A 144,179-nucleotide genomic window follows, 5' to 3' on the forward strand; every position below is an offset into this window, starting at 1 on the left:
CTAAGATTCTTTCCTTCAAATCAATAGTCAAAGTCGCACCCATAGAAAACCCTATTCACTCACTCACACAATCTGTCATCCTTCATCCTTCTAAACCATCCTTTGCCGCAGCCTTCATCCATTCTTCCACCATTCCCATACTTCCATACCTTCAAGCACTCATCCATACACCATTCCTAGCCTTTGCTGCACACCCCTACCAACCCAAATCCATTCCTAACCAGAAATACATCCTAAATCATCCCAAAAACATTGTGCCGCAACATAGCAAGGAAGAAGAAGAGAATAAGAAGTCTTGGACGTTTTTGCATTAAAGTTGGATTGTTGGAACATTTTCACGTGTAATCTATCTTTTGTTTTCAATGTTTAATTCAAATTTTCTTTGTTTTGTTGTGAACATGAGGGGCTAAACCCGTTTTAGCTAGGGGAGGCTTTGAAACCATGATTATGTTTGTGATATGAATTGATTAATTCCAGTTGTGATTTCATAAATTATGAATGCAATTTACTTAATCATTTGATGGATAACTTATTCTTGTATGTTGATTAGGGAGGCCTACTTAATTTGCATGCTTGAATTTGGTGCTAGAATATAAGGGAGCTTCACATAATTGTTACAAACTTATATTCACAAGTAGTTAATGTTGTTTTCACAATCACGTTAAGTAAATTCCTAGCATGAGTATCATGATGTCATAGTTACAAGTGCTTTATCAATACTTATGATTGTCATGGAACGTAATGATCTTTGATTGTATCTCTATTATAATGTCATGTAGGGAACTTTTGAAGAATGCTTTGGGTTGTCGAATGATGTCATCCAATCCAATAACTAAAGGAAAACCTGAGGGTTAATTAGTGATGTCACGATTAATCTGGGGTGTTGAGGTTCATGGTTTATTGAAAACTCAACTAGAAATCAATTTGTATTCGACTGTGTCATGTGTGGAAAAGAATCCTCTAGCTAGTTAATCATCCATCGTTTTTCCCAAATTCGTCCAAATCCTATTTAAGTCTTTTAGTTACTTGTTTTTATTCTAAATTCGTCAAAAATCCAATCCCCTTTACTTTGTTGAGTCAAATCTGTCCTATTGTGTGTTTTTGAGTATTTTGAGTCAAAATCAATTCTATTTTCGTCCAAATTGAGTCCTAGAGTCTAGATTGAGTCTTTTTTATTGTTTTGTGTTGTTTTGAGTCTTTTAAGTTTGTTTAGAGTCATATAAGTTTAGGTTAAGAGTTTTTGAGTTTGTTTAAGTGTTTTTAAGCATATTTTTGTATCTTTGAGTCAGTTTTCATTAGATTAGCAATTCCTCCTAATCCCCGGCCTAGAACGATCCCTACTTATATCTTTACTACAATTGTAAAAAAAAAAGGTTTAATTTGAGTGTTATTATTTATCACATCAAATTTTTGGCGCCGTTGCCGGGGATTAGCAACTTTGCTAATCCCCCGTTGCTTCTTTTTGTTTCTTTTTCATATATTTTGTTTTAGCTACTGACCTTATGTTCTTTTCTTTTTTATAGGTACTAGTTTATGACTCGTAGTTCTCAACCTATTCGTGCAAATATCTTGGACTTTGACGATGATTTTGAGCACACTTTGAGAAGGAAGAGGAAGGAGCCAGAACTTAACCCATCAAGTTCTAGCTTGACCTCTCACTTTAAGGAGGAAGAACAACCCATGGCAAGGGAGGAAGAAGAGGTACAAGTCATGGCAGCGGACAATTGTACAATCAAGGAGCTTTCTGCCTCAGGAATGGACAATGCCGCACCATTATGCATCCAATACCCTAGGGTAGCTCAAGATAAGACCGATGAATTTGAATTGAAGTCTAGTTTGTTGCACCACATCCCAAAGTTCCATGGGCTGTCCATGGAGGATCCCAACAAGCATTTAAAAGAGTTCGAAGTGGTGTGTTCAAGCATGACTTCAATTAATGTTAATAGCAATATTTTGAAGATGAAGGCCTTTCCATTCTCTATATTGGAAAAGACTAAAGATTGGTTATAGGAGTTAGCACCCGGAACGGTCACTTCTTGGGAGAGCATGAAGAAGGCGTTTCTAGAGAAATTCTTCCCTACTTTGAGAGTCATTCTCTTGAGGAAGAAAATTAGCGGAATCTAACAAAGCCAAGGAGAGTCTTTTCCGGCGTACTATGAGTGTTTCAAGGCCCTTGTCGCATCATGTCCTCAACATCAAATGAAGGAGGAACTTCAACTTTAATATTTCTATGAAGGCTTTTTTCCAATTGAAAGGCAAATGCTCGATGCTTCAGCGGGAGGTGCATTGGTAGAAAAAAACTCCTATGGCAGCCAAGACCCTAATTGCAAACCATGCTTTAAATGCACAACAATATGAAGGAATTGGGCAAAGAGACCCCCCACGGCAGCAAGTACATGAGCTAAGTTCCCAATATGACATTCAATCTTAATTAGCTAATCTTACTTTTATTGTGTCTCAGATGGCCGAAGGAATGAGGATACAATGACCAATTGTATGTGGCGTGTGTTCTATCTAAGGACATCCCTCTGAAAAGTGCCCTCAATTGATTGAGAACGAGGGATGGGAGAGTGCAAATGTCATTGGATTTCCAAGCCAAAATCAGCCACGGAATGATCCATATTCCAACACATACAATCCGGGTTGGAGAGATCATCCCAATTTCAAGTGGAGAGAGCCTCAACAACCTCAACAACAAGGAGGATTTAGGCAACAATCCCCGAGGTTTTACACCAAGCCATACGCCCCAAATCAAGCCCAAACACAACTTGCCCAACCCAATCCAGGTACGTCTTTGGACAATGATACACTTATTAAGTTACTAACCAATTTGTCTCAGGGGCAAGATAATCAAAATAAGGCAATGCAAAATCAAGACAAAAGGGTGGACCACTTGGAGAAACAAATTGGGCAGATAGCGGAGTTTGTAGGGCAATTCCAAGACCAAGGCAAACTCCCTAGTTCAACCATTGTCAATCTAAAAGGAATGTTCGAATTTACTAAAGCAATCACATTGAGAAGTGGAAAAGAAGTTGGCACTAATCTAAAACCATCCAAATCAAGCCCAAACGAAGATGAAAAGATGCAATTGGAAGAGGACGAGCAAAGCAAAGCCACAGCAAGGGTAGAAACACCCTTGCCGCAGCCACTTAGGGACCCCAATGCATCCAATTCATCCAATTCGCCCAATAAAGGTAAGTTAGGTTCAAATTTGATTAATTCTAACCCCATTCCACCCAATGTTCATTTTCCTCACCGATTTATGCAAGCAAATAAAGAGGAGAATGACAAAGACATTCTTGAGACGTTTAGGAAAATACAAGTCAATATTCCGCTTCTAGATGCCATCAAGCAAGTGCCCAAATATGCCAAATTCTTGAAGGAACTTTGCACCACAAGGAAGAAGGCTTCGAATAAAGAGGTGGTTAGGGTAAGTGAAAACGTTTCCACTGTTTTACAAAGAAAGTTACCTCCAAAGTGCAAAGATCCAGGTAGCTTTACAATCCCTTGCATTATCGGCCAAACTAAGTTTGAACATGCTATGTTAGACTTAGGAGCTTCAATTAACGTCATGCCATACTTTATTTATGCATCCATGAACCTTGGTTAATTGAAAATTGATGGTGTGATTATTCAATTGGCCGATCGATCTAATGCCTATCCAAAGGGAGTTTTGGAAGATGTTTTAGTGCAGGTGAAAAACTTGATCTTCCCGACGGATTTCTATGTTCTTGAGATGAAAGAAACCACCCATTCCACATCCTTGCCGCTCCTTCTTGGGAGGCCATTCATGAAGACGGCCCGTACTAAGATCGATGTGTTTAAAGGAACTTTAACGATGGAATTTGATGGGGAAGTTATTGATTTTAATATTTTTGAAACCATGAGATTTCCTAATAATGATCATTCATGTTTCTCTATTGATATCTTTGATTCATTGGCGCAGGAACATCTTGATCAATTGCATGAGGATGCACTTGAAACGGTCTTTACAAGTGGAATAAAATTGACAAATCAAATGGCAACACCCATGGCACCCCACAGCACCAAGATGGAATTCCATGCAGTGCACTTTTGTGATGATGTAATTAAGGTGGTGGCTGCCCTAGAGTCATTGCCACGGCTCAATGGTAAGTCTTCAATCCCAATGTCAATTCCAATTTCAACTAACAAGTTGCTTCCTTCCATAGAACAGCCACCTACCCTTGAGCTTAAATCGTTACCAAACCACTTGAAGTATATTTTCTTGGGCAAACAAGAGACATTGCCCATTTATAGTGGCCTCCTCACTCACGGCATAAGAAGAGGACAAGTTGGTGAGGGTTCTAAAGGAGCACAAAACAACCATAGGGTGGACTTTGGCCGATATCAAGGGAATAAGCCTTACTACATGCATGGACCGCATATTCATGGAGGAGGGGGCTAAGCCATCTAAGGAAGCACAACGCCGACTCAACCCTCCAATGATGGTAGTCGTGAAGAAGGAGATTATCAAACTCCTTGATTGTGGCGTCATCTATCCTATCTTTGATAATTGTTGGGTTTCACCGGTCCAAGTAGTTCCAAAGAAGTCCGAAGTCATAGTGGTGAAGAATGAAGCATCAAACGGGTTGGAGAGTTTGCATTGATTATAGGAAGCTAAACGCCACCACAAGGAAAGATCACTTCCCTTTGCCATTCATTGATCAAATGCTTGAAAGGTTAGCCGGTCATTTTTTTATTATTTTCTTGATGGTTATTCAGGTTAGAATCAAATTGTCATAGCCCGGGATGATCAAGAAAAGACCACTTTTACTTGTCCATTCGGTACTTTTGCTTATCGTCGTATGCCATTTGGTTTATGCAATGCAACAGCCACTTTCCAAAGATGCATGGTAAGTATATTTTCTGATTATGTTGAGAAGATTATTGAGGTATTCATGGACGATTTTAGTGTGTTTGGGGACTCATTTGATGATTGTTTGCATAATCTCACTTTAATCTTGAAAAGATGCATGGAAACTAACCTGTTTTAAATTGGGAAAAAATGTCATTTTATGGTAAAACAAGGCATAGTTTTGGGTCATATCATCTCTGAAAAAGGAATTGAAGTTGATAAGTTAAAAATAGATCTTGTACATTACTTACCCTCTCTTACTTCGGTGAGAGAGGTTCGTTCTTTTCTTGGACATGCAGGATTCTATAGGCAATTTATCAAGGATTTTTCCAAGATTACACAACCCCTTTGCCGTCTCCTACAAAAGGAAGTGTCTTTTGAATTCAATGAGGAGTGTGAGAAGGCATTCAAGCACCTCAAGGAGCATGCCTTTTGAGCTAATGTGTGATGCATCCAATTATGCAATAGGGGCCGTTTTGGGCCAAAGGAAGAACAAGCAACCACATGTCATCTATTATGCCTCCCGGACCTTGAATGATGCTCAATTGAACTACTCTACAACTGAAAAAGAACTTCTTGCTATTGTGTTTGCTTTAGATAAGTTTCGTTCATATTTACTTGGCACTAAAGTTGTTGTATATTCTGACCATGCAGCTTTGAAGTACCTATTCACCAAAAAGGAGGCCAAACCAAGGCTAATTCGTTGGATGTTTCTTCTCCAAGAGTTTGATATTGAAATTAGAGACAAGAAAGGGAGTGAAAACGTGGTGGCTGACCATTTGAGTCGTTTGGTGTGCAATGAGGAGTCTTTACCCATCCAAGAGACATTCCCTAATGAGCAATTGCTGTCCATTAACGTAAGTGAACCTTGGCATGCCGATTTGGTGAATTATTTGGTGTCAAAACGTGTTCCAAACACCATAACCAAGCACCAACGTGATAAACACAAGAAAGAGGCACGGTTTTATGTATGGGATGACCCATATTTGTGGAAATATTGTGCGGATTAGATTCTTTGTAGATGTGTGCATGATTGTGAGTTTAATTCAATTTTAACTTTTTGTCATAGTTATGCATGTGGAGGACATTTTGGCACACAACGCAAAGCCCTTAAGGTGTTAGAATGTGGATTTTATTGGCTTACAATTTTTAAAGATGCTAGAACTTTTTGTTTAACTTGTGATCGTTGTCAAAGAATGGGCAATATTGGTGCAAGGGATCAAATGCCGCGAACCCCCATATTTAATGTTGAAATTTTTGATGTTTAGGACATTGATTTCATGGGCCCTTTTCCTTCTTCATATAGTTTCACTTATATTTTGCTTGCGGTTGATTATGCCTCAAAATGGGTGGAAGCAAAGGCCACCCGTACTAATGATTCTAGAGTGGTTGCAGATTTTATCAAAACTAATATCTTTGTTAGATTTGGGATGCCAAGAGTGCTCATTAGTGATGGAGGGTCTCATTTTTGTAATCGCACCATTGAGGCGTTGCTTAAGAAATATCAAGTCACACATAAGGTTTCAACACCTTATCATCCTCAAACCAATGGCCAAGCCGAGGTGTCCAATAGAGAAATCAAGCAAATTTTGGAGAAGACCGTTGGGCCAAGAAGAAAAGATTGGAGCTTGTGTTTGGAGGATGCATTGTGGTCATATCGTACGGTCTACAAAACACCTATTGGGATGTCCCCATTTCAGCTTGTTTATAGCAAACCTTGCCATCTTCCAGTGGAGTTAGAAACACAAGGCACATTGGGCTATCAAAACATTCAACATGAACTTAGATGCGGCTGGAATTCACAAAAAGCTTCAATTGAATGAACTTGAAGATATTAGGCTTGAAGCTTATGAGAATGCTTGCATTTACAAGGAGAAAACCAAGGCTTTCCATGACAAGATGATTCGTAGCAAAACATTCTTCATAGGGCAAAAAGTGTTAACTTTTTAATTCTCGCCTTCGTTTGTTTCCCAGTAAGTTACGTTCTAAATGGATTGGCCCCTTTGTTATTACTAATGTTTTTCCATATGGTGTAGTTCAAATCCAAAACTTAAGGAATGGCTAAGAATTCAAGGTGAATGGGCATCGTTTGAAGCCATATTATGAAAGTGTTGAAGGGCAGATTGTGGAGGAGGTAAACCTCAATGCTGTGGGTTATACTTGAGCCTAAGAAGAGAGTTCGTCCGGCTGCAAGACGTTAAAGCAAGCACTTCTTGGGAGACAACCCATGCATTCAACGAAAGAGGACTTAGGCAATCCAACAATTCATCCTAATAAATCAGATTTGCGTTCCTAAATCCCTCTCTCTTTATTGTTTTTTTATTTCGGCATGCTAATTAGTTTATGTTGTTTGTTTGAATGTGGGTCTTTGTTTGAAATATTGAGGACAATGTTTGATTTAAGCGTGGGGGGTAAATGATAGGAGCATATTTAGGCGACTTACTTAGCTTGTTTTCGTGCATCTATGTTGTTAATTCATAGTTGTTTTAGTAGTTTAAGCCATTTTCGTGTGTTTTTAGGTTCATATGGCTAAGGAAGCAAAAAGATGCATTTTGGAGCAAAATTGGGCTTGGAATGGATAGCATATTTTTGGAGCCAAAGTGTTGGACGAATTTGAAAGCCTTGTATGCACTTTGGACATAAAACAAAGGGCCTAGCCCAATCAAACAATCCTTTGAGCCATGCAAAACCTCTAGCCCAATCAACAAGCCTTAGCCACATGCATTCACATGCATCACAACCCCAAAACCATCAAGAAACACCCATTCACACACACATGCACTCACATGCATTCACATGCATTTCCACCTTCCTACTTCATCATTTCACCACATTCTCCCTCTTTAACTCACATGCACCCAAACAAAGCCAACCTAGCTAACCCTACATGCATTATTTATTCACTCTTCATCATTGCATTCATCACCAAAGAACTCCCCATCATTGCCATGCATTCCCCCTAATTCCATCCATCTTCCACACCTTTCCAACCTAGCCACATCCTTTAATCATCCCCCCTTTAAATTATGATTTTATTTCCTAACCCTACATGCATTATTTATTAACTTTTCATCATGCATCCACATTCATTCCAACACAAAACACACACATGCACTTATTCTTTCATCATTGCACCACCAATTCACCCACATGCATTTCCAACCATTCACACCCCTTTAATCATTCTCCTAGCTATCATTCACATGCTCTCCCATCCATTCTCTCCCTATATGTTCCCTCCACTACTCCTATAAATACCCTTGCATTCATTCATTCATTCATTCATCATCTCATTCACAACACAACACACCACAAACACTTCCATTTTCTCTCCATTTTCTCCACCATTTTCTCCACCACTCCTCATCCATTTCCATAATCCCCCAATCCATTCAACACACCAACAACATCCCTTAGTCCTTGTGCCACAATAAAGAGGAAGATAAGAGGGCCTAAACGTTCATACAATTCACGTTTGAGTTGTTGGAATGTTTACGCGTTTCTTTGATTTCAATGTTTAAATTCAATTCTCTTTGTTTTGTAATATGAGGAATGGAAGAGAAGAGTGCCTAAACGTTCATACAATTCACGTTTGAGTTGTTGGAATGTTTAGGTGTTTCTTTGATTTCAAAGTTATGAGGAACTAAACCCTTTTTAGCTAGGGGTGATTTCAATACCATGATTATTTATGTAATATGAATTGATGAATTCCGGTTATGAACTCTTGATTCGTGAATGCAATTGGCTTAACTATTTGATGATTAACTTATTTGTGTTTGTTGATTGAGGGTCGACACTTAATTAGCATGCATGAATATGTGGCTAAAGTTTAAGAAGGTTTCACATAATCGTTACTAACTTATACTTGAAAGTAGTGAAGGTCGCTTGTGTAACATGATGTCATAGTTGCAAGTGCTTTGTCAATGCTTATGGTTTTCATTATTCTTAATGATCTTCGATTGTATCTCTATTATGATGACATGTAGGGAACTTTTGAGAATGTTTTGGGTTGTCGAATGATGCCATCCAATCCAATAATATAAGGAAAATCTGAGGGTTAACTAGTGATGTCACGGTTAATTTGGGGCATTGTCGTTCATAATTCAATGAAGGAATAACTGGAAATTGATTCATATGCATAAATATCATGTGTGGAGAAAGAACCTCTAGCTAATTCACCAACCATCTTATTTCATCAATTACATTCTTGTTTCGTTATTTCAATTTTCATCAAACCTCAATCCCCCTTTTGCTTTAATGTGCAATATAGTTAGAAATCAATTTAGTTTGTGTTTTTAAAGCATTTTGATTCTTTTGGTTTGTCTTAGTGTTTTAACGTTTAGTTTCACATTCTTTGAGTCTAGTTTAACGTTTTATATTGTTTTTACGTTTTAGTTTAAATTCGTCCAAATCCAATTCCCCCCTATTTCGTTGAAGTCTTAGTCTTAATCTTTCTTATTTTTAGTTTTGCTTTCTTCGAGCATTAAATAGTGTTTTATATTGTGTTTTTATGTTTTTAAGTCAATTTAGAAGGTTTTAGCAAGCCCTCCTAATCCCCGGTCTAGAACGATCCCTCACTTATCCATTCTACTACAATTGTCAAACGAGGGTTTAATTTGAGTGTCAAGTAATTCTCGCATCAGTAAACAAGTTGTTTTTGCATGATTTTCGTGGGATTTTATCACCTATCACTTCTAATATTGTTTCTCACTATTTTTAAGTGTTTTTAGTGTGTTTTGAAGTGTTTTTATGTCTTTTGATCAGAAAATACGAAAATTTACAAAAAAAAATTTGCAAAACAATTTTGAAAAGCCCAAAAAGAGTTGTTTTAAAGTTGTTTTTTAAGGAAGATTTGTGAAAAACATGTTCATTTAAGCAACATCAATAGCATGCAATTAACAATTAAAGGCGGAATCATGCTTGTATGCACTTAAAAACAAAATATTTACCCATGAAATTCAAAGCCTAGTAGATAGGTGAACCAAGACTCAACTCAAAACAAAGTGAGTTGAGAAATCAATACCTTTGTAGATTCCTCTTTGCATAAGCAAAGGCTAATCACCCAAAGAGAGGGCCTTCATTCCTTGCATCATAGATCCATGGATTTGGATGGATGAAAAGGTTTCTCCAAGTTCCCAAAATTGAGAACCTCTAATTATTCATCACCAAGGCATAATGAAGAAGAAATGAGTGACCTTGGAGGAGTTTGATTGCTAGATGATCTCTCCAAGGTTGGCCGAAATTTTAGAGAGAAAGGAGAGCTTGTGTTCTCATCCTTTCCCCCAAAAATAACCCTTAATGAATTTTGGCTATTAAGTCACACTTATACCTTAATTCATTTGAGTGGCAAACTTGTAAATAAGTCAAAACCCATTCTTTCTCTAAATGGCCGGCCTTAGGGTATTCATTGGGCTATTTGGGCCTTTGTGAATCATTATTCATTAAGTTGTCATACAACTTAAGTCAATGGACTTGACGTTCGAAGCCCATTGGGCCTTAAGGTCCAAAACTATCCCGAGGTCTTCAACGAACTTATTCGTTTGATTAATAATCATATTAATTAATCCTTGCCATAAATAATTAAACCATTTAATTATTCTTACTCATCTCCGCTGAATCTTCAATCTCTACCTTACACGGTGTACGATCCATTAGGTTCCTTTTAGCGAGGCAGTGGGCGATTCAGACTCTTTCAAATCGATTGTGAATTGAAACTTACTTTCAATTCTCCCGTTAGTGATAATACACTTTTAGGGCTTCCACAAACCATGGTTGATGCCTAGCAGCATGTCATGGTTACCCAAGCTAATCAGAAGAGGTGGAGAACCTATTCAGTTTTAGGATTACAAATGCAATACAGTCTTTCTCTAATACAATACTCTTGACCACATTGTTTGGTTTGATAGTTTATTCATGTCTACTATCCAATGTGAGTCTTGTGCTTATATGATTACCTTGAACGTGATTTGGAACACATTCCTAAATCTCATTCATACTTTGGCCAAAGATTCTTAATCATATCATAGAGTATTCTCCCTCAAACAGTTTGAAGGTTAGAGATCCCTTGTTGCGCATTCACTTGCCTCCATGGCTAAGTGGCTTAACCCCAACGATGCCATGGACACCCTCCTGATGGAGTGACTTTGACATAATCAAAGATTAAGGACCTAACCACAAGACAACTGTGATGCCTCAGGTCAAAAGACTAATTTGCATTATCCCAACCATGAGTTCATATGTGACATGAACATGAGAACTCTTCGTTGATCGTGTTCAGTGAACTCATTCTCTATTTAGCACCTACGTACTTGTCTTGATGTCACACACACCAATGACTCGAGACTAGTCACTCTTCCTGAGAGAAGACATAGCACGTACTGATCTTAACGGACTGTCAATGCCCAATTGACAATCCTATGATCAGGAACGTTTAGGATGTGTCTGTGAACACGAAAGTTCCTTGAAACAAGAAACAAGAATAACGTGTACAAAATAATATTTTTGTGTTTAATGATTTTGGGGTTACGATCTCTCCCAAATTTGGTCCTCTGATTCTATCTTCGTAGGGTGTAGGTTTGTGGATGAGTTGTTGATCCAAAGGGCCGTCGGGGCTTGATCTAAGGATGAACAGTTGATGAACGGATGAACACTTTCTTCAAGGGCCGTCGGGGCTTGATCTTGAATAATGGTTGTGTGGATTTCTTCAAGGGCTTTTGGGCTTGATCTTGAAGGATGAACAGTTGATGAACGGATGAACACTTTCTTCAAGGGCCGTCGGGGCTTGATCTTGAATAATGGTTGTGTGGATTTCTTCAAGGGCTTTTGGGCTTGATCTTGAAGGTTGATGGATGAGTGGATCTTCAAGGGCTTTTGGGCTTAATCTTGAAGAACGATTGGATGTGTGGATTTGTTGAGGTTGTTGATCCAAAGGGCCGTTGGGGCTTGATCTTAGGATGAACGGATAATGAATGATGAACACTTTCTTCAAGGGGCCGTCGGGGCTTGATCTTGAAGGTTGATGGATGAGCGGATCTTCAAGGGCTTTTGGGCTTAATCTTGAAGAACGATTGGATGTATGGGTTTGTTGATGTTGTTGATCCAAAGGGCCGTTGGGGCTTGATCTTAGGATGAACGGATGATGAACACTTTCTTCAAGGGCCGTCGGGGCTTGATCTTGAATAATGGTTGATGGATGAGCGGATCTTCAAGGGCCGTTGGGGCTTAATCTTGAAGAACGATTGGATGTATGGGTTTGTTGATGTTGTTGATCCAAAGGGTCGTTGGGGCTTGATCTTAGGATGAACGGATGATGAACACTTTCTTCAAGGGCCGTCGGGGCTTGATCTTAAATAATGGTTGATGGATGAGCGGATCTTCAAGGGCTGTTGGGGCTTAATCTTGAAGAACGATTGGATGTATGGGTTTGTTGATGTTGTTGATCCAAAGGGCCGTTGGGGCTTGATCTTAGGATGAACGGATGATGAACACTTTCTTCAAGGGCCGTCGGGGCTTGATCTTGAATAATGGTGGAAGTTCTTCAAGGGCCGTCGGGGCTTGATCTTGAAGGAGGATTTGACGAAGAATGAAGAGTGCTTTCTCCATTCTTCGGGATTCTTGGGAATTTGGGGGTTGGATGCTTGAGAGCTTTAGAGTTTCAAAGCTTCAAGGATTTTGGATGTGTGGGGAGTATTCTCTTCCATTTTGGGAGTAGAGAAATGTATTTGTGAATTGGTGTTTTGTGAATTGGTTGATGTTTGATACCTTGATGGAGAAGCCTATTTATAGGCTTTGAGAATGAATCACCACCACAAAAATATTTTTTTCCTTTCCAAGCACCATTGCCTAATTTTCCCACTTAATGCAATATTGAAATTGAAGTGGTGTAACTTATGGCCTAATTTCCCACTTAATACCATTTTAAACTTGAAGTGGTGTAACTTATGGCCTAATTTCCCACTTAACACCATTTTAAACTTGAAATGGTGTAACTTATGGCCTAATTTCCCACTTAATACCATTTTAAACTTGAAGTGGTGTAACTTATGGCCTAATTTCCCACTTAACACCATTTTAAACTTGAAATGTGTATGCTTTGTCATTGCCCAAATGAGAAAAACTTGCTTTGATCCGCAATGGATTGAAGTGTGCTTGCCTTGTCATTGCCCAACATGAGAAGAAAAACTTGTTTTGATCCTCAATGGATTGAAATGTACTTGCCTTGTCATTGCCCAAAATGAGAAGAAAAACTTGTTTAATCCTTCAAGGGCATTTCTTCCTATTTTGTTGAGTTACACGCCATGTGTACAATTTGTACAACACGTGGCGTATGCCATGTATGCCTTGACACGTCAAAACTTTAATGCATTGGTGAACATTTGTTTTACTGAAATTTCGATGTCTACAGTGTCAACGAAAGAATGGTCTCATGAATCTAACTTCTTTAGATCGCATTCTTCCAATCACATATTCCTTGGACTTATCGTTTAAGCATATAACATTTATATGAGACGGCTCAAACAATAATCTTTGCCCTTACATTTAAACTACATTAGTTTGAAATGTCCGTAAAGTATCATCATATGATTGGTTTTAGGGCACATTTCCAACAATCTCCCACTTGCACTAGAGCCAATCAGCTTAGTCATCAGTGATGATACCTCTTCTATAATTCATTTCATAAATGGCTGAGTAGTAGGCCTAAACAATGGATATCTATATGTTATCCATAGAAGCAACCTTGAGAATAACGACGTCACCATTATACATGATTCTCAATCATGTGGTTCAGTCTCTCATTTGAGTTCGGACCTTGATGAGACCTTGATTCCCTAGCTTGAGCTATCGCCCCATTAGTGTCATACACTTTCTGGTTGGAACCGAATGGAGAGTTCATGAATGAACTTTCCCATCCAAACAACAACAACAATGTTGTAAGCTTCTATATGGCAATATATTTTGCATACATGATGGAACACATTAAAGTCATTTACTTTTAACATTTCCACCCAAATATCTCTTTAGTCATAATAAAGAGATATCTCATTATCACTTCATTCATAATGAAGAGATATTCTATGATGGATTAGATTCATAATCTAATACATTTACGCTTCCATTACGTTACTCTAATTCTTCCTCATTCTTGAGGAATCCATCCTTAGTATTTCTTAAATACCTAAGGATTCACTTGACAGTTGCCATGGTTCTGATCCTGGGCTTGCACTGATATCATCTTGTACCGTTCTAGGTACAACTTATATCAATGTTTTCATACAATATGAAATACATAAATCACCTTTCTGCGTATGCATAAAGGATTCTATTTACGCATTATTTCTTTGGGAGTCAAAGGGTACATTCCCTTTGAGAAGAACAACTTCCTAGTCTCACTAGAATTGTCATTCTAATTGAAGTTTATCATCATATGAGAAACTTCCTAGCATCTATTGTCTATTTTAGGGATTGATATAATCCAATTATATCTTGAAATCTATCATTATAGATTTCCATCCCATGTATATAGACTATGTCTCCCATATACATTCTATCATTATAGAATGTTTAAAGTCATAACTTTAACGATGAAGAATTCCTTTCATTTTCAAAATTAATATATATCATGTATATATATTCAAATTTAGGAATATGATCAACTCCCACTAATCTTTTGTAAACCTAGTAAACAAAAGATTCATTTACATCTTTATGAGAAATCAAACAATTGATCTTTTCTCATAAGACGCTTATAGCTCCCACTAGCTTGCTAAGATCCATGATGGATGGATCTCTACAACTAACATGTCTTAGAAGTATATATCATATATATATGGGTAATTGATAATGTCCAATGAACTAAATCTTATTTATGTTCATTCTTCTCCTAATGGAGAAATTCATTATCTTACGATGCTACTTTCCTTGATATTTTTCAAGGAAATTAATCTAAAGTGTTACTTTTTCCTTGGATCAAATCTAAGGGGGAAAATACTTTAGACGTCTTACTCATCTACTTACATTTCTTGAATTCTTTGAAACCTTTTGCAAAGTATTCGGACTTGTGTTTATTCAAAATAAACAATAGTCCAACCGAGAGTGATCTTAGGTGAATGTCATACAACATGAGTAGTATTATGTTGTGGACAAGTGCCACTAACATCTAAGTGAATTAACCTCAACAACTTTGTGATTCTTTCTTCTTTCCAAAAGAATAAAGATTCGAACATTTCGCCTCTATACAATTTTAACAAGAAGGCATTGGATCCGGATCTAACGATCCAAAGCATCCATCTATTACCAACTCGTAATTTATGTTTTAGAGGTGTCACAACTCATTTGGGATTAGTCACTCCCTTGCAACCTTTTGGGTTTTAAGCATCATCGTATTCTAAATAGTTAAACTACCACATCATCTCTACTATAGAGACAACCAATTAGATTACAATAATCTAATTATTGATTAATAAAGAACAATGTTTTGTTAAACAAAACATTTATCCACCTCTACTATAGTGACGGATTTAAGTTCCTTAAAATTGGAATGTAAAGACAATCTTTAGTATTTTCCAATTTCTTTGGTAGTTCATATGAGGAAGTAAGTACAATCCGCTTTCGCAGAGATCTATATTTTATTCACTTTCCGAATGTGAAGTACTTTCTCTTCTCTCATTAATCTTCTACTTCTTATTAGCACACTTTTACAACAATTGTAAAACATAGTTACTAATACGGAATCAAGCATTCAAGTAGAAGAACCAACTGTTTTGAACTATTTCAAGAACATATTACAACACCTTCGAAAGGTGTGTTCTTGACACTTGCAAGACATTTCTTGCAAATACCCCTTCCAATGTCCATCCTTTCATAAAGAAAGTTTGTTCCCTTGGAGTTATTTTGCCTTCTTCATTTGACTTCCCTTTTGATTACAATAGTCATGGTCCCTAAACTCCCACTATCTCTCTTGAAACTTATTTCAATTGTGTTATACACATCAAACAATTTGGAGAGTGTGTGGTTATTATTCACTATATAGTTTACAATAAACTTAGTGAACCATAGGGACACAAAGGTGAAGTTCTTGCCTAATTTCCGTCTCGTTAAGTGGTTTACCACTTCAACACTCAATGATTCAAAATCATCATAAGTCCATATAAATGGACTATTTTTGTCAACCAACCATTATGTTCTAAACATAATAACAAACTTTCAAGAGTTGTTCAAGGAAACTCTCATTTCTTCATACAACAATTTGTAAGTGAAGAATCATGGCACATAAAGTGTCCATGCCCTTGTGCTTACTTCTCAAGTTCCTTGTTCGTGTAACAAAGAGACAAGCACTAGAGTTTGCATTGTCCTCTTCATGGTAGACTTATCTAACATGTTCTTCCATTGATACATTATCAATAGGAAGATTGTGAGGATGAGACTACTTAGGTACTTTTACAATCCATTCAAGACAATCTATGGGATTGTGGTACCAAGTTCGGAAATTAAAGCGTTCGGTTTTTCTTTGTCAAGTTTTGGATAGCATTTGCAAATATATTGGTAAACAAATACATAACGAATATAAATTGATTGATTTTAAGCTATTTGATCCGGGTCTTTAAATCAAATAGCACCACCCACTATTTTTGGCAAATTCCATATCCCTTATCGGAATTCGAGAGTTTTGGAGGAAACTCTTAGTAGGGTATGGGAGGCTCACTATTACCAAGCCCACCTCACGATGATACGATGTTGGTTAGCAAAAATAATGATGAGAGAATAACGCTTTACTCATTTACAACGTTTGTAATTACCCATCTTGTTTGGCCTCTAGAGAATGTTGCCTCACGATGATACGATGTTGGTACTATTGCACTTAGTTAAGTTATTCCCACCATGCTTAGTTCGTGTAGGGGTTCAAGAATAGCCTCACAATGATATGATGTTGGCCATCCTCGTTGCCTACACTCACCTCATCATATGCGTATAGACTCCTCCTGAATGTAAGCATGCACTTTGTACTCCCCCATGATAGGGTGAAGCCGGTGTACAAGTCACAAACGATTGGAGCCTACCACGGTGGAAGGCCACGAAGAGATATTCAAAGCATCTCTCACTTATCAACTTAATATTGATTTGGTTGAGGGTTTTTAGGTCTCATCACATATAAACATACATTTTAATCCAATTAAAACATTTTGGTCCTATTACAACTATTGGTCCATATGATTGATTTAGTAGTATATAATACTCCCACTATGTTTTTAAAACGGTTTTTAAAGCAAGACTATATGGTACTACTAACATAAGATTTGTATTCATTGATGGACTATATAGTTCCCTTAGGGCCTTAGGATGACTATGAACCTTTGATTCGATTCAAACACGAGCCTAGTGTTCAATCTCGGTCTAGGGATGGAGATTGATTTTAGTTACGCGTTTAATCACATTAAGGCGTGTTGTCTTATTGGGCGTTGGACCCAACTACTCCAATTTCATGCATATCGAATAAAACAAGAAAGGAGTACTTCAAAGTAAATAAGAGCTTATGCTCTTTTACAACAATTGATCAAATCAAATTACTTTAAAGTAAAGAAGAGCTTATGCTCTTTTACAACAATTGATCATATCAAATTACAACCAAAATTTAATCTACACATTCCCATGGTTCAAACAAATTTGAAACGACCTTTCACATAGCTCAATTATCGTAGGCTAAGGTTCATAATCACCATTTCTTTAATTAATTAACGCTTTAACTAATTAAACTTGAATGCAACATTTTCATTTGGTTTTTGTATCCATAGAATTGATTTAAATTGAGCTAAATGAAATGAAAATCCAATTCTCATTTAAAGAGACAAAACAATTTTGTTCTCTACCTAATTTGGGCCAAAATGCTATGACCTCAACTTGTTTGGGCCATAGTGCAATTAACCTCAACTTTTGGGCTATTTTGCAAAAACTTAAACTTTTGGGGTCACTTTGTAAAAACACAAAAGTCCACTACTTCATGTAATTACAACTAGAACCCAAAAATTTCCACAAAAACTAAAACTTCATTAAAGGAGCAAAACAATTTGTCCTTTTAGTGATTTTGGACCTTTACGTAAAAACGTAAACTTTTGGGTCAAAATACAAATACACAAAAGTATCAAAACTTTATGTAATTGCATAAAAGCCCCACAAGGACCCTAATTGAGTAGGGTGGCCGGCCATTTGAAACAAAGTATAAAAAAAATTTCAAAGTTTTGTAAGTGGGGTGTGTGAAATGGAATAAATCATTACACACCAACCCACTAAAATTTCTTTAATTTTTCAAAATAAATATCTAATATATTTAAACATAAGAAATATTTCAAAACAAAAACTTTATGAAATAAATCAAAACTTTGAATCAAAACACCAAACCTTTTGTTCTTGGCAAGAACATATCAAGAACAATGAAGAACATTCATGAAAACCCATAAGAGCTCCATGAACATTCTTCACCCAAAAACATACCAAAACCACTCAAACTTAAGGGAAATAACATACAACCATACTAGGGTACATAGGGGTTCCAAAAGTCACTTTAAAACACTTTTAACAAGTCAAACAAGAACCCAAAAATCCACCCTTTGGATTTGGCCGAATTTCCCCAAAAACATGGCACCAAATTTTAGCTCCAAAATTCATGCTCATATGAACTACATCTACAACATTTGAGATGGCAAATTTTCTAACAAAATTTACATTCAAAGAAGCAAGAATAAAGCTTGTAACAATTACAACATTCAAATCACAAACTATGAACTACAAAACCCAAAAGGATTCACCAACTACTAGACTTAGGCTCTTGATACCACTTGAAGGAAGATTTGTGAAAAACATGTTCATTTAAGCAACATCAATAGCATGCAATTAACAATTAAAGGCGGAATCATGCTTGTATGCACTTAAAAACAAAACATTTACCCATGAAATTCAAAGCCTAGTAGATAGGTGAACCAAGACTCAACTCAAAACAAAGTGAGTTGAGAAATCAATACCTTTGTAGATTCCTCTTTGCATAAGCAAAGGCTAATCATCCAAAGAGAGGGCCTTCATTCCTTGCATCTTAGATCCATGGATTTGGATGGATGAAAAGGTTTCTCCAAGTTCCCAAAATTGAGAACCTCTAATTATTCATCACCAAGGCATAATGAAGAAGAAATGAGTGACCTTGGAGGAGTTTGATTGCTAGATGATCCCTCCAAGGTTGGCCGAAATTTTAGAGAGAAAGGAGAGCTTTTGTTCTCATCCTTTCCCCCAAAAATAACCCTTAATGAATTTTGGCTATTAAGTCACACTTATACCTTAATTCATTTGAGTGGCAAACTTGTAAATAAGTCAAAACCCATTCTTTCTCTAAATGGCCGGCCTTAGGGTATTCATTGGGCTATTTGGGCCTTTGTGAATCATTATTCATTAAGTTGTCATACAACTTAAGTCAATGGACTTGACGTTCGAAGCCCATTGGGCCTTAAGGTCCAAAACTATCCCGAGGTCTTCAACGAACTTATTCGTTTGATTAATAATCATATTAATTAATCCTTGCCATAAATAATTAAACCATTTAATTATTCTTACTCATCTCTGTTGAATCTTCAATCTCTACCTTACACGGTGTACGATCCATTAGGTTCCTTTTAGCGAGGCAGTGGGCGATTCAAACTCTTTCAAATCGATTGTGAATTGAAACTTACTTTCAATTCTCCCGTTAGTGATAATACACTTTTAGGGCTTCCACAAACCATGGTTGACGCCTAGCAGCATGTCATGGTTACCCAAGCTAATCAGAAGAGGTGGAGAACCTATTCAGTTTTAGGATTACAAATGCAATACAGTCTTTCTCTAATACAATACTCTTGACCACATTGTTTGGTTTGATAGTTTATTCATGTCTACTATCCAATGTGAGTCTTGTGCTTATATGATTACCTTGAACGTGATTTGGAACACATTCCTAAATCTCATTCATACTTTGGCCAAAGATTCTTAATCATATCATAGAGTATTCTCCCTCAAACAGTTTGAAGGTTAGAGATCCCTTGTTGCGCATTCACTTGCCTCCATGGCTAAGTGGCTTAACCCCAACGATGCCATGGACACCCTCCTGATGGAGTGACTTTGACATAATCAAAGATTAAGGACCTAACCATAAGACAACTGTGATGCCTCAGGTCAAAAGACTAATTTGCATTATCCCAACCATGAGTTCATATGTGAGATGAACATGAGAACTCTTCGTTGATCGTGTTCAGTGAACTCATTCTCTATTTAGCACCTACGTACTTGTCTTGATGTCACACACACCAATGACTCGAGACTAGTCACTCTCCCTGAGAGAAGACATAGCACGTACTGATCTTAACGGACTGTCAATGCCCAATTGACAATCCTATGATCAGGAACGTTTAGGATGTGTCAACGAAAGAATGGTCTCATGAATCTAACTTCTTTAGATCGCATTCTTCCAATCACATATTCCTTGGACTTATCGTTTAAGCATATAACATTTATATGAGACGGCTCAAACAATAATCTTTGCCCTTACATTTAAACTACATTAGTTTGAAATGTCCGTAAAGTATCATCATATGATTGGTTTTAGGGCACATTTCCAACAGTTTTTGTGTGTTTGTTTGTGTCTTAGGGTAACTTCCAACACAATGATGAGGATTTTGTTTTTAATTGCATGACTATTAAAGAAAGTTACAAACATGGATGGAAGTTTATTTACTCTTTGGTTTATGCTTGGCTATAGTTATAGTTTACAAATTCATATGTAATCACAATGAGAAAATCAGTTTTTGTAACATGCTTAAAGGAAGGAACTCAAACTAACGCTACATCCCTGAGAGAATTGAGCCTAAAACATTCTTTGGAGAGTTATAAATCTGTGATTTCTTGTTTTCTAAAGTCATTGCATGATCTCGTCATTCTTTGCTTGGTTGCTACTTAGAATGCATTTCATCATTATAGTTCCAAATACTAGAACTCATGCCCATTTTTTTCAAAGCATGATATTAATTGCATAACATATAATAAGATGAAGTTGTTTAGTTAAACCAAAGCCAAAAAGCCTAACCCTTTTGCTTATGTATTGTAGGATTAACCCTTTTGAGCCTTATCAAGCCTATTTTCTTTGTTAGCCACATTATCCTCACCTAGCTTAGAATAGGACTTTCCATACCCTTGTTCTTAAAGGATAATGAAGCATGACTTAGAATGAATTCCTTTTGATCAACATATTGTAGAAAACAAGTGCGGGGGAAGGTAATAGGGCATGGCAAAGTAAGAAAATAAAGAAAAAATTCGTGGAAAAAGAAAAAGAAAAGAGAAAAGTTGTAAAAAGAAAGAAAAAGAGTTGAGAAATAAATGAGAATGAACTCACAAGTGTTGGTTGTTGAAGAAAGGGTCCAAAAGTTTGAATTTGACCTTAAATGTTGCATGAATCTTCCCTTGTGTTTAAAAGTTAATTGTTGCCATCAAAAGTGAGTTTAAGTGTCAATTTCATTACTTTGCTTCCTATTGCTTTAAGAACCTTTGTTTATCTTTTACCCTTCTTTGTTAGCCAATACCTTAGCCTCATTACAACCCTCAACTTCTATCTTGATGTTATGTTTTCAATATGTGGAGTTTGAAGTTGGTATAAGCATATGGAATCACTGGTTCTTGTTCTAAGTAGTAGCATTCCATTCATGAGATCATATCCATGTCATTGGCATAATTCCAGAAAATGCTTTCTTTGTTATAACATATGTGAGTGTTAGTCTACATGTTTACATCAATCTTCTCACATATACCTAGTGTAGGGAGTGTAGTTAGAAAATCTGTGTGAAAATAGAGAGTATTCTAGTGAGGAATTGAGGAAATTCTCTAAGGCATGTTATTACTTCCAAAACGTTGTTTTAATTGATTAAATGCGAACTAGTAAGTGGTAACTATGGTTAAGTGTTTGCTCAAGTGTAAAGAAAGCTAAAAACCGTGGGAGTGGTGTTCTTTATGTGTCATGTTCATTGGAAATCCCTGAGGTAAATGTTGGAAGGTCTAGAGTTTGTTTTGTTTGTTTTGTTTGTTTTGTTTGTTTTGTTTTGTTTTGTTTTGTTTTGCTCGAGGACTAGCAAAAGCTAAGTGTGGGGGAATTTGATAGGAGCATATTTAGGGGACTTAGTTAGCTTGCTTTCTTACATTTATGTTGTTAGTTCATAGTTATTTTAGTATTTTAAGTTATTTTCGTGTGTTTATAGGTTCATATGGCTAAGGTAGCAAGAAGGTGCATTTTAGAGCAAAATTGGACTTGGAATGGATAGCATATGCTTGGAGCAAAAGGAATGGACGAAATTGAAGACCTAAAGATGTTAGGATTCCTAATCAAAGAAGGATTCCTAGTCAAAGAAGGTTTCCTACTTGAAGTAGGAAAGTTAAGCCAAGGTTTCCTATTTTGGTTTAACCTTTCCTAATCCTAAAAGGGCCTAAGTTCCAGCAACATTGAGGACTCTTATGCATTTTAGGATACAAACTAAACCTTCGTTGCATCCTTATTGTCCTTGCCGTGCATTGCATAAACCTGCCTTGCCTTGCCGTGCAAGGGAAGTGATTTTTACCTATTTTGTGTCACAAGATCACATTCCTCTTTCACCCTATTCAATGCCACACCTTACATTCCTATTCTATCCTAAATCCTTGCCTAATTTCAGCCTTAAAACACATTCCCTTTCCTACTCTTTATTGGCCGCAAGTTTTCTTCCCTTTTCCCTTTGATTTCTGACCTTAAGTCTTCTTTTCCTTATGGATTTGGGGTTTATTTCTTTCCTAACCCATTCAATAAAAGCTAAGATTCTTTCCTTCAAATAAATAGTCAAAGCCGCACCCATAGAGAACCCTATTCACTCACTCACACAATCTGCCATCCTTCATCCACTCATCCATACACCATTCCTAGCCTTTGCCGCACCCCTCTACCAACCCAAATCCATTCCTAACCCAGAAATACATCCTAAATCATCCCAAAAACATTGTGCCGCAACATAGCAAGAAAGAAGAAGAGAAGAATAAGCTTTGGACGTTTTTGCATTCAAGTTGGATTGTTGGAACGTTTTTAGCTGTAATCTATCTTTTGTTTTCAATGTTTAATTCAAATTTTCTTTGTTTTGTTGTGAACATAAGAGGCTAAACCCGTTTTAGCTAGGGGAGGCTTTGAAACCATGATTATGTTTGTGATATGAATTGATTAATTCCAGTTGTGATTTCATAAATTGTGAATGCAATTTACTTAACCGTTTGATGGATAACTTATTCTTGTATGTTGATTAGGGAGGCCTACTTAGTTTGCATGCTTGAATTTGGTGCTAGAATATAAGGGAGTTTCACATAATCGTTACAAACTTATATTCACAAGTAGTTAATGTTGTTTTCACAATCATGTTAAGTAAATTCCTAGCATGAGTATCATGATGTCATATTTACAAGTACTTTGTCAATACTTATGATTTTCATTGAACGTAGTGATCTTTGATTGTATCTTTATTATGATGTCATGTAGGGAACTTTTGAACAATGCTTTGGGTTGTTGAATGATGTCATCCAATCCAATAACTAAAGGAAAATCTGAGAGTTAATTAGTGATGTCACGGTTAATCTGGGGTTTTGAGGTTCATGGTTTATCGAAAAAGCAACTGGAAATCAATTTGTATTCGAATGTGTCATGTGTAGAAAAGAATCCTCTAGCTAGTTAATCATCCATAGTTTTTCCCAAATTCGTCCAAATCCTATTTAAGTCTTTTAGTTACTTGTTTTTATTCTAAATTTGTCAAAAACCCAATCCCCTTTACTTTGTTGAGTCAAATCTGTCCTATTGTGTGTTTTTGAGTATTTTGAGTCAAAATCAATTCTATTTTCGTCCAAATTGAGTCCTAGAGTCTAGATTGAGTCTTTTTGATTGTTTTGTGTTATTTTGAGTCTTTTAATTTTGTTTTGAGTCATATAAGTTTAGTTAAGAGTCTTCGAGTTTGTTTAAGTGTTTTTAAGCATATTTTTGTATCTTTGAGTCAGTTTTCATTAGATTAGCAATCCCTCCTAATCCCTGGCCTAAAACGATCCCTACTTATATCTTTACTACAATTGTCAAAAAAGAGGGTTTAATTTGAGTGTTATTATTTATCACATCAGATATATGAAGGCATTGGTCTAGGATACCAATTTTTTACAAGATAGTTGGGTTTACACTATTTTGGTTTGTGAGTCATTTTATTTCTAGATTCTAGAAGGCTTCTTCCAATTTCTCTATTCTACTGTCCTTTGTCTCTAAGTATACAGACCTTGTTTGACTGTGGTTCTTGGGTTCTTATTACTGAAACAATTTTTGTTTAGTCTTTGGTTGTAATAACTCATCCCTAATTTTATGGTTCTTATAATTTTAAATGTGTGGCTTTACCTAAATGCCCTTCAAGGCAAAAAGCATTGACTTTCGTTAACTGCCATGTCATGTCGCATAAGAATCATTTCCTTAGCGTATTCTTGTAGTATTTGTCACCGCAAATGCGTGGGTACAAGTGAAATTAAATTTGGAGTTAGAGGATTTTAAGAATTTTGGAACATCGAGGGCTAGTTGGTAATTTTATGTTTTGGGATATATTTTATGTTTCATCTTTAGTGGTCATGTTTTGTGAGCTACTAGGACCCACATTTGTCCCCTTGTTCCCCCGGTTTCCTTCTCCCTCCCATGACACTCACTATCTCTTCTCATCCTCATTTCTCTCTTTCCTGTAACTCTCTTTCTCTAACTCCCTTCTTCCTCATCTTTTTTCCCTTTCAAACTCTCTTCCTTCTCTACACCATGAAGACCATCACCACTATCACCAACTCATAGTTTGGCAAGATGCGAGGAAGATTACTCGGTTCCAGCTGGGACAAGGAACTCGAGAAGTGATGAAATCTAGCATAAATCCGACGATTTCGAGGCATTTTTCGGCCAAACCAGGGCGAGTTATCTGTCAAGAGGTATGATTTTTGTTTTAGAATTGCCCAATTTCATCAAGAAATGAGGAAGATACAATCGTTTAAACTTTCCCCCCTTTTTTGGTGAAACTTCGGCATTTTGCAAGATTTTTCTGGCCATCTCGGCCACCATTTGGCTTCCATATAAGTACAATCTTGTTCTACTCTTCTCTAGCTTTGTTTTGATATATTAGGGGTCGAATTTAGTTGAGAAATGAGACATGCGACCCGGTATCCGTCCTGACCGGTTAACCAGTTGACCTGACCCAGATTTAGTTGGAATATTCTTTTGAAACATCCCTTAAAATATTCTTTGGAATATTCTCTAGATTATTCCCTTTGTTGATTTTTACGAAATTTTCTTGGAAACCCTCCTAGGCTAATTTCGATGTCTCGAGTCCATTTTTGGCATCTGTTTAGTGAAATCCTGAAGTTTTAATGCAGTTGACCGGCTCAGCATCTCTGTTAACTGTTGACATTTTTGTTTACTTATTACAAAATTTGCTCGGGACCTCTCTTTAGGTATTTCAACGCCCTAATTCCAAATTTGCGCTCCATTTTTTCAAATTCAATCATTTTATTAGGGTTTTACTAATTGGTCCTTCTATGTGCTTAGGTGTGTTTGTTAGTGGCCACCCCGTCCTCTCTAGTTTGCATGGCTTTTCAATAACGGAGTATCTATGAGTGGACCCCATTTTAAATTGCATGATTTTTATTAAATGACAGGCTTGCATTCATGAAAAGCATGGTTTCATGATCTATTTACGTTTACGAAAGATTTACGAACCATGGCTTTTTATGCTTTACGATATATGATGGATTTATGGATTTGAATTTATGATTTCACATGATAGATTTATTATGGTTTATGAGATGATGCTTTGAGCTTTTGAGCTCCGATGATTTGATATGAGAAATGTGATTATGTTTATTGTGCTTACTTAGTGGGTAATCATACAACACATACACACAACACGAGTATGTATTTATCTATGGCTATAGGAAACATTTTGATGAGTAGTGAGATATTTATGACATACTCCTAGCTTCACTGGCGAAACCAGTGTCAAACAGCTTCAGTAGCAACAGCTAGTGTTGGTGTGTTATGTACATGGTTCTAAAAAACGCTAGGTGCTAGTCGGGCGGTGGGTTGGGGCCTAACATCTAGACGGTTAGGTGGGGCCTAGGAAGACTAGGCGTTTTTGAGTAAATTTATTGCATATGATATAAATTAATTTAATTCATAGGAATGAGATAATAATTCAAGACATTTTGAACGATTAGTAAGTTAAATTACTTAAATTCAGAGAGATAAAATATAATTCAAGACGTTTTCAATAATTAGTATTTAATTTTTAAACAATAAATATTTAAGAACCCCACGTAGTGTGTCACATCCCGACTCGGGCCCTGACCATATCCCAGGCTCGATTCCACCATAGCACGATATTGTCCACGTTGGGCCTCAACCACATCCTCACAGTTTTGTTTCGGGGATCTCACATAAGAACTTCCCAGTGAGTCACCCATCTTGGGATTGCTCTCGTGCGAACTTGCTTAACTTTGGAGTTTTGATGGAACCCGAAGCCAGTGAGCTCCCGAAAGGCCTCGTGCTAGGTAGAGATGGGAATATACATATAAGGCTTACAGGATCCCCTCCCCTGGGCGATGTGGGATCTTACAATCCACCCCTTAGGGGACTAACGTCCTTGTCAGTACACTTCTGGCCAGGGATTGGCTCTGATACCAAATTGTCATATCGCGACCCAGGCCCCCAGCACATCCCGAGCTCGACTCCACCGTAGCACGATATTGTCCGCTTTGGACCCCAACCACACCCTCACGGTTTTGTTTCTGGGAACTCACACAAGAACTTCCCAGTGAGTCACCCATCTTGGGATTGCTCTCGCGTGAACTTACTTAACTTCAGAGTTCCAATGGAACCCGAAGCTAGTGAGCTCCCAAAAGGCATCGCGCAAGGTAGAGATGGGAATATACATATAAGGCTTACAGGATCTACTCCCCTGGACGATGTGGGATCTTACATAATGGGTTGGGTAGTTCATAAACATTTAAAAATTAAAAGCTTAATGAGGTTATCCCTATTTCATAAAAATCCACATGTGAGGTTTAAAACCTCTACTCTACTCCAACTCTTTCACATGAAGCAGGATTCCAAAAAGTGGAGCCTTTTTTATGCCTTGGAAAGCGGACACACATTAAATTTTTTTTTTTTTTTTTGAGTTTTCTTTTCCTCTTCTTCCTTGGAAAGCGGAAAGCCATTAATTTTTGAATTTTTTTCCTTTTCCTCTTCTTCTCCTTCTTCGATTACTCTATATTTATGTTTCCTCTTCTTCTGTTGCTTTGTAAATTTTGTAGTAGCATTTCTCACTTCTTCTTCGAGCTCCTTTCTGCTTCCAAGGTCCTTGCCTTCTGTCTTTTTTCACCGTCAAGCTGCTCAGCGTCTGCACAAACAGCCCAGGCGGCCGACTTATGTTGTGTTCCTTTTAAGTGCAAAAATAAGGATATTATAATGACACATGTAAGGGTGTAGAACCACAAAGACTGATTAGAACTCTATAAATTACTAGTTTTATGTGAACCCTTACTAAGCAATGAAAATGAAAACTGAATTAGATTTTTGTTTTGAAAGCTAAAGTAAATTAAAATGTAAGACAAGATAAAGATGAATGATAGATTGATTAAAAAACAATGGGAACAAAACTAGGGATACCGATTTCACCATTACAAGTAAATTCCACGAAAATTAAGTAAAAACGCATTCAACTCTCCAATTTGCAACTAGGGTTCATTTTACTTATTTATGATCATCCATTTGATGTGTGTATGCAACCTAGTTGTGATGTTCAACTTATATTAGCAAGTAAGAATCCATTAAGAACAAGAAAACTTCAAAGAACCAAAGAAATCAAATGGCAGGATGTATGCATAACAGTTTCTTCATTCGTTCACTAGGCACGCGGCCACAACCGTTTTTTTTTTTTAACACTGGTTATGTACCTTTTCTTCTTTGGCGTAACCCAAAATCATACAGCTTCACCTTCAGATGATGGGGCTTGCCATGTTTCCTTACTAGCGTAACCAGTGACATGCATCTTTACCTTCAGGTGATGGATATGCTTTCAGGCGACAATGATACCCTTAGTTAAGTACACTATCATATGATTTACGAAGGTTTTGTGGATTTTCCTTCAGGCGACTCTATTACCATTACCGAGCACTGTTTTATATATACATGTTTTACGAAAGTTTTCATCGCATGTTAGAGTTTTCAGAAAAACCTACTATGCAGTATTATATGAACTTTTCAAAATAGGGGATTAGTATGTTCAGAAAGAAAATGATTTTACTTGGTATTATTATTATTATGAACTTTCGTCCACTCACTTTTCTATTTTGCGCCCCCTATAGGACTTAGAATCGAGGCGTACGATACCGGCGTTGAGGCATTCCTGTATCAGTAGCTTCGAGTCATCCTCTCAGTGTAGGACCTCTTTCTTTGTAATCGTACCATTATATAATATTAGTTGTATCTAGCATCTCGAAGACATAACAATATAGAAGTATTAAGGCTTCTTCTTGTTAAAGGTTTTACTATTGTCGATGCAAATTTCTGCCATCTTTAGTCTTGACGAAAATGCACTTGCAAAACAATTAACACCTTTGATCAAAGACTTAAGCCTCACGTGCCTACGAGATGGGGAGGGGGGTTAGGCCAATAGATCTCCGATGCCTAAGTCAGTTTCTCTGAGAGAATAAAGTGTTTAAGGCTTTTTTAGGGTAGCAAAAGCTTCTGAAATTTGGAAGAATATGGGCTATTTATAGGGATAGGGCTAGCCATAGTGTTATGGTTTTACCCTACACATGGCAGTATCCTATTGACCAAAGTTTATGGAGAAATATTCCCAAGATATTCAATAGGAAATAATATCTTGAGATAATGGAGTAATTATCCCTAATTGATTTAAATTAGGATTACTTACTTGATTGGAGTCAATCTTCAATTGGGAATGTATTAAGGATATGATTTGGGTAATTAATCCTTATCTCTAATGCTTTGACTTTTCTTTGTTAAGGGCAGGTGAGCTATGGATAGTCGTATTCAGCTGCTGGGACCTTCATGGGTGTGAGCTACGCGTGAAAGCATCTGAGAAGCCTGCCTATTTATTGAGGGCAATCTTGTCTTTCTTGGGCAAAAGTCCACATGTCACCTCTAGGATTTTTAGGATTATTTTAGGCTCCACAAATGCCCCCACACTTGCTGGGCTGCACATAGAAAAAAGGCAGTAGGTGTAGAAATCCCAAGTTATGTAAGCTTGTAGAGTTGTTTCCTAATTTGAACTTGATCTCATTTCTTGATTTGGAGATAGACTTCTTCTAGGAAAAGGAAACCAGTTGTCTCCAATACTTATTTAATTATGCCTTAAGCAGGGGATTAAATAAATTTGGAAAACAATCATCATTCCAACAAGGAAGAGAAGCCAGAGGAAATTTTTCTTCCCTTCCCCTAGCTTTCTTCTTCTCTAACTATTGCAAAGAGTCGTCTCTCGTTGTTCTTCTTCTTCTCCGTGCAGCATTAAGGTAAGAAAAATTTAAATTTTCTTCTTCGTGAATTTTTTTGGGAGTCTTTGGACTTGAAAAATTGGCTCGGCGGGGGCCAAGGATGTGGGTGACACACGACAAGAAAGCCATAGGGCTGCTGGTGACGTGGCACGGGGGTTGGCTTGGCTCAAGCCGAGGTGGCTGGTGTGTTGGGGCACTAAGCTGGGTGAGCCGTGAGGCTCTAGCCCATCTGGGTTGAGCTTGGCATGAGCTAAGCATGGAAAACCAGACTCGGGTCTGCTATGGTAGGCGGAAGAGAGAGAGAGACTGGTATGGGCCGGGTCTCTCCTGCTGACAAATCAGGCCGAGATGCCTTGGGCCTTGCTGAAGCGTAGAGGAGAGGGAGAAAGACACATGACACTCGCCCCCTTCATTGTTGGGGACTTGATTAAGAGGCCATAAGGCCTGCTTAGAATGCTGGGTGCGCGAAGGGGAAATGAAGGAGGCACGATCCTCTTCCCGTGTTAGGCTGAGTGACACGAGCAACACACGTGGGCGTCCAAGGGCCTTTGAGCTATGTTGTGAGTAAGAGAGAGAGATAGGTCTAGACCATGGGGCTTGGCTAGCTGCTGGGTTCCTGCGGTTTGGGCCTGTGTTACGAGTTAGAAGGTTAGGTCATGGGCCCTGGCGCTGAGGCACTGGGTTCACGGTCATATATATATATATATATATATATATATATATATATATATATATATATATTTATTTTTGTTCCTCTTCTCGCGAGCCGCCTTCTAAATATTGCTCTTCGTATTTTTTGCAGAGATTTTGAGATGTATTCCTTTGATCGCAAAAGTGACGAGTATTCTCCACCATTGTATCGTCAAGATAGTTCTGTTGGTAATGTGGGCTACTTCAAGGATGCGTATGTCAAGATCAATTCCAATGAGTTATTTCAAGATTTTCTTGAGGCATTCAAGCATGCGATTCCGTCAGGGGTTTGTGTCAAACGAGTGAAAGATGATAGTGGTCATGAGCTATGCAAAGAGGGTGCCACTGCTAGGAAGAGGGTTATCAAATTCCATATGTATTACTTCATGTTGAGATTTACTTTTCCCATGTCGCGTCTTGTCCAAGAGGTGACCTACTCTATGAAATGCGCACCTACTCACTGTTCTCCGAATCCAGTTCGTGCGATGATGGGGTTCTCGAACTTGAGCAGGTTATTTGATCTTGACTTGACCATAAATGCGTTCTCGTACTTCTTCGAAATCAGCCGTAAGGAAGGCATGGGGTAGCTGAGGTCTCACCATAGACTTCTTAATGCTTCCTAAGGTGATCATGAGTGCGCGAAAGACACCTTGGAGGTTAGTGGAGAGTGGGAGTCTGACTTCTCTCCTGAGCTGCATGTTCTGACTGCCTTTATTAATGGTAAGTGAACTACTTCATTCTTAGCCTGCTTGAATTTTTACTACTCCATGACTTTAGTTTACTGATCGTCCTTCTTACTTGTGTAGATTCAAAATTTGGCTCAACTCTAAGAACTGCGGTGGATATGAAAAAAGTGCACATCGCCTTGGGTATTCCTGCTGAGTACCGTGCATGGAGCTGGCTACTTGTTGAAGTTCCTTTTGAGTGCAAATATAAGGATAATATAGTGGCACAAGTAAGGGTGTCGAACCATAGGAACTGAGAAACAACTTAGTAAAACCTTTGACTCTTACAAATTAGTATTAGTTAAAGACTCATATGACTTAAACTGGGGGGTTTGAGTAATTTTGGAAAAGAAATAAAAATAGAAAGAAAAGAGAAAAATTAGAATTATCTAAAAACAAACCTAAGACATGGAATAGGTTAAAAACGTTTTTAGTACATAAATCTGACTTCAAATAAACAAAGGCCTTCCCATAAACATTCTTGGATCAGTGATACGATCTTTTAACTTATCCCTTTCAAATGCACAACTAAGACGTTCACATATCTAGCATGGCATATAACTAGATTGTATGAATCCTTTCTTACTTTGCATGTTAGATGCATGGCATATACATAAAACTTATATTTGTAGGTGTAACCTAGCATGGCATATACTCAGATTTAGCACCTAGAAACTCATTCAGAACGAAGAGGATTATGAACATCATATGAACCCTAGAACATGGCATTTATCCTGGAACTTTGTGGAATCAATTTACATGATTAGTTCTGAACCTAACCACATGTTGCTAATGAATGAAAGAAGATATGGCAGTCATCCTTATCATTCTCAACAGAAAGCAAACATAAACAAGGTAGCTAAGCTTGAAAATATGTGCTTGAAATGATTGAAACAGAAAACTGATTCTAGCTTGCAAATGAAATTGATAAACTAAAATTGCATCATAACATTAATTCAATCATGTCTAGGGCTTCAAAGTGGCCCTAAGTATCCATCTTCTGGCTCTATAAGCAATTGATCCTACATCGTCACTTAAGTTTTAATTTCGGCTTCGGGGCTTTGGGAGCCTTGCCCCGTTATAAGCGACTTAAAAAACTTTGTCGTAGGACGGACGGTTATGTTGGCTACTTTAATGAAGCAGTCAATCCCACGTCATCACTTTACCTTTAGATTTTGGCTTTAATGCTCAAGGAGCTTTACCTGTAAATGGAAAAAAGTGGAAGACTTCTAACTTATAGAACCAGTGGCCGAACTCGTTTGTGTAGCTACTATAGTCGTGAGTCTCAACTTTAGTGGCTTCAAGAGCTTTGGCCCTCTTAGGGTGTGTTGCAAAGTTTTTAACTTATAAAGTCGACGGCCAGACACGTGCTTCTTGTAGAAAATAGAGAAAATCTACGTAGCTGCTATAGTCGTACTTTGGCTTTAGCGATTTCTTAAGCTTTTGCCCTCCTGAGGCGTGTTGTGAAGTTTTTAACTTATAGAGCCGGCGGCCGGACATATGCTTCTCGTAGAAAGCAGAGGAAATCCACGTAGCTACTATAGTCGTACTTCGGCTTTAGCTCTTGCAAAACTTAAACCATAGACCGTTGGCTGGAATGCTGCTTTTAAATAATCAGACGGGTCCGCGTAGTTATAGCAGGTGTAAGTCTCGGCTTACAGATTGCCTTGGGCTACCAGCTGTTGAGTCGTCGGTCGAATGTCTTACTTATAGAAGCAGATGACCTGCATGACCACTTCAGGCGTCGTCATTGGCTCTCGAAGGTGTTTTAGGTGTAAGGTGTAAGCATAATCACGCCTCAGAGGCTATATCCTTTCAAGTTGTAATTTGATTCCGCATGTTGCTTAACTAATATTGCAGCACTTTAAAACCAAGCTATTTTCATGAAGACTTGCACGTCGAGGACGGACCATCTAGTCACGCGAATTCTTTCATGGGCAAGAATCCTGCACTTAGAGTCTCTTCCCATTAGAGACCAGGGATCATGTGGAATTAAATCCTTCTGTCGGCTAAGTCTCTTCTAGGAGAAGGACTATTGTGGCCAATTGTGGAAGTCGTCTGGCTCAGGTAGTCGCTGCATTAAAGGGAAACTGAGCAGTCGTATAACCCATCCACGTCTAGATATTCCAAATTGGTTTACCTTCTCCTAATTGGAGAGCACATGCCATGTCTGCAAGGGCAAAGACGTCTTCTACTTGTCACAAGGATGGTCATTTTGGTTATGCACTCAGCCCAGGCTTGTGAATAATTCCTTCAATGTTCATTGAAAATAGAGAAATTTATTAACTTTGTTGGTAGACAGTAATGGCATAACAATTGATAATCCTCGCCATGCGAGGTCTTGTTTGTCGAGCTGCTTGAGTCTTCAATCTTTTTTTGTCTTGAACACGGTCCAAGGAATGGTGGAAGGGCACATGTAGTACTTTCTTAGGTTGTAGGCATTCCACTGCTTTTTGATCTCTTTGTTGCTTATAATGGTGATGGAATAGCTGCTAATTCCTCCTACTCGGCTGATTTTATACGGACCTTCCCAGATGGGAGCCATCTTTTTGGAGCCTTCCCAGCTGACAGTGATGAAGGATTTTCTAAGGACTAAGTCTCATGGCTAGAACTATCAGATCATCGCCCTTTTGTTGTAGATGGAGATGAGCTGTTGTTGATAGGCTGAAATGCGGGTGATTACCTTATCGCGCTCATCATCTACCAAGTCTAGGTTTGTGGCCATCTCCTTCTCATTCTGCTTGAAATTCAGCAGTACAGTGTTGATGCTTAGCACCACAACACTGGGAGGAATGATCGCCTTAGAGTTATACACTAGGGAGAATGAAGTTTCGTTGTTTGTTCGTCTTTTGGTGGTGCGATACGCTCATAGAACACTAGAGAGCTTGTTTGGCCACTTGCCCTTCTTGTTTAAGAGGGACTTTTTGAGGCAGTCAAGGATGCTTTTGTTCGACGCCCCGGCCTGATCGTTGCCCTATGGATATCGGGGCGTGGACATGTGCTGCTTGATGCCATATTTTTTGAAGAACCTCGCTAAGTCTCTTCCCGCGAACTATATACCATTATCTGTGATGATAGAATGAGGGATACTGAAGCGACAAATGATGTTCTTCCATATGGAGCACTCTATGTCCGTCTGGGTGGTAATAGTCATAGGTTCGGCTTCGACCCATTTTGTGAAGTAATTGGTCGCTACGATCATCATGCCTCTGTCCCCAATGGTAGTGGCATTAGTCCTGCCAGGTCAATCGTCCACTGCATGAATGACTAAGGGCTCGTCTGTAGGTAGAGTTCATTAGCAAGTAATGCAGGCACGGGCTTGAAGCATTGACAACTGTCACACCTTTGTACATACTCCTTGGCATCTTAATGCATGGTTGCCCAGTAGTTTCCAGCGTTAAGCTTTTTAAGCCAGGGAGTGATCTCCATAGTGGTTTCCACATAGCCTTCATGGATTGAGCTAAGAATCTTCAGGTCGTCAGGAAACAATAGGCAGCGGAGATGTGGTCTTCAGAAGGATCTGCGAACGAGCATGTTGTTCCACATACAGTAACGTGCTACCTTTATTTGGAGCTTCTTGGACTCTAATTTGTCTGCAGAGAGCGTTCCATGTAGGGGTAGGCACTTAAAATTGAAAATCAAAACTGAAACACGAACCAAATCGGACTGCACTGAACGGTTTGGTTTTGCAGTTTTGGTTTTGGTTTTGGTTTTGAAATCGAACCGCAAAGTAGGAAATGGTTTGGTTTCAATTTTGGCTTTTGAAAACCACAATAAAATCGAACCGCATCGTAAATATTAATAAGCATTTAATTAAATGTCCATATTAGATGTCATGTTTTAATTGGTTGTTTGTTAAAGTCCATACATTTAGTATGAACTCAACCACACTAAAATATCATCATTCATCACTTTCTTTCTTTTCTACATAATATCATCACTCATCAGTAGGGTGGGCACTTGAATGTATTGTCCCACACTGGATATGTGATCAACGGGTAAATGTTCCACACAAAGGACGTTGAGAAATTGAAATTACAAGGGAAATAATGTATAGGTTCCTCATAGATTTGAGGGTGCAACCATGCAAGTTTATTTGCTAGGCAATTATAATATATATATATATATATGTCATGAGTCCATGACATTGGATCATTGATACATGTTATCTACTGTACAGAGTATGCATGAAAAGTTGCAAACCATTCATTCATTTCTTCTTCCTAAACCTTAAAGTTTTGCATGGCAATTGGTACCTAGCTAACTAATAAGGTTGCTCTGTGAGGACTTTTTTACTAGTTTTTAATGAAGGATTAGTTTCATTTTATATACGAATTTATGACATTTTGTAATGGTTCAATTAGCTACTACTTATGTTTAATTTGTACCCTTTAGGAGCACTCTCTAGGATGCCTTGATTGAGAAATGCTTAATAATATGTTCTAATCTTTCATTTCAAGTTCTGATTTATAATCTTACTAGAAACTACTTTTCTTCTATATAAGATTTCTTAAGAAAAGTTCTTTGTTGATTGCATTCATGAAAAGCTTCAGATAACGAGCGTTTTGTATTTTAAAATGTATATTTTTTTCTTAAAAATCGAACCAAAACTGTTTGAAACCGCATCAAATCGAACCAAATGGTTTGGTTTCATTTTCGTTTTGCTTCAAAACCGCATCAAACAGAGCCGCAAAAAGTTTTTATTTCGGTTTCACTCAAAATCGTACCGAACCAAACTGTGCCCACTCCTAGTTCTGTTGACAATGTAGTGGATGATGAGATCCTGCCAACTCAGAGTTGTGTTAATTTGCGCCACTTTGATTACTGGTTCTTCATCTATACTCGGCTTCTCTAAGTACTCGATTGGGATGAAGCGATTAAGTTGATGGTCTAAGGTAGAGCCTAGGCCTGCTAGTGCGTCTGCATAAGCATTTTCTGCTCATGGAACTTGAGTAAGTGTGTATGCTTGGAACGTCGCTAGCTGCTCTGGTACCTTCTCGAGGTATCGGGTCATCCTTGGATACTTTGCCGCGTACTTTCCTGAGGTTTGGTTGGTGATCAGCTGGGAATCAAAATAGATCGCGCGCTTGTTCACCGTTAGGTCCTTCGCCAAACGGAGACCTGCTAGTAGGGCTTCATACTCTGCTTCATTGTTTGACGCCTTGAAGCTTAGACTGATCGCCTGCTCGAGCATCGAATCGTCCAGGGTATTAAGAACTTGGATGATATATCGACATGTAAACGCTATAAATCTCTTGCAGGTGGGGCTGGTGCGGCTATGGTGTGCTAGGCTATCTTTAGGGCATTTTTGGGCTGAGTTACTGCACTTGTCGGAACATCCATTAGTTTTCCCACCTTTAACATCGTGCTTTTGGACTATGTAGAATATTGCGTCATGACGATGATTGCGTACATTTGAAGTTACGGCTTGAGCTTCCAGGTTGCAACAACTAACGCCAAAATCAGAGTTTTGATTTTCAAATATCTGGTTTCTGCATCAATGAGAGCTTTTGAATTGTGGAATATAGGTGGTCGGGCCCCCAACTCTTCTTGTATAAGGGTAGAGCTCATTGTTACTTTAGATACCGCCATATGGATTCATAGATCCTCCGCTACTTCTGGCTTGGATAATAGGAGAGCTAATGTCAGGTACTTCTCCAAGTCCTGTAATGTTTTCTCGCACTTCGTCATTCTATTTGTCTCGCTACTCGTCATGATTGCCTTGAAAAAAGCTTGCATTAGTCGGTAGGTCGCGAGAAAAATCGGTTGAGTGCAGCTGTTCGTCAGGTCAGACCTTGGATAACCTTTAGAGTGGTCGGGGACTTCATATCCAATATCGCTCAGATCTTTTTTGGACGTGTGTTTTGCATGGTCTAACCGCTGCTTAGGGTCAAGGGAGATGTGTTTGGCTTCTTCTTCGGGTTTCTATCTTGATTCATCTACCAGGGCAGTGTCAATCTTAACACCATTCTCTTGACTCATCTGCTGTGATTGTTATTTGGTGGAGGTAGAATCGTCTTTCTGCACTTTAGATGCTACTGCTGGGCCAAAAAACTTCTTCTTCGTCTCTTTGAGAACTTGTATAGTGCATTGCCTAGACATGGCCTGGTTGCATTTGATCTCTCTGACTGCTCCTCTCGGGACGTAAAATTGGATCTTTTGATACTCAATCGAGGTAGCAGCTCCAATCTTCACTAGCTAAGGTCGGCCCAATATCCTATTATAGGGAGATAGGTTGCTGAGGATCATTAAGGTCTACGATGAGACAATTGGAGGGCTGGTTACGTCAAGCGTGAATGTGCCAATGGCAGTTGAGGTAAGTCCGTTGAATCAAATTAAGACCTCTGCTTTGAGTTCAATCGTGCTTTCTAGGGCCATCTTCTAGATGACTGACAGTTGTAAGGTATTTAATGAGCTACCATTGTCCACCATAATTCTGTCAAGGTACAACATATATGGCTTAAACCTGAAATACTGATCTTGCCAGCTGGATCTTCCTCTTCTTAGGACTATTGGTGGCCCTAGATGCTCAGATTCGGCAAAGATGCCATTGATTCGGATCATCTTGCCTGGGGGTTCGACATCAGCATCTGTTTCTCGCCTTGGTCAGGCAACTGGCATGTCGATATACTGGTCACACTTGCCTTCCCTCACGAGCTTTTCAAGGTACTTTATCATGTGGTGCAGTCGTTGGTTGTGTGCCCCAGTCTTCTGTGGAATGCGCAGTGCTTTGTTTGGTCTATCTTAGAGGTGTCCCCTTTATAGGTGGTGGCATCTTACACCATATCTTATCCTTGAGGTCATGAAGGATCTGGTTGATTGGGATTGAGAACTTGGTGTACGTCTTGGGTGTCGTGCTTCCCTTCGTCGGGGATTAGTCCCTGCGTCTGCTTCCTGGCTTGTTCTTATCATTGAGCGATTTATCATTCGCCTTCTTCTGAGTCGGCTCTACGTCTTTGCGCGGTTGCTCAAGCGGCTTCTGGGAGCACTTGGCCTTATCCCAGAGGGAGTGCTTTTCTACCAAAGCATAAGAGTTTGCCAAGGTTAAGTTCTCACCCATGATCAGTTCTTCGTAAAGTGGGTGATCTGCTGGGAGCCCTTTTCGGAATGATGAGCATGCAATATTTTCACCGCATCCAACAATCTTCGCCTTTTCCGCCTTGAACCTCTTGACATATGTGTAGAGTGACTCCTTCGGGTCTTTCTTCATGTTGAAGAGGTATTTAGCTTCACCATAAACTCTTGTTGCTCTCCAAGTTTTGATTTCACTACGCATGCGTGATATTTGCATTCACGTGGCATTTTCTTCAACTTCGTATCAATTGACTTTACTCTATTCATCCTTGAATTTATTATTTCTAGTATGCAAACGTGATGTATGTTGCAAAAGAAATTCTTCTTCATTGACAATGTGATACTTGTGTTATGATTCAAAAATCTTCATCACTTTCTCTTTCCATAATCTTCTTAAATGCTTTTTCATATTTGGCGACAAACTCTCTAAGATTTGTTGTTGGTGTGACAAATCCACCAAAAAAGGAATTAGTGCCCTCACTACGTCTTGTAGTATTCATTCCTAGGAAAAATATTCTACGATTATAAACATGAACCCTAAAAGAACGCATCTCATATAAACTTTTTAGCCACTTGTCGTTTTCCAACCTATATTCTTTCATCAAACGCTTCCACTTTGCTTTAAATCCATCTATCCTAAGTCTTTCGAGTACATTTTTTCATCTCAATCTTGAATTTGGACTTCTTAAAGTATAAATGTGACAACTTTTCAGCAAACTTCTTCTTGTTATGCCATAGGCATAATTGATGATGAGTGTTTGGAAAAACCTTGGCAATTGCTCATTTCATTGCCAAGTCTTGGCCAGTAATAATTGCAATTGGATGACATCCTCCCATTGCTTAATGTGATGAAAATTGTATATCATACTTGTTTGTCTTGTGGGTTGTATCGAATGTAACAACATCACTAAAATAGTGATAAGCCATGTGGGATGGAGCATCCACTTAAAAGAAATTAGTTGCTCTTCCATTTTCTTCACATTGGATTGCATAAAAAATTGTGGATTTTTAGCTTGATTTTTCCAAAAATAAGTAAGCATTGACTGAGTATCACCTCCATCTAGTTGTCTATGTACAACATTTCTCAAGTGGTTATAGCTATCTATCTTGCTAAAGCCATATATGTGAAGGAAGATTTGTGAAAAACATGTTCATTTAAGCAACATCAATAGCATGCAATTAACAATTAAAGGCGGAATCATGCTTGTATGCACTTAAAAACAAAACATTTACCCATGAAATTCAAAGCCTAGTAGATAGGTGAACCAAGACTCAACTCAAAACAAAGTGAGTTGAGAAATCAATACCTTTGTAGATTCCTCTTTGCATAAGCAAAGGCTAATCACCCAAAGAGAGGGCCTTCATTCCTTGCATCTTAGATCCATGGATTTGGATGGATGAAAAGGTTTCTCCAAGTTCCCAAAATTGAGAACCTCTAATTATTCATCACCAAGGCATAATGAAGAAGAAATGAGTGACCTTGGAGGAGTTTGATTGCTAGATGATCCCTCCAAGGTTGGCCGAAATTTTAGAGAGAAAGGAGAGCTTGTGTTCTCATCCTTTCCCCAAAACTAACCCTTAGTAAATTTTAGACTATAAAGTCCTTTATATAGTCCCTTCAAATAAGTGACCTAATGGACCAAAAGCCCAATTCTTTTACACATGGCCTATAGGTTTATTGGGCTTTCAAGTCCTTTGTTTTATTCAAGTTGTCATACAACTTGAGTTAATGGGCTTGACATTCAAATCCCATTGGGCCTTGCGGCCCAAAACTAACCCGAGGTCTTTAACGAACTTATTCGTTTGATTAATTAACATATTAATTAATCCTAGCCTTAGATAAATAATTAAACCATTTAATTATTCTTACTCATCTCCGTTGTTTCTTCAAACTCTACCTTACTCGATGAACGATCCATTAGGTTCCTTTTAGCGAGGCAGTGGGCGATTAAAACTCTTTCTAATCGATTGTGAATTGAAACTTACTTTCAATTCTCCCGTTAGTGATAATACACTTTTAGGGCTTCCACAAACCATGGTTGACGCCTAGCAGCATGTCATGGTTACCCAAGCTAATCAGAAGAGGTGGAGAACCTATTCAGTTTAGGATTACAAATGCAATACGGTCTTTCTCTAATACAATACTCTTGACCACATTGTTTGGTTTGATAGTTTATTCATGTCTACTATCCAATGTGAATCTTGTACTTGTATGATTACCTTGAATGTGATCTGGAACGCATTCCAACATCTCATTCATACTCTGGCCAGAGATTCTAAATAATATCATAGAGTATTCTCCCTCAAACAGTTTGAAGGTTAGAGATCCCTTGTTGCGCATTCACTTGCCTCCATGGCTAAGTGGCTTAACCCCAACGATGCCATGGACACCCTCATGATGGAGTGACTTTGACATAATCAAAGATTAAGGACTTAACCATAAGACAACTGTGATGCCTCAGGTCAAAAGACTAATTTGCATTATCCCAACCATGAGTTCTCATGTGACATGAATATGAGAACTCTTCGTTGATCGTGTTCAGTGAACTCATTCTCTATTGAGCACCTACGTACTTGTCTTGATGTCACACACACCAATGACTCGAGACTAGTCACTCTCCCTGAGAGAAGACATAGCACGTACTGATCTTAACGGACTGTCAATGCCCAATTGACAATCCTATGATCAGGAACATTTAGGATGTGTCAACGAAAGAATGGTCTCATGAATCTAACTTCTTTAGATCGCATTCTTCCAATCACATATTCCTTGGACTTATCGTTTAAGCATATAACATTTATATGAGACGGCTCAAACAATAATCTTTGCCCTTAATATTAAACTAGATTAGTTTAACATGTGAAATGTCCATAAAGTATCATCATATGATTGGTTTTAGGGCACATTTCCAACAATCTCCCACTTGCACTAGAGCCAATCAGCTTAGTCATCAGTGATGATACCTCTTCTGTAGTCATTTCATAAATGGCTGAGTAGTAGGCCTAGACAATGGATATCTATATGTTATCCATAGAAGCAACCTTGAGAATAATGACGTCACCATTATACATGATTCTCAATCATGTGGTTCAGTCTCTCATTTGAGTTCGGACCTTGATGAGACCTTGATTCCCTGGCTTGAGCTATCGCCCCATTAGTGTCATACACTTTCTGGTTGGAACCGAATGGAGAGTTCATGAATGAACTTTCCCATCCAAACAACAATGTTGTAAGCTTCTATATGGCAATATATTTTGCATACATGATGGAACACATTAAAGTCATTTACTTTTAACGTTTCCACCCAAATATCTCTTTAGTCATAATAAAGAGATATCTCATTATCACTTCATTCATAATGAAGAGATATTCTATGATGGATTAGATTCATAATCTAATACATTTACGCTTCCATTACGTTACTCTAATTCTTCCTCATTATTGAGGAATCCATCCTTAGTATTTCTTAAATACCTAAGGATTCACTTGACAGTTGCCATGGTTCTGATCCTGGGCTTGCACTGATATCATCTTGTACCGTTCTAGGTACAACTTATATCAATGTTTTCATACAATATGAAATACATAAATCACCTTTCTGCGTATGCATAAAGGATTCTATTTACGCATTATTTCTTTGGGAGTCAAAGGGTACATTCCCTTTGAGAAGAACAACTTCCTAGTCTCACTAGAATTGTCATTCTAATTGAAGTTTATCATCATATGAGAAACTTCCTAGCATCTCATTGTCCATTTTAGGGATTGATATAATCCAATTATATCTTGAAATCTATCATTATAGATTTCCATCCCATGTATATAGACTATGTCTCCCATATACATTCTATCATTATAGAATGTTTAAAGTCATAACTTTAACGATGAAGAATTCCTTTCATTTTCAAAATTAATATATATCATGTATATATATTCAAATTTAGGAATATGATCAACTCCCACTAATCTTTTGTAAACCTAGTAAACAAAAGATTCATTTACATCTTTATGAGAAATCAAACAATTGATCTTTTCTCATAAGACGCTTATAGCTCCCACTAGCTTGCTAAGATCCACGATGGATGGATCTCTACAACTAACCTGTCTTGTGATTTATAGTTTTAGACATATATTATCAAGACTATCTTAATAATGGTTTCGGAAACCCATATTATGTCCAAACCTTTCAACTGAGACGGTTTATAAATCCTTCTGGACTACCTTGGAGCTAGGTTGTTATTTTTGTTGATCATGTCAAACAAATATTGCTTATTAGCACACAACCCCAAATCTTAACATGTTTAAGATTTGTCTTTCTTTCCAACTACATCTTATGGAGTTATGAAATTTTGGAAGATCTTCTCATTGACAATCATATTGTTTTAGAAGTGTATATATATATATATATATATATATATATATATATATATATGTCCTATATATGGGTAATAGATAACATCCAACGAACTAAATCTTATTTATGTTCGTTCTTCTCCTAATGGAGAAATTCATTATCTTATGATGCTATTTTCCTTGATATCTTTCAAGGAAACTCATCTAAAGTGTTATCTTTCCTTGGATCAAATCCAAGGAGGTAAATACTTTAGACGTCTTACTCATCAACTTACATTTCTTGAATTCTTTGAAACCTTTTGCAAAGTATTCGGACTTGTGTTTATTCAAAATAAACTATAGTCCAACCGAGAGTGATCTTCGGTGAATGTCATACAACATGAGTAGTATTATGTTATGGATAAGTGCCACTATATCTAAGTGAATTAATCTCGACAACTTTGTGGTTCTTTCTTCTTTCCAAAAGAATAAAGATTCGAACATTTCGCCTCTATACAATTTTAACAAGAAGGTATTGGATCCGGATCTAACGATCCAAAGCATCCATCTATGACCAACTCGTAACTTATGTTTTAGAGGTATCACAACTCAGTTGGGATTAGTCACTACCTTGCAACCTTTTGGGTTTTAAGCATCATCGTATTCTAAACAATTAAACTACCACATCATCTCTACTATAGAGACAACCAATTACAATAATCTAATTATTGATTAATAAAGAACAATGTTTTGTCAAACAAAACATTCATCCATCTCTACTATAGTGACGGATTTAAGTTCCTTAAAATTGGAATGTAAAGACAATCTTTAGTATTTTCCAATTTCTTTGGTAGTTCATATGAGGAAGTAAGTACAATCCACTTTCGCAGAGATCTATATTTTATTCACTTTCCGAATGTGAAGTACTTTCTCTTCTCTCATTAATCTTCTACTTTTTATTAGCACACTTTTACAACAATTGTAAAACATAGTTACTAATACGGAATCATGCATTCAAGTAGAAGAACCAATTGTTTTGAACTATTTCAAGAACATATTACAACACCTTCGAAAGGTGTGTTCTTGACACTTGCAAGACATTTCTTGCAAATACCCCTTCCAATGTCCATCCTTTCATAAAGAAAGTTTGTTCCCTTGGAGTTATTTTGCCTTCTTCATTTGACTTCCCTTTTGACTACAATAGTCATGGTCCCTAAACTCCCACTATCTCTCTTGAAACTTATTTCAAATGTGTTATACACATCAAACGATTTGGAGAGCGTGCGGTTATTGTTCACTATATAGTTTACAATAAACTTAGTGAACCATTAGGATAGGGACACAAAGGTGAAGTCCTTGCCTAGTTTCCGTCTCGTTAAGTGGTTTAACACTTCAACACTCAATGATTCAAAATCATCATAAGTCCATATAAATGGACTATTTTTGTCAACCAACCATTATGTTCTAAACATAATAACAAACTTTCAAGAGTTGTTCAATGCAACTCTCATTTCTTCATACAACAATTTGTAAGTGAAGAATCATGGCACATAAAGTGTCCATGCCCTTGTGCTTACTTCTCAAGTTCCTTGTTCGTGTAACAAAGAGACAAGCACTAAAGTTTGTGTTGATTAAGGGTTGTTCAAAGCAACTCTTATTTCTTCATACAACAATTTGTATTTGAAGAATTATGACATTAAAAGTGTTGTCCTTCTCATGTTAGACTTATCTAACATATTCTTGCAATGATACATTATCAATAGGAAGATTGTGAGGATGAGACTACTTAGTTACATCTACAAGCCATTAAAGACAATCTATGGGATTGTAGAACTAAGTCCGGAAATTAAAGCATTTGGCTTTTCTTTGTCAAGTTTTGGATAGCGTTTGCAAATATATTGGTAAACAAATACATAACGAATATAAATTGATTGATTTTAAGCCATTTGATTCGGGTCTTTAAATCAAATAGCACCACCCACTATTTTTAGCAAATTCCATATCCCTCATCGGAATTCGAGAGTTTTGGAGGAAACTCTTAGTAGGGTATGGGAGGCTCACTATTACCAAGCCCACCTCACGATGATACGATGTCGGTTAGCAATAATAATAATGAGAGAGTACGCTTACTCATTTGCATCTCTTGCAAGTACCCATCTAATTTGGCCTCTAGAGAATGTTGCCTCACAATGATATGATGTCGGCGCCATTGCACTTAGTTAAGTTATTCCCACCATGCTTAGTTCATGAAGGGGTTCAAGAATAGCCTCACAATGATATGATGTTGGCCATCCTCGTTGCCTACACTCACCTCATCATATGCGTATAGACTCCTCCTGAATGTAAGCATGCACTTTGTACTCCCCCATGATAGGGTGAAGCCGGTGTACAAGTCACAAACGATTGGAGCCTACCACGGTGGAAGGCCACGAAGAGATATTCAAAGCATCTCTCGCTTATCAGCTTAATATTGATTTGGTTGAGGGTTTTTAGGTCTCATCACATATAAACATACATTTTAATCCAATTAAAACATTTTGGTCCTATTACAACTATTGGTCCATATGATTGATTTGATGGACTATATAGTTGCCTTAGGGCCTTAGGATGACTATGAACCTTTGATTCGATTCAACACGAGCCTAGTGTGAATCTCGGTCTTGGGATGGTGATTGATTTTAGTTACGCATTTAATCACATTAAGGCGTATTGTCTTATTGGGCGTTGGACCCAACTACTCCAATTTCATGCATATCGAATAAAACAAGAAAGGAGTACTTCAAAGTAAATAAGAGCTTATGCTCTTTTACAACAATTGATCATATCAAATTACAACCAAAATTTAATCTACACATTCCCATGGTTCAAACAAATTTGAAACGCCCTTTCACATAGCTCAATTATAGTAGGCTTAGGTTCATAATCACCCTTTCTTTAATTAATTAACGCTTTAACTAATTAAACTTGAATGCAACATTTTCATTTGGTTTTTGTATCCATAGAATTGATTTAAATGGAGCTAAATGAAATGAAAATCCAATTCTCATTTAAAGAGACAAAACAATTTTGTTCTCTACCTAATTTGGGCCAAAATGCTATGACCTCAACTTGTTTGGGCCATAGTGCAATTAACCTCAACTTTTGGGCTATTTTGCAAAAACTTAAACTTTTGGGGTCACTTTGTAAAAACACAAAAGTCCACTACTTCATGTAATTACAACTAGAACCCAAAAATTTCCACAAAAAATAAAACTTCATTAAAGGAGCAAAACAATTTGTCCTTTTAGTGATTTTGGACCTTTACGTAAAAACGTAAACTTTTGGGTCAAAATGCAAATACACAAAAGTATCAAAACTTTATGTAATTGCATAAAAGCCCCACAAGGACCCTAATTGAGTAGGGTGGCCGGTTTTGAAGCAAAGTAATAAAAAAAATTTCAAAGTTTTTGTAAGTGGGGTGTGTGTAATGGAATAAATCATTACACACCTACCCACTAAAATTTCTTTAATTTTTCAAAATAAATATCTAATATATTTAAACATAAGAAATATTTCGAAACAAAAACTTTATGAAATAAATCAAAACTTTGAATCAAAACACCAAACCTTTTGTTCTTGGCAAGAACATATCAAGAACAATGAAGGACATTCATGAAAACCCATAAGAGCTCCATGAACATTCTTCACCCAAAAACATCCCAAAACCACTCAAACTTAAGGGAAATAACATATAACCATACTAGGGTACATAGGGGTTCCAAAAGTCACTTTAAAACACTTTTAACAAGTCAAACAAGAACCCAAAAATCCACCCTTTGGATTTGGCCGAATTTCCCCAAAAACATGGCACCAAATTTTAGCTCCAAAATTCATGCTCATATGAACTACATCTACAACATTTGAGATGGCAAATTTTCTAACAAAATTTACATTCAAAGAAGCAAGAATAAAGCTTGTAACAATTACAACATTCAAATCACAAACTATGAACTACAAAACCCAAAAGGATTCACCAACAACTAGACTTAGGCTCTTGATACCACTTGAAGGAAGATTTGTGAAAAACATGTTCATTTAAGCAACATCAATAGCATGCAATTAACAATTAAAGGCGGAATCATGCTTGTATGCACTTAAAAACAAAACATTTACCCATGAAATTCAAAGCCTAGTAGATAGGTGAACCAAGACTCAACTCAAAACAAAGTGAGTTGAGAAATCAATACCTTTGTAGATTCCTCTTTGCATAAGCAAAGGCTAATCACCCAAAGAGAGGGCCTTCATTCCTTGCATCTTAGATCCATGGATTTGGATGGATGAAAAGGTTTCTCCAAGTTCCCAAAATTGAGAACCTCTAATTATTCATCTTTAAGGCATAATGAAGAAGAAATGAGTGACCTTGGAGGAGTTTGATTGCTAGATGATCCCTCCAAGGTTGGCCAAAATTTTAGAGAGAAAGGAGAGCTTGTGTTCTCATCCTTTCCCCAAAAATAACCCTTAGTAAATTTTAGACTATAAAGTCCTTTATATAGTCCCTTCAAATAAGTGACCTAATGGACCAAAAGCCCTATTCTTTTACACATGGCCTATAGGTTTATTGGGCTTTCAAGCCCTTTGTTTTATTCAAGTTGTCATACAACTTGAGTTAATGGGCTTAACATTCAAATCCCATTGGGCCTTGTGGCCCAAAACTAACCCGAGGTCTTTAACGAACTTATTCGTTTGATTAATTAACATATTAATTAATCCTAGCCTTAGATAAATAATTAAACCATTTAATTATTCTTACTCATCTCCGTTGTTTCTTCAAACTCTACCTTACTCGGTGAACGATCCATTAGGTTCCTTTTAGCGAGGCAGTGGGCGATTAAAACTCTTTCTAATCGATTGTGAATTGAAACTTACTTTCAATTCTCCCGTTAGTGATAATACACTTTTAGGGCTTCCACAAACCATGGTTGACGCCTAGCAGCATGTCATGGTTACCCAAGCTAATCAGAAGAGGTGGAGAACCTATTCAGTTTAGGATTACAAATGCAATACGGTCTTTCTCTAATACAATACTCTTGACCACATTGTTTGGTTTGATAGTTTATTCATGTCTACTATCCAATGTGAATCTTGTACTTATATGATTACCTTGAATGTGATCTGGAACGCATTCCAACATCTCATTCATACTCTGGCCAGAGATTATAAATCATATCATAGAGTATTCTCCCTCAAACAGTTTGAAGGTTAGAGATCCCTTGTTGCGCATTCACTTGCCTCCATGGCTAAGTGGCTTAACCCCAACGATGCCATGGACACCCTCATGACGGAGTGACTTTGACATAATCAAAGATTAAGGACCTAACCACAAGACAACTGTGATGCCTCAGGTCAAAAGACTAATTTGCATTATCCCAACCATGAGTTCTCATGTGACATGAATATGAGAACTCTTCGTTGATCGTGTTCAGTGAACTCATTCTCTATTGAGCACCTACGTACTTATTTTGATGTCACACACACCAATGACTCGAGACTAGTCACTCTCCCTGAGAGAAGACATAGCACGTACTGATCTTAACGGACTGTCAATGCCCAATTGACAATCCTATGATCAGGAACGTTTAGGATGTGTCAACGAAAGAATGGTCTCATGAATCTAACTTCTTTAGATCGCATTCTTCCAATCACATATTCCTTGGACTTATCGTTTAAGCATATAACATTTATATGAGACGGCTCAAACAATAATCTTTGCCCTTAATATTAAACTAGATTAGTTTAACATGTGAAATGTCCATAAAGTATCATCATATGATTGGTTTTAGGGCACATTTCCAACAATATGCACCACCAAGAATTGAAGAAACTTTTACGATTGACAAGCCTAGGTTTCCCATTTTGGTAACCTTTTCCTAATCTTGAAAATCCTTATTTTCCAGCCACTTTGAAGGCCTTGTATGCACTTTAGGACACAAAACAAAGGCCCTAGCCCACTTACACACTTTTTCCGTGGCCTTTCCCTTTCTCCCCTTCCCTTGCCATGCAAGGGGGGTATTTAGGTCCAAAGTATTGCACTTAAACCCTATTTCCCTTTCTAAATAAACCCTAGCCACACCTTGTAGCCAATCCCTTTTTAATTTCTGATTTAATTCCCTAATTCTAGCAGCCTTTGACTTAATTTTAGTTAATAAAAATAACTTAGGGTTTTATTTTCTGAAACCCTATATATCCTTGCATCTAGCCGCACCCTAGGATCACTTTTCATTCATTCTTTCATCCCACACATCTCTGCCGCAGCCACCATCCCTTCTCCCACCTTCAGTCCGCAACAACCATCCATTGTAGCCACATTCCACTCTCTGCCGCAGCACCACCATCCATTCCCCCACCATTCCACACCTCCATACACCACCCACACCCCTTGCCGCAACCCTTTACCACCCTAAACCCATCCACAACCCAGAAAATCATCCAAAAACACCCCAAACCCTCTCTGCCGCAGCAAGGAGAAGAAGAAAGAGGAGCTTGAAACGTGCAGAAATTCAAAGTGGATTCGTTGGGCATTCTAGGTGTAATCAATCTTTTGTTCTCTATGTTAAATTTCAATTTTGTTTCTCTTTCTGTGAACATGAGAGGCTAAATCCCTAGTTAGCTAGGGGGTGATTCAAAACCATGTTTATGCTTGCAATATGAATTGATTACCTTCGGTTGGAATTTCATGAGTTGTGGATTTAATTTGTTTAACTACTTGATTGATAACGTATTTATGTATGTTTATTGAGAGTGCACGCTTAGTTTTCATGCATGAATATGATGCTAGAATATGAGGGAGTTTCACCTAATAGTTACAAACTTATATTCACAAGTAGTGGAGGTTGCTTATAAACAATCGCGTTAAATGAATTCTTGGCACTAGTTTCATGCTCATCATAGTAACGAATGCCTCGTCAACACTTATAGTTTTCATGTTGCTTAATGATCTTTGATTGTATCTTTATTGTGCTTTTCACGTAAAGGACTTTTGGAGAATGTTTTGAATTGTTGTATGCGCTTTCCCATCCAATTCATTAACTTAAGGAAAACTTGAAGGTTAATTTAAGCGAACCTAATTAACCTAGGGTGTTGAGTTTCATGATTCATCGAAAGACCAACTGAAAATCATCTTGTATGAAAGTGTGACATGTGTGGAGAAGAACCTTCTAGCTAGCATTCCATCCATATTTTCGTCAAATTCGTATTTACAATCTGTTTGAATTACAATATGTGCTCTTTGTTTTAATTTCGTCAAAAACTAAATCCCCCTTTACTTTAGTGTTCAATTTAGTTAGAAAGAGTCTTAGTTTGTGTTTCTAGGTGTTTTGATTCACTCATGTTGTTCATCCCAGGCCAGTGATGATAAGAAAGAAAAGCTTGTTAGGTTTGCATAGGAAGAAGGTGAAACATAATTAGAGTTTTTGTTAGGGAATTGTTATTACCACTCCAAAAATCTCATTCACTCCAAACTTTCTATATTAGAAAAGAAAAATACACTAGTAAGGAGTGTAGAATGAGATTTTTGGAGTGCCAATAACACTTTCCTTTTGTTATTGCTATTCACTGATTAGTAGAAATAAATGAGAAAAATATTTGATTGAAATACTTTCCAAAAAAATGATTAGATGAGAGCGAGAATTTATAACTAATGATAGATGAGAGAGAAAGAAAATTATAATTGTAAAGTTTTATTTATATTAAATATGTATTTTTAGGAAATAGAAATAAAATTAATTGCCATGTCAACCTACATCTCAATCCTTAAAAATGGACTAATCTAGTAGTTCAAAATTTGTGCAAATATTATGTAAAAAATATAGTGCCACGGTGGATGGATCCCCCAAAACAACAAAAGACACACACACACACAAATATGCATGCATGCATGCATGCATACATACATACATACATACATACATACATACATACATATATATATATATATATTCTATCTATACTAAAGCTCAGCGGATTGGCACTGTTCATTAACAGTGCCGTTCCGGTTTCGTCCCTCAGTTTCTTCATGGTTTTTCGGATTTGGTGGGATTGTGCAGTAAATTGGCCATTTTGCCCTTGGTCATGTGTGTTGCGCGTGCGTGGCTATTGGTGATGCTGGCAGCATGTTTTGGTTTACATTATGCCACGTGTTGATCATCATCTTCTATTTGAGAGACAGACAGAGGAAAAGATGGATGCCTTGCAGTTGCCCGATGGCAGTAACCAAAGCCCATTCCTCGAAAAAGAGATAATAAATGCATGGTGATAGAAATATATATATATATATATATATATCAGCATGTTTTGGTTTACATTATGCCACGTGTTGATCATCCTCTTCCATTTGAGAGGCAGACAGAGGAAAAGATGGATGCCTTGCAGTTGCCCGATGGCAGTAACCAAAACCCATTCCTCGACAAAGAGATAATAAATGCACGCTGATAGAAATATATATATTTATATTTATATATACATATAAATATATATATATATATATATCAACATGTTTTGGTTTACATTATGCCACGTGTTGATCATCCTCTTCCATTTGAGAGGCAGATAGAGGAAAAGGTGGATGCTTTGCAGTTGCCTGGTGGCACTAACCAAAGCCCATTCCTCGAAAAAAGAGATAATAAATGCGAAGTGGCAGAAATATATATATGGCAGGGCATAAAAGATAGTCCAAGGTCATGATGCAGGGTGGGAGAAAAACAAAAAGATAAAATATATATATATATATATATATATTATATTGGCTAGGGCAAACCACGTGTTAATGATCCCATGCGTTTGGCTTTTTAGCTCTTCGCTTTTATTTTTCTTTTCTTTTCTGCACGTTTCCTCTCTCATTTGTCTTTCTTTTTGGTTTCGACTTCTGCGTTTTCTCCCCTCTCTGTGTCGCTGCTTGTAAATTTGGGTTTGTAAGCTCTTCTCTTTTATTTCTCTTCTCTTTGCTGCACGTTTGCTGTCATATTTTCTTTTCTTTTCTTCTTTTTTTTAGCTTTGGGCTTATGTTTTTTCTCCTCTTTTGGTATTGCTGCTTGCAAATCTAAATTTGTAACTTCGGTGCTCAATCTGGGTTTGTAAGTTTGGTCCTCATTTTTGTTGTGCTTTTTGCTTTCGATTTTGTTTTGCTTTGGAGTTTCTGTTTTTCCTTTGCAATTGTGATGTTGTTTTGCTGTCTATGATGTTCTTTCGTTGGAGCGTGCATTTTCATTTATTTTTTTATTTTTTTTTGGGAAACAGGTTCTGTCTTGAGGATTTCTGGCTGGAGTTCTTGCTTCCTTTTGTCAGGTATTAAGTTTTTTTACTTTTTCCTTTTATCAATTGATCTGGGTGTTATATCATACATTTTAGTGTTCAATTCAATTTTTTTTTTTTGGCTGGTTGGTTTTACTTCTGTTTAGACTGTACTATGGTATCTTTTAATATATCACGCTATATAAGTGTTATATATACTATATCAAGTGTTGTTATTAAAGTGGTGATGGTGATGCTTTTGTTAAAAGTGAAGAAGGTGATGTTTCTGTTATAACCAAATACGAACAGTATTAAATTAATTATTTTTCCTGCTGCAATTTAACAACAATTCCCCCTTTTCTTATACGGATTTATTTGTGATACAATGTTTGTATTTGTATGTTTTGTTTTGTTAACTAGATTATACTATTTTGTACAGACCTATTTAATGTTGACTATTTGTTCTATCAAAATCATCTCAATGTTTAATCAAATTTGATAGGATCGACAAACGATTTTTTTTGTCTGATTGTATTAATCAAAAGAGACTGACAACTTATTTAATAAATGTGTGTGTTTTTATTTCACTATTATTATTGAATAACTGATCTCGCTCAAAATCAAATTTCAATTACAGTTTTTTTTTATCCGTTTATAATATTTATAAAAATGCATATATTGTGACTGGTATTTTAAATCTCCTTGGCTGCACAGTTTATAAATTTATAAACATTTCGTTTCTATAGATTATGTGACATCCCACATCACTCAGGGGAGTGATCCTTATTTGTATATTCCCATCTCTACCTAGCACGAGGCCTTTTGGGAGCTCACTCGCTTCGGGTTCCGTAGGAACTCTGAAGTTAAGCGAGAAGGGGGCTAGAGCAATCCCATGATGGGTGACCCACTGGGAAGTTGCTCGTGAGTTCCCAAAAACAAAACCGTGAGGGAATGGTAAGCCCAAAGCGGACAATATCGTGCTACGGTAGTGGAGCGGGCCCGGGAAGTGATCCGCCCTGGGCCGGGATGTGACAGATTAAATGGAAAACGAAGGTCCAACTCCGCTTGATCAATTGGCGGCATATAAAAAGATTGTCAGAATTAAAGTACGTGTTTGTAGGATATGGAGACCAAAATACCCAGGCATGGGCGACAAATATACAGACTTGCACTGTATATTGGTTGATGAAAAGGTTTGTCATAATTTTTTTATCAAATGACTTTATAAACGTTTGATCTTCTATGTTAAGAATGAATTATTATCTTTAAAGCGCATGACGTAGTTTTTATACTGGCTGTGCTAAAGATTGTGTACAATTTATTTGAAAACTCTTTATTGTCCTGTTTTATATTGTCAAATCATACATTTGTTTTGCCATTTATCCTGTGTACTGCATAGCTTTTTGTACACATGTTCATTTCCTTTGAATTGTTACTTATAGTTGTTAATTCACTGTTGCTATTTACGATCCATATTGCTATTTAATATTTATGATCTACACATAATTGCATGTTATTTCAACTATAAAATTTGGAACAATATGCTTACCCACACTGTTCTCATTATAACTTTTTTTTTTCCTTAATTTTTTTTCTTTTTATTATCAAGCAACAAGCTATCGAAGCATCTTCCTTAATTTTTTTTCTTTTTATTATCAAGCAACAAGCTATCGAAGCATCTTCTACTGAAATGGACTGTGAAATAATAGTTCCAAAGATTGAAGCAAGCACTTGCTATGAGATCATGAATTTCCGTACTAACTATGCAAGGGCTCAGTATAGAGTTGTTCCACATGAGACCCAAATCATTTTCACTTCGAAGACGCTTTTTAAGAAGTTGGCAAGTGTCTTTCCGCCTATTCCACGACACAGATTTTTCTTGCAGGATTATAACAAATTATATCCTCGGTTAAACAAATGTGATATCTTGACAGGTAATCATATACATAAATAAACATTTTAATATATGTTCGTGCCTATTTTATTCAACAATTTCCTATGAGCTTACCAATTTGGTTTTTTTTTTTTTTTCAAATTTGAAGATGTTATTGGCCACCTCATTTCAGTCCAGCCTTTAGAACCAATACAGATCAATCAGAGAATTGAGCACAAATGTGATTTCGTTATACAAAACATCAAGTCATTTCGTGTCCATAATAAAATTAAAAAGCTTTTTGCCTCTCAATTCCATTTCAATAGTCTAATAGTCATATTCTTCTATTAAAAAATAGTTCCAATAATTTTAAATACAAAGATTTTCATGACTTCAAAATTTTTTTTATCCTTTTTGGCTTTCGTTGTTTTACAGAAATGAAGAAGCTAAGATCACACTATGGTCAGATGTTGCACATGCCTTTTCTGCTTTCTCATTAGAACAACTACACCAACCAATCATTATTGTTTTTACAAGCTTGAAGGTTAAACTGTTTGGAGGTATTTACTTTAATAAAAAAAAATTCTTTTTTTTTTCTCTTTCTAATTTGTTTAGCTATTAAACTGACTTTTATTTTGTTTCTCTGCCCTTGCAAAATCATGTTTGGTGATTTTATTTTATAAAGCGTATTCAAACATTGACTCCATTAATGTCTCATATCTTTACGTATATGCGTAAAAAAAAATGTTAACTTATAATGTTACATAATTACAAGTGTAAATTAGCAATTTTTCTACACATCAATAAATACATTTCATTTAATCATGATCAAACAAAGCTTCTCACATAGAAAATGATGCGAGAATTACTTGACACTCAAATTAAACCCTCGTTTGACAATTGTAGTAGAATGGATAAGTGAGGGATCGTTCTAGACCGGGGATTAGGAGGGCTTGTTAATCTCTTGGAAACTGACTCAAAAACGTAAAAACAATATAAAACGTTAAACTAGACTCAAAGAATGTGAAACTAAACGTTAAAACACTAAGACAAACCAAAAGAATCAAAATGCTTTAAAAACACAAACTAAATTGATTTCTAACTATATTGAACATTAAAGCAAAAGGGGGATTGATGTTTGACGAAAATTGAAATAACGAAACAAGTTAATAACTAGACAGAATGTAATTGATGAAATAAGATGGTTGGTGAATTAGCTAGAGGTTCTTTCTCCACACATGATATTTATGCATATGAATCAATTTCCAGTTATTCCTTCATTGAATTATGAACGACAATGCCCCAAATTAACCGTGACATCACTAGTTAACCCTCAGATTTTCCTTATATTATTGGATTGGATGGCATCATTCGACAACCCAAAATATTCTCAAAAGTTCCCTACATGTCATCATAATAGAGATACAATCGAAGATCATTAAGAATAATGAAAACCATAAGCATTGACAAAGCATTTGCAACTATGACATCATGTTACTCATGCTAAGAATTAAACTTAACGCGATCGTGACAAGCGACCTTCATATCTTTCAAGTATAAGTTAGTAACGATTATGTGAAACCTTCTTAAACTTTAGCCACATATTCATGCATGCTAATTAAGTGTCGACCCTCAATCAACAAACACAAATAAGTTAATCATCAAATAGTTAAGCCAATTGCATTCACGAATCAAGAGTTCATAACCGGAATTCATCAATTCATATTACATAAATAATCTTGGTATTGAAATCACCCCTAGCCAAAAAGGGTTTAGTTCCTCATAACTTTGAAATCAAAGAAACACCTAAACATTCCAACAACTCAAACTTGAATTGTATGAACGTTTAGGCACTCTTCTCTTCCATTCCTCATATTACAAAACAAAGAGAATTGAATTTAAACATTGAAATCAAAGAAACGCGTAAACATTCCAACAACTCAAACGTGAATTGTATGAACGTTTAGGCCCTCTTATCTTCCTCTTTATTGTGGCACAAGGACTAAGGGATGTTGTTGGTGTGTTGAATGGATTGGGGGATTATGGAAATGGATGAGGAGTGGTGGAGAAAATGGTGCAGAAAATGGAGAGAAACTCACGGCTAGGGAGAAGATGGAAGTGTTTGTGGTGTGTTGTGTATGAAATGAGATGATGAATGAATGAATGAATGCTAGGGTATTTATAGGAGTAGTGGAGGGAACATATGGCTGTTTGTTTAAGCATGCATGTGCTTGAATGTGGTGGAAAACAGCTAGGAAAGCTGGAAAGTGGAAGGGATGCACGGCATGGACAGTTTTGATGTTGGACTTGCATGTGTTTGGTGGAAATGGTGTGTGTATGCATGTGTTTGGGAAGCTTTCTTGCTCATTTTCTGGATGCATGATGAAGAGTTAGATAAATAATGCATGTAGGTGGCTGAAATGATGAAGAATGAGTGGTGGAAATGCAAGGGAAAGCTGGAAAGTGGAAGGGATGCACGGCATGGACAGTTTTGGTGCATGTGTTGGCTGATTTGTGTGATTGTTTTGTGGTGAATTGGAATGTGGTTGAATGATGAAAGAATAAGTACATGTGTGTGTGAATGGTGGCTTAATGATTAAGTGAAATTTCTAAAAATCTAAGGGGGATGCACGGCAAGGATTTTCAGGATGCATGTGTGTGTGAATGGTGGTGAAAATGCATGTGATGAAGAGTGAATAAAGAAATGCATGTGGTTGAATTGAAGAAATGCAAATTGAATGAATAATGAAATGGGAAAGCATGTGGATTAGGTGGAATGTAGGGGGAATAATGATGAAGATAAGCTGAAAATGCAAAGGAATGTTGGAAAGGCATGTGAAGGTGCGGCACAAGGATGTGGATGGTTTATGAGTGCATGTGGGTGAATGATTTGTGGTGCAATGATGAAGAGTGAATAAAGAATGCATGTAGGGTTAGCTAGGTTGGCTTTGTTTGGGTGCATGTGTGTTAATGGTGGTTTTGCATGTGAATTGATGGATTGTTTTTGATGGAATGGATGATTCTTTGCATGGCTTTTGAAGTGATTGTGGGCTTTGGAATTGAAAGGAAATGCATGGCCTTGGGGTTGGCTTAAGAGAGAATGGGCTAGGCCCTTTGTTTTATGTCCAAAATGAATACAAGGCCTTCAAATTCGTCCAACACTTTGGCTCCAATCATATGCTATCCATTCCAAGCCCAATTTTGCTCCAAAATGCTCCAAAATGCATCTTTTTGCTTCCTTAGCCATATGAACCTAAAAACACACGAAAATGGCTTAAACTACTAAAACAACTATGAATTAACAACATAGATGCACGAAAACAAGCTAAGTAAGTCGCCTAAATATGCTCTTATCAGAAAACAATAAAATTGTTGATGAGAGGTCTACATCATATTTGCAAAACGGATGTTATTACGAGAACAAACATATTGTATAGGTAGTTTTTCATACAAGAAACTTAATTTTCATGCTGCCCTTTTTGAGTTAGATATGATTTTATTGTGATACACTATTTAAAATCTATAAAACGATATTAAATTTTATAACCTACGATTTGCAATTTTTGTTTGCCTGGATTAAAAACTATTTTAAATGTCAAATATTACATAACTTTTTTCTTTTTATATCTTGACTTTTGTTTAATGCACAGATAGCATCATCTTGAATAACACTGGTTCAACACTTTTCTTTATAGATCCAGACATTCCAGAATTGAATACATACAAATCAGTGTGAGTCCATTCACTCTCATAGAATGATAATCATAGTGTTGACACACCCCGACCAAGATCAGGGCATGCTGGCCGTCACGTGGGAGTGACGTAGCCAAGTGCACAGTGCGGAAGCTAATAAAGTAGTAACATAAAAGTATGAATAATCAAAAACTAGCATACATAAGGTCAAAATAATAAGTGCTAGCGTAAGTGAGACACAAATTCAGAGCAGAAAACCCTAAGCAGTCCAAACTAAATTAGCGTTACAACAGTGCACCCGAAGGTGAACATACGCTGGTGATCGTCTGTCAGAAATGCCGGGAAAGCCCTCTTGGAAACCACCAAACTTGATAGCTAGCTAGAACCTGGAGGGGCGCAAAACAAAAGCGTGAGTGGGCAAAAATAAAGCTTTTCAAAATCATTTAGCAAAATAAGTTCTAACCCTCGCTGTAAAACCTGTATACTTCCTAGAAAATAAACATAGGCACGTGTATATAAATATGCCAATCATGCTCAAATCTATGCCATATCGGAACCTCAGAATGAAATGCAAGTGCTCAAGTATAAATCACATCAATAACATATAATCTGGCAGCCGGAGTCACCTAACGTGACCTGTACGGCTGCATCTAGAGCTCAAATCTCAATCACAATAACTAAACCTGCCCACGAGTCGGAACCACCTAAAGTGGTCTGTACGACAGGCCTGGGTGTAATACATATAAACGCTCTAGTGCTACGATCACGTGAAGACTGTGCGAATAATCGCGGGTCACCTACGAGTCGGAACCACCTAAAGTGGTCTATACGACAAGACTGTGCACCTAACTTGGATCCAAGCTGAGCGTGTGGTGAGGGAGGTGAACAACACGTGAAGGACTGTGCCCTACTCTGGGCGGGAGCACTAACACCGGGGGTGCAGGTTATGAGCTCTCTAAGCATCTCTAACCACTATTGAATGCAAATATGAAATAATGCTTACCTGGCACTTACCTGTGCATCCACAGCACCAATTTTGCATACGTATATATATACGATTAATAAAGCTACTAATGATGCATAAGGAACGATAATATAACACATGGCATATAACTAATAACATTTAAATCAATTTCTGGGAAAATAATAGTATATAGGTATATACGAAAAACCAAAAGCCCACTCACTGGTATGTGGAAGGGTCGTAGCCCCCTGCCTCGAGTGACCACGCACGTCCTCAAGATACGTCTCACCTATATGCGAAAATACTATAAAAACGTTAATTTTAAAGCACATAACCTTCCTTTCATCTCACCAACGTGCTCTACACAACCTCAGGATCACACCCAAATTTTTAGAAAAATTTTCCACTGACGCATGCGCCCCCACGCGCAGGCACGTGCCTGGCACGCTGACGGCGTCAACTGACGCCGTTAGGAATATTCCGTCAGTTTTGACAGATTCCGTTAACGGCGTCAGGAATATTCCGTCAGAATTGACGGAACGGCGCCGGAAAACTGGGAAATTTTCAAACTTCGATATCTCGCTCGTTTTTCGTCCAAATTTCATGAAATTACTACCAAAATGAAGCTTAGACCTAGTAGAATACAAATATACAACTTTTAGGGACAAAAACCACAAAATCTCACCTGTCCAAACCACTCAACTCCAGCCAACTTCGAAACCAACGATCTGGACGTCCAATTTCTTCAAACGAACTATTCCGAGCCTCCTTGGGACCTCACCAAGCTATCTACAAGCTTCATTTCCCCTAAAACGTGAGAAATCACGTGTGCATGAATAGTACCCCAAATCGGCCATTGTGAAATCGACGTGAAAACGTTGAAGTTCTTACCTGAAAATGGTATGGTTGCACTCGCACGAGCCTCACGAGCTCGAATATGTACTTGGTTCCTTCGATCTGTGGTTGTTTGATGGGATTTGGTGTGTGTCCGTATGTTTTCAAAGGAAGAGGAAGGGAAATGGGGCTCGGGGAATCACAGGGAAAGGGACAGGGAGTGGTGCAGGTGTAGGAGTGTGTGTGTGGCCCAAAGACATGCCAACAAAACACAAAAACAACCAATAAACGTAACGAAATCGAACTAGGGGCAAAACTGTCTTTTCACACGTACGTTTTCGATATTCTCGGGACGGGCTGTCACAACCTACCCACCTTAATAGAATTTCATCCCGAAATTCAAAACAACCCAACACAACACCCCCTAGTGACCAAAGAACAACCTGGGATACAAATCCCTCATCCTATCCTCCGTCTCCCACGTAGCTTCCTCAACCGAATGATTTCTCCACAAAACTTTCACTAAGTTCACCGTCTTCTTCCTCAGAACCTTTTCCTTCCAGCCAAGTATCGTCACTGGTTCCTCGTCATAAGTCAAATCTGGATTAATCTCCAAGGGTTGCGGAGGTATCACGTGAGATGGATCAGCAACATAAAGTCGAAGCATAGACACGTGAAACACGTTATGCACTCTAGCCAACTCCGGAGGCAACTCCAACCTGTAAGCTACCTCACCAACTCACTCTGTGACCATGTAAGGTCCAATGTACCTAGGACTCAACTTGCCTTTCTTCCCAAATCTCACAACACCCCTCCATGGCGAAAGCTTCAGAAATACCCAATCTCCGACCTCATACGCTCTATCCGTAGCATGCTAATCTGCTAAGCTCTTCTGCCTGTCCTGGGCTACTTTCAGGTTAGACTTAATTACCTGAACATTCTGAGTAGTCTCCTCAACAATCTCCGGACCCACTAAGACTCTTTCTCCAACCTCTGACTAACACAACGGTGTGCGACAAGCTCTACCATATAATGCCTCAAATGGCGCCATGCCAATACTTGAATGAAAACTGTTATTATAGGCAAATTCCATCAAGTCCAACCACTGGTGCCAAGCATCACCAAATTGCAACACCGAAGCTCGTAACATATCTTCCAAAGTCTTAATAGTTCTCTCTGATTGTCCGTCCGTCTGAGGATGATACGTCATGCTATAAAGTAGTCTCGTTCCCAAAGCTTCCTGAAAAGCCACACAAAACTTGGATGTAAATTGTGGATCACGATCCGAGACAATACTTACAGGGACACCATGGTACTTCACAATCTTCGAGATGAACAACTCCGCTAATCGGCCCAAAGGATACTTCTCTCTCACTGGAATGAAATGCGCCGACTTAGTGAGCCGATCAACGATCACCCAAATGTCATCAAAACCGTTATGTGTACGCGGAAGCTTGTACACAAAATCCATGGTAATATTTTCCCATTTCCACTCTGGAACGGGAAGCGGCTGCAACAACCCAAACGGCTTCTTCCTTTCTGCTTTAACTTGCTGACAAACAGCGCACCTACTCACATACTCAGCTATCTCCCTCTTCATACCCGGCCAATAATAAAACGGTCGAATGGTATGATACATTTTAGTAGCTCCTGGATGCATGGCGTAAGCCAAGATATGTGTTTCATCGAGAATTTCTTTCTTTAATTCCAAATTATTCGGCACAAACATTCTCCCCTCTTGCATCAACATGCTGTCCGAATCACGAACTCTGAGGTCTCTCCTCCTTCCTTGTTCTCGAGCTTGGATTAGTTCTTGAGTCTGCTCATCAGCTACCTGAGCTGCAAGCACCCGATCAACTAAAATTGGCCTAACTTGAAAATTAGCAAGTAAAGCCACTTCTTGACCTTCTGCTTCTAACCTCACTCCCGTAGAACGCAAGTCCGCCAAAAGAGGAATACGACTTGCATACAATGCATTAATGCGGCCCTGAGACTTCCTGCTAAGTGCATCAGCAACTACATTTGCACGACCAGGGTGATAATCAATCGTACAGTCGTAATCGCTGAGCAACTCCATCCACCTTCGTTAACAAAGATTAAGTTCCTTCTGAGTAAAAAGATACTGGAGACTCTTATGATCTGTAAAGATCCTACATTTCTCTCCATAAAGGTAGTGTCTCCACAACTTCAACGCAAAGATAATAGCAGCCAACTCCAAATCATGTGTAGGGTAATTCAACTCATGAGGTTTCAATTGTCGCGAAGCATAAGCAATCACCCTACCATGCTGCATTAACACACATCCCAGACCATTCAAGGAAGCATCGCTATAAACCTCGAAATCGCCACTATCGTCCGAGAGTGCCAAAACCGGTGCATGAGTGAGACAATGCTTCAACTGCTGGAAACTCTGCTCACACTTATCATCCCACTCAAATTTAACGTCTTTCCTCGTCAACCTTGTCAGTGGTAAAGCAATCACGGAGAAATCCTTAACAAATCTCCGATAATACCCCGCCAAACCAAGGAAACTTCTCACCTCAGTGACGGTTCGCGGTTGCTCCCAATTCTCCACAGCTGCTACCTTCTGTGGGTCCACCAAAATACCCTGAGCAGAAATGACGTGCCCCAGAAACGCAACTTGGTCTAACCAGAACTGGCACTTGCTAAACTTAGCATACAATTGGTGTTCCCTCAACCTCTTTAACACCAAAGTAAGATGTCGAACATGCTCCGCCTTAGACTTCAAGTACACCAGAATGTCATCGATGAAAACAATAACAAACCTATCCAAATATGGCTGGAATACTCGGTTTATCAAATCCATGAAAGCAGCTGGTGTATTCGTCAAACCAAATGGCATAACCAGAAACTCGTAATTACCATAACGAGTCATAAACGCTGTCTTAGGAACATCATCCTTACTAATCTTCAACTGATAATATCCAGATCTCAAGTCAATCTTGGAGAATACACAAGCACCTCGAAGCTGATCAAACAAATCATCGATACGTGGCAATGGATAATGGTTTTTAATCGTCACCCGATTCAATTGCCAATAATCAATGCATAGCCTTAAAGTTCCATCTTTCTTCCTCACAAACAATACTGGGGCTCCCCACGGTGAAGTACTAGGCTGAATGAAACCCTTATCCACTAATTCCTGCAACTGAACTTTCAATTCCCTTAACTCAGCGGGAGCCATACGATAAGGGGTCAAAGAAATAGGAAGGGTCTGACTACCCTCACATTCTCAACTCTACCAGGAGGAGCCTCATCCAACACCACATGAGCTAAGTACCCCTGGCAACCTTTAGACAACAACCTTTTCGCTCACAAAGCCGAAATAACGTTATGTCTCACCCCGCTCTGTTCACCCACAAAAGTAACCACAGGTAGTCCAGGACGATGAAACGTAACTATTTTCCCGTAACAATCAATATTGGCACGATAGAAATGCAACCATCTGTGCCCAGAATCACATCAAAGTCAACAATATCTAACGAGATAAGATCAGCTGGCATAACAACACCCTCAACTATCACTGGACACCCTGGGTACACCCGATCTACAATACATCTCTCTCCTCTAGGCATAGCGAACTCTAAATCGTACCCTAGAGGTGTGGGGCGAGGTTGCGTCACTTGAGCAAATGTATGAGAAATCACAGAATGTGTAGCACCACAATCAACTAATACTCTAGCAAAATAACCAAGTATATTTAACGTACCCATAATCAAATCCGGATTGTTCTGAGCGTCCTGCAGCGAAATATTATGAATACGCCCCTAGGTCTGCTGTCGTCCACCGCGACCTCTGCTCGACTGACCACCACGATTCTGAGTACCACGCCCCTGACTAGGCTGACCAGACTGCCTCGAAGACCCCGCACTACTCGAAGCAATCTCTCCCTGCTGGAACTGTCCTCCCTGAAACCACTGAGAACCGCCTGCTGGAGCTGGAGGATACGGCATATAGCCGCTAGAGTACGGAGGATAACCACCCTGAGAATATGGGTCCTGGGGATACTGATACTGTCCCGGGGCATAAGGAACAGCACCACCCTGATAGTGATAGGCACCACCTCGACCTGCATGTCCATAACTACCCGGACCCTGAATCTGCTGAATCGGCGTAGGTGGCGGCAAGAAAGTCTGCTGCGGCTTCTGCTGCTGACTCTGGGGACAATTCGCAACTCGATGTCCCATCTGCCCACAAGTAAAACAACCACTGCTGCCACACCTACACTCGCCAAAGTGCCAATTATTACATTTGCGGCAAAGTGGGGCCCTACCTCGGCCACCATCACCCTATCTCTGGCCTCGAGCACCACCAGCAAACCTACCTCCACGTCCCTGACCAGTGGCGCTGAAACCACCGCTAGAAGAGCTAGAACTAGTACCACCCCTCTTGAAATTCTGAGTCTGACGAGGCCCGAGCGACGCTTGACCTTTACCCTTAACATATTTCTTCTGATTACCGTTCTTCTCTTCCTCATCACTCTCACTCAACATGTTTTCAGAGTCCTCAACTCTCAGAAGAACCTCATAGAAATCCTGGTAAGTATCACAGTGAGTAGTGGTCGCCATCGAACGCCATTTCTTCTTAGTACCTAAGCGAAAACGACGAAGCATCTCCGCCGGATTACCAGCAATCTCAGGATGATAGCGAGATAAATCAGTGAACTTTCGATAGTACTCATTCGCTGTCATCTTCCTCTATTTCAACTCAGTAAATTCCTGCTTCTTACGATCGATGTACTCAGGGGGCACAAACCTTCTCTTGAATAAATTAATGAAAACATTCCAATCCGTCTTCTGAGCTGGAGTCAAATGACGAAGTTCCTGCTCCCACTAGGCTGCAGACTCCGAACCCAGAAACCACGAGGTCGTCTCAACCCACTTCTCGACTGGAAGATTCCCCTGACTATTCAGAACACGAAAAGTCTTCTCAATGTGCTCTAACCATCGCTTCGCACCCTCATGACCTTCATTACCCTCAAACTTATCCAACTTCAAGTTATACATAGTCTCCAGAGGAGTCCTCTGGGGAGGGCGAATCGTCGACTGAATAGCTGTAGCAATAGCTTCCCCCAGCTGAGCAATATCGGGGAAACTAGGCTCATCAGAGCGACGTGGTTCCCGACGAGGCGGCATAGTTCTGACAGAAGGCACCAAAACCATTAGAATACTCACAAAAGACACAAGACTGCCAAACCTAGGCTCTGATACCAAACTGACACACCCCGACCAAGATCAGGGCGTGCTGGCCGTCACGTGGGAGTGACGTAGCCAAGTGCACAGTGCGGAAGCTAATAAAGTAGTAACGTAAAAGTACGAATAATAAAAAACTAGCATACATAAGGTCAAAATAATAAGTGCTAGCATAAGTGCGACACAAATTCAGAGCAGAAAACCCTAAGCAATCCAAACTAAATTAGCGTTACAACAGTGCACCCGAAGGTGAACATACGCTGGTGATCATCTGTCAGAAATGCCGGGAAAGCCCTCTTGGAAACCACCAAACTTGATAGCTAGCTAGAACCTGGAGGGGTGCAAAACAAAAGCGTGAGTAGGCAAAAATAAAGCTTTTCAAAATCATTTAGCAAAATAAGTTCTAACCCCTCGCCGTAAAACCTGTATACTTCCCAGAAAATAAACATAGGCACGTGTATATAAAGATGCCAATCATGCTCAAATCTATGCCATATCGGAACCTCAGAATGAAATGCAAGTGCTCAGGTATAAATCACATCAATAACATATAATCTGGCAGCCAGAGTCACCTAACGTGACCTGTACGGCTGCATCTAGAGCTCAAATCTCAATCACAATAACTAAACTTGCCCACGAGTCGGAACCACCTAAAGTGGTTTGTACGACAGGCTTGGGTAATACATATAAACGCTCTAGTGCTACGATCACGTGAAGACTGTGCGAATAATCGCGGGTCACCTACGAGTCGGAACCACCTAAAGTGGTCTATACGACAAGACTGTGCACCTAACTTGGATCCAAGCTGAGCGTGTGGTGCGGGAGGTGAACAACATGTGAAGGATTGTGCCCTACTCTGGGCGGGAGCACTAACACCGGGGGTGCAGGTTATGAGCTCTCTAAGCATCTCTAACCACTATTGAATGCAAATATGAAATAACGCTTACCTGGCACTTACCTGTGCATCCACAACACCAATGATGCATACGTATATATATACGATTAATAAAGCTACTAATGATGCATAAGGAACGATAATATAACACATGGCATATAACTAATAACATTTAAATCAATTTCTGGGAAAATAATAGTATATAGGTATATACGGAAAACCAAAAGCCTACTCACTGGTATGTGGAAGGGTCGTAGCCCCCCTGCCTCGAGTGACCACGCTCGTCCTCGGGATACGTCTCACTTATATGCGAAAATACTATAAAAACGTTAATTTTAAAGCACATAACCTTCGTTTCGTAATAACTTCTCATACATTGCTCAAATTGGACAATTGAATATACCAACGTGCTCTACACAACCTCAGGATCACACCCAAATTTTTAGAAAAATTTTCCACCGCCGCAAGCGCCGGCCACGTGCCTGGCACGCTGACGGCGTCAACTAACGCCGTTAGGAATATTCCGTCAGTTTTGACAGATTCCGTTAACAGCGTCAGGAATATTCCGTCATAATTGACGGAATATTCCGTCACCTTCTCCGGCGCCGGAAAACTGGGAAATTTTCAAACTTCGATATCTCGCTCGTTTTTCGTCCAAATTTCATGAAATTACCACCAAAATGAAGCTTAGACCTAGTAGAATACAAATATACAACTTTTAGGGGACAAAAACCACAAAATCTCACCTGTCCAAACCACTCAACTCCGGCCAACTTCGAAACCAACGATCCCGACGTCCAATTTCTTCAAACGAACTACTCCGAGCCTCCTTGGGACCTCACCAAGCTATCTACAAGCTTCATTTCCCCTAAAACGTGAGAAATCACGTGTGCATGAATAGTACCCCAAATCGGCCATTGTGAAATCGACGTGAAAACGTTGAAGTTCTTACCTGAAAATGGTATGGTTGCACTCGCACGAGCCTCACGAGCTCGAATATGTACTTGGTTCCTTCGATCTGTGGTTGTTTGATGGGATTTGGTGTGTGTCCGTACGTTTTCAAAGGAAGAGGAAGGGAAATGGGGCTCGGGGAATCATAGGGAAAGGGACAGGGAGTGGTGCAGGTGTGGGAGAGTGTGTGTGGCCCAAAGACATGCCAACACAACACAAAAACAACCAATAAACGTAACGAAATCGAACTAGGGGCAAAACTGTCTTTTCACACGTACGTTTTCGATATTCTCGGGACGGGCTATCACAGTGTGGTTATATATATATATATATATATTAAATTATTTTTATTTCTGTTTTTCCAATTTTCAATCTGAATGATTACAAGTTTTCAACCTGGCTTCATCCCATTAAAACACTGCCTCCTTCCAAGCAAGCCAATGAGCAAGACATTTTCCAAACTGGGAAAAAGACGTTTTCTTTTTAATTATGTTCAATAAAAACGTTTTCAATTTTTATTAAGTTATTTCATAAAACTTATCTATTTAATAATTTGTCCCTGTGTTAATACAAATTTTTCCAACATTCCCTAGAATGATACATTTTTGTGCAAAGCATCGATTAAGCGATACAATACGAAATATGAATGGTGGTACACGGCTTGCCCTACGTGCGCAAAACAAATGCATCAAGATCCAACAAGTGGTCAACTTATTTGCCAAAAGCATCCAAATCAGATTCCCACTCCATGGTAATAATTCTAACATTGTTTCAAATTTTCTATTTTATGAATCGTTGCAAGTTTAGATTCCATTAATCAAACCAATAATCAATTAAGTAGCATCAACTACAACCTGAAACCCAATCACTTCATTAATAATTGCAATTAGAATCAAGATTTGCTTTCTTCTGTTGTAGATATAGATGTTGTTAATAAGATTTGTAGCATTTCTTTACTATTAACTCCTCTCTCTTCAGGTTAGCATTAGTTCTTTTTCCTACAAGTCAGATATGTGCTAATAATGTTGAGAACAATGCCTAAATTAGTTTGACTCTTCTCATTTTGATAATTAATTTTTCAACTATCTTCTCCAACTGCAAATTAGTTTGATAACATTTTGGTTTTAAGCGTTTATATAAAAGTATTTCATTCCAATCAAGATGTCATTGATCTTTTTACTCTTATTTTGTTCAACATTTAGTGTAAAAACTAGGAGTTACAAGTATTACATTCCATTCACCAAATCATTCATATATTACCCAACCTAGCCATGTCTGTGTTCTTGATATTGGTCAATTTGTTTCAGGTCATGATATTTGTTCAAACTCTTGACTTGCATGTATTTTTCAAGTTGTATACCTCTCAGTACTGGTCCAATGAAGAGCTAACAATATCTCATAAGTTAATTCAATGTCATTTTCACCAAATTTTATCATTACTACCATGCCTTAGTTTATTAAGTTTTGCACCCAACTTCCATCTAAAAAAAACCAACAGCATCTAATGTCTTCATTTATTTAGTTTAACTATCAGTTCAAATATCAAATAGTGTTTCAAATATTAGAAAAGATATGTTATACAATCTGCAATTTCTCAACAGAGAAGCACAAAATACCATTCGAAGGTTCTGTTCTTTAAAATGTTATTGCTTCACTTAAAAAATATATATATATATATATATATATATGTATGTATGTATATGTATAGCTAATACAGGATAATTAGTATGAAATCATCCATTTTCTCTGGCCTTTTCAATGACATATAAAGCTCTATATATTATGTTTTTAAATGAAGGTACAAAGTGTTCTTAGTTCTTGAAGATGAGACAGACGAGATCAGTGCTCTTATTATTGGCAGATCAGGTGAAAAAGTTTTTGGCGTACCCTGTAAAGATTTGGTTTTCAATCAGAGATCAGTGGATCAAAAACAGTTGCCAAGTGAGTTTCTTAGACTTATAGGGCAGAAAAAAATTTATCACCTTCGATTTGGAAGCAGAAGAAATTCATTAAACTCGAATGATCTTCTCATCTATAATATTTCTGAGGACCTCACCATTCAACCAACAACTCCACAATCTTTAAGTAGAGAAGTTACAGTCTCTTCTACAACAGTTTCATCTTCAAGCACACCTATTGACATAATTGCTGATTCACCTGTTGACATAATTGCTGATTCACATAAAAGAAAAAGAGAATCAATTAGAAGAGCCCTTTTTATACCATCTAAAACAAGGTTATACACTATATATATCAATATTTTCAACTGCATCTCAAATTCAACTCAATATGGTCTAAATTTATCATTTTCATATCTTAAATATTTGTGATACAGTGAAGCAGAAGAAATATGTGAAACAGATGCACAAGATCAGGACCAGGTTCCAATCAAATTGTTCAAAAGAAAATCGTCACCAACCAGCTCAAAGACAGACTTTGCTCCATACAAAAAAAACTAGGTAACTATAGTTTATTATTAATTGCTCCATGCTATGAATCTGTTCATCTCAAAAATTTATTACACATTTATTAACATTATCTTTCATTTTTGGCTTCCATTTTTTTCTCACGATGAAAACTATTTTTTTTGCAGTGACTGCTTCAACCAAAAAGCAAAAAACTTTTGCTCATGTCTTAAAGAATGTTGGCATCTATAATCCAAAATAAACAAGTATCAGTTGACAATTTTTTGTGTGTAAATAGTAGATCGTCACATCAATTCCCCATACTTTTTGTGTATATAAACAATGTGCTCTTTTACAATATTTTTTGTTCAAGTAGTCATGCCAGTGAAGCAGTAACTGTCAAAGGGGAATGCGAGGTAAATCATTTTTTGTATGCTGGTGATAAGGCATTTGATAATGCCTTTTCTGTAAATTATATATACTTAGACACTTTGTAAAAATATTTTGTCCATTTTGTGTTTGATATTTATAACTCTTTGCATATCCTCTTATGCATAATTCTCCACCACAAATTTATATCAATATCAAAACACTTCTAACCTTAATTTATAGTTACTGCAGTATATTCTATGTGCACATCATTTTCTTCTTCAGTTTCTGCTGTTTTCTGTTCTCTAAGTTATATATGTTACCGGTGTTCACAACTAAAATTGATTACACAGACTTGAACTACAGGTATACTGCAAATTACATCACTTTCTGCCAACACTCTGCTTCTTTTTCTTATTATATTTTCTGTGTTTAAATAGTATGAACATACTAAAAACTTGTTAATTACAAACTATCCATTACAAGTTTGCACTGGTTGTTTTCTTCTTTTATGTTCAGTAGTTTTAAGATACGCAGCAACGTGCGGGGACTATTGCTAGTATATATATATTTCTGGTTCATTGTTGATTATTATCTAACAGAGCTCTCTACATCTATATATAGAAATGGTGTGAGGTACAAATGATTTATTGTAGGTGACTCATCCTCCACATGGTTAGTTGTAAGTGAATTATTCATGCTCGTGCTTTAGTATGTTCATGAAATAATCATTATATGGGGTCATCCATGATTATAACATACAAGGTTTTAAAAGACACTAGGCGCTAGTCAGGCAGTGAACCGAAGCCTAATGTCTAGTCATCTAGCGGACTAAGCGGATTTAAGTAAATTTATTATATATTAAATAAATAAGTGTTTGTATATATTTTAAAAAAATACATGTATTGGAATGCATAAATTGGAAACATAATGACATAGATTATAAAGTACCAGAACATATTGAAAACATATGAAAGAAGTAAAATGAGTGTTCATCCAAGTATTTAATAAGTCTCTTACAATTTATAATAAAAATAAGTAAAATACAAAAATAAAAATTATCTATTTTCTGTATAAGTGAGAGTCGTGACTTAAGTAGGTACCTAGGTAGTATAAGCAGATGCCTAAACAAATATAGGCCTCATTTCTTAATTTTTAAATGACTAAAGATTAATCAGAGCGATTATCAACCATACATCGTCGATTTTTTGAACAGTAACAACAAATAATCACTTTTACATGCATTTTACTTGTCAAAAACATCTTTGATCAGTAGGACTATATTGAGAATTTCCTCTATTTATAAGTAAAGAAAAAGATTCAAAGAAAATCTCGAAAAAAATAAATAAAAGACCAGCCAACGACGTCGTAGCATAACGTACTACATTGTCTCGTCAAAGGCTTCAATATTGATAACTGAAAATGCAAATTGAAATGTAAAAATTGACGCCCGATTCTCCTTCCACGGCGCCGTTTCAAGCTAGGGCTTCTCTGCAACCACAAAAATCCCAATTCCAATTCCAAGTTCCAACACTCTCGCTCTCACAAAAACCCTAGCTAATAAGGTAATGAACCCGAATCCTAATCTTAGGGTTCATCGTAGTGATTTCACTGAGAGTTTGAGCTTCTCCAATGGCATAATTGCAAGCTAAGCTAGGGTTTAGTAGCCCACAAACTGATTCCTTTGCAGGTCAATAGGCGCAGAAGCAAATAGGGGCCTAAAACCCAATGGAAGATGACCCTGAACGCAGTCGTTTCGACGACGACGACCAAATCGCATACAATGGAAACGAAGAATTTGAACAACCGGCAGAGCAGCAATTTGAAGAATTTGAGCGGCAATCGGAGCAACAATTCGAATCGTGGCATGGATTTCAATCGAACCATAACGTAGATGCTGAAGGCAATGATTTTAGGGATTCGTTCAATCATCGCGATTCAGCTGCGTGGTTAGTTAGGTTTTGAGTTTTCAAGCCAAGGTTTTGATTTTTGTGAGTATGATTGAGAGTAGCATGAGATAGTAACATTTGGGTTTGTTTTCTTATGTGGTAGAAAACTGTTTGTAAGAGGCGTTTCTTGGGAGACCACTGAAGGTATTTTGGTTAAGCTTTGGATTTTAGTGGTGCATTGAGTTTACTTGAAATTTGAAAAGAACATAATTTTACATCTTGGGTCTTGTTGAGGTCATGGATTGTACATTTTTCTTTTAATCGGATTGGTGATCGGGCCAATTTTTGTGTAAAGCTTTTGGTATTCAAAATGAAATTGAATTTATAAGTTTGAGATATCGAAGAGTTGGAAGCCTCATATGGCTGGGAAATGTTGCTTTACTTTTCATCTTACATTGCAGATGTCGTTGTACGTCTGTGCATAACATCTACCAGATTAGTTGTGTTTATTTATTCAATATGGCTGTCTGGTGTAATTTTCGTGTGCACCATTACAATTACGGTGGTGGTTGGGTAAAACTATCCATGTGAGGTGGAAAGACTGGGTGCCCAAGCAAGAAGGATTTGAACTTCACAAAACTTCGTTGCTAGAGTTTTCTGAAATTTTCCCTGGATGAGAACAAATTAAGTAGTTTTTGTTTCGGAGTTTCTATTAAATGCTATTGGGACGTGTAGTTGTCTGCTATGATTTCCATTAGTATGTGTTTGTTACTTACTATCTCACATATTTCAGGCTTTCTGCTGAAGTACATCATAAACAATTTGCATCTCAGATAATATGATTAGATTATTTTACTAATTTTATGGTCGTGATGCCATTTTGATGTCCTTGTTAGATGTCACTTTCTTTTATGAATAGTAATGGTTCCCCATGTATCCTCACCATTACTAATATAAAGGGGAGATCTAGTTGTTTCTTCATGACTAGTATTAACTCAGCTTTTGGTGATTTTCCTTTCAGAGAACTTTTCCAATTACTTCAGCAAGTATGGAGAAATAGCTGATTCTGTTATTATGATCGACAAACATACTGGGAAGCCAAGGGGATTTGGGTTTGTAACATTTTTGGATCCAGTGGTTGTTGATTCAGTTTTGGAAGTAGAACATGTCATATAGATGGCATCATTTTCCCAAAAATTGAAATGTATTGTTTGATAGTTTCGTCTAACTCAGCTCCCTGAGTGGTGATAAACTATTCTTGTACCAGGTAGAGTTGAAGAGGATGGTCCCCAGGGAGGATATTGGGTTTAAGGGGCATCGAAAAGAAAGAAGATTTTTGTTGGTGGCATACCAACGTTTTTGACTGATGTTATAGCCATAGTAGAACCTACTTTATATGTTTATTATGATTGTAATGAAATTGTTTTTTGTTTTCAATTTTGACATTATGTTAAAACATTGTAGACGAGTTGGGGGATTATTTCTCTACATACGGTATCATTGTTGAGCACCAGATTATGCTAGATCATAACACCGGGAGGTCTAGAGGATTTGGGTTTGTCACTTTTGAGAACGAAGATGCTCTTGACAAGATATTTTCTGAGGGAAAAATACATGAACTTGGAGGCAAACAGGTACAAGTCAAAAAATGGTTTGTTTATTTTTTCATGTATGGACTTTGGAAGAGATTTTGTAATCTCTTCACCTTAATGTTGAATGTAGGTGGAAATTAAGAAGGCTGAACCTAAAAGGGGTGGTGGCAATTTCAGTGGCAGTGCTGCCAAGTCTTATGGTGATTTGGTGGGTTTGGGTATGGCCCTTACTGTGTCTACAACAATTACGGTGGAAATTATGCTGGAGTTTATGCAGGTTTCTACGGGGGCTATGGTGGAAATTATGGTGGATATGGATATGGATTCGGTTATGGTGGACCCATGTATGGCAATGCTGGATATCCAGCCGGTGATTATGGCAAGCCTGGTGGTTATGGTGGCAATACTGCCTATGTGGGTGGTAAAGGGTATGGAACTGGTGCTACTGGTTGTGGTGTTAATAGTGGCGGAGGCAGTTATGGTTCTGGTAGAGGATACGATAGGAGTGGTGGTTCTACGATAGGAAGATATAATCCGTATCAAAATTGAGGAAATTTTTTTGTCAAACTTCACACTTTTGTAATCAGTGTACACTGACTATTGGATCATCAACAAAATTGGCTGTAATTGTATGTTCATTAAAATTGTCGTAGTTTGGCCTACAAGGAGTTCATGATCTCAAATTGTCTCCCATGTGTGACACGTCTAAATTATCTGGGTTAGTTGCAATAAGATCAGATACTAACATTGCATGTTATGGTAGGAAACTTCAAGATAAAACTTTCAGACGTTGATATTGAGGACTGATTTCTTGTGGTCTATGAAAGTTTGGTGTTTTGGTACTGTAATACCACTCTCATGTATTCCCTAGATTTATGCATAGGATGTTACGTAGGGCCACCCCTGATTGTTGTAGTTTCGATTTTTCAACATGTCTTGAATAGTTGGATTCAAGTTTTACATATCTTGAAGTGTCCTTTTTGGACTGTTGAAGTAGCAAGACTATGTTTTTCTTCAGCTTCTTTTATTCAAAGGGTTTTTCTGTCTTCAAGGATTTACATATATGGTTAAATTAGTGGTGCTTCCATTAATATATGTGTGTAATTGTCTGGTATTTGCCTTGTCGTAACTAGTTGTATTTCTGTCAGGATAAGAACAATTGATGCGGTTATAATTACTCATTCTCATGCTCATGCTATTGGAAATCTCTGTCATGAACACTTTCTAATGTTATTATTTAAACTATTAACAAACTTACGATGATGCTTTAGATCTTTTTCTTTCTTTTCTAATTCCTTTTAATTGACATTAAACATCGCTGAGGCTCTATTTGTATGTCTCCAGGTCTGGATGGTCTTCGTGATTGGACAAACAATGTCTGGATGATCTTCGTGATTGGACAAACAATGTCCAACCCGGCATCCCGATCTATGTTCCCCAGCGTGATTTTGAGGTCCGAGCATCTTCCTTTCTTGCATTCCATTGAATGATGGGTAATATACTGATGCTTTCTTTAATCGTGTCTTCATAGCTATTTAATGTGCACCTTTCTTACACATGTGTATGAAACTGCGACAGTTATTGGCAGGTAATGAAAAAGACTCATTATTATTTGGTGGATACAAGTGTGGTTCCTGCTAGTGCTGCAGTCTCAGAGTTGCAATTTAAATATCATACATGAGGATCCATTTGTAGTACAAGATTTGAAGGTCAGAATTTATATCAACTTGGTTTATATCGACTTGAGATTTTCTTAATTCATGCTTTTAACGTAGGAATTGATTGACTTAAGACATGTAAGAGGAGTGAAACAATGTATGTCTTGACCAATGTAGGAAGCAGTTGAAATTTAACAGGAAAGTTTTAGTAGAAAATATTGTCTCTCAATGAATCTATTGTATGACTTGCCACTCTTACCAACTTTTTATTTTCAATGCTGTGTGGCATGGTCAGGGTTATCGCTCCTTTGGATATCGTTTTGGTAATGTTTGTTATATTAGGTAGAGCTTCTATTCCCGCAAATGCAGGTCCCAGATAACTGTCATTTTTATGCTTGTACTATCATATTTTATGTAGTGTTTCAATAGATAGCTAAATTGCTAATCATTAGTTTACATTTACAGTGAAGGTGGCGACATAGCTGAAGAAACTTATCCACTTCTGAAAGACTGCGAGCTCCTATTCTGGTGCCTATCCCTCTCTTTCACAACATGCACCCACACATTCATTGGTTATTTATAGACCCAACTTTTACACAAATGCATGACAACTCTTCTTTTCTGACTGGGCTGATAAGTTGAATAATTTCTTCAGGATGCTTTACGGCCAGATCGGTCTTCTTCCACACATTTTGGACTCCCAAGGGTAAGCTATTCTGTGCCTTAGTGTAATGATCCATCTTCAATAAGCCTTAAGATTTATCTACTTCCTTTTCAGGCTTTGGAGGAAGTGCGGAAAATCCAACCAAGAAAAACTTTGTTCACTGGTATGTGTTTGCCTTATTTTGTTCAAGATCAGTTATTAGTTGTTACTGTTATAATGACTACCGTGGCAGCCTATATAGAAATTAAAAATTCTGCTTCTTTTCGTTGTTTGCACCGATGAAGGTATGATGCATCTGATGGATCATGAAAAGGTGAACGATTATCTTTCAAAATTGAAGGAAACAGAGGGTCTTGATGTACAACTGAGCTATGATGGACTTCGTGTACCAGTAACGTTCTAGCCGCAAAATGACATCACATTTGCATATTGTTTTCAATTTCTAGTTGATCTTTCATGAGCCCTGCATTATCAATTTCAATTGCCACTCATTCTACCGAACTTTTTCTGTGGTTATATCTTGCAATCATCTTGATTTTCCCTGATGCCATTCACCTAAAAAGAGTAGTGACATACATGTTACCATTGCCATTTTCATTTTATACTACTGTATGATGTAGTGCTATTTTGATGTTGCTTTAGTGCCTATGAAATTTCGGAAATTGGCTGAAACGATGAAAATACTAATCCGATAGTTGAAATTATCACCTTATTAGATTTTATTTTGTCAGCAGTATCATCAGGTTGATAATGTCACCAATATTAGATAAGTATGTTGTCGTTACTTAATTTTGATCATTTCAACAATTGGGATTCGTAAAATTCCCCATAGGTAATTTTCCAGAGAAGTTTTGAAATTGCGTGGATCATTACCAAGTGAGAACCTCGTATTTTTGCAGTTTTCGTTTTCAAAGTGCTCAGCATAAATTAATAAAAGGGAGTCATTGCAAATTTCAATGATCAGCATGCGTATGGAAACTGAAACCTTCAAAGTTTATACTAAATTCTAATGGCTTCGTGATCAACCAATCAACGACAATTCTACAAAGATTTTGAACACATATTTGGTTGGTTTCAACATGTTAGGTACCAAAAGGATGGAGCAAGTTGTCTATTGCCCGAAAGTTGGGAAATATTTTTGTCTATCACGAACGCGACTTGATACATTAGGTGTTGTAATATAAGTGGTTGGAAGGTTTTTTCTTTTTTCAAGTATCCAACCATTAATACTACACGACATTAGGTGTACCGGATCGTATTTCTAAGATGCTAAAAAATTTCTCAATGGTTAGGTTACTCATGCGTCGCGGGGTTAGACCGTCTCTTAGTGTAAACGGTAGAATATGACTTGTACTAAGAAGACTCACAAATGGTTTACCGTGGTCCTTTTTTTCACGTGTGTTTGAAGCACACTGAAAGAAGACTCGTGCAACAATTAATAGGGTGCCTAATGTGAAAGGAATTTGTGCTACATGATTCTCCTACGATTCATCATATGTATGTGTATAGTCCCATGATGTGCATAAACTGCGAGATTTATCTCCTTTCCTCTCTGGTGTACATTAACTTCAGAATTGCTCGAGCATGCCAAGTAATTTAGATTAGAATTTATATATCTTCTTATCCAAAAAAAATGTAATTTTTGTTGGACTTTGGTATTTTATCATTTTAATTTTCTATATCAATATAGAAACAAAGATATAAAAAAACACTAACAAAACACTAGCAACCTTTGTAAATTGTGAATTATATCATGAAATTATTATGAGCCGTCAATTATAAAACGTATGAGGGGATGAATAATATGTATATAATAATCAAGGTTTTGGATGTCAAGTAGGTAACATATCAATTAGGATCACTTGTAGGAAAAAACAGCTTGCACGACGAAACTTTATGCGACAAAGACAAATTTGTGGTTTAAATCATGTTCGTGTGACTAAAATAGGATATGTCGCACAAATAATAACATCTTTACGCGACGGAGGAATTTCTTTGCTCGACAAACAAAACCCTTTGTTGCGCAAAAGGGAACAAAAAAGACGGGTATGATGCGTTTTTCATGCCAACAACTTGCACGACGAATCTATCGTCGCGCAAAGCACTTTAAAGAAGGTAAATTGAACGTTTGATCCAATGTAATTACTGCATACGCGCAAAGGACCCAGGAGTCTCTAAAAGCACACATTCTGCCTCCCTTTTCCTCACAGTGGTTTCTCAAAATTCTTAAAATTGTGTAGTAGAGGTGCATGGAGGGTTGCTCTTGCTTTTTTCATCCTTGACAAATTCACAATAATCTACTACACGCCGGGACCTACCATTTCCAATATCGTTTTCTGTGCGGCCTAAAGTACACAACCCCGTGAACTCCCAGTGCATGGGTGCGGACCAGGATCCTCTCCTAATCTAAGGATGAGGATCCTCATGATTAAAGAATGTGGCCCGTTGGATGAAAATTCAACGGCTATAAACAGGAAGTTCCTTTAAAGTTATAATAATTATAACCGTTAGATTTTTATCCAACGGTCCATATCTTTGATCATGAGGATCTTCATCCTTATATTAGGAGAGGATGCTGACCCATGGGTGCGACATTTGATTATTCACTCTCCCTCCCTCTGTACTTGCTTCTCATTTGGGGCAGAAGAAGGGATATTCTCACTTGATATCATACAACCCAAGAGACGGTCCAATCAGCGTTTGGGAAGAGAGGGTCCAAACGACATGAACTAAGGCTGCGCATGATTCACACTATCGAAAAATGTTTACATACGTTCCTGCGTGTGTGTATAGAGGGTCAAGATTCGGGAATATACGCTTTTGACACACATTTAACACATATTTTTGTAGAGTTTATTTTATAAAGTATTTTAACAATTTAAATCGTTTATTTTTTCTGTTTTATCTCAAAGATCATGTTTACTAAAAATTACCAAATAAAAAGCCATATGACTGTTGGATTAAATTTAGTCTATGTAAAATCATATTCGTCCATTTTCTTCACAACAAATGAATGTCTTAATGGTTTTGAATTTGTTTATTTTTTTTACACGAATGATCCATGAGAAATGTACTAAATAATATAGACTATTTAAATCATTGAAATAAATTACAAAATGAATATATACTACAAAATTAGTGTCGAAATACAAGTCAATAGTGTGTACCCTGAATTCTAACTCATATATGATATATATTATATACATACACAGTACACTACAGTTGACTACAGCATTACCAGTGTTTTTCTTTTTATTTGTGGATGAGGATGAAATAAGACACAAAAATTGATTGATATGTTCCAATAACGGATAAGGAGAGAAGCCTACGAAAGTAAGATAACATCGATATGATGCCTTTCCAAATGTTAAATCAATAGGTTGTCTTCAAAACTAAAGAAAGCTTGAACTAGCTACCTAGAGTTAGGCTTGCAAACTGCAATTTGTCGATTGAGAGAAAAATATCTCCACCATTACGTAGGGCTTAAGGACACATCTTACCTAGCACCCATAATTTCCAAAGAGTTTCTTTTATCTTTTCGTTTTTGTCACGAACCCTAGATTTACGAAACATATGATTTGCTTTCTGATATTGTATAAATGCAACATATAACGTGACTTGTTGATCATGCGATGAAGTTACGTGACAAATATTGAAGAAAATAGTAGAAGGAGAGGAGTTGGGAGCATTTGATTCACATGACCACAATGAGGTTAAATCCCCCTCTCTATTTCGACCCCAAAAGAAAACCAAACAAAAATAAAGACTCATGTTACATCCTTTTGCAAGTAATTAAGGACGTGCATAAAATATTGTAAATGCATGGGGCATAAAATATTGCATGTGTATTAAGAAATATTAATGTTTATCCAATAAGTATAGTGATAGGTATAGACTCTCAAGATAACATATATAAAATGATAAATACACATTTTTTTAATATACAATTTGATAATTAAAAATAAGGAGTGGTATGTGAAAGGCTTAAAAATAGTGTGTAAAAATCAACTCCCATAACATACAAGTCAAGGAATTAATATTTGAGTTAGACAAGAGTAAAGCATGCGTATGCAAGTTTTGTTGTATACAAAAAGGATAATATTAGGGAGATCAACTGATTAGACCAAGTTTTTAAACCTTATAGCATGTTTGTTGATGATTGAATTAACGTGCTTATTTTTTATTGATGACGCATCATATGATTTACAAATTTGGTTAAAAATTCGATTTAACTGGTAGTACTCTTACATACAGAAATGGCAATCATCATGAATTGTCAATTCATAGCGTTAAAACATTTGGCAAAAGTGTCCAAGAATTGTCTCACTCCATAGCTTGATGTGCTTTATGTGCTTTGCCATGTGGTGCAATTGCGTACTGGATGCAGGGTGTATGGTGCATACACACACAGAGACATGTGATCGATGGGTATAAGTGATATAATACAAGTAGTCACATCGTGGAGGAGAGTAAAAGTTAAAACCTTCGAATATACAGGTTTCGTGCAGTTGTATATATTGTTGGTTTTGAACATATAATATGAAGTATCTTTTGTAACATAGAAAATTCACAGAAGAACCATGCATGTTAAAGAGAGGTCGGTCAAAAAATGACTCTTTACTCAAATAGTAGATTCACATTTTTTATTTATTTATTTTATCATAAAAGGGAATCAGCCCCTTACGTTTTTAAAATTAATGAAGAAGAAAAAGGTAGTACAAAGACCCGCCGCCGGGGGGAGTGGGGAGAGATAAAAACCAAACCTCGGAAAAGCAACTATGGAAACAAAATCATAAAAACTGATAATTAGTGAATCCTGAAAAATCCCTAGAATAAGATGTAGACGCAAAGGAAGGAACACTGATCCCATCAATGAGAGCCAACATCAACCCCATAATTAGCTAAGGAATCAACAACATGATTGCCCTCTAGAAAAATAAAATGGTAGATTCACGTAACTTTCCAAGAAACTATAATTTCTAAGGTAGTTAGAGAAGTGAAATTAAGGGCTAATAAAGTAAAATTAATAAGAGCTAAATGTAGAAACTCTAAGTTAGAACCATACATGTCAAAGGAGTCCGTAAAATAATGAAATGAGGGAAGTGAAATTAAGAGTTAGCTAGAGAACTAAAATTAAGAGTCAAACGACATTCTACTCTTTTATGTTTTCGGTGAATTTTTAGTAAGGCTATTGAAATCGTTATAATTTGTGTCTTCTATCTGTTTAACTGTAGGATCCTCGTTAAATCGTTGCTGTGGAAAATGTAGGACCTATTCCTAGGATGCCTAGAAGCCACGCAACAGTAGTACTCTCTGTAATTGTTTATCATTTTGGAATGTGAAGAATTGGGCTAGAGAATCAAAACCTGATGATGAAATATGAGAAACTTGAAACCTCATATCTATTATGAAAACTACTACAATTAAGGGTCACTAATTATGTTAGCTCAAGGTAACAAGATGCTTACAAGAGAGAGATACAAGTCTAGGGCGGGCTCTGTAAGAAGGCAAAATTGCGACCTCCCACGTACCTACCTACCGCTGACTAGATTTATAAGTCCATATAGGCTTGCCGACCTTAATTTGATATGATAACTATTTGCAATAAAATTCTAAATATGTCCAACTCATATGGGATGTGATATTTTGTATGGTTCTAGTTTAGTGCTCATTTGGCTGGCGTGTGAAACCTTTCGGCTCACACATTTGTTCAATCTTAAGAATAAATATTATGAGAGATTTTTCGACGGTGTTATTCTTCAACTAATATTATAACATGTGTATTGTTTTAAAAAAAAATTCTAAAAATTGGACATATTACCTGAATTTGTCATTCACTTATGTTATAACATTAAGTGACACAACACGCGATAAGTATTCCACGTACACATAAATTTTCTCAAAATACTATGTAAAGTATGAACATCAAAATATACACACATATTATATAGCTCATATACAAACTTCATTCTTATTACATTCAAAAATCAAATCCAAGATGTACCCTTTTATTGAGATGTGAATCCACATCGGCAATTAAAGAGTGTGTTTGGATGAGGGGCTTTGAAGTTCCATGAAGCTGAGGCTATGCACTACAAAAGATTATGTTGGGGAACTTTGAAAATGACTTGATGCTATATACATTTGAGAGAGAACTTATAAATAAGGTGTCATTTTGAAATCTCTTTGCTAAGTGTCTTTGTAGTGCATTTGTAATGCTCTACAGTAACTTTGTAGTGTCTGAATTGTTCATTGGTAGTCTTCTTATAGTATAGTTTCTATGGTATTTATTGGAAGTATTCAAAGACCTCTAGGTAATTAGGGTTGCTGGGTAATTAGGGTTCTGTCAACTACAAGCTATTTTACCCCTAGGTATTGCGTTGGGTCTCTAGGTGGTTAATAGCTTGTTGTACTTTTCTTGTAATTAGGTATACATGTATAGTGGTTTATATAGTCAAGGCGTCAATCAAGGAGGTGATCAATATGTTGACCATGCCTCCTCTTATATATGTTGTATCTCTGAGATAGTTTTCTCCATGAATGAAATACAAACTCACAATTAGAAAAGCATTATGATATCAGAGCAGGAGTAATATCCTGCCTCTGCAATACTACTGTTTGTTCATCTTCAACCTTTCAAAATGGCTGAAGACAACCTTTTTGGGTTTGAGCTAGAAAGCTCTCATGTAATCTCTCCCTTATACCAACCATGAAATGGATGTAAATCCAAATCAAAGATTAAGTTCAGTACTCTTGAATGAGTTCAATTACTTACCATGATCAAGAGCTGTCCCTCTTGCCCTCTGTGGAAGATCGAAGCTATGGTTCTAAATGGAAGTGTCGAAGAACTTGAGATTTCAACTCCCAACTATGAAGCTTGGCTCAGTAAAGACTAGTTGGTTATGTCTTGGCTCCTCAACTCTATAGAGTGGAAGTTGGCTGAGATTTTCTGCTAGTCCGAGTCAGCTTTTCAACTATGTAATGTCGTCAAGGAAATGTATGGGAACTAGACTAATGCAGCATGTGTGTTTCTGTTGAAGAAGGATATTGCAAACTTTTGATAGGATGGGAAGCCATTTGTTCAACTTCTTGGGAGCATGAAAGGTATGTGGAATGAGTTAGAAGTCTACCACCCACACACAACATATGCTTGATCCTTTTAAGAAGAGCTGAGGAAGATAGGATTTTCGAACTCTTATCCAGTTTAGGCTCTGAATATGAGGATCTCCGCAGCCATATTCTCATGAACCCTGAACTTCACTCATTTGTGAGTGTTTGTGCAACAATCCAACGAGAAGACGGACAACTCGTCCCTAGTTCTATGATTTTATAAATTTTTAAAAAATGTAAATTGAGGAAAATGCCCTAGAGGCAAGGTTATTGACTTCCGTTGACCTTCATTTCATGACACGTACGAGCTACTATTTACCGTGTTCTCGAAGTACTCGATGGTAAGAACGCATAGGCGAAAGCCGGTTGCGAATTGGGATTGTAACGGAAAAGTTACGGACATTTGGAATCATTTTATTACATTTTAGATTAGAAATTAATAAACTCCTGCCTTGTGGGAAAGAGGCCCAATTAGATTGTTGTTGAGTGACCAATCAAAAATTGAGGGGGAAAAGTAAGAACCAATCAGGAGATGAGAAAGAGAAGAAACTCCCTAGCCTCCCATTCGACCTGTACACCTAACCCGTTTGACCCGGTGTAATTCCGGTCAACTTCCACCATTTTTCAGGCGAAATTCATCCATCCATCACTTGCAATCTCTTCCTCAACCTCCCCTCTACCATTTCTGCCCAAGATTGAAAGGTTTCTGGTTTAAAACTGGGAAGAATAGTGCCAGAGAACCCGGGAGTGGTAAACGGCAATTCTGCTATTCCAGCAAGTTGCACCACCCACCATCACCCTTAATCAACTCCCCTTGAGCCCAGGAGCAAACCCCAAACAACCTTGAAGGTGGCGGAGCACTGGAGAAGGCGAATCAAACACACTCATTTCTAGGGTTTTTGACAGGTGCAAGACAATCTAGGGCCTTTCCTAGACAAATTGGACTTAGCCACAAGTATAAAATTTTCTCTACTCATTGAGATCTTCATTCCTATAAAATTTGGGAATGTTTGAAATTGTTCAATTTTTTGGCGAGTCGGGGCAGCCGACCGCCACGTGCGGCGACGAGTGGCCAGTGGGCCGACACTTCCTTTTTGAGTTAAATTTGATGTTCTGATGTCAATTGGATAACCGTTTGCTATAGTTTTATAGTTTGAACCTACTAGTATGGAATACTACGTCACTTGACCATTTTATGATTCAATGATCCGACCATTAGATTGTTACCAAACTTTAATGAGTTATAGTATGTAATATTTGAGGACATTAGGAACTTATGGATCTAGAATCCGATGTACAGATATTCTCGAATTGGATTGGTAAGTTGGTAAAATAAAACGTTGACCGCCACTTAAATTGTGATTGGCGGAGATCTGACCATCGGATGATGGTAAGATTTTAGTATGTTGTTTTAGAAGCATAATGGGGATCTTTGGAAGTTACAGATCAGAAATCCGAGATGCGAATCTTCCGGATCGAGTTACGTAGGGTTGTGGACCCTACCTTCGACCTTTGACTGATGGTTGACTTTTGGTCAATGGGTTTCAAATCATTCCAGAACGTCCTTGGGGATGTGCTTTATGTAAGTTACGTGTTTTATCAATAAGAATTTTGAGATGTGATTTGATATTTGTTCTAAGCGATGATCGTTCGTGACGCCTCGATATTTGTGCTAGGAAGTTGTAGTACGGACTTCAGGTAGTAGGTCTTTTCCTTTTTATAGTGTGTGTATATGTGTGTGTGTGTGTGTGTGTGTGTGTGTGTGTGTGTGTGTGTGTGTGTGTGTGTGTTTATATATATATATATATATATATATATATATAATTGATAGTTTCCATTTATGCATTTGAAAAAGAATTTCTTACGTATGCCTAGATTAGACTAAAGTTTATAAGAATTAGCGAAATGACGAAATTTATGAAATATGCTACATCCTACGGGAAGTACATGTAGGCTTATAATCTTTGATGCCATAATTATACCTACGACTATGAATGTTAGTATGTTGATTAGAATTATCAAATCACTGTGGAAGGACTATATTTGTGTTATCTGTTCATTATTTGGTGCACCCGGTGTTAGTGCTCGCCCAGGGCCAAGGCTAGTCTTTTATGTGTATGTTCACATCCACACCGCACGCTCGCCTTGGATCCAAGTAGGTGTCAGTCCTGTCGTACAGGTTGTAATATGCAACTCCGATTTGTATGTGACCACGAATAGAGCCAGTCTTCACATGATTGTAGCACTAGAGTGTATATTATGATTACACCTTCATGTCAGAATACCTCTGCATGAACTCGTGTGTCAGCATGTGTCGATGAACACTCGATATAATGTGTTGCTTATGTGAGATTTTGTGATTTTGGATGTCATGCCCTTAGTTACAAGATATTGTGCCGTAATGAATTTTTGAGATTTTGCAGACTACTGCAAGTATTTTTATACTATACGTACTAAAATATTTTGGAAACTATACTTGTTTTACAGTGAGGGGTTACAATGTTTTCAGAAAGGTTTTTATTCAACTTTATTTTCAGGCGCACTCACCCTTATTTTTTGCCCCTCCAGGTTTTAGTAGCTGAGCTTTCGTGTTGATGAAGATTCTTGGAAAATCTTGATATTGGGATCACCTTCTTTGGTACAATTCTCATTCTACCTTACTTTACTTATGCTCTAACATCACGTGTGAAATAGGTTCATTCCCGCTCACAAGCGCACTGTTAAAATTACACACTTTTAGGTTTAAATTTATACACATTTTCCACATCACTACACTTTATGGCTTTGTCATCTTCCAGGTGTCAGCTAGCACAGCTTGATTCGAAGTCCAAGTGGGCATTCCAGGTCGGGGTGTGTTAGAAGAAGTAAAAAGCAAAGTCATGAATGTTGATACAAAGCCAAATGTTTCAGAAGTAAGAGCTTATTCTCCAACAAGATGAAGTATAAAGGGAAGAACCCAAATCTCAAGTGTCAACATTGCAATGCCACTGGACATGTGAAGGAATGTTGTTGGATCTTACATCCAGAGCTTAAGCCAGATTTTATGAAGAATGACAAGTTTTTCCAAAGAAAGCCTCAATACTTAAATACAAGGCCAACCATGACATGACTTCAACTTCCCCAACTCAAAGCTCAGAGGCACTCATGAACTACACCTCCAATCCCACCGATCTCATAAATGAGTTTGTTGCGTACATTCAAAGGAAGAAAGAAGTCCCTAGAAGGGATGAAGTTCGTGACATTGGAGAAGGAAATTCGACGACATTACTAAGGAAGTTTGTAGGTTTTTTGGCTGACACCCAAAACCTCAACCAGGAAGATGTGCAAGGTATTCTGATTGCCTTAAAAAATGCTCTAAATATTAAACGAATGCATGATTGATAGGTCATACATTCTGGTGTCACATACCACATGACTAATCAAGCATCTAGACTACTTGACTTTGAGAGATTTCCAAACCCTTCTCATGCTTCTATTGCTCTTGGTGAGGGAGCTATGGTACTAGAAAAGGGAAAATAAACCTAGTGTTAGATAAAGTTGAATCTATGGCCTTGTATTCCCATCTTTTCCTTTTCAATTGCCTTATGTTGGAAAAATGACAAACTCGTTGAATTGTTTAGCTATCTTCTCCCCTTACAATGTAATTTTTCAAGATTGTGTCACCAAGAAGATTGGTGAGGGGTTTTACCTATAAGGGGTTTTACCTAGATGGTCTTTATTACATATCAAAGGAGTTTCTTTCTCCCAAAGGATTTCAAGTCAAGCCTAGCCTAGCTCAAGACAAACACCTGTAGCATCAAAGATTAGCTCACCCATCCGATCCTATTTTGTCAAGTTTGTTTCTAAACTTATGTAAGGAAGTGACTCAATGTGATACTTGTCACTTGTTCAAGTCCACTAGGTTACCTTTTAGTCTTTCTTCAACTAGGACTACGGAAGCTTTTGAAGTTGTACACTCGGATGTATAGGGACCATTTTTTGAGTCATTTGATGATTATAAGTATTTTGTGATGTTTATTGATGATTCTCTCAAGTCACTTAGTTGTACCTTTTGAAGTCTAAGAGTGAAGTAATGGAAGTGTTCAAAGACTTTCATAACCTTGTTAAAAATCACTTTACATCTCAATTTAAAACCCTAAGGTCTGATAATGGTACATAATATGTCATATAACATGAAACAATATTTGAGCATGCATGGTATCATGCATCAAACAAGTTGTGTGGGCACTCCACAGTAAAATGGCATAGTTGAGAGAAAGAATCGTGATTTGCTTGAGAACACACCAGCCTTAATGTTACAAATGCATGTTCCCAAAAGATTTTGGTCCCAAGGAGTAATGACTACATCATACCTCATCAATAGGTTACCAAGTAGGGTGTTGAATTTCAAATCTCCAATGGAGATATTAAAATAAAGGGAAATTTGGAGATATTAAAATGAAGGGAATTTAGTTTATCTCATCTTAAAATATTTGGATACACATGCTTTGTACACATACAACCTCTTCATAGGGACAAATTGGATCTAAGAGCTAACAAGTGTATTTTCCTTGGCTATTCCTCAACGTATAAGGGTTATAAGTGTTACAAGCCTGAGTCGAGAAGAGTTTTTGTGTCAAAGGATGTTCAATTTGACGAGATTAATCATTTTTATAGCAAGCAATCCGATGCTACAACTCAGGGGGAGCAATTCTTTGTTTTTTTTTCCCTTTACCTAGGGTTGAAGTGTTACCATCTGAGACACAATTAGTTGAAGCTCTTTCCTTTGTTGATAATGATACTATCATCAGTGGCAACAACATTGAAACTGCAAACAATGATGAGGAAGACACTTCACATCATGTAGAGCAAGAAATTATGGAAAGTTCACCAATTCTAGTCAAACGCAACCCCATGCATGACAGGCATCCTGCTACAAGACTCAAAGATTATGTAACTTTCACTGCAAGGCATCCAATCACTGAGCTAATGTCGTACCAAAAGATCTTTCCCACATATGCAACATTTTTAAACACCATCACCAATCATTGTGAGCCTCAAAGTTTCCAAATTCACAAGGTGTGTGGCAAGCTACCATGAGAGAAGAACATGAAGATTTTACCAATCACAAAACATGGAGCGTTGTTAAACTACCAACAGGAAAAAAGATACTTGATAGTAAATGGATATACAAATTCAAGTTTCATTTTGATGGATCCATTGAGAGACACAAAGCCAGGTCAGTGGCTCAGGAATTCACCCAAACCTATGCATTGGATTACAAGGAAACTTTTGCATCTATTGCACAAAATGAATACAGTAAGGGTGCTATTGCCTGTGGTTGTCAACAAAGGATGGTCCATGTATCAAATGGATATGAGAAAGCATTCTTGCATGGTGATTTAGAAGAAGACATATATATGAAGCTTCCACCATGACACCCTCAAAATAATGAAGCTAACTTGGTTTGTAGGTTACATAAATTGATTTATAGGCTAAAGCAATCTCCTAGGGCTTGGTATGCCAAGCTCATTTCAGTGTTTGAAGCGACTGGGTTCAAAAGAAGCAATGCAGATTCATCTCTGTTTGTTCGAACTGGGTCTTTTGTGAAGCTGGTATTGTTGATTTATGTTGATGATTTAATTATCATAGGTGACAATGGTGAAGAAATCACTAATCTCAAGCACTCTCTTCAACAAAAGTTTGCAATCAAAGACTTTGGTGTGCTAAAATATTTTTTTGGGATATAAATGGCTACATCAACCAAGGGGCTGTTTTTAAACCAAAGAAAATATGTTTTGGATGTTTTAAAGGAATCCAATATGAATGATGCCAAACCTGTGCATACTCCCCTTAATAGCAAGCTCAAACTTAGCTTAGAGGGCATGCTTCTTCCCAACGTGAGTTATTATCAAAGGTTAGTGAGCAAGTTAATTTACCTAACTATCATCAGACCTAATATCATATTTTCTGTTAGTATTGCAAGTCAATTCAAGCATTACCCTACAATGGAGCACATTAATCTTATTAAGAGGATTCTACGATACCTCAAAGGGTATATTGGATGAGGAAAAATCATGAAACAAAATAAAAACACCCAGGTAATGGGATATTGTGATGCTGATTGGGTAGGAAATGCAATTGATTGCAAGTCCACTACTGGGTATTGTAATTTCGTTGGAGAAAATATGGTCACATGGAAGACTAAAAAATAAAGTGTCGTTGCCAGGTCCAGTGTTGACACCGAGTATCGTGCCATGGCATCAATTGCATGTGAACTAATATGGCTTAAAGGACTCTTGGGTGACTTAGGGTTCCATACACACCAACCCATGTCCCTATTCTGTGACAAACAAGCGGCAATGCACATTGAATCAAACCCAGTGTTCCACGAGAGGACTAAACACATTAAGGTAGACTACGACTATGTTCATGCTCAAGTTCAAACTCAAGTGATCCAAACTCATTACACAGGAAGTAGTGATCAATTGGCAGATATTCTAACCAAACCCTCACCCACAAATTAGTTACAATGCCTTCCCTCCAAGCTTAGTTCCATCAATCTTCTGAACCCAACTTGAGGGGGAGGATTGGAAGTATTCAAAGTCCTCTAGGTAATTAGGGTCACTGGGTAACTAGAGTTCTATCAACTACAAGCTGTTTTACTCCTGGGTATTGCATTGGGTCTCTAGGTGGTTAATAGCTTGTTGTACTTTTCTTGTAATTAGGAATTCATGTATAGTGGTTTACATAAGTCAACTCCTTGTTTTAAGGAGCTGCTTATAGTTATGTTCCCTAAGCAGATGTTAAGGTCTCAATCAAGGAGGTGATCAGTGTGTTGATCACGACTCCTCTTATATATGTTGTATCTCTAAGATAGTTATCTCCATGAATGAAATACAAACTCAAAATTAGAAAGGCATTAGTATTAAAGTAGATTAACCCACGTATCACAATTGTCTATGTACTCTCATGTGACCCAATATATATATATATATATGTGTGTGTGTGTGTGTGTGTGTATGTTGTCACATGTTAGACTAAACATCATATGTTAAGATGGCGTGTTAAGGGTATGGCATATGGTTTAAAATTATTTTACTTGACACTACACACTTATTTCGTATTCAAATAATTGTAATTAGTTTCTTGTGTATTTTTCTAGCATTACTCGTGCAGAAGCAGTATTAGAAACACCAAATCAGTATTCCTAAATTTTGTTTCCGATTCAAGTGGCTGTGTTTTATCTAGGCCAGCTTCCTTTGTGCATGTATTTTGACAATACATATTGTATATCATCGTCATCATCATCATTATAATACGTTTGCATCATACATCAAGGCAGATGGTTCCAAATGTTTGTGTACATGTAAACTTTTCTCGCACTTGTCCTGGTGTTCATCATTTTAAAATTTCATTCTTTTATTATAAGCATGCATTTGGGTTATTATAATCACACAGATGAGGTGGGAGAGCATATTGAGACTTTGGTCGAGCCGCATCGATCCCATTTCAAAAACTAAATCATTGAGGAATAAAACAAGAAAATGACAAAAATTATAATATTTCTCTCTTTTATTTCTAGCTAGTACTTTTTTAAACCTCTTATTTTACACAAAGCTTATCGAAAAACATGAACTAAAACAATGAGATGATCGATGTCGCTTCATATGTATCTGCATTTTTATATTCTGCACAGACGCGTAGCTTGACAAACATGAACATAGACGAGTATATTTACAAAGTATTATTATATATGCAACTATTTGTATCGAGTTGCAAAGTATCTTTTTATGGTAGTCGTTTGAATTTGGTTACAATTTTTCTTTCATTCCTTTTGAATTTAGGGTTTTCTTTATGAAAAATTCTGTTGTGTTGAACTGGTCAACCCTTGACTGGTGTCCTTTCACCATCTAAGCCTCATAACAATCCGGACAAAGATATATGTAATTAATTGAAGATATTCTTTTTTTCCATAACTGAACAAATTCCAATGGGGATAATGGTTGGTGTCATTGGCACGATATATATCAAGTGTTTAGGTCTGTCCTTTTTCTTTGGACTATTGAATCTCTTAAATAATTGACTTAGCACTATTGAGAATTTTAGTAAGATATTCAAAATGGTGGCTAGGGGAGACTAATAATGTCTCTATGAGTCTTTTCGACCGCGGAAGGAGACTGTTAGGACGAAACTACCAACTGGTCCTTTTTTAAAAAACAATCATTTTACAATGATTACGTACAATTAATACTTAAGCTATACAATATGATAAATTAAGCAGAGAACAAGGCGACATTTCATTCTACTTGCAAGAGACCTCAATGTGAATAGCAATGATTGTGAGAATCGGTAAATATTTCTAGCCACGAATACAAATTTGACTGAATAACAGCATAAAGCGGAAGATTCATACTAAAAACCTCATAGAGAGAGAGAGACTACAAAACATACATCGAACTCAACCTAAATTTCTGCAAATTAATACTGAAAAAACGGGCTAAACACTAAAGAGCTCTTCAAAATCACAACGCTACATATTAGCATGGATATCAATCTCATTCATCTTCCTGCCCAAAACGCTATATCTTGTCAGCGGCCCAAAGTGAGAAAAACGTTGATCCTAACATGATGGTTGGGGTTTAATACAATTAATAAGGAAATAAAAGGAGGAGGCAATGTGAAGAGTAACATAATGTAACCAAACAGTGTGACCATAACATGTAGTTTATTGATGTTTTAGCATTACTATCCAGTGTTATATCCTCTCATAATTATTTTCTTCAGTGTTAGATAATTTTCTCTTTTTACTAAACTTATAGGAAAGGTGTTATGTCACTACTCACTACTAGAAGATATTATTTTGCCCACAGATTCTAAACCGACGAAGCAAAATTTTATCAGTGAGTTGATCCTAACCTGATGATTTGGGATACTTTGGAAAATCAATAATTCCCATTTACATAAGAAGAAGAAGAAGAAGAAGATTGGGATACTTTGGAAAATCAATAATTCCCATTTACATAAGAAGCCTGATGATTTGGGATACTTTGGAAAATCAATAATTGCCATTTACATAAGAAGAAGAAGAAGAAGAAGAAGAAGAAGATTGGGATACTTTGGAAAATCAATAATTCCCATTTACATAAGAAGAAGAAGAAGAAGAAGAAAATAATCCATTTCCACCCTTTGTTTTAAGTCAACATAAACACTATCTTTGCACAAGATTGAAGTCAAATTAGTATGATTAATTCCGTTATAGGGTCACGCACATTCTTGTTCTCTAGCTCCTTGCTTGAATTAGTCCAATTAGTTTTTAACCTTTTCTCCTCTGGAGAATTAATTAATGATAATATTGTAGCTTAGCAGCCTAACCATTGTTTTACGGCTCTTGCGAGAATATGCATGACCGATGCATCTTACGATAAAGCAAAAGAGGCGGCAAGCAGCAGTGGTGTAATAGCTTTATCTTGGAGATTCATAATCTGATCAAATCTGCATCTTATACATATTTTTATTCTTCGAACCATGCAAAAATGTCAGACATATATATATTCAACCATCTTTTATCTTGGTAAGTAATATTCAGCTTTTAAAGCTTTTAAGCCATGCCCTCATACAAATTAATCAATGTTCAATCATACCACTGCAATTATAGAAAGTTTGGGATAAAAAGGGTCTACTGCCCATGACGTAAAACATACATCTCTCTCTCTCTCTCTCTCACATATGTATATATAAATAGATATACAAATATACAAATGATAGTCCTTTTTACAAGGCTACTTTTTAAGCTTTCTTTTTTTTTTCCTGCTTACTTTTTTAGAGATAGAAGGGAAAGGTTGGAGAGCACAGTAGTTGATTAGTTTAAAGGGTTTTTAGCATTCAGAACAAAAAATATAAACTTTATCTGAAAAGCTTTTGTTGCGCGTACAAATAATAAAGAAGTGAGTGAGTTGAGAGAGAAAGGAAATATTTTTATTTTCTTTCTGGGGTTTGTGTGAAAGAGAACAGAGGAAAAGACAGAAAGTGCAGACGTCAGAGGTTTGGCCGTAGGGTTGCCTTCCCCTTCGGTTGTGGTTTTCGTGATTTTTTTGTTTTTGGACTGGGGATTCAGGATTACAGAGGTATCTCTCTTATCATCCACATCTATCTCTCTCTCTCTCTCTCTCTCTCTCTCTCTCTCTCTCTCTTATCTCTCTAAGCTTTTATCTTTTGTGTTCATATATATTTGTGTGGCTATACTTTGGATCTTCTTGGTGTTTCCAAGCATATGGCTACTGAACCATATTGGAGGAGAAAAGTAGCTACCTACCTATACATACAGGATCTCTCTCTAAAATCCTTCAGAAAAAACAAAAATTGTCTCTAGGGTTGGAGCCAAACAAATTTATGTAAGAAACAATCAAGGTGTAAATGTGTCCATAGTGGGTGTTATTTGGTTGAAAGACTTCGACTAAATTATCTCCATTTTTGCATCTTACTTTGGTTTCCCTCCCTCTCCCTGTCTCTCTCTCTCTCTCCCCCCTCTCTCTCTCTCTCTCCCCCCTCTCTCTCTCTCTCTCTAGTTTTCTGGTTTGATTTGTTTTGTCTTTTAATCAGATCCTGAACACTTCTCACCCTCAATCAGAAAAATCAAGAGCCTTATATACGGGGGACCTAAAGATGCAAGCTTCCTAATAATCCAAAAGTTTTGGTACCCAACAAAAAGATGATGCTCTTCCATCAACAACAATCACAGCAGCTGGTCGATGAGAACATTTCTAATCTTACTTCAGCATCAGGTGAAGCTGCTAGTGTCTTATCTGGCAACAGAAATGAAATTGGTACCAGATTTTCCCAACAGTTTTTTACCACACCACCACAAGCTCAACCAACTCTCAAAAAGAAGAGAAATTTACCAGGCAATCCAGGTAAAATTAATTAATTATTCACAAATTACAATCAAAACCCAAAATAATTCACCTTTAATCTCTATCCTTTTATTAATTTCTGGATGTTTTGATTGATTTTTTGGGTCAGACCCAGATGCAGAAGTGATAGCCTTGTCCCCCAAGACACTAATGGCAACAAACAGGTTTATCTGTGAGATCTGCAACAAGGGGTTTCAGAGAGACCAGAATCTACAGCTTCACAGAAGAGGGCACAATTTGCCATGGAAGCTCAAGCAAAGAACAAGCAAGGAGGTGAGGAAGAAGGTATATGTGTGCCCAGAAGCCAGCTGCGTCCACCATGACCCTTCAAGGGCTCTTGGGGATTTAACTGGGATCAAGAAGCACTTTTGCAGAAAGCACGGTGAGAAGAAGTGGAAATGTGACAAGTGCTCAAAGCGGTATGCGGTTCAATCGGACTGGAAAGCTCATTCCAAAACCTGTGGTACTAGGGAGTATAGATGTGACTGTGGAACCCTTTTCTCGAGGTAAACCAATTAAGTACCCTCAAATTCGTCATCTTTTCTAAGCATTTACATTCATGAAATTGCGAGGACACTCTCTTAATTAGTGATTAATCCAAATACTAATTAATCAGGCATATATCTTCATCTATGAAATAATTAAGGACTTGGGTCATTAGAAAAAGATGATTTCTCAATTACCCAGATTTCAAAATTGTAAATTTAATTCAAATAAGTTACTTGTTTTGGACTTGGGTAATAATCAAGTTACATATTCTTTATTTGGTTCGTTGAGTGAACCAAGATGAAACATTTTAATGCACACGGCCTAATCTGGACTGCCTTTGTCCTTTGTTTGGCTCTCTGAAATAGAAAAAAATTAATGAAAACAGAAAGAAATGAGAGCAAAAGGGAGTGTGTGTGGGAAGGAAGTCAATATATTTCTGTCTGCAAAAAATGTGTTTTTATGCAAAAGCACTTTTATGACATGGGTTTTTGCTTTTGTTTGCTTGTGGTTTGTCTGCTGTTGGGGATTTTCATCAAAACAGGAGGGATAGTTTCATCACTCACAGAGCCTTCTGTGATGCTTTAGCAGAAGAGAGTGCAAGAGCCATCACCTCAGCAAACCACCCTCATCATCTTCTCATCTCTCAGCAGCAACCACAGATGAATCTTAATCAAGTGCAATTAGGGCACCAATTCAATCAAGACATCCATGGCTTTTCACTGAAAAAAGAGCAGCAGAGTTTTACAACCCTACGGCCAGATTTACCACCTTGGCTGGGCCCACCAAACTGTACCATTGACCTCTCCTCATCCTCCTCACTCTTCTCCCCAACCCACCACCAAGATTTATCCCTCCATGATTCCCACAATGACACATCCCAAAACCCTAACCCCAGCTCACTCCCACCCTTCCAGCCTGCGCCTTCCCCACACATATCAGCCACTGCATTGCTACAGAAGGCAGCTCAGATGGGTGCAACCATGAGCAGCAAGAACAGTACTACTGCTGCTACTACTTCAGAAGCAGCTGCAACCTCTGCATCTCCACAACCCATGGTGAGGGCCCACCAGCACAACCCGGGTCACGTGTCTGATTTTGCTGCAGCAGGGGCCAATGCTATTCCTGGCACAACTGGTCCTGCTGTCTCAAGTGTTCATCATCACCATCAAAATCAACATCAACAAGCTTCTCTGCTCCATGATATGATGAACTCCTTGTCATCCGGAACTGGGTTCGAAGGGGCTGCTTTTGAGCTGGAGCCTTTCGGGTCCATCCCCAACATGTTGAACAACAATGCGAAAAAAGACTCGAACAATTTGACCCATTTCAACGTTAGCGGCAGTGACGAAGGCGGTGGAAACGGTGAAGGTTTGACCCGAGATTTCTTGGGACTGAGATCACTGTCTCACAGTGACATTCTGAATATTGCTGGTCTTGGAAACTGCGTCAATACTGCTAATGCTCCTGCTACTACTGCTTCCCGTGACTACCAAAAACCTTGGCAAGGTTAAGCTAGCTCTTATATACGGATCATGACTAAACATTTATTTTCGTTTTTCACTTGAATATAATTTTGAGTTGTTAATTATATAGTTCGTTTCTCTTTTGTTAATTACTCTCTTAAGACTCGATCTTCTTCCCGAAGGGAAATTAAGGGCCTCGTAAACTTGATGAAATGCCAACATTTTGATGGCTTATGTGACTCTTTTTTAAAAATTACTTCTTGCCTTTGTTTCAGTTGTTTGAAATTGCAATTCATCATATTATGTGCTTCTATATATGTATTTAGAGTAAACATGATAGGGTTTAGGTTTAATAAAAAATTAATATATTTTTCCCATTAGGCTAGTTCTTATTTTATAATCGATAAGTACATCAAATTAAACTAAACTATGAGAATGAGAATTTGATTTGGGGGCACTAATATACTTGCCTACTGCAGCCAAATTAATATTAGACTCTTTACTAAGTACAATATAGATATATATATATATATATATATATATATATATATATATAGTAAGTTTACTTTCCCATCGATATAAAAGAGGGGATAATGATATATCCAAATCTCCGGCCTCGCTTTTCTAAGTCTATAATTTCTTAGGTTTCTACCCAACAAAAATTTATGGATATATTGATGCTCTAATAGTCAATGCATTATTGTATTGTAGAATTTTCCTCTTTCCTAACCTTAGTTTTATTGGCAATTTACTAATTCTGAGTAAACGTATACATATCTTTCAATGCGATAAGTGTTTTAGCCGTTGTATTTAATTTCCACAACTATTTAGATCTTCTATTTTTAATTTAAGCCATTCATTTCATTGTATCATTCAATGTTACGTATAGGCTTGGCAAACGGATCAAGTTTGCCGTGTTTCGTGTAACATATGTTATCTTAATGGGTCGTGTCGTGTTATATCCGTTACCGTTATCTTAACAGATCCTTAACAAGTCAAGTCACTTTACCCAACAGGTAAAATGACCTAACCTGTTAAGAAAAATATATATATTATTTTAATTTACACGTACTACGTTGCCACATAAATATTACTTCAAAACATAAAAACAAATTTGTCGTTAAGTACTACATCTACACTCCAAAATAATAGCCTAATAAAAAAGCACCAATAAAACTAATAGTATACTACAAAATATCAAATGTGCAAGGACATGCAAAATGAAGGCGTTTTTCTTTTTAAGGTTGTGAAGCCTTTCTTAGAAGTTAAAACTTTGCCAATGAAACTCAAAATTTGCACGTTATTCCTTTTACAAAATCGTTCAATTTTCATTGATTATCATGGGAAAATTTTATTTGAACTTTGGCTGATCTATTGCCTTCAAGAGTTTTGTTGATGATGTCTTCTGTAGGTTTTTCACATCAGAACTCTCTTCCGCATAAACTAAGTATAGAAAAACCAAACATTATAAACTATTCAAATTATGAAAAGAAATAAAACAGTAGTACTATACCATATAAAAATATATTACCTCCTTCTCCAAATTTTCTAAATTTAATATATATATATATATATAACTAATATATTTTTTAGGGGTATAATATTATGTATCAAGTTACCTACGTGTATACCCAGAGCAACCTATTGTCTTAACAGGTGCTTATTGGGTTACCCGATAACGATCCGATTCGTTATCGTGTAGACCCGATAACCTATTAATTTTGTGTCGAGTTAACGGATCGTGTCAGAAATTACCAAGCCTAGTTATGTAGTATTGAAAAAAAAAAATTCTAAAAAGTTGATGCCTAATATTTGATTGAATAAGAAACATCGGGCCTTCCATTCAATTCATGTTAGGCAAAATTATATAACGCCATTTGTCACCAGAGATGACTGGAGATCTGCTAGTTCCATCTCCAGCCATGTATGGCTAAATCTTTCCATCTTGACTTGAGATGCACATGTTGGTGTCCTGTTGAGGAGCTTGAGGGCTTGCTACATGTACCCAGCCCTTAGCTAAGTTTAGCCCAAATTCTTTTTAGGAGATTTATTTTGGTCCTTGGTCAGAGACGAGTTTTACTATGGTTAGTCTTTCTTGTCAAATTACGATTTTTAGTACATGTACGTACATAGTCTCATAGTATGAAATTTCAAAATTATGGATTTAGTTTATATATCAAGAATTCATGAAATGCAAATGTTTTGTTAGTACAGGAAAATGAATCCATGAAATGGAATGAAGCTAACTATTTTTCCTTACATTCTTAAATCCATCTTAATCTCAGATGGGTTCCACAATACTAAAACAAGATGTTGAATAAAAAGTTAGTTTGACTGCAAATTAGTGTCAGTTGGAATTGAAATTAGTGCAGGAGTTCACATTCTTGTTACCATACTAGCTATTTACTTTGCTAAACAACCATGCAGAGATCAATTTTTTCTATAATTTTCTTGTGTTTTTTTTTTTTTTTTTGTGTGTTAAACGATAGATTTGTTAGATTAAAGAGCCGACATGATTCGAACTCACACCGTGATGGAATGACAACACTCCTCTTCACCATTATAGTAGAGAGCTACTTGTGTTAAATTTCACTCTCCTATATATTTTGTTGGTACTCCCCTTTAAAGCCAAAAAATAAGCATGTTAGTCACTAACCCCAAAATCATGGTGGTCTAATTTGTGGGCCCATTTCAAAATTTGTAAAAAGTAGGAATAATGTGTCTAAATCATTGGCTAAAGCTTAAAGGTGTACAAATCATATGTTAATTAGCTCAATCCTTATTCTACGATGCATGTTAGCCCACAAGAGCACCCTCTCCCTATTGAGAGACTTGGGAAAGGGGAAAAAACTTGAGTAGGGCTACTTGAGGATTCAAGCTCTTACAATAAGATTAATGTAGTGTTAGATGAGATTAAATTACAAGAATCCTATATATCTTGTGAGATATACCTTACAAATGACATGATAGGCAACTCTTGTTTTAGTATACTTTACAGATGACATGATCTGCACCTCCCGTCTTTGTTTCTTTATCTAACTACGCATCTAATTATTTTAATCAAAGTAGTAAGCTTTGAATATGCCAATATATGCATGTTAGTGGGGGGAGAGGAGTGGGGGAGGGGGTATACGGATTATGGGTACAAAAAAGCATAAGATTCGTAAAATGTAACATGTAAAGCCTGAGCAACTTAGCTTTGTTTTGGTTTAGATATTGCTGGATTGGTGTGGGTGGGGGGTTGGGGGAGGGGGTATACGGATTATGGGTACAAAAAGGCATAAGATTCGTAAAATGTAACATGTAAAGCCTAAGCAACTTAGCTTTGGTTTGGTTTAGATATTGCTGGATTTGGATCCCATCTGGATCCAAATTGTGAGAATCTTAAAGATCTTTACATTCTAGTCGTTCATCGTAAATCATGCGGTCAGAAATTATTTTAAATTTTTTTATTAATAATATTTAATAAAAATTAACTGCACAATATACGATGAACGATTATAATATGAAAATTCCTAAAATCTTCACAAAATTCAAAAAGATCCTCGTCCGGTATTGCTGCAGCTGTTCTGCTCATATCAACACACAAAAGAGAGATGCTGTTTGACACCTGTTGTGGGTACAATGCAAGTGGGATTCAATCCCGAGGGAACATCACTCTTTTTCTAAATATACAGTTTTTTTCTTCTTTAATTATAGTTTATCTCCGTCAAATAGTAATTTTTACTTGCATCATATTTAAAATACCTATTCATTTTATATATATAATATACATATTTATACATGAGTTTACATCACAAATTATTTCTGAAATTAACTTATATCATCAAGATGATCATTAAAATTGAAAATCAATCAATGTAATTTCATAATAGATATCTCAAATCAATATAGTTATTCCATTGTAATTTTTTCAGAAAATTTGTTATGTGTTAATGTGGCACAATTGTTTTGTGCCACTATTTTTAGAGATTATATTGATCGATTTTTAATTTTAAAGACTTTTTTCAATAATGTGAGTTAATTTCAGTAACCATTTGTAATAAAAACACTTGGGATGATAACATATTCAAAGTACTATTCTCCTTTTTTGGTTTGTGGTATATTTATAAAGTGCATGATAAGTTAGTGCTTCTTTTAAGTGACTTGTAAACAAGCCAAACACGATTGATTGCCTAATGATACAACTTCCCTAGAGGCTCAAGGTTCATTCAGAAGAGAAATATGAATCTTAATGCTGCTTCCTTGTGTGTGTCCACATGCGACCCCGAGAGAGAGAGAGAGAGAGAGAGAGAGAGAGAGTTAATATTATATATGTTGTGTTGAGTAATCAGTTAAGATATGATTAGCCCATCATCAGATAAAGTAGATTTATATAGAATCAAAAGGTGTAAAAGAGATTCTCATCCTGAAAGAGTAAAGATCATTGCAAATTGTTTAGGTCAATGTTGCAGGTAGTGTATTGCATGTATAGATGTGTCTGAGCTACTTTGACAGTGGTCTAATTTGCACTTGTTCTTTCATTGGTTTTCAAAAAGTAAACAAATTTAGATTACCAAAAGAATATTCCTCTCAATTCCCACTTATCTAGGCATGGGTCGCGTGCAACCACGTGGAACCAAATAAGTTTTTTAATGTGATTGTCATATATTTACGCAAGATTATCAATTCATTTGTACAATAGTAGTGCATCTGTTCATTGGTATTACACTTTAAGTTCATAAACCATAAACTCTAAACCCTTCCCCTCGAACCCTAGCTTCGAAATATTATGGGAAAGACAAATTTTGAAGTGAATAGTGTTTCTACGATGAATTGATGAATTTTTTTATAAAGTTTTTGGTGTCTATTTCAGTCCAAGATATTTTTCTAAAAAAAGAATGATGAGACGAGCCCAACACACAACTATCTTGCTATATAAGATGGATTTTGTGGTTTTAATCACTTTTAGTAGGTCAAGAATCGCTTTTAAGTTATTTTTGAAATTTCATTATTTCTCTTTTTGTTTTATTTTCACAACTATGATTTTCTAGAATTATTTAAACAACTTTTAGAATTGTAATTTATTTATGTTATTCATCCTATTCATGAAAAAAAGTTTCTATCAAACTTAGGTTGAAAATTTTTCCCGAAAATTACAAATCAAACCATAAAAACCCCGATCCTATATCGAAAAATTTCCAAACCGATAATACCAAAATTTTTGGGTTCCATACCGAACTTTTTGGTATGGGAGATTACATATTCAATGGTTTGGGAATCCCAAACTGAATCGAAAATATATATACATATTGTATGTCACATCCCAGTCTTGACTTCGCCGTAACACGATATTGTCTGCTTTAGGCTTACCATTCCCTCATGGTTTTGTTTCTGGGAACTCACGAGCAACTTCCCAGTGGGTCATTCATTCTGGGATTGCTCTCGCCCAATCTCGCTTAACTTCGGAGTTCCGATGGAATTCGAAGTCAGTGAGTTCTCAAAAGGCCTCGTGCTATATAGAGGTGGGCATGTACATATACGGCACATCAACCCCTCTCCATTGATCGATGTGGGATGTTACATTGTAGTTGCATGCATGTTGAATGTTGAGTTCAAGTAGTTTGATGGTAGACTATATTAGAAATAGAAGTACAAAATTAAGTAGTTTGGAACTTTGGAATGTCAATTTGACTTGGTATGAATGAAATGGTATTTCAATTGGTATGAAATTTCAAATTTGTAAGAGGTAAAAAGCCTAAATTTCAATTGATATGAAATTTGGCAACAAAATTTCAGGCCAAAAGCCTAAATTTTAGCCCACTATCCAAAAATCTCAAATTTCAACCCAAAAACCCAAAAGCCCAAAACTCAAATTCCAGTCCCAATCCATCTCGAAATACCGAAAACATTTCGGGAATCTCGAAAATTAGGAATACCGAAATTTCAGTTCGGAATTAGTCTTCAAATTCTCATCCTAAAAGTTTTCGGTTTGGGATCCTATACTGAACCACCCCTAGTCAAACTTCTAGTATGTCAAAAACTTATCAAAGATTTGTTTGTGATCCATTTATGCTATAACTTCCCCTTTTCCATTTTGGCACTTCTATTGCAATATGCAGCACTTCAAAATGAATTATTTTATGAGTTTTTATGTATCCAAGTTGATAGAGAGAATTGAACAAAAAAAGAGTTAAGAGACACTACCAGAAATACTATTTGCCCTATGAAATTTGGCCCGACAAACCATATATTCGTTGGGTGAAGTTATTTTACTCGACAAAATTTCCAGTTTGTGAGGCAAAACTGGTCAACGCTTATGGTTTTGCTTGCATGATGAAATAATTTTGGAGGGCAAGAGTATATTCGTTGGGCAAACATTTGGCGCCAAGGGAAAAATGAGGTGCATTACATCAAATCTTGCTTGACGAACCACAAACATTTCGTCACGCAAGGGCTAAATTAAGTTTCAAGTTTTAGGCTTTAGAGTTTAGGATTTAGTGTTTTATTTCATTGGGCCAAATGGATATATTCGTTAGGCAAAGTCAGAGACATGGTTAGCATATATAATTCTTTCAATGATTTTTGCAAACTACGAAACTAATTTCCACAATCCAACTGTCAAACTTGTTTGTACGTATATACTCCAAGATCTCATATGCCAAAAATCACCAAAAACAAATGTTCACAGACCAACTAACGGGACGAAATCCTTTGATGGTTACTAACGAGAAATCACGATTTAACGGCCACTTTAAATTCGATTATGATGATTTTTTATAGCTACACTCCTTGACCCTATAAAAATAAAATGAATGAACACGATTATTAATATAAAATATTTAGACTAGTGGATGTTGGATTTCTAGGCATATTATTAGGATAAATTTAATTCGAATAATTAAATACATAGCGAAAAATAATAAATAACATACCATATGTTATCCCAATTATATATTTGGTTGGCTGTAATTTATATAGCAACAAATTAAGAAGTTGTAGAGATTAAATTACTTGAATCTTTAATTAGCCACGTGCTAATAGGAGCATATTTATGGGTCTTTTTTAGATTGTTTCTTTGCATTTAGTGAGTTAGTTTTGTTATAAATAGGCAAAAGTTAGAGAAATAACCTTTCCTAAGAGCGAAGACGAAGCGGGTGCAAATAGTACACTGTTTAGTTTTTTAATACTACCATAAAATTATTGCAAGTGTGAAAATAAAAGATACTGAAAGTGGTATATTTCTTTCCTTTCTCTTTTTGGGTGTTCGCCCACTTTGAACAATCAAAGTGCTCTATTTATAGAGTCACTTCAAAGGAAACTTACAAATGGGTTACTATTTAGCATATGAGTCTTTACTATACACATGTGGGCAAACATACCCACTATTTACAACACTCCCCCTTGGATGCCCACATATCAACATCAGTTGTCTCGTTAAAACCTTGCTTGGAAAACCCAGTGGGAAAAAAACCACAGCGAAGGAAAAAGAGTACAACTTTAGTCAGATTGTTGATATGGTGTTAAGCATGCTTACGTTGCCTCGTTAAAACCTTGATAGGAAAAAAACCAATGGGAAAAAATCCTAATCGAAGGAAAAAGAGTACAACATGCATGTGTCATGGATGCTCCCCCTGAATTGTATCTCCCCCTGATTCCGCATTCTTCAAATTGGTAAGCCAACGTAATCCAATTCCCTGCACTAACTTCTGAAATGTGCACTTTGGTAGAGACTTGGGTGAATAAGTCTACCAAATTTTCATTGGAACAGATTTGTCTGACTTTAATAACTTAGGCCTTCTGAAGCTCATGTGTACTGAAAAATCTTGGAGATATGTGTTTAGTCTTATCGCCCATGATGAATCATTCTTTCGTTTGGGCAACACATGCTGCATTATCTTCATGAATGATAGTTGGAGTGTCTGTCTTTGAAGGTAGACCACATGAATTCCGAATGTGATGGATCATTGATCTTAACCAAGAGCATTCACGACTTGCTTTATGCAAAGCAATTATTTCCGAGTGACTGGAAGATGTAGCAACTAATGTTTGCTTTGTTGAGCGCCATGAAATTGCAGTCTCTCCATTATTGAACACATATCCAGTTTGTGAGCGGGTTTTGTGTGGATCAAAGAGGAAACCATTATCTGCATATCCAACAAGGGTCTGGTCATTTGTGGACTTGTCTGAGTAGAAGAAACCCATGTTTATTGTCCCATGAAGGTATCATAGAACATCTTTGACTCCCTTCCAATGATGAATTGTTGGAGCAGAGCTATATCTTGCTAACAAGTTAACTGAAAAAGCTATATCTGATCTAGTACATTGTGCTAAATACAATAAAGCACCTATTGCACTCAAATATGGTACTTCTGGACCAAGGACCAGTTCATCATCTTCTTTTGGACGGAATGAATCTTTCTTAATGTCCAAAGAACGAACGACTATTGGGGTGTTAAGTGGATAAGCCTTGTCTATGCCAAATCACTTCAGTATTTTTTCAATGTAAGCTGATTGAAAGACCAAAATTCCATTAACACAATGCTTGATCTGCAGGTCGAGATAATATTTTGTTTTCCCAAGGTCTTTCATTTCAAATTCACTTTTCAGATATTTAGCAGTTTTATTGAGCTCTTCAGGGGTTCCAACTAGGTTCATATCATTGACATATACTGCCACTATAGCAAATCCAGTATTTGATTTCTTAATGAATACACAAGGGTAGATGACATTGTTGGCATATCCTTCTTTAATCAAATACTCACTCAGACGATTGTACCACATTCGTCCAGATTGTTTCAGCCCATATAATGATCACCTTAATTTAATTGAGAACATACCTCGTGGTTTGTTAGTTGCTTCAAGCAACTGAAGTCCTTCTGGGACTTTCATATATATATATATATATATATATATATGTTAGTATCTAATTCTCCATATAAATACGCGGTGATGACATCCATAAGTCGCATGTCAAGTTTTTTTGAAACCACCAAACTTATTAAGTAACGGAACATAATTGCGTCCATTACAGGAGAGTATGTATCTTCATAATCAATTCCAGGTCTTTGTGAAAAACCTTGTGCAACGAGTCTTACTTTGTATCTTACAATCTCATTTTTCTCGTTGCGTTTCCTTGTGAATACCCATTTGTAACCCACGGGGTTTACACCAGGCGGGGTTTGGACTACTGGTCCAAAAACACTTCGCCTTTCCAAGGAATTTAATTCTGTCTAGATTGCATCTTTCCACGTAGGCCAATCTTGTCTCTGTTTGCATTCTTCAACAGAGCGGGGCTCAATGTCATCGCTTAATATAATTTCAGTGGCTATTGCAAATGCAAACATATCATCGATGATTATTTCATTTCGATCCCACAATTCATTAGTGCATGCATAATTTATGGATATTTCTTTGTTTTCATATACTTCTATCTCTTCAGGGACAAATGTCTCATCAAGGACATTTTTCTTTTTCTGGAAGTACAGAATTATGAATTGTGAATTTATCATTCATTTTCTTTTCCTGAATGATTTCATTTGGGTTCAATTGTGCCCTCATCTTTCTCTTTCGAAGGGCTGAATCTTTTGAACCTAGGGGTCTACCACGCTTCAGGCGTGCACTAGATGAATCATTCGCTGCCACTTTATTTTGTCCAACAGGGACATCAATTTTTGCAGGTGCATTTGCAGCTGGTATATGTGACTTTGTCACTTTCGAAGCATTATTAAATGCATCTGGCATTTTGTTAGCAATACTTTGAAGGTGAATGATCCTTTTCACTTCATTTTCACATTGCATGCTTTGAGGATCAAAATGAGACAAGGTGGGAAGAACCCATGTCAGCTGTTGTCGTTCTTATGGAACGGTCTTTTCTCCCCCTAATGACGGGAATACTATCTTATCAAAGTGACAATCAACAAAACAAGGTGTAACCATATCACCTGTCAAAGGTTCCAAATATCTAATTAAAGATGGTGAATCAAAGCCCACATAAATTCCCAGTCTGTGCTGAGGTCCCATTTTAGTGCGTTGTGGCAGTGCAACAGGCACATAAACAACACAACCAAAAACTCGAAAATGTGAAATATTTGGCTGATGCTCAAACATGAGTTGTATTAATGAATATTGGTAGTTGGCTATAGGTCTCAATCTAACCAATGATGCAGCATGTAATATGGCATGTCCCCATGTAGATACTGGCAATTTTGTTTTCATGAGCAGAGTGCGGACTATTAATTGAAGCCCATTGATAAATGCCTCTGCTAAACCATTTTGAGTATGGACATGAGGAACAGAATGTTCAACATCAATGCCCAATGCTATACAGTAATCATCAAAGGTTTGAGATGTAAATTCACTACCGTTATCAAGTCGGATTGACTTAATGGGATGATCTGGGAATTGTGCTCGCAACTTAATTATCTGAGCAAGAAGTCTCGCAAAAGCTACATTTCGAGTAGATAACAGGCAAACATGTGACCATCGGGTAGATGCATTAACCAAAACCATAAAATATCGAAATGGTCCACAAAGTGGTTGACTAGGCCCACAAATATTCCCTTGGATCCTTTGCAAAAATGATGGGGATTCAGCATCAACCTTTAGTTGTGATGGTCTAATTACCAACTTCCCTTGGGAACAAGCCTTGCAAGGGTTATCATTTGAGACAACAATGTGTCTGTTCAATAAAGGATGTCCATTAAAGTTGGTAATGATCCTACGCATCATGGTGGATCCTGGATGACCCAGACGGTCATGCCAAAGCATATAAACTTTTGAGTTCATGACAGTATATGCCTCAATTGTCTTTATGTATGTATAATACAATCCACTTGATAAACCATGCAACTTCTCCAATATACGCTTCTGGATATCATTGGAGGTAATGCATAGATATTCCACATTTTCTGCACTTTTTGTTTCAATGTGGTATCCGTTTAGACGTATGTCTTTAAAACTCAACAAATTTCAAGTGGATTGAGTAGCGTACAACGCATTCTGTATGGACAACATTGTTCCATTTGGTAACATGATCTGGGCTTTTCCTAAGCCTTTAATTACATCTGAAGGCCCTGATATTGTTGTTACTTTTACTTTTGCAAGTACCATGTTCGAGAAATACTTTCGATCTTGAAGTACTGAATGCGTGGTTGCGCTGTCTGCAAGACAAAGGTCTCCACCATTGCTCTTGTTTTGAAAACAACCATAATTTTTATCCATGCTCTCTGAGTAATGGAAATTACAGTTAAAAGCAATTTATTCATACTAGAATACTACTTTTATTGAATTTAAAATGCGAGCATTAAATCATAAATACAAATAACAAGAGTACATTAAGCATAAATGATTCAATTGGACCCATAAACTTCATTCCCTTTTTCAATAATAAAGTCTGAAACATCTAGGTGGGTTGTGTTCAACTGTCCTGATAAATCAGTCACTGGATCAGGTATATCAATTGGTTTAGCCTGGTCGAGGAAATTGGTCTCGACACCCTTGAGGGAGGCTTGATACAGATCCACTAAATGTTTTGCGGTACGACAGGTATGCGCCCAGTGCCTATTGCCACCACACCTATGGCAAACTCTTTCAGGATTTCTAGGAGTGTTCATATGAGCTTTGCCTTTCTGGCGATTTGCACACTTAAAGCTTTGGCCTGTATTATGCCTTGGAACCTAGACATCATGGTTCTTGCCTTTCCCATTCCACCAGCCTCGCTTGTGGCCATGTCCTCGTTTGTAATTATTGCCACGAGAGGATGTGGTATTCCCTTCAAGGGAAGCAGCATTCACTTCTGGGAATGGTGCAAATCCAGTAAGCCGGGACTGATGACGGTTGGAGTTTGATGACGATTTTGAACAAACTTTGAGAAGGAAGAGGAAGCAGCCAAAACCCAATCCACTTAGTTCTAGTTCTAAATCCAAATTTGAAGAAGAAGAAGAGGAAGAGGAACAAGACATGGCTATAGACAATCGAACAATTAAGGAACTTTTAGCCTTGGGATTGGACAATGTCGTCCCTCTTTGCCTTCAATACCTTATAGCAGCTCAAGGCAAGACTGATGAGTTTGAATTGAAGTCTAGTTTGCTGCATCACATTCCCAAATACCATAGGTTGTCCATGGAAGATCCGAACAAGCATCTTAAGGAATTTGAAGTAGTATGCTCGAGTATGACACCCATTAATGTGGATGGGAATATTTTGAAGATGAAAGCCTTTCCATTATCTCTTATAGACAAGGCTAATGATTGGCTCTTTGAATTAGCACTTAGAACCATCACTTCTTGGGAAAGCATGAAGAAAGCATTCTTAGAGAAATTCTTCCCAACTTCAAGAGTCATTCTTTTGAGGAAAAGAATTTGTGGAATTCAACAAGGCCGGAGAAGATCCTTTCCAGTGTGTTACGAGCGTTTCAAGACTTTAGTTGCATCCTATCCACAACATCAAATGAAGGAAGAGCTCTTAATTTAATATTTCTATGAAGGACTACTTCCAATTGAGAGACAAATGCTTGATACCTCGGCAGGAGATGCTTTGGTTGACAAAACACCAGTTGCTGCAATGATCTTAATAGCAAATCAAGCCTTGAATGCACAACAATACAAAGGAGTTTCACATAGAGACCTGATGCGAACTAATTAAGCACACAAATTAAAACCCTCTTGTGACAATTGTAGTAAAGATGCAAGTAGGGATCGTTCTAGACCGGGGATTAGGAGTGATTACTAAATCACTTGGAAACTGACTCAAAAACGTAAAACAAATGTTAAAAACACTAAACTAGACTCAAGGAATGCAAAGCTAAACAATAAAACACTAAAACAAATCAAAAGACTCAAAGAATACAAAACGCTTATAAACACAAACTAAGACACTTTCTAACTAAATTGGACACTAAAGTAAAGGGGGATTGAGGTTTTGACGAAATTAAACTAAATGCAACGATTGTAATTTAAAGGCAGAATGTAAATATGAATGTGATGAAAATATGGATGAATGCTAGCTAGAAGGTTCTTTTCCACACATGTCACACTTGCATACACTTTGATTTTCAGTTGATCTTTCGATGAATTATGGAACTCGACACTCCAAGTTAATTAGGTCCGCTTAAATTAACCTTCAAATTTCCCTAGAATCATTGAATTGGATGAATATGCATCGCAAACAAATTATTCCTAACAAGTTCTCTATATGAACAGCATGATAAAGATACAAGTTAGAATCATTACGTTCTTTGGAAATTATAAGCATCGACAAGGCATTTGTAACTATGAAAAGCATGATACTCTTGCCAGGAATTCAATTAACGCGATTGTTTATAAGCAACCTCCACTACTTGTGAATATAAGTTCATAACCATTAGGTGAAACTCACTTATATTCTAGCGTCAAATTTATGCATGAACATTAAGCGTGCACTCTCAATAAACATACACAAACAAGTTATCAATCAAACAGTTAAATGAATTGAATCCAACATTCATGAAATTCCAGCCAAAAGTAATCAATTCATATTGCAAGTATAACCATGGTTTCGAATCACCCCCTAGCTAACTAGGGGGGTTTAGCCTCTCATGTTCGCAAAAAGAGAAATACAATTGAATTTAAACATAAAGAACAAAGGATTGATTACACCTAAAACGCCCAACGAATCCACTTGAATTTCTGCGCGATTTAAAGTCCTCTTCCTCCTTTCTTCTTGCTGCGGCAGAGAAGGTTTATTGTGTTTTTGGGTGATTTTCTGGTTTAGGGATGGGTTTAGGGAAGTGTGGTGGTGTGGCAAGGTGGTGGAGTGATGGAGGAAGGTTGGTATGGTGGCTGGAAGGGTGGAGGAAGGCTGCGGCTGGAAGGGAAAAACACACGGCTGGAAAGAATTATGGGATCTGGTGGCTACGGCTTTTTGGGGGATGAGATGCATGGCTGGTTGATATATGAATGTAGCTGCGGCTTATGGAATAAAATATGAGAGGATTAGTGTGGATGGTGGCTGATTAGTGTTAGGGTTAAATGGAATGCACGGCTTGAAGAATGAATGGGATGAAAGGTAACAGAATGAATGGCTTTTGCGGCTAAGTTTTAAAAGAAAAGGGTTAATGGCTGAATACTAAATGGCATGAATGGGATCCCACGGCTGGAATAACTTGGTTGTAATTTAGGGTCAATGATGAATGGCTGAATGGGTGCTACGACTTAAATGAAAAAAATGGTTAATTAGGTTGTGAATTGATGCATGGATTGATGGGAAGGAATGGGAAAAAGTGGCTTAGGGAATAAGAATTAAAATGGGATGGTGGCTGCATGATGTGAGAAAAAGGATGGGGTTTTGCGGCTAGGGTTAGGAAAATGTATGATTTCAGAAAACTAATCCTAGCTTATTTAAAATTAAATCAAAGGCTTACGAAAATAGGAAATTAAAACATAAATATAAAGATGCGGCTAGAGTAATTAGGGTGATTAGGGTTTAGGGTTTAATGCATGAAATGAGACAAAACTACCCCCCCTTGCACAGCAAGGGAAGGGAAATGGGCTAAAGCCTTGGTTTTGTGTCCTAAAGTGCCTATAAGGCCGTCAAAGTGGCTAGAAAATACGGACGTTTAAGTTTAGGAAAGGTTACCAAAACGGGAAACTTAGGGTTAACTTTCCTACTTCAAGTAGGAAACCTTGTTTGAGTAGGATTCCTCGTTTTGGTAAGAATTCTTCGTTGGAGTAGGAATTCGTCGTTTCTTCAAGTCTTCAACTCATTCATTCCTCTTTCGCTCCAAAAGGCTCCAATTTGCATCTTCTTGCACACTTTGGCCTTATAATCTGAAAATACACAAAAGTGGCCTTAAACACTAAAACAACTAAGTAAACACAACATAAATGCACGAGAACAAGCTAATTAAGTCGCATGAATATGCTCCTATCAAATTCCCCCACACTTAACTTTTGCTAGTCCTCGAGCAAAACAAAACAACTAAAGTAAACAATACGAAACAAAACAAACAAAACATAACCTAAACCTTCCAACGTTTGCCTCAGGGATTTCCAATGAAACATGACATATCAAAGATCATTACTCACATAGCTTTTAGTCTTCCTTCCTCTCGAGCACATACTTAATCATAGTCACCATTCACTAGTTCGCAATTAATCAATTAAAATACATTTTAAATGTAGTAACATGCCTTAGAGAATTCCCTCAATTCCTCACTAGTTATGCACTCAATTTTCACTCAGATTTTCTGACTACACACCCTACACTAGTTATATGTGAGCAGATTGATGTAAACATGAAAGACTAGTACTCACATATGTTATAACAAAGAACGCAATTTCTGGAGTAATTAAACGTGTTTAGATATGATCTCATGAATGTAATGCTACTACTTAGATGCGAGAACCAGTGACACCATATGCTCATACCAAATTCAAACTCCACAATTGAAATGCACAACACTCAAGATAGAAGTCAAGGGTTGTAACGGGGCTTGGGGTGTTGGCTCACAAGGAAAGGTAGGGATAAACAAAAGTTCTTTAAGCATTAGCAAGTAAAGTAATGAAATTAAGACTTAGAATTTCCTTAGAATGCAGAAATCAACTTTTAGACAAACAGGGGAGATTTAAACAACTCTTAGGGCCTAATTCATTGTTTTGGGCCCTTACTTCAACAACCAATACTTTGGAACTCTTTTTCACTTCTTTTCAACTCTTTTTCACTTTTTTCTTTTCTTTTCTTTTCTTTTTTTTTCTTTTTTTCTAACCGTGCCTATGGCACAAAAACTCACATTCATAATCCTTCCCCCACACTTATTTTCTGCAACACATTAATCAAAAGGAATTCATTGCTTACTATGCTTCAAGAACAAGGGTAAGGATGGTCCTAATCTAGGATAGGTGAGGATAATGTGGGTTAACAAAGAACATAGGCTACACAAGGCTCAACGGGGTTAAATCCTACAAAACAAATGAAAAGGGAAATATGGCAATTTGGCTATGGTGTTCACAACACAACTTCATCTTGAATACGTGTTATGCAAATCAATGACATGCTTTGAATGAAATGGGCATGAGTTCTAGCATTTGGAACTAAGTGATGAAACGCCTTCTAAGTAGCAACCAAGCAAAGAATAATGAGATCATGCAACGACTTAGAAAACAATGATGCATAGATTATAACTCTCCAACTAACGTTTAGGCTCAAGTCTCACAGGGATGTAGCGTTTGTTTAAGTTCCTTCCTTCAAGCATGTTACAAAAACTAATTTTTTCTTTTGTGATTACATGTGAATTCGTAAACTATAACTACAACCAAGCATAAACCAAAGAGTATATCAAACGTCCATCCATGTTTGTAACTTTCTTTAACCATCATGCCATTAAAAACCAAATCCTCATCATTGCGTTGGAAGGTGACCTACGACACAAACAAACACACAAAAACAACTCTTTTTGGGTTTTTCAAAGCAATTTTTCAAATTTTTATGGTATTTTCGGATTTTTAAGTCAACACACTCTAAAACACTCTAAAATAGCTTAAAAACACTTAAAAACAACAAAGAACAAGTTTAAACATGTTAGGTGGTAATACCCTACGAATTTCATGCACAAAGTCTCAAAACAGAATGTTACCCCCCCACACTTAAACTAAACATTGTCCTCAATGTTTTAGACACAATTAAAAACATTACACAAAACATAAAATAAGCAACAAAGGAAAGGGTGTAGGAACGCAAATCTGAGTGTGGAGCGATTCCCAAGTTCTTCCTTTGTTGATTGCATGGGTTGCCTCCCACGAAGCGCTTGCTTTAACGTCTTCCAGCCGGACGATGCTCCCTTGAAGGTTTATGGAACCCCACGGCATAGAGGGGTGCAACTACAATCTGTCCGACGAACCACTTCATGCTTTGGGTCCTTGAATGGAGTGGGATAATGATCCTTTCTTATTGTCGTGTTTTTCTTGTCTACATCAACACGAATTCTCCCACGACGTTGAATTCGATTAGGTACCTGCACCACACGAGGTAACAACCTATTAGTTGAAATGGGAATCAAATTTGGAATAGGTGGCTTACCTTTGTACGGCAAAGAAGTGGTAGCACAATGGACGGATGCACAAGAATTGCTCATGGCCAATTGTGGTCCTTTCAAGATTAGAGCCGTGCACTCCTTGTTCTCTACTCCAAGTTCCTTCTCGGTGGTAGTTCGAGAAACATCCTTCTTGATCTTTGTTGAATACTCCGTCCCTATGTGTTCAATTACATTAATGGCACAACAAGAACGAACATCATTAGTAGTCTCAATCGATTCAGGAATCTTAAAGTTAATCATATCACCACCAAAGGCCATAGTGATTGCTCCCTTGGCCACATCAATCTTGGTTTGAGCTATTTTCATGAAAGGTCGTCCAAGTAAGAGTGGTGATGATGGAGAGTGTGCCGAATCTTCCATGTCAAGCACATAGAAATCTGCAGGAAAAATCAAATGGTCTACCTGCACCAAAACATCCTCCAAAACTCCTTTCGGGTATGCATTAGATCTATCAGCTAATTGAATAATAACACCATCCTTTTTAAGCTCTCCTAGATTCATAGATGCATAAACAGAATATGGCATGACATTAATTGAGGCACCTAAATCTAGCATGGCATGTTCGAACTTTGTATTTCCAATTACACAAGGGATAGTGAAACTACCTGGATCTTTGCATTTGGGAGGTAGTTTGCGTTGCAAGATGGCAGAGACATTCTTACTTACATGAACCACCTCTTTTTCTTGAATCCGTTTCCTTGTTGTACAAAGCTTTTTCAAGAACTTCGCATACTTCGGGATTTGCTTGATTGCATCCAAAAGGGGTATGTTGACTTGAACTTTTCTAAATGTCTCTAGAACATCTTTTTCCTCCTCTTCTTTCGTGGATTGCAAAAATCTGCTAGGAAAATGAACATTGGGTGGAACAAAGTTAGAATTAATCAATTTTGACTCCAACTCACCTTTGGTGGCTGAATGAGATGAGTTGGGTGCATTAATGTCCCTTGGTAGTTGCGGCAAGGGTGTTTGTACCCTTGTCGTGGGCTTGCTTGTATCCTCCTCTTCATTTTGCAGCTTTTTATCCTCTTCTTCGCTTGATTTTGGTGTAGGACCTGCCCCAACTTCCTTACCACTTCTTAGGGTGATTGCTTTAGCTGATTCGAAACCTCCCTTCGGATTTGGAATGGTGGAACTAGGGAGTTGTCCGGGATCTCAAAACTTACCTACAAACTCGGCAATCTGCCCAATTTGTTTCTCAAGTTGATCCACCCTCTTATCTTGATTTTGCATAGCCTTCGCTTGATCTTCTTGCCCCTGAGACAAATTCGTTAGTAACTTAAGGAGTGTATCATTATCTAACGTGTTACCTGAACTTGTTTGGGCAAGTTGTGGAGGTGCTTGTGTGGGGACGAATGGCTTGGTGAAGAAGCCCGGAGGTTGTTGCCTAAAGCCCCCTTGTTGTGGTGGTTGTTGGGGCTCCCTCCATTTGAAGTTCGGGTGGTCTCGCCAACCTGGATTATAAGTGTTTGAGTACGGATCGTTCCTTGGTTGGTTCTGGCCCTGAAATCCAATGGCGTTGGCGCTTTCCCATCCACCATTTTCTATGAGCTGTGGGCACTTCTCAGAAGCATGTCCTTGGATTGAACACACCCTGCATACAACTGGTCCTTGCATCCTCATGCCTTCGGCCATCTGAGACACAATGGAGGTAAGATTAGCTAACTGTGAATGAATATCAGGTGCGGAACTTACCTCATGAACCTGCTGCCGTGGGGGTCCTCTTTGTCCCACTCCTTCATATTGTTGAGCGTTCAACGCTCGATTAGCGATCAAGACCTTGGCATCCCTGGGCGTCTTGTCCACCAATGCTCCACCCGCCGATGCGTCGAGCATTTGTCGTTCGATTGGCAGGAGCCCCTCATAGAAGTATTGCAGAAGCAACTCCTCCTTCATCTGGTGCTGTGGACAAGAAGCAACAAGAGATTTAAAACATTCATAGTACGTAGGAAAAGACTCACCATCATCTTGCTGGATTCCACTTATCCTTTTTCGTAAAAGGATGATTCGAGAAGTTGGGAAAAACTTCTCCAGAAAGGCCCTCTTCATGCTCTCCCACGATGTAACGGTTCCGGGAGCTAAGTCATATAACCAATCCTTGGCTTTGTCCATCAAAGAAAATGGAAAAGCTTTCATCTTTAATATACTTCCGTCAACGTTGACGGGAGTCATACTTGAGCACACCACCTCGAATTCCTTTAGATGCTTGTTCGGATCCTCCATGGACATCCCATGGTACTTCGGAATGTGGTGGAGCAAGCTTGACTTCAACTCAAACTCCTCGGTCTTCCCTTCGGCCGGTGGGGGATATTGGATGCACAAAGGTGCTGCATTAGCCAATCCTGAAGCGGAAAGCTCCTTAAGTGTCCGGTTGTCTACGGCCATGTCTCGGACTTCTTCAAATACTCTTGCCGTGGGTTCCTCAAAGATCCCTGCCGTGGCCTCTTCTTCCTCTTCTAGAACTTGTTCTTCAAGCTCAGGTTCCGGGCTTGGCGGATTTGATTCGTGATGCTTCTTCGTCCGTCTCAAAGTCCTCTCAAAATCGCTGTCAAAGTCTGAGATATGCTCACGAATCGGTTGAGAACTCCGAGTCATGCACTAGTACCTAAAACAAGGAAAACAAAACAAAATCAGAAACTTCAACAAAATAAATAAATAAACAGAAATTAAACAATCCAAGGGATTAGCAAAGTTGCTAATCCCCGGCAACGGCGCCAAAAATTTGATGCGAACTAATTAAGCACACAAATTAAAACCCTCTTGTGACAATTGTAGTAAAGATGCAAGTAGGGATCGTTCTAGACCGGGGATTAGGAGGGATTACTAAATCACTTGGAAACTGACTCAAAAACGTAAAACAAACGTTAAAAACACTAAACTAGACTCAAAGAATGCAAAGCTAAACAATAAAACACTAAAACAACTCAAAAGACTCAAAGAATACAAAACGCTTATAAACACAAACTAAGACACTTTCTAACTAAATTGGACACTAAAGTAAAGGGGGATTGAGGTTTTGACGAAATTAAACTAAATGCAACGATTGTAATTTAAAGGCAGAATGTAAATATGAATGTGATGAAAATATGGATGAATGCTAGCTAGAAGGTTCTTCTCCACACATGTCACACTTGCATACACTTTGATTTTCAGTTGATCTTTTGATGAATTATGGAACTCGACACTCCAAGTTAATTAGGTCCGCTTAAATTAACCTTCAAATTTCCCTAGAATCATTGAATTGGATGAATATGCATCGCAAACAAATTATTCCCAACAAGTTCTCTATATGAACAGCATGATAAAGATACAAGTTAGAATCATTACGTTCTTTGGAAATTATAAGCATCGACAAGGCATTTGCAACTATGAAAAGCATGATACTCTTGCCAGGAATTCAATTAACGCGATTGTTTATAAGCAACCTCCACTACTTGTGAATATAAGTTCATAACTATTAGGTGAAACTCACTTATATTCTAGCGTCAAATTTATGCATGAACATTAAGCGTGCACTCTCAATAAACATACACAAACAAGTTATCAATCAAACAGTTAAATGAATTGAATCCAACATTCATGAAATTCCAACCAAAAGTAATCAATTCATATTGCAAGTATAACCATGGTTTCGAATCACCCCCTAGCTAACTAGGGGGGTTTAGCCTCTCATGTTCGCAAAAAGAGAAATACAATTGAATTTAAACATAAAGAACAAAGGATTGATTACACCTAAAATGCCCAACGAATCCACTTGAATTTCTGCGTGATTTAAAGTCCTCTTCCTCCTTTCTTCTTGCTGCGGCAGAGAAGGTTTATTGTGTTTTTGGTTGATTTTCTGGTTTAGGGATGGGTTTAGGGAAGTGTGGTGGTGCGGCAAGGTGGTGGAGTGATGGAGGAAGGTTGGTATGGTGGCTGGAAGGGTGGAGGAAGGCTGCGGCTGGAAGGGAAAAAAACACGGCTGGAAAGAATTATGGGATCTGGTGGCTACGGCTTTTTGGGTGATGAGATGCACGGCTGGTTGATATATGAATGTAGCTGCGGCTTGATGTGAGAATTACTTGACACTCAAATTAAACCCTCGTTTGACAATTGTAGTAGAATGGATAAGTGAGGGATCGTTCTAGACCGGGGATTAGGAGGGCTTGCTAAAACCTTCTAAATTGACTTAAGAACGTAAAAACAATATAAAACACTAAACTAGACTCAAAGAATGCAAACTAAACGATAAAACACTAAAACAAATCAAAAGACTCAAAGAATACAAAACGCTTATAAACACAAACTAAGACACTTTCTAACTAAATTAGACACTAAGGTAAAGGGGGATTGAGATTTTGACGAAAATAAATTAAATGCAACGATTGTAATTTAAAGGCAGAATGTAAATATGAATGTGATGAAAATATGGATGAATGCTAGCTAGAAGGTTCTTCTCCACACATGTCACACTTGCATACACTTTGATTTTCAGTTGGTCTTTCGATAAATTATGGAACTCGACACTCCAAGTTAATTAGGTCCGCTTAAATTAACCTTCAAATTTCCCTAGAATCATTGAATTGGATGAATATGCATCGCAAACAAATTATTCCTAACAAGTTCTCTATATGAACAGCATGATAAAGATACAAGTTAGCATCATTACGTTCTTTGGAAATTATAAGCATCGACAAGGCATTTGTAACTATGAAAAGCATGATACTCTTGCCAGGAATTCAATTAACGCAATTGTTTATAAGCAACCTCCACTACTTGTGAATATAAGTTCATAACTATTAGGTGAAATTCACTTATATTCTAGCATCATATTCATGCATGAAAATTAAGCGTGCACTCTCAATCAACATACATAAATAAGTTATCGATCAAGCAGTTAAACAAATTGAATCCACAACTTATGAAATTCCAACCAAATATAATCAATTCATATTGCAAGCATAAACATGGTTTCGAATCACCCCCTAGCTAACTAGGGGGATTTAGCCTCTCATGTTCGCAAAAAGAGAAATACAATTGAATTTAAACATAAAGCACAAAGGATTGATTACACCTAGAACGCCCAACGAATCCACTTGAATTTCTGCGCGTCTAAGCCCTCCTTCTTCTTCTCCTTGCTGCGGCAGTGAAAGTCTAGGTGAGTTTTGGATGTTTTTCTGGTTTTGGGATTGGGTTTATGGAGGTTTAGTGGTGCGGCACTGGTGGTAGAAGGTGGGGGATGGTGCGGCAAGGTAGGATTGTATATGGAAGATGGCTGGAATGGAAGGGAGATGGCACCGAAAAATGGAGAGAATGAATGGGAATATGTGTGCCCGGGTTTTTGTGAGAATGGGAGGATTATGTGATGGTGGATGCGGACATTTTTTTAATTCATTAGGGTTATGGTGGTTGATTAAAAATATGGAATGAGTGGGATAGTAGAAATAAAAAATGGGAATTAGCATGCATGATTCTGGAAATGCACAACAAAGGAGAAATAATAATATATGGTATGATGGTGGCGGCTAGGGAAAAGAATTAATTAGGATATGAATGATGGATGCCACGGTTTATGGGTTTAATAATGGGAAAGAATGGATTAGAATATTAGGGTTAATGGCTAATGGGAATGCACGGATTAGAGGATGTAAATGGGATAGTTAGGTTGTAATAAAAAAATGGGATATGGTGGCTGAAAAATAATGGAATGGGAAATGGGATCCCACGGCTGGAATTAGTTTATTAGGGTGAATGGTTGCATGGTTTTGGGAATTAATAATGGGAGTTGCGGCTTAATGGGGGAGAATAAGGTTAATGGCTGAATAATAAAATGGCATGAATGGGTTTTTGGTGATGGTGGATACGGCACAAAGGAGAAAATGGAATTATGGTGGCTGAATCATTAGGGTGATGGTGCGGATTGAATGAATAATGGGAGTAGAATAATGGATTAAATGGCTTAATGGTTGAATAATGGGAGTATTAGGTTGTATGGATTATGGGTGATAGTGGCTTAATGGGCAGATTTAAGATTAGGAAAGGTTACCAAAATGGGAAACTTAGGGTTAACTTTCCTAAAATAGGAAACCTTATTTGAGTAGGATTCCTCGTTTTGGTAGGAATTCATCGTTGGCGTAGGAATTCGTCGTTTCTTCACGTCTTCAACTCATTCATTCCTCTTTTGCTCCAAAAGGCTCCAATTTGCATCTTCTTGCACACTTTGGCCTTTTAATCTGAAAATACACAAAAGTGGCCTTAAACACTAAAATAGATAAGTAAACACAACATAAATGCACGAGAACAAGCTAATTAAGTCGCATGAACAAGCTCCTATCACGGCTTATGGAATAAAATATGAGAGGATTAGTGTGGATGGTGGCTGATTAGTGTTAGGGTTAAATGGAATGCACGGCTTGAAGATGAATGGGATGAAAGGTAACGGAATGAATGGCTTTTGCGGCTAAGTTTTAAAAGAAAAGGGTTAATGGCTGAATACTAAATGGCATGAATGGGATCCCACGGCTGGAATAACTTGGTTGTAATTTAGGGTCAATGATGAATGGCTGAATGGGTGCTACGGCTTAAATGAAAAAAATGGTTAATTAGGTTGTGAATTGATGCACGGATTGATGGGAAGGAATGGGAAAAAGTGGCTTAGGGAATAAGAATTAAAATGGGATGGTGGCTGCATGATGTGAGAAAAAGGATGGGGTTTTGCGGCTAGGGTTAGGAAAATGTATGATTTCAGAAAACTAATCCTAGCTTATTTAAAATTAAATCAAAGGCTTACGAAAATAGGAAATTAAAACATAAGTATAAAGGTGCGGCTAGGGTAATTAGGGTGATTAGGGTTTAGGGTTTAGTGCATGAAATGAGACAAAACTACCCCCCCTTGCACAGCAAGGGAAGGGAAATGGGCTAAAGCCTTGGTTTTGTGTCCTAAAGTGCCTATAAGGCCGTCAAAGTGGCTAGAAAATATGGACATTTAAGTTTAGGAAAGGTTACCAAAACGGGAAACTTAGGGTTAACTTTCCTACTTCAAGTAGGAAACCTTGTTTGAGTAGGATTCCTCGTTTTGGTAAGAATTCTTCGTTGGAGTAGGAATTCGTCGTTTCTTCAAGTCTTCAACTCATTCATTCCTCTTTCGCTCCAAAAGGCTCCAATTTGCATCTTCTTGCACACTTTGGCCTTATAATCTGAAAATACACAAAAGTGGCCTTAAACACTAAAACAACTAAGTAAACACAACGTAAATGCACGAGAACAAGCTAATTAAGTCGCATGAATATGCTCCTATCAAGACCCCTCATGGCACAATCAAGTTAATGAGGTAAGTGCTATTTCAGAACTTCAATCCTAAATGGCTAATCTCTTTGTTCTTTTATCACAGGTTGTTGAAGGATCCAAGGTGCAAGGAACAAATGCTTGTGGCGTGTGATCTATGTAAGGACACCCCGCTGATCAATGTCCTAAATTGACAGAGAATTGGGGATTGGAAGGTGCCAATGCCATAAATTATCAAGGCCAAAATCAACCAAACAATGACCCATTCTCCAACACCTACAATTCGGGCTGGAGAGATCATCCAAATATCAAGTAGAGGGAACCTTAACTCAACAACAAGGCGGATATAGACAGCCACCTCCTAGGCTCTACCAAAGGCCATTTGTACCATAACAGCCTCACCTACCATCTGCCCAACCAAATTCAGGTTCGTTAATGGATAATGATAAAATTCTTCAAGTACTAACTTCTTTGACACATGGCTTAGAAAATCAAGCCAAGGAGGTGGGCGAATTGAACAATCAAATAGGGCAGATGGCAGAATTCATGCGACAATTCAGAGAACAAGGCAAACTGCCTAGTTCAACCGTTGTCAATCCAAAGGAAGACTTTGAAACCGCTAAGGCTATCACGTTAAGAAGTGGCAAGGAGATTGGAACCAAACCAAAATCATCCAAACAAAGCCAAATAAAGGACGAAAAGCTGCTGCAAGAAGAAGAGGAGAAGAATAGAGCCACGGCTAGGGAAGAACAACCCTTGCTATAGCCCCCTAAGAATCCCATGCAATCCCACTCAAGTAAGGTTGGTTTGAATCAAATTCCTTCTAACCCTATTCTACCAAATGTGCCTTTTCCTCACAGGTTTATGCAATCAAAGAAATAAGAGAGTGAAAAAGATATTTTAGAAACCTTTAGAAAGGTACAAGTTAATATCCCGCTTCTTGATGCAATAAAGCAAGTTCCGAAGTATGCTAAGTTTTTGAAGAAGCTTTGTACAAAAAAGAAACGGATTCCGGAGATGGAGATCGTACATGTAAGTGAAAATGTCTCTGCAATTTTAAAAAGAAAGTTGCCACCTAAATGCAAAGATCCAGGAAGTTTCACTATCCCTTGTGTTATTGGTAATACAAGGTTTGAACATGCTATGCTAGATTTAGGTGATTCCATTAATGTCATGCCATATTCCGTTTATGCATCTATGAATCTAAGAGAGCTTAAAAATGATAGTGTCATTATTCAATTGGCTGATCGATCTAATGCATATCCGAAAGGAGTTTTGGAAGATGTTTTGGTGCAGGTAGGCCATTTGATTTTTCCAGTAGATTTTTATGTGCTTGAGATGGAGGATTCAGCCCACTTTGCACCATTATCAATCTTACTTAGAAGACCTTTCATGAAAACAGCCCAAACCAAGATTGATGTGTCCAAGGGAGCCTTAACTATGAAGGTCGATGGCAATATGATTAATTTTAATGTTTCTGAATCTGTTAAGTATCCTAATGATGTTCATTCTTGTTTTGCCATTAATGTGTTTGAAAATATAGGGTAGGAATGTTCATCACCTACCAAGAAGGATGTATTTAGAACCACAATTGAAAAGGGAACTGGAGTGGATCACACGGGACAAGCCACTGCCCTCAAAGCACCCAAGGCCGAGAGCACCACCTCTGAAATTGTTGATAGGGTTGCTACTTTTGAGTCATCATAACAGTATATCGGTGAGCCAACTATTCCAATTCCAATTCCCATTTCAACTAATAGGTTGTTACCTTCTTTGGTTCAAGCACCCAATCGAATCCAAGCTGATGGGAGAGTTTACATTGACTTTAGGAAGCTTAATGCCAAAATCGGGAAGGATCACTATCCCCTTCCGTTCATAGATCCAATGCATGGAAGTTTTGAGGAGCATGTCAGTGGAAGATGTACCCCTCCATGTTGTTGGTCCTAGTAAAGCTTAAATGGAGGTATCGTTTGGCTGGAAGACGTTAAAGCAAGCACTTCTTAGGAGGCAACCACGTGTTCAAATAAAGTGACTTTGGAATCTTCGGCTTCTACAACCAAATTTGAGTTCTTTTACCCTTTTCTTTATTGTTTTTACTTTGCCATGATTGCCTTGTTTGCTAGTTGTTTCTTTGAGGCTTTCTTGATTGAGTCTATTTTTGAAACATTGAGGACAATGTTTGGTTTAAGTGCTGGGGCCGGGGTAAACAGATTGTTTGTCATGAATTATCTTTGAATTACATCACCCATCACTTCCAATGTTGTTACTCACTATTTTTAAGTGTTTTTATTGTGTTTTAAAGACAAAATTCGAAGATTTTGAAAGAAAAAAAAAATTGATAAAAATCGAAAAATCTTCAGAAAAATACCAAAAAGAGTCGTCTTTGTTGCTTGTGTGTGTCTTAGGGTACCTTCCAACACAATGATGAGGATTTGGTTTTTAATGCATAACTGTTAAAGAAAGTTACAAACATGGGTGGAAGTTTGATATGCCCTTTGGTTAATACTTAGTTATAGTTGTCATTTACGAATTCACATGTAATCACAAAGACAAAAAAAAAAAATTAGTTTTTGTAACATGCTTGAAGGAAGGAACTCAAACTAACGCTACAACCCTGAGAGGCTTGAGCCATACTTTGTTTGGAGAGTTATTAATCTGTGACATTCTTGTTTTCTAAAGTCATTGCATGATCTCGTTATTTCTTTGCTTGGTTGCTACTTAGAATGCTTTTTCAACATTTTAGTTCCAAATACTAGAACTCATGCCCGTTTCATTCAATGCATAAAGTTGATTGCATAACAATTAACAGATGAAGTTGTTTAGCTACCACCAAAGCCAAAAAGCCTTATCCCTTGCATATGTTTTGTAGGTTTAACCCCTTTGAGCCTTATTTAGCCTATTTTATTTGTTACCTGCATTATCCCTACCTAGCCTAATATAGGAATATCCATACCCTTGTTCTTAAAGAATAGTGAAGCATGACTTATGGGGAATTTGATGTGAGAATTACTTGACACTCAAATTAAACCCTCTTTTTGACAATTGTAGTATAGATATGTAAGTAGGGATCGTTCTAGACCGGGGATTAGGAGGGCTTGCTAAAACCTTCTAAATTGACTTAAAAACATAAAAACTCAATATAAAACACTATTTAATGCTCGAAGAAAGCAAAACTAAAAATAAGAAAGATTAAGACTAAGACTTCAACGAAATAGGGGGGAATTGGATTTGGACGAATTTAAACTAAAATGGATACTTGGAAACAAAACAAATTGTAAATATGGATAGATTGCAAACAAGTGTTGTGAAATTAGATGGTTGGTGAATTAGCTAGAGGTTCTTTCTCCACACATGATATTTATGCATATGAATCAATTTCCAGTTATTCCTTCATTGAATTATGAACGACAATGCCCCAAATTAACCGTGACATCACTAGTTAACCCTCAGATTTTCCTTATATTATTGGATTGGATGGCATCATTCGACAACCCAAAACATTCTCAAAAGTTCCCTACATGTCATCATAATAGAGATACAATCGAAGATCATTAAGAATAATGAAAACCATAAGCATTGACAAAGCACTTGCAACTATGACATCATGTTACTCATGCTAAGAATTTAAACTTAACGCGATCGTGACAAGCGACCTTCACTACTTTCAAGTATAAGTTAGTAACGATTATGTGAAACCTTCTTAAACTTTAGCCACATATTCATGCATGTAATTAAGTGTCGACCCTCAATCAACAAACACAAATAAGTTAATCATCAAATAGTTAAGCCAATTGCATTCACGAATCAAGAGTTCATAACTGGAATTCATCAATTCATATTACATAAACAATCATGGTATTGAAATCACCCCTAGCTAAGGGGGGTTTAGTTCCTCATAACGTTGAAATCAAAGAAACACCTAAACATTCCAACAACTCAAACTCGAATTGTATGAACGTTTAGGCACTCTTCTCTTCCATTCCTCATATTACAAAACAAAGAGAATTGAATTTACAACATTGAAATCAAAGAAACGCGTAAACATTCCAACAACTCAAACATGAATTGTATGAACGTTTAGGCCCTCTTATCTTCCTCTTTATTGTGGCACAAGGACTAAGGAGATGTTTAGGGCTTTAAGTGTATGTGGAATGGTTGGAGAGGGATGGAAATGGAAGAGGATAGATAGAAAACCCACGGCTAGGAGAGGGAATGGAAGTGTTTGTGGTGTGGTGTTGTGTATGAAATGAGATGAGATGCATGAATGAATGAATGCAAGAGTATTTATAGGAGTAGTGGAGGGAACATATGGCTATTTGTTTAAGTATTTGTGTGGAGGAATGATGGAAAAACAGCTAGGACACATGTGAAAACTGAAATTGCACAAGGGAAGCAAAGAGAACCCACGGTAAAGGAGTTTTTGGTGCATGTGTTGGCTGTTTTGTGTGTTGGTTAAAGCTTGTGAAAGCATGTGCAATGTATGGTGGATGAATGAGATTGCATGTGGCTTTATGGTTGAATGTTTAAAGGGTGCATGTGAGTGGATATGTGGCTGAAAATGCATGTGCAACAACAAAGAAGAAAGCTGAAAATGCATAAGGTGTACACGGCATTGATTTTCAGGATGGGTCTTTGTGTTGTGTAGTGTGTTGTTGTGCATGTGTTTGCATGTGTTGATGAATGGGATTGTGGAAAGGAAAGGGTGAATGATTATGTGGCTAAATTAAAGAATGCAAAGTGAATGAATATTGAAATAGGAAAGCATGAACAAGGTGGAAATGCATGTGATGTGTAAAAGGGAAAGCTGAAATTGTGATGGAGAGCCACGGCATTGATTGGATTTGTGGTGGGTGGATGAAAGAATAATGTCAAGGTGTGGGATTGTTAAAGGGGGAAGTGCATGTGAGTGGCTGAATTGAGTGTTGGGAAATCATGTGAATTAAAGGGATGAAGGTGGCTGCAATGATGAAGTGTGATGGTTGAAAATGTGTAAGGGAAATCACTAAGGGGACTCACGGCAAAGGAGATGTTAAAGGGGTTGAGTGTGTTGGAAATGCATGTGATGTATGTCAAGGTTGGAGAAAAGGTGTGATAAGTGATAAGTGATAAGTGAATGGTATGTGGTGAGTGATAAGTGAATGATATGCTAAGTGAGTGATAAGTGAATGGAAGTGATAAGTGATTGGTTTGATAATTGATAAATGAATGATATGCTAATTGATAAATGAATGATATGTTAAGTGATAAATGAGTGATATGTTAAGTGATGATAAGTAATGATAGGTGGTTATGATAGTTTGGTTTTTAATTTCGTCCATTCCTTTTGCTCCAAATATAAGCTATCCAATCCAAGTCCGATTTTGCTCCAAAATGCTCCAAAAGGCATCCTTTTGCATACCTTGCCCTTAGAACCTGAAAACACACAAAAGAAGCATAAAGGACTAAAATAACTAGAGAAACATAACGTAAATGCACGAGAACAAGCCATTTAAGTCGCATGAATATGCTCCTATCAAATACCCCCACACTTATCTTTTGCTAGTCCTCGAGCAAAACAGAAAGAAAAACAAAACAAAACGAAACGAAACAAAACAAGTAAAACACACCTAAACCTTCCAACAACCGTCTTAGGGATTTCCAATGCACATGACAAGTTAAAAATCATCATTCCCACAGATTTTAGTCATCTTCACACTTAAGTACATTCTTAATCATAGTCACCATATACTAGTTCACAATTAAGCATTTAAAACCATGTTTTGAATGTAGTAACATGCCTTAGAGAATTTGCTCAATTCCTTACAAGATATGCACTCGATTTTCACTCAGAATTTCTAACTACACACCCTAATTTAGTCATATGTGAGAAGATTGATGTAAACATGAAAACGACACTCACATATATGTATCACAAAGAACGCAATTTCTGGAGTTAATAATGACATGAATATGATCTCATGAATGGAATGCTACTACTTAGACGCGAGCACCAGTGACACCATATGCTCATACCAAGTTCAAACTCCACAATTGAAATACACAACACTCAAGATAGAAGTCAAGGGTTGTAACGGGGCTTGGGGTATTGGCTAACAATGGAAGGTGAAGGATAAACAAACATTCTTAGAGCAATAGTGAGCAAAGTATTGAATCAGGCACTTAGAATTCCCTTAAGAACGCAGAAGTCAACTTTGAACACCCAAGGGAAAGTCACACAAAACTTAAGGCCATATTCACTTTTTGGACCCTTTCTTCAACCATCAATGCTCGTGAGTTCATCCTTACTTATTTTCACTCTTCTTTTTTTTTTTTTTTTTTTTTTTTTTTTTTTTTTTTTTTTTTTTTTTTTTTTTTTTTTAACTGAATCTTAAAACATACATATAAACGTAAGAACAAACTTTTACTCCCCCACACTCATTTTCTTGCATAATGTAACTCAAAAGGAATTCATTTAAGTTATGCTCACTATCTTTTAAGAACAAGGGTGTGGATTGTCCTAAACTAGGCTAGGTGAGGAAAATGTGGGTAAACAAAGAATAAAGGCTACACAAGGCTCAACGGGGTTAAAACTTACAACAAATACGAAATATGGGAAGTGAGGCTATTTGGCTATGGTGGCAACTACACAACTTCATCTTGATATATGTTATGCAAATCAATAACATGCTTTGAATGAAATGGGCATGAGTTCTAGCATTTGGAACTATATGATGAAACGCCTTCTAAGTAGTAACCAAGCAAAGAATAATGAGATCATGCAACAACTTTGGAAAACAAGAAATCACAGATTATACTCTCCAAAGAACGTTATAGGCTCAAGTCTCTCAGGGTTGTAGCGTTTGTTTGAGTTCCTTCCTTCAAGCATGTTACATAACTAATTTTTTTCTTTTATGATTGCATGTGAAGTCATACATTATAACCATAACCAAGCATATACCAAGAGTAAATCAAACTTTTCTCCATGTTTATAACTCTTTTTAACAGTCATGCAATTAGAAACCAAATCCTTATCATTGTGTTGGAAGGTGACCTACGACACAAAAAATGACTCAAAACACTCTTTTTAGGCTTTTCAAAACATGTTTTTCAAATTTTTATGTGATTTTCGAATTTTTAAGTCAAAACACACTAAACACACTTAAAAACAGCAAGAAACAACATTTGAAGTTATGGTGGATAAAACCCTACGAATTTGCATCAAAACACTTTAGTCACTCTCCCCCACACTTAAAACAAACATTGTCCTCAATGTTAAAAACCACACTAAACACAAACAAACATATAAACAGCATTTAAACATACTAAACATGGCAGAATGTATCTAACAAAGAGAAGAGTTTAGAGATGCAAATCTGGTTATGGAGTTTTCGTTCCATCTTCTCCTTGGTGATTGCAGTGAGGCTTGGATCTTTGTGATTCCACAGGCTTACTCTTGAACTGTGCTGCTCCCATCGTTGATTTTCCTTTGTGCTACTCTTAAACTGGGCAGCAGGCTTCCTTTGGTCTCCCCCGAAGGTCTGAGCTTCCTCCTCTTATCTGTTTCTTTGTTCAATCTCTCCAATTCGTATTGAAGAGGGTTAGAGGATAGCTTAGCAAAGCTAGGTAAGCAACCAGGGAATAGAGTCCATATAGACTCCAAGTGCCGGCTGATTGCTTCTTTCACTTTGCCATGCAAATAATATCAAGGACAAAGGAAAAGACAAGGAAAGAGCATGATATGAGATACCTTTGCTTTTGCCCTTGATGATATGAGATACCTTTGCTTTTGAAGAAGCGGTGAATGTATCAGCACATGTATTTGTTGTGCTGCTTCCTCCTGGATCATCTGTTCTCCAGGCATCTGGTATCATCTTTGGGGAAGAAGAGAGAATGGAGTATCTCGAAAGGCTTTGCTGGGAGTGCACCCTCAGAGGTGAGAGAGAGTTGGGCATTTTCTTCAGTTCTGTCTTGCCAAAAAAAAAATGAAGGTCGACATATATAGGGAATTCAATAGCAAGTGGTGATACTGTGCTTTTACCGTTGTCGACAGACATTTTGATCCCGCAAATCCGGCTTTTTGGAATAGTGGCGACTCTTCGATATTTGAAGACGCCTCTTCGATAAAGCTGCACGCGTTTTCTGAAAAGCAGATAAAGCGTCGCCGAACTTTGCGCTTGTCGGCTAAAGACGTGTAGTTGCGATGATGGCCTCCACGTGTTGAACGCGATTTCTGAAAAGCAAAGGCTTTTTGAATTGGTGGACGCGTTGCCTTGGCTTTTTATAGAGCTATCGATCACCGCCAACTCACACACTCTGAAGATTTTCCATTCTTGAAACTTGTCTCCGGCCCTTTGAAAATCTACTCCGTCCACCCCTTCTCTTTTAACTTCGTGAACAATGGCTAGCTCATCCAACCCATCGAACCTTGCTTAGATTTGAGTCTAAGCAGTGATCCGGTCACGTCTCATCAGGGTAAGGTATGGTGCCCGTGTTTCTTATCTTCCCATGGCCCTCTTACAGAAGAGGACTCTGTGATGACGGATCCCACAACGGCTACGATAGTGGCTCGGAACCTCCTCACTCCCAAAGACAGTCAGCTGCTTTCCGGACGGTCCGATGAGTTGGCCGTTCAAGAATCCCTGGCTCTGAGTGTTCAGTGCGCTGGCTCTGTGTCCAACATGGGCCAACGCCTTCTTGCTCGCTCCCGTCAGGTTGAATCCTTGATGGCGGAGGTGGAGAGTCTTAAGCAGGAGATCAAACAGCTTAAGTACGAGAACCGAAGTTTGCACGTGCTTGCCAACAATTATTCGTCAGGCATGAAGAGGAAACTTGACGAGCTTGATGACCGTCAAAGGCTTGCAGCTTTCTTCCAGAGGCACCTCTTTCCTGGTTCATCCAGCGTTCCACCAAGGTTTGGGGCCTTGAATGATCTATCTTCGGTGCCTCCCACTCCGATGCCTTCCGCTCCGATGCCTCTTGCTCCAATGCCTTCTGTTCCGAGACCTCCTGTTCCGATGCCTTCTGCTCCGAGAGTGTTGCCACGAAGTGGGGCCTCACGTACACAACCTTTGTAAAGGCTCCATCTTTCTGCCATGTTTAGATACAATTGTAATTTATCGAAAAAATCAATGAACAAGCAAAAGTTTTATTTACTGTATTGGGTTGCCTAAGACACAAACAAACACCAAAATGACTCAAATGACTCTAAAAACACATCTTTTTGGGGTTTTCAAAAGTTTTTTTTTTTTTTCAAATTTTTATCAATTTTTCGGAGTTTTATGCCAAGACACTATAAAACACACTAAAACACTCTAAAAACGCTTAAAACAGCAAGAAACAACATTCTAAGTGATAGGTGAATAAATCCCACGAAATTCAGGCAAAAACAAATTGTTTACCCCCCCAACTTAAATCAAACATTGTCCTCAATGTTTTAAGCATAGAGTCACAAAAGAGCAAATAAATAAACAAAAACGATAAAGAAAGCAAAGTAAAGGCAGTAAAGAAAAGGAAAGGAATAAAAATAAGTTCTTCTCTATTCGGATGCATGGGTTGCCTCCCACGAAGCGCTTTCTTTTACGTCTTGCAGCCGGACGAGTACTCTCTTCAATCTTTAATTGAGCCCACGGAATGGAAAGGAATGTCTTCCACCACTTGCCCCACACCATGCTCGTAATATGGCTTCAACCGATGCCCGTTCACGTTGAATTCTACGCCATTCCTTAAGCTTTTTATGTGGACTGCACCATAAGGTAAAACATTAGTAACAACAAACGGGCCAATCCATTTAGAACGCAACTTACCAGGAAACAAACGTAGGCGAGAGTTGAAGAGCAACACTTTCTGCCCAACTGTGAAGGTCTTGGTTCGAATCATTTTATCATGGAATGCTTTGGTCTTGGCTTTGTACATCCGGGCATTCTCATAGGCTTCATTCCGAATCTCCTCAAGTTCATTCAATTGGAGCTTCCTATGAACTCCCGCTGCATCTATGTCCATGTTGAAAGTCTTCACGGCCCAATGTGCCTTGTGCTATAATTCTACGGGCAAATGACATGGCTTACCATAGACGAGCCGAAAAGGTGACATCCCAATGGGTGTTTTGTACGCCGTACGATATGCCCATAGTGCATCATCTAAACGTAAGCTCCAATCCCTCCTTGTTGGTCCAACGGTCTTCTCCAAAATTTGTTTGATTTCTCGGTTAGACACCTCGGCTTGGCCATTTGTTTGAGGATGGTAAGGTGTGGAAACCTTATGGTTGACATGGTACTTTCTTAGCAACGCCTCAATGGTCCGATTGCAAAAGTGAGACCCTCCATCACTTATGATTACTCTCGGCATTCCAAACCTAGCAAAAATGTTAGTTTTCACGAAATCTGCAACCACCTTAGAATCGTTAGTACGGGTGGCTTTTGCTTCCACCCATTTAGAAACATAATCAACGGCTAGCAAGATATACGTGAAACCATAAGATGGAGGGAAAGGGCCCATGAAATCGATGCCCCAAACATCAAAAATTTCAACATTAAAGACAGGGGTTTGCGGCATTTGGTCCTTGGTACCTATGTTACCCATTCGTTGGCAACGATCACAAGACATACAAAAGGTTCTAGCATCCCTAAATATAGTCGGCCAATAAAAACCACACTCTAGAACCTTGAGGGCAGTGCGTTGTGTGCCAAAATGACCACCACATGCATATGTGTGACAAAAGTTTAGAATTGAGTGAAATTCAGAATCATGCACACATCTACGTACAATTTGATCGGGACAAAATTTCCATAAGTACGGATCATCCCATACATAAAACTGTGCATCATGCCTAAGTTTGTCACGTTGGTGCCTATTGAGCTCATTTGGAATTTGTTTAGCCACCAAGTAATTTACTAAATCTGCATACCATGGTTCACTTACCTCAATGGATAGCAGCTGCTCATCGGGGAATGTCTCTGCAATGGGTAGGGACTCCTCATTATGCACCATTCGGCTTAGGTGGTCAGCCACCATGTTTTCACTTCCCTTCTTGTCACGAATCTCGATGTCGAACTCTTGAAGTAACAACATCCACCGAATTAGCCGGGGCTTGGCCTCCTTTTTGGTGAGCAAGTACTTTAGAGCTGCATGATCAGTGAAAACAATTACTTTAGTACCAATTAGATATGATCGAAATTTATCTAAAGCAAAGACAACGGCAAGAAGTTCTTTCTCCGTAGTGGAGTAGTTCAACTGGGCATCGTTCAACGTCCGTGAGGCATAGTAGATGACATGCGGCCTCTTGTCCTTTCTTTGTCCCAAAACAGCCCCTAAAGCATAATCGGACGCATCGCACATAAGCTCGAACGGGAGGCTCCATTCTGGGGGAACAATAATGGGTGCCGTGGTCAACAACTCCTTGAGTTGGTTGAATGATGCCGTGCACTCCTTAGTGAATTCAAATGCCACGTCTTTTTGTAGGAGGCGGCAAAGAGGTTGTGCAACTTTTGAGAAATCTTTGATAAATCGCCTATAGAATCCTGCATGGCCAAGAAAAGAACGGACCTCTCTAACCGAAATAGGAGAGGGTAAGTGACGTACAAGATCTATTTTAGACTTATCAACTTCAATCCCTTTTTCTGAGATGATATGCCCCAAAACTATACCTTGCTTAACCATAAAATGACATTTTTCCCAATTCAAAACAAGGTTAGTTTCCATGCATTTTTTCAAGATTAAAGTGAGATTATGCAAACAAGCATCAAATGAGTCTCCAAACACACTAAAATCGTCCATAAATACTTCAATTATCTTTTCAACATAATCAGAGAAGATACTTACCATGCATCGTTGGAAAGTGGCCGGTGCATTGCATAAACCAAATGGCATGCGACGATAAGCAAATGTTCCAAAGGGACATGTGAATGTGGTCTTCTCTTGATCATCCGGGGCTATCACAATTTGGTTATATCCAGAGTATCCATCAAGAAAACAGTAAAAAGCATGACCGGCTAACCTTTCGAGCATCTGGTCGATGAATGGCAAAGGAAAGTGATCTTTCCTAGTCATGGCATTTAGCTTCCGGTAATCGATACATACTCGCCATCCAGTCTGAATGCGTGTAGGTACGAGCTCATTCTCATCATTCTTGATAACAGTTACTCCGGACTTCTTGGGAACGACTTGTACTGGAGAGACCCAACGGCTATCGGAGATAGGGTAGATCACTCCGCAATCCAAAAGCTTGATTATTTCCTTCTTCACCACTTCCATCATTGGAGGGTTGAGACGGCGTTGAGCCTCTCGGGATGGCTTAGTCCCCTCTTCAAGAAGTATACGGTGCATGCATGTGGTAGGGCTTATTCCTTTAATGTCGGCCAAAGTCCACCCTATGGCCGTTTTGTGTTCTCGCAGCACCCTCACAAGCTTCTCTTCCTCCATTGCCGTGAGACTTGATGAAATGATGACGGGCAATGTTTCGCCTTCTCCCAAAAATACGTACTTCAAATGGTCCGGCAACGGCTTAAGTTCAAGTGATGGTGCCTGAACAACAGAAGGTAGCATCTTAGTGGAAACTGAATTTGAAAGTGAGAGTGGAACCTTACCATATTGTTGTGGCAATGACTCAAGGGCTGCCACAACCTCAATTATTTCTTCACTAGAACCAATGGCAAAGAATTCTTCTTCCTTGCCGTGACCCTGCATTGGCCCAAATCCGTCATTTTTGCATGATAGGAGCATATTTAGGCAACTTACTTAGCTTGTTTTCGTGCATCTATGTTGTTAATTCATAGTTGTTTTAGTAGTTTAAGCCATTTTCGTGTGTTTTTAGGTTCATATGGCTAAGGAAGCAAAAAGATGCATTTTGGAGCATTTTGGAGCAAAATTGGGCTTGGAATGGATAGCATATTTTTGGAGCCAAAGTGTTGGACGAATTTGAAAGCCTTGTATGCACTTTGGACATAAAACAAAGGGCCTAGCCCATTCTCTCTTAAACCAAGCCCTTTGCCATGCATTTCCTTCCAATTCCAAAGCCCACAATCAATTCAAATGCCATGCAAATCCATATTCAACACCCTAAACTACAAGCATGCATCATCTCACCAAGCAATCAAACAAGCCACATGCATGTCCCTTTAATCATTCAACCACATTCCCACTTTCCTAGCTAACCCTACATGCATTCTTTATTCACTCTTCATCATTGCACCACAAATCATTCACCCACATGCACTCATATTCCCATTTCCTTTCCAACATCTCACATGCATTTCCACCTTCCTACTTCATCATTTCACCACATTCTCCCTCTTTAATTCCACATGCATTCACTTCATCATTACACCACCACTCATTCTTTAATTCCACATGCAATTCTTCATCATTCCTTCACACAAATGCTTAAACAAACATCCATATGTTCCCTCCACTCCTCCTATAAATACCCTTGCATTCCCATTCATTCATCTCATCTCATTTCACAACACAACACCCCTCAAACACTTCCATTTCTTCCCTTCCCTTTCTCCTCCATTTCTTCCATTTCCATAATCCCCCAATCCATTCAACACACCAACAACATCCCTTAGTCCTTGTGCTACAACGAAGAGGAAGAGAAGAGGGCCTAAACGTTCATACAATTCACGTTTGAGTTGTTGGAATGTTTACGCGTTTCTTTGATTTCAATGTTTAAATTCAATTCTCTTTGTTTTGTAATATGAGAAGAGGAAGAGAAGAGTGCCTAAACGTTCATACAATTCAAGTTTGAGTTGTTGGAATGTTTAGGTGTTTCTTTGATTTCAAAGTTATGAGGAACTAAACCCTTTTTGGCTAGGGGTGATTTCAATACCATGATTATTTATGTAATATGAATTGATGAATTCCGGTTATGAACTCTTGATTCGTGAATGCAATTGGCTTAACTATTTGATGATTAACTTATTTGTGTTTGTTGATTAAGGGTCGACACTTAATTATCATGCATGAATATGTGGCTAAAGTTTAAGAAGGTTTCACATAATCGTTACTAACTTATACTTGAAAGTAGTGAAGGTCGCTTGTCACGATCGCGTTAAGTTTAATTCTTAGCATGAGTAACATGATGTCATAGTTGCAAGTGCTTTGTCAATGCTTATGGTTTTCATTATTCTTAATGATCTTCGATTGTATCTCTATTATGATGACATGTAGGGAACTTTTGAGAATGTTTTGGGTTGTCGAATGATGCCATCCAATCCAATAATATAAGGAAAATCTGAGGGTTAACTAGTGATGTCACGGTTAATTTGGGGCATTGTCGTTCATAATTCAATGAAGGAATAACTGGAAATTGATTCATATGCATAAATATCATGTGTGGAGAAAGAACCTCTAGCTAATTCACCAACCATCTTATTTCATCAATTACATTCTTGTTTCGTTATTTCAATTTTCATCAAACCTCAATCCCCCTTTTGCTTTAATGTGCAATATAGTTAGAAATCAATTTAGTTTGTGTTTTTAAAGCATTTTGATTCTTTTGGTTTGTCTTAGTGTTTTAACGTTTAGTTTCACATTCTTTGAGTCTAGTTTAACGTTTTATATTGTTTTTACGTTTTAGTTTAAATTCGTCCAAATCCAATTCCCCCCTATTTCGTTGAAGTCTTAGTCTTAATCTTTCTTATTTTTAGTTTTGCTTTCTTCGAGCATTAAATAGTGTTTTATATTGTGTTTTTATGTTTTTAAGTCAATTTAGAAGGTTTTAGCAAGCCCTCCTAATCCCCGGTCTAGAACGATCCCTACTTATACTTATACTACAATTGACAAAAAGAGGGTTTAATTTGTGTGCGTATAAATCTCGCAACAAATTTTGGCGCCGTTGCCGGGGATTAGCAACTTTGCTAGTCCCTTGTCTTTATTTTTATTTTTTTGTTTTTCGTGCATTCTTATTTCAGATTCTTAGTTTGTTTGTTTTCTTGTTTTTCAGGTACTGTGTATGACTCGAAGCTCTCGGCCTATTATAGAGAACATCTCCAACTTTGACGGTGATTTTGAACGCACTTTGAGGAGAACGAGGAGTCAACAAGAGCCACCACAACCTCCACCACAACCTGGGCTTGAAGAAGACGAAGAAGGTGTAGAAGAAAAGCCCACGGATCAGATTTTTGAAGAAGAACAAGCCATGGCAGCAGATAATAGAACCATCAAGGAGCTTTCGGCCTCGGGTTTGGATAATGCATTGCCTCTTTGTATCCAATACCCCACGGCTGCAGAGGGGAAGATTGAGGTGTTTGAACTCAAATCCAGTTTGTTACACCATATTCCGAAGTTCCATGGCTTGTCTATGGAAGACCCCAACAAACACTTGAAGGAGTTCGAGGTGGTTTGTTCGAGCATGACCCCCGTCACTGTGGATGGGAGTATAATGATGATGAAGGCCTTTCCATTTTCACTTATGGACAAGGCCAAAGATTGGCTCTACGAACTAGCCCCAGGAACTGTGACTTCGTGGGAGAGTATGAAGCGTGCTTTCTTGGAAAAATTCTTCCCTACTTCGAGAGTGATTCTCCTACGGAAGAAAATTAGTGGTATTCAACAGAATCATGGTGAGACATTCCCGGCTTATTATGAGCGCTTCAAGGGCCTTGTAGCTTCATGTCCTCAACATCAAATGAAGGAGGAACTTCTCCTTCAATATTTCTATGAGGGCCTCCTTCCTATCGAACGTCAAATGCTTGATGCATCAGCGGGAGGAGCATTGGTGGACAAAACACCAAGGGATGCCAAGATGCTCATAGCCAACCGAGCGCTCAACGCTCAACAATATGAAGGAGTGGGCCAAAGGGAAGCCCCACGGCAACAAAGTGTAAATGAGGTGAGTGCTATTTCTGAAATTCAATCACAACTTGCTAATCTTACTTCTCTTGTTTCTCAGGTTGTGATTGGTCCAAAAGCACAAGAACACCAAGTTTGTGGCGTGTGCTCAATTCAAGGGCATCCATCCGACAAGTGCCCTCAACTAATCGAGAATGGTGGGTGGGAATCTGCCAATGCAATTGGTTTCCAAGGACAAAATCAAAACAACCCATACTCGAACACTTACAATGCCGGATGGAGGGACCATCCAAACTTCAAATGGAGGGAACCACAACAAGCTGCCCAACAAGGAGGATTTAGGCCAAACCCCCCTGGTTTTTATTCCAAGCCGTATGCACCCCAACAATCCCAACAACCTTCGGCATCATCTCATTCAGGTACGTCTTTAGAAAGTAATCAAGCTATGCAATTACTAACCTCTATTTCGCAGGGGTTGCAAAATCAAAACAACCGGATAGAAAATAACGAGAAGGAGATGATGGATATGAAGAAACAAATAGGGCAGATTTCTGAGTTCCTTGGACAGATTAGAGAGCAAGGAAAGCTTCCTAGCTCAACCACAGTCAATCCAAAGGGAGGATTCGAATCCGCCAAGGCCATCACCCTAAGGGATGGAAAAGAAGTTGGGACCGAGCCAAACAATCCCAAATCTGCCCAGAAAGTAGATGAAGAGACGACACAACCTGAGGAAGTGTCTAGCTCACCCACAGAAAGAGTGAAAAACCCAATGTCGCAGGCCCCCAATCACCCTAACTCGGCCAAATCAGGTAATTTAAAATCAAATTCATGTACTTCACATCCTAATCTTCCCAATGTACCTTTTCCTCGCAGGTTCATGCAAGAAAAAAAGGAAGAAAGCGAGAAGGACATTCTTGAAACGTTCCGGAAGGTGCAAGTGAACATACCGCTTCTCGATGCAATCAAACAGGTTCCAAAGTATGCTAAATTCCTCAAGGACCTATGCAATACAAGGAGAAGAAGGGCAAACAAAGAGGTAGTGAAGGTAAGCGAGAATGTGTCCGCTGTTTTGCAACGTAAACTGCCTACCAAGTGCAAAGACCCCGGTAGTTTCACGATTCCTTGTGTGATTGGACATAATCGTTTTGAACATGCCATGCTTGATTTAGGTGCATCCATAAATGTCATGCCTTATTCTATTTATGCATCTATGAATTTGGGTGAATTAAAACAAGATGGTGTAATTATACAACTGGCCGATCGTTCTAACGCGTATCCAAAAGGAGTTTTGGAAGATGTGCTTGTGCAGGTGAACCATTTAATTTTTCCGGCTGATTTCTACGTCCTAGACATGGAGGATTCAGCCCATTCTACATCTTTGCCGATTCTCCTTGGTAGGCCATTCATGAAGACGGCCCGAACGAAGATTGATGTATACAAAGGCACCTTGACAATGGAATTCGATGGGGAAGTGATTGATTTTAATATTTCTGAAACTATGAGATATCCCGTTGATGACCATTCTTGTTTTTCCATTGATGTTATCGATTCTTTGGCACAGGTATACCTTGAAGAATTGAACGAGGACGCCCTGGAAACAACCATCACTAAGGCCATAGAGTGCAAAAATGACGGATTTGGGCCAATGCAAGGCCACGGCAAGGAGGAAGAATTCTTTGCCATGGGTTCTAGTGAAGAAATAATTGAGGTTGTGGCAGCCTTTGAGTCATTGCCACAACAATATGGTAAGGTTCCACTCTCACTTTCAAATTCAGTTTCCACTAAGATGCTACCTTCTGTTGTTCAGGCACCATCGCTTGAACTTAAGCCGTTGCCGGACCATTTGAAATATGTGTTTTTGGGAGAAGGCGAAACATTGCCCGTCATCATTTCATCAAGTCTCACGGCAATGGAGGAGGAGAAGCTTGTGAGGGTGCTGCGAGAACACAAAACGGCCATAGGGTGGACTTTGGCCGACATTAAAGGAATAAGCCCTACCACATGCATGCACCGTATACTTCTTGAGGAGGGGACTAAGCCATCCCGAGAGGCTCAACGCCGTCTCAACCCGCCGATGATGGAAGTAGTGAAGAAGGAAATAATCAAGCTTTTGGATTGCGGAGTGATCTACCCTATCTCCGATAGCCGTTGGGTCTCTCCAGTTCAAGTCGTTCCCAAGAAGTCCGGAGTAACTGTTATCAAGAATGATGAGAATGAGCTCGTGCCTACACGCATTCAGACTGGATGGCGAGTATGTATCGATTACCGGAAGCTAAATGCCATGACTAGGAAAGATCACTTTCCTCTGCCATTCATCGACCAGATGCTCGAAAGGTTAGCCGGTCATGCTTTTTACTGTTTTCTTGATGGATACTCTGGATATAACCAAATTGTGATAGCCCCGGATGATCAAGAGAAGACCACATTCACATGTCCCTTTGGAACATTTGCTTATCGTCGCATGCCATTTGGCTTATGCAACGCACCGGCCACTTTCCAAAGGTGTATGGTAAGTATATTTTCCGATTTTGTTGAAAAGATCATTGAGGTTTTCATGGATGATTTTAGTGTGTTTGGGAATTCATTTGATAATTGCTTGGATAATCTGACCTTAATTTTGAAACGATGTGTTGAATCTAACCTTGTCTTGAATTGGGAGAAATGTCACTTTATGGTGAAACAAGGTATAGTTTTAGGACATATTGTTTCAGAAAAAGGAATTGAAGTAGATAAATCGAAAATAGACCTTATACGTCACTTACCCTCTCCTACTTCGGTTAGAGAGGTACGTTCGTTTCTTGGCCATGCAGGGTTCTATAGGCGTTTTATCAAGGACTTCTCCAAGATGTCCAACCCGCTTTGCCGATTGCTTCAAAAAGATGTGACATTCAAGTTTGATGAAGAGTGTAATTCGGCATTTAACCAACTCAAGGAGAAGCTAGTCTCGGCCCCCATTATTGTACCTCCAGATTGGAGCCTTCCGTTCGAGCTCATGTGCGATGCATCCGACTATGCATTAGGAGCTGTTCTAGGACAAAGAAGAGACAAGCGGCCGCATGCCATATATTATGCCTCTCGGACTCTCGATGATGCCCAATTGAACTACTCCACGACGGAAAAAGAACTTCTAGCTGTGGTTTTTGCTTTAGATAAATTCCGTTCATATTTAATTGGTACTAAAGTAATCGTTTATTCTGATCATGCAGCTTTGAGGTACTTGCTCACGAAAAAGGAAGCAAAGCCGAGGCTTATCCGTTGGATTCTTCTTCTTCAAGAATTTGATATTGAAATCCGGGATAAGAAAGGAAGCGAGAATGTAGTGGCTGACCATTTAAGCCGAATGATCCACGAGGAGCATGAACATGCCGTACCTATCCCTGAAACTTTTCCCGATGAGCAGCTGCTATCCATTGAGGTAAGTGAACCATGGTATGCAGATTTAGTGAATTACTTGGTGGTTAAACAATTTCCAAATGAACTAAACAAGCACCAACGTGATAAGCTTAAAAATGATGCACGTTTCTATGTTTGGGATGACCCTTATTTGTGGAAGTATTGCTCAGATCAAATTGTACGTAGATGTGTGCATGATTCTGAATTTCACTCAATTCTAAGCTTTTGTCACACATATGCATGTGGTGGTCATTTTGGCACACAACGCACTGCCCTCAAGGTTCTAGAGTGTGGTTTTTATTGGCCGACTATATTTAGGGATGCTAGAACCTTTTGTATGTCTTGTGATCGTTGCCAACGAATGGGTAACATAGGTACCAAGGACCAAATGCCACAAACCCCTGTCTTTAATGTTGAAATTTTTGATGTTTGGGGCATTGATTTCATGGGCCCTTTCCCTCCATCTTATGGTTTCACTTATATCTTGCTAGCCGTTGATTATGTTTCTAAATGGGTGGAAGCAAAAGCCACCCGTACTAACGATTCTAAGGTGGTTGCAGATTTCGTGAAAACTAACATTTTTGCTAGGTTTGGAATGCCGAGAGTAATCATAAGTGATGGAGGGTCTCACTTTTGCAATCGGACCATTGAGGCGTTGCTAAGAAAGTACCATGTCAACCACAAGGTCTCCACACCTTACCATCCTCAAACAAATGGCCAAGCCGAGGTGTCTAACCGAGAAATCAAACAAATTTTGGAGAAGACCGTTGGACCAACAAGGAGGGATTGGAGCTTACGTTTAGATGATGCACTGTGGGCATATCGTACAGCGTACAAAACACCCATTGGGATGTCACCTTTTCGGCTCGTCTATGGTAAGCCATGTCATTTGCCCGTAGAGTTAGAGCACAAGGCACATTGGGCCGTGAAGACTTTCAACATGGACATAGATGCAGCGGGAGTTCATAGGAAGCTCCAATTGAATGAACTTGAGGAGATTCGGAATGAAGCCTATGAGAATGCCCGGATGTACAAAGCCAAGACCAAAGCATTCCATGATAAAATGATTCGAACCAAGACCTTCACAGTTGGGCAGAAAGTGTTGCTTTTCAACTCTCGCCTACGTTTGTTTCCTGGTAAGTTGCGTTCTAAATGGATTGGCCCGTTTGTTGTTACTAACGTTTTACCTTATGGTACAGTCCACATAAAAAGCTTAAGGAATGGCGTAGAATTCAAGGTGAACGGGCATCGGTTGAAGCCATATTACGAGCATGATGTGGGGCAAGTGGTGGAAGACATTCCTTTCCATTCCGTGGGCTCAAATAAAGATTGAAGAGAGTATTCGTCCGGCTGCAAGACGTAAAAGAAAGCGCTACGTGGGAGGCAACCCATGCATCCGAATAGAGAAGAACTTGGAAACCCCTTTAAGAGATTTATTTTTATTCCTTTCCTTTTCTTTACTGCCTTTACTTTGCTTTCTTTATCGTATTTGTTTATTTGCTTGCTCTTTTGTGACTTTATGCTTAAAACATTGAGGACAATGTTTGATTTAAGTGTGGGGGGGTAAACAATTTGTTTTTGCATGAATTTCGTGGGATTTATTCACCTATCACTTAGAATGTTGTTTCTTGCTGTTTTAAACGTTTTTAGAGTGTTTTAGTGTGTTTTATAGTGTCTTGGCATAAAACTCCGAAAATTTGATAAAAATTTGAAAAAAAAAAAAAAAAAAAAAATTCTTTTGAAAAACCCAAAAAGATGTGTTTTTAGAGTCATTTGAGTCATTTTGGTGTTTGTTTGTGTCTTAGCGCTACTTGGGAGGCAACCCAATACAGTAAATAAAACTTTTGCTTGTTCATTGATTTTTTTTCGATAAATTACAATTGTGTCTAAACATGGCAGAAAGATGGAGCCTTTACAAAGGTTGTGTACGTGAGGCCCCACTACGTGGCAACACTCTCGGAGCAAGAGGTCTCGGAGCAGGAGGCATCGGAGCAGGAGGCATAGGAGCAGGAGGCATAGGAGCGGGAGGCACCGAGGATAGATCATTCAAGGCCCCAAACCTTGGTGGAACGCTGGATGACCCAGGAAAGAGGTGCCTCTGGAAGAAAGCTGCAAACCGTTGACGGTCATCAAGCTCATCAAGCTTCCTCTTCATGCCTGATGAATAATTATTTGCAAGCACGTGCAAAGTTCTATTCTCGTGCTTAAGTTGTTTTATCTCTTGCTTCAGGTTCTCCACCTCCGCCATCAATGATTCAACCTGACGGGAGCGAGCAAGGAGGCGTTGGCCCATGTTTGACACAGAACCAGCGCACTGAACGCTGAGAGCCAGGGACTCTTGAACGGCCAACTCATCGGACCGTCCTGAAAGCAGCTGACTATCTCTGGGAGTGAGGAGGTTCCGAGCTACTATCGTAGCTGTTGTGGCGTCCTGCATCACGGAATCTTCACCTGTAAGAGGACCGTTAGAAGATAAGAAAGAAGGGCGCCATACGTTACCTTGAAGCGGCACGCCCGTATCACTGCGGAGACTCAATTCTAAGCTAAGGTTTGATGGGTTTGCCATTTTTTTAAAAAAAGTGTTCAAAGAGAAGGGGTGGACGGAGTAGTAAATTTTCAAAGGGCCGGAAACGAGTTTCAAGAATGGGAAATCTTCAGAGTGTGTAAGTTGGCGGTGATCGATAGCTCTATAAAAAGCCAAGGCAACGCGTCCACCGATTCAAAAAGCCGGAATTTGAGGCGTAAAGTTCGGCGACGCTCCCTCAGCTTTTCAGAAAACGCGTTCAACACGTGGAGGCCATCATCGCAGCTACACGTCTTTAGCCGACAAGCGCAAAGTTCGGCGACGCTTTCTCTGCTTTTCAGAAAGCGCCTGCTCAGAAATCGAAGAGGCGTCTTCAAATATCGAAGAGTCGTCACTATTTCAAAAGGCCGGATTTGCGGGATCAAAACGTTTGTCGACAAGGGTAAGAGAACAGTACCACCACTTGCTATCCCTATATTTGTCGACTTTCATCTTTTATGGCAAGGCAAACCTGAAGAAAATGCCCAACTCTTTCTCACCTCTGAGGGCGCACTCCCAGCAAAGCCTTTCGAAACACTCACTTCTTTCTTCTTCCCCAAAGATGATACCAGATGCCTGGAGTACAGATGACCCAGGAGGAAGCAGCACAACAAATACATGTGCTGATTCATTCACCGCTTCTTCAAAAGCAAAGGTATCTCATATCATCAAGGTCAAAAGCAAAAGTATCCCATATCATGCTCTTTCCCTGTCTTTTCCTTTGTCTTTGTTATTAATCGCATAGCAAAGTGAAAGAAGCAATCAGCCGGCACTTGGAGTCTATCTAGACTCTATTCCCTGGTTGCTTACCTAGCTTTGCTGAGCTATCCTCTAACCCTCTTCAATACGAATTGGAGAGATTGAACAAAGAAACAGATAAGAGAAGGAAGCTCAGACCTTCGGGGGAGACCAAAGGAAGCCTGCTGCCCAGTTCAAGAGTAGCACAAAGGAAAATCAACGATGGGAGCAGCGCAGTTCAAGAGTAAGCCTGTGGAATCACAAAGATCCAAGCCTCACTGCAATCACCAAGGAGAAGATGGAACGAAAACTCCATAACCAGATTTGCATCTCTAAACTCTTCTCTTTGTTAGATACATTCTGCCATGTTTAGTATGTTTAATTGCTGTTTATATGTTTGTTTGTGTTTAGTGTGGTTTTTAACATTGAGGACAATGTTTGATTTAAGTGTGGGGGAGTTACTAAAGTGTTTTGATGCAAATTCGTAGGGTTTTATCCACCATAACTTCAAATGTTGTTTCTTGCTGTTTTTAAGTATGTTTAGTGTGTTTTGACTTAAAAATTCAAAAATCACATAAAAATTTGAAAAACATGTTTTGAAAAGCCTAAAAAGAGTGTTTTGAGTCGTTTTTGTGTCGTAGGTCACCTTCCAACACAATGATAAGGATTTGGTTTCTAATTGCATGACTATTGAAAAGAGTTATAAACATGGAGAAAAGTTTGATTTACTCTTGGTATATGCTTGGTTATGGTTATAATGTATGACTTCACATGCAATCATAAAAGAAAAAAATTAGTTATGTAACATGCTTGAAGGAAGGAACTCAAACAAACGCTACAATCCTGAGAGACTTGAGCCTATAACGTTCTTTGGAGAGTATAATCTGTGATTTCTTGTTTTCCAAAGTTGTTGCATGATCTCATTATTCTTTGCTTGGTTACTACTTAGAAGGCGTTTCATCATATAGTTCCAAATGCTAGAACTCATGCCCATTTCATTCAAAGCATGTTATTGATTTACATAACATATTCAAGATGAAGTTGTGTAATTGCCACCATAGCCAAATAGCCTCACTTCCCATATTTCGTATATGTTGTAAGTTTTACCCCCGTTGAGCCATGTTAGCCCATGTTCTTTGTTAACCCACTTTATCCTCACCTAACCTAGAATATGACCGTCCTTACCCTTGTTCTTGAAGCATAGTAAGCAATGAATTCCTTTTGATTAAGGTATTGCAGAAAATAAGTGTGGGGGAAAGAGTGTTTATGTGAGTTGATATGCCATAGGCACGGCCAAAAAGAAAAAAAAAAAAAAAAAAAAAAAAAGAGTTGAAAAGTATTGTTGGTTGAAGTAAGGGCCCAAAACAATAAATTAGGCCCTAAGAGTTGTTGAATCTCCCCCTTATGTCTAAAAGTTGATTTCTGCATGCCAAGTGAATTCTAAATCTTAATTTCATTACTTTGCTTGCTATTGTTTAAAGAACTTTTGTTTATCCCTACCTTTCCTTGTGAGCCAATATCCCAAGCCCCGTTACAACCCTTGACTTCTATCTTGAGTGTTGTGCATTTTAATTGTGGAGTTTGAATTTGGTATGAGCATATGGTGTCACTGGTTCTCGCGTCTAAGTAGTAGCATTCCATTCATGAGATCATATCTAAACATGCTTATTAACTCCAGAAATTGCGTTCTTTGTGATACATATATGTGAGTGTTCGTTTTCATGTTTACATCAATCTTCTCACATATGACTAGATTAGGGTGTGTAGTTAGAAAATCTGAGTGAAAATCGAGTGCATATCTTGTAAGGAATTGAGCAAATTCTCTAAGGCATGTTACTACATTCAAAACATGGTTTTAAATGCTTAATTGTGAAATAGTATGTGGTGACTATGATTAAGAATGTACTTAAGTGTGAAGATGACTAAAATCTGTGGGAATGATGATTTTTAACATGTCATGTGCATTGGAAATCCCTAAGACGGTTGTTGGAAGGTTTAGGTTGTGTTTTACTTGTTTAGTGTCGTTTTGTTTGTTTGTTATTATTTTGTTTTGCTCGAGGACTAGCAAAAACTAAGTGTGGGGGAATTTGATAGGAGCATATTTAGGCAACTTACTTAGCTTGTTTTCGTGCATCTATGTTGTTAATTCATAGTTGTTTTAGTAGTTTAAGCCATTTTCGTGTGTTTTTAGGTTCATATGGCTAAGGAAGCAAAAAGATGCATTTTGGAGCATTTTGGAGCAAAATTGGGCTTGGAATGGATAGCATATTTTTGGAGCCAAAGTGTTGGACGAATTTGAAAGCCTTGTATGCACTTTGGACATAAAACAAAGGGCCTAGCCCATTCTCTCTTAAACCAAGCCCTTTGCCATGCATTTCCTTCCAATTCCAAAGCCCACAATCAATTCAAATGCCATGCAAATCCATATTCAACACCCTAAACTACAAGCATGCATCATCTCACCAAGCAATCAAACAAGCCACATGCATGTCCCTTTAATCATTCAACCACATTCCCACTTTCCTAGCTAACCCTACATGCATTCTTTATTCACTCTTCATCATTGCACCACAAATCATTCACCCACATGCACTCATATTCCCATTTCCTTTCCAACATCTCACATGCATTTCCACCTTCCTACTTCATCATTTCACCACATTCTCCCTCTTTAATTCCACATGCATTCACTTCATCATTACACCACCACTCATTCTTTAATTCCACATGCAATTCTTCATCATTCCTTCACACAAATGCTTAAACAAACATCCATATGTTCCCTCCACTCCTCCTATAAATACCCTTGCATTCCCATTCATTCATCTCATCTCATTTCACAACACAACACCCCTCAAACACTTCCATTTCTTCCCTTCCCTTTCTCCTCCATTTCTTCCATTTCC

General features: G+C 38.0%; 4 protein-coding genes and 1 pseudogene across 11 annotated transcripts; all 5 read left to right on the forward strand.

Annotated features, from left to right (window-relative positions):
• Positions 1–51,209: 51,209 nt before the first annotated feature.
• Positions 51,210–53,934, forward strand: LOC125473669. Of its 3 annotated transcripts, XM_048576860.1 has the most exons (5): positions 51,210–51,228; positions 51,554–51,601; positions 52,583–52,740; positions 53,208–53,481; positions 53,856–53,934. In XM_048576860.1, the coding sequence occupies exons 3-5, from the start codon at positions 52,588–52,590 to the stop codon at positions 53,918–53,920; spliced, it is 492 nt and encodes a 163-aa protein (XP_048432817.1). In that variant the 5' UTR covers positions 51,210–51,228; positions 51,554–51,601; positions 52,583–52,587; the 3' UTR covers positions 53,921–53,934. The 3 variants fall into 3 exon arrangements, 2 of the variants coding, with proteins under 2 accessions (XP_048432817.1, XP_048432815.1); XR_007255494.1 differs by lacking the exons at positions 53,208–53,481; positions 53,856–53,934 and adding an exon at positions 53,157–53,179; XM_048576858.1 differs by lacking the exon at positions 51,210–51,228 and having other exon boundaries at positions 51,548–51,601; positions 53,590–53,934.
• Positions 53,935–66,567: 12,633 nt separating this feature from the next.
• LOC103939968 lies at positions 66,568–68,817 on the forward strand. Of its 3 annotated transcripts, none has more exons than XM_048576861.1 (5): positions 66,568–66,721; positions 67,769–67,911; positions 68,071–68,206; positions 68,306–68,429; positions 68,564–68,817. In XM_048576861.1, exons 1-4 carry the CDS (start codon positions 66,654–66,656, stop codon positions 68,427–68,429), a joined length of 471 nt encoding a protein of 156 aa, XP_048432818.1. In that variant the 5' UTR covers positions 66,568–66,653; the 3' UTR covers positions 68,564–68,817. The 3 variants fall into 3 exon arrangements, with proteins under 3 accessions (XP_048432818.1, XP_048432819.1, XP_048432820.1); XM_048576862.1 differs by having other exon boundaries at positions 68,086–68,206; positions 68,564–68,816; XM_048576863.1 differs by lacking the exon at positions 68,071–68,206 and having other exon boundaries at positions 68,564–68,813.
• A 1,322-nt stretch (positions 68,818–70,139) lies between these two features.
• On the forward strand, positions 70,140–72,854 carry LOC103953369 (annotated as a pseudogene).
• A 1,515-nt stretch (positions 72,855–74,369) lies between these two features.
• LOC103930150 lies at positions 74,370–75,228 on the forward strand (the record flags this gene model as incomplete). The annotated part of the gene is made up of 4 exons (XM_018643222.2): positions 74,370–74,411; positions 74,539–74,589; positions 74,662–74,710; positions 74,832–75,228. Coding segments are annotated over 4 exons (261 nt in total), but the record flags the coding sequence as incomplete, so codon positions are not given.
• A 16,397-nt stretch (positions 75,229–91,625) lies between these two features.
• LOC103930146 (protein indeterminate-domain 7) lies at positions 91,626–94,733 on the forward strand. Of its 4 annotated transcripts, none has more exons than XM_009339444.3 (4): positions 91,626–91,763; positions 92,239–92,549; positions 92,659–93,055; positions 93,580–94,733. In XM_009339444.3, the coding sequence occupies exons 2-4, from the start codon at positions 92,348–92,350 to the stop codon at positions 94,547–94,549; spliced, it is 1,569 nt and encodes a 522-aa protein (XP_009337719.2). In that variant the 5' UTR covers positions 91,626–91,763; positions 92,239–92,347; the 3' UTR covers positions 94,550–94,733. The 4 variants fall into 4 exon arrangements, with proteins under 4 accessions (XP_009337719.2, XP_018498739.2, XP_048432812.1 ...); XM_018643223.2 differs by having other exon boundaries at positions 92,267–92,549; XM_048576855.1 differs by lacking the exon at positions 91,626–91,763 and adding an exon at positions 91,819–92,046.
• The last annotated feature ends 49,446 nt before the right edge of the window (positions 94,734–144,179 follow it).

The sequence above is a fragment of a genome, unplaced genomic scaffold (genome assembly GCF_019419815.1).
Source record: "Pyrus x bretschneideri cultivar Hongxiangsu unplaced genomic scaffold, Pyrus_bretschneideri_v1 Contig92, whole genome shotgun sequence".
NCBI classification, from domain to species: Eukaryota; Viridiplantae; Streptophyta; class Magnoliopsida; order Rosales; family Rosaceae; genus Pyrus; species Pyrus x bretschneideri.

Excerpts from the sequence above, each read along its gene's own strand:
- LOC103939968 (XM_048576861.1), top strand. The coding sequence starts at position 66,654 with ATGCATCAAGATCCAACAAGTGGTCAACTTATTTGCCAAAAGCATCCA. Across the intron at positions 66,722-67,768 it reads AATCAGATTCCCACTCCATG|GTACAAAGTGTTCTTAGTTC; the intron begins GTAATAATTCTA and ends TTTTAAATGAAG. Across the intron at positions 68,207-68,305 it reads TTTATACCATCTAAAACAAG|TGAAGCAGAAGAAATATGTG; the intron begins GTTATACACTAT and ends TTTGTGATACAG.
- LOC125473669 (XM_048576858.1), top strand. The coding sequence starts at position 52,588 with ATGGAAAACGAAGGTCCAACTCCGCTTGATCAATTGGCGGCATATAAA. Across the intron at positions 52,741-53,207 it reads GTATATTGGTTGATGAAAAG|CAACAAGCTATCGAAGCATC; the intron begins GTTTGTCATAAT and ends TTTATTATCAAG. Across the intron at positions 53,482-53,589 it reads CAAATGTGATATCTTGACAG|ATGTTATTGGCCACCTCATT; the intron begins GTAATCATATAC and ends TCAAATTTGAAG.
- LOC103930146 (XM_009339444.3), top strand. The coding sequence starts at position 92,348 with ATGATGCTCTTCCATCAACAACAATCACAGCAGCTGGTCGATGAGAAC. Across the intron at positions 92,550-92,658 it reads AAATTTACCAGGCAATCCAG|ACCCAGATGCAGAAGTGATA; the intron begins GTAAAATTAATT and ends TTTTTGGGTCAG. Across the intron at positions 93,056-93,579 it reads TGTGGAACCCTTTTCTCGAG|GAGGGATAGTTTCATCACTC; the intron begins GTAAACCAATTA and ends TCATCAAAACAG.